Source organism: Pelodiscus sinensis, chromosome 4, assembly GCF_049634645.1.
Source record: "Pelodiscus sinensis isolate JC-2024 chromosome 4, ASM4963464v1, whole genome shotgun sequence".
NCBI classification, from domain to species: Eukaryota; Metazoa; Chordata; order Testudines; family Trionychidae; genus Pelodiscus; species Pelodiscus sinensis.
Genome location: NC_134714.1, coordinates 67,322,970 through 67,467,148, shown reverse-complemented (window position 1 = coordinate 67,467,148; position 144,179 = coordinate 67,322,970). Strand labels below are relative to the sequence as shown.

Genomic DNA, 144,179 nt, shown 5'->3' with positions numbered 1-144,179 from the left:
ATAAATGGTATTCTATTATTATCTAACAGCAGGATTAATCACACAATTTTTTTAATCGCACAGTTAATTGTGGTTAACTTCTTTAATCACTTGGGGCCTTACAATGGAACAAGTTAGGCGATCTTAACCTGTGTCGCTGCCAGCACTTTCTATTACACAATTCCACAAAAATCCTCAAACATCAAACATGTATTTATTTAATTTTAATGATAATGGAAAAACAATCTCCATAAAACACTGAGTTGGTCTTAGAATTTGGCTTGGATTTGCAAGGCACTGGATTGTGAAATTTATCAAATCAATAAACAGTTTAAGAGAATGTAATTCAGAAGCAACAGACTAAAAACAATATTTGAATTCTGTTTCTGATAATCCAAGCCATGAGACTAAAATGAGAATCATATGAAATGTCTAAATCCCCACACTGGAGGCTGGAAGTTAACTACTGTGCAGTAATCTTCAACTGGTGGAGTGTGACTTGCAAGTGGACCACATCCCATGGGCTGAAAAAAACAGAACCCCCTCCCCTGCTCAGATCCCTTATTCTCCTGCAGCAACATGGGAAGGGAGAGAGGATAAAAACATATTCATCTTAAAGATGTATTCACTCAAATTCCCCTTCATGTTCACTGAAAGATTCTTTTACCCAAGTAAATTTTAACAGCCAGTAATAACTTTACCTGTAAAATGCACCTTATAGCCAGGTGTGTCACAGCTTGGGTGCTACACATTCTTTACCATTAAGGTATTTGTGGAAGAAGGCTTGGATTTTCTGCCAAGCATCCACTTGTGCCACAGAATGAGCTTTGGGCTCACCTCCCCAGATCACAGGGCTGCCAATCAACAGGTGCATTGAGGCTGAGCACATTGGAGAAAAAGGGGGTTCGATATAATGCCCTGCTCCAGGGTAACAGATTATCTCAGGCTTTTCCCTCCCATTAGCCTGCAAACGATGGGAGGCTTCAGTGGCAAAGAATTCGCTCTTCCAGTTATGATCATCCTTGCCAACAATGAACAGGAAGTGTCCCTCAGCATTTTCCAGTGGGATAAAGGTTTGACGGTCATCCCCCTCTAGTGGGTTATTTAAGACATCCACAATATCTGCAATCCCAGACTTATCAATTTTGATGCGCTTCCGATCGAAGCCAAGCGGTGGAATGCTGATATCTTTGTAACGTAGCACTGCACCCACATTGGCCACAGAGCCATTGATGGTGACAGTGGCAGTAATGCCTTTTAAAAAGGAAGCCATTGAGATACATAGGTCACCACCTTTGGAGATTCCAAGTAGCCCAATTCCAGGACCTTTAACCTGAGTGGGACAGAAAGAGAGATCATTAGTACTGAATGAAAATTAATAATCTTGCTTGTCTATAGGACCTTTTTCCCCATAGGATTTATAAGGGCTCAAATTCTGATAACTGTATGAACTTCATAGAAATCCATTCACTCTCTAGTCTAGGGAATGCTGCGCTCTGCCACCGCTCACAAGTTGATTCCCCTGCTGCTGGAAGGAGAAACTGCTGCCCCTGCCTCTGGCTAGCTATGTGGATGCCCTCTGCCCACAGCATATGCTGCTTCCCACGTGGTGTCTCTCACCCACTCCCCCTCTAGCTTCTCTTCCCTGCTCCTGCCTCTGTGACCTGCAGCTCTGAGCACAGCCACTCCATGGAGCAGTCTACCCACCTTGTGGGGATGCAGGTGCTCAGGCTGAGTAGGGCATAAAGCATTGTAAGGACAGCCCTGTTTACAACAACCTTCTGATGAGAGCTTCCTGTATCACAGGAACACCCATGAACAAACTGACCTGTGAGTGCTGCAGCATGTAGTTCACAGCTTCCTCAAAATACTCTAAATGGAATTCCTTCATATCTCTGGGGAGATCTTCATAACCATAGTAAGCCAGAGCCAGTGTGGCAAAGCCATGATTAGCCAGCAGGCTTGCCCTATATTCAGGGAGCCCCCCTCCAGTACCATATAAGTCAATGATTCCAGGAAAAGGGCTATCTCCTGTAGGAAACCAAATAAAGAGGTGTAGTTAGTTCAAATTTTTTCCTTCACATTACAAATTTCAAACAATTTGGACTTTACCTTCCTCTAAAATTGTTTGTTTTTTCTTTAAAAGAAAAACTACAAGATTAAGGTTCCTTAGGTTCTCCATAAACTAGTAAATACTTCAGAGATTAGCATAGACAGCCTGTTTTGTTATGTACAGGTATGGATAATAATATATATTCTTGCAATTACTGAAGACATCATGGATTATTTCATACAATCCATTATTGATTGTGAATGCCTATCTTATTATTTAGGTCCTGTACATTGTTAAAACCCATAAATTTGAATTCTTCAATAAAATTTACAAAAAAAAAAAAAAAAATCAGCTGCATAGCGGACACTAGTCTCCAATAGGGATGTTAGTATGTTCTCAGTTAAACGATTAATCGATAAGCCTGGGCTCATCAGTTAACCCTAACGGTTACATGCACTTCTCCCTTGCTATCTTTGTATCAGAAGCAGCAAGGGATGGGGAGGCGGGAGCTGGTGCCCAGGCCTGTTCTCATGGAGCCACCTGCCCCCCACGCTACTGCCTCTCTATCAGAGGCAGCAGCGGGTGGAGGGGCAAGCAGGAACTCGTGCTTGCAGAGAGCCAGCTTAAGCAGGCTCCCAGCAAACACTGGCTCCTGCCTCCCCCACACCGCATATAAATGTGCAACAGTTACACATTTACACAACTACACATTTATTAACACCCTAGTCTCCAATTCTTTTGAATTTTCATCTGTGTCTCACTTTGACTCCACCTTGTCCAATCCTCAGAGAAGGGCTCAGAAGGAAGGTGGTTCTTGCACTGAAAGTAATGAAATCCAAGATCTAGTGTATCAAGGCAGAAGATACGTTTCAGAGTCTTGGATTTCACTGAGTACATGCCACTACCTGCCTTTTATAATCAGGTGGTAAGTGTTAGCTTGAGCACCTCATGTGTATTAGTAAATATTAGCTTTTATCATTTGTGTAAATTAAAAGTGTTTAACACTTTTATATGAATTTTATTGTGTATCTATGTATTGCCCTATATTTAAACTAACAAGTTATTTTTCTTCAATTCAACCTAATGCGTGAAGGGAAAGTGAACTTTATAATGGAATGTGTGCAATTTTTAATGCTAGTTTTTACTCTGCCTTTACTAATATAGTTCAGGTGTCTAAGGAAAATGGCCCTTAAACTACTAAAAGTGTCTAAGGAAGTATGTTATAAACAAAACAGGATGATTTATAATGGTTTTTGTAATGGATGAAATAATAATCCATTGAAAGATGTTTATAAACTTAGTAAGAACCACTGGTTGTCACAGCTCTCAGTAACAATGACCAAATTAGAATTTGCTTTGGCTTATCAATTGTGTAACATAAAGACACCATAAAAGAAATCCCATAAGTAATTATGTATAATGAAAATGTCAAAACAAAACACATAGGCTGTGTCTAGATTGCACCCCTTTTCCGTAAAAGGGAGGCAAATTAGACACAGTGCAATTGCAAATGAAGCGGGGATTTAAATCTTCCCCGCTTCATTTGCAATTGCGCTGTGTTTAATTTGCATCCCTTTTAAGGAAAAGGGGTGCAATCTAGACACAGCCATAGTATAATTAATTGTGGGAAAGTATTTTCCCTACAAAAAGGAGTTTCTTTGTCTCACGCCTATAAAAAGGCAGAGGTTTGGGGACTTGAACTGAGAACAAGTACTGCTAGGATTCCACTGGATATACAGGAAGGGAGAGACCAAAGTACCGTCTCGTCACCCATCTATCGGGTCGTAAAGTAGATTTACGAGACAAGATTTACCTCACATTGCTCAGGTCCTTACCTCAAATAAGTTTTGTTTTTCTTCATTTAAATCATTGTTCTAGGGTGGGGCTAGGGATGAGGAATGCAGTATGCAGGCTGTCCTGGGGAGAGAGGACAACACCAGGCCTCTCTCACCACAGCATTTTGGGACCAGGTGAGAAGTGTGTCCATGGCTACTGCAGCAGGTACAGCTAGAGAAAGGGTGCATATCCTCAAACTGGGAGACAGACAAACACACAGACAAGACACACAAACAAACTCTCTGAAATATAGAGTAGATAGCTATACCGTTTTCCTTCCCATCCTCCTGCTGGCCCGATTGGAATTGTAGTCCTGGTCCCATCTCTGGCCCCTTGCTGCCCTCGTGTGGTCATTCTACAGCATAACTCCCTCCTGCCAGACCTTTCCCTTTCCATTTCCATTTTATGACACATAATTGAATTCTAGGCACATCCCATTATCCTGGCATAGCGAAACCCTGATCTTGCTTTAAGTTATGATAAGAGGAAGCTGCATACCAAATTTGGTACTCCTAGCTCTTACTGTTTGATGTTGTGAAGACCAGGATGTTAACAGGGTTCAAAAAAGAACTAGATAAATTAATGAAGGACAAGTCCATCAATGCTTATTAGCCAGGATGGTAGGAATGGTGTCCCTAGCCTTTGTTTGTCAGAGGCTGGGAATGGTAGGCAGCAGAGAGATCACTTGATGGTTACCTGTTCTGTTCACTCCCTCTGGGGCACCAGGAATTCGCCACTGTTGGAAGACAGGATACTAGGCTAGAGAGACTTTTGGTCTGACCCAGTATGGCCGTTCTTATATTCTTAATAGTTTTTGAACAAACAGACTCACAGACAGACACACAAACTCTCTAAAATAGATAAAGCTAATGTACTAATCTCTGATTGTTAATCTTTAAATAATTCCATTTAAGGCTGTTATTTGTTACATTCAAAACACACAACACATTTCTGCAGTGGCCATGATATAACTTAGGAAGAGCTGGTGTCTTATATGCTCTGTATCGAAACCATTAAGTACAGCTCTGTACAGAAAGACTTGTATTCCTATAATTTTGATGTTAGATAAATTTCCGGATATCAGGTGCAGGTCCACTCCCAGTCTTCCCTCAGCCTTGGCCCCAGGCCAGAAACAGAACCATGGCCAGTGGCCAAGGCTGGAAGCTGTTGCAAGGAGGTGGGGCCATGGGCACAGCTGCATTGAGGATGGGGCCAGGCTGAGGACTGGGAGACAGAGACATGGCTGGGGGCAGATCAGAGCAGAGCTAAGGGTAAGGAGAAGCTGGGTGGTGCTTACTCTCCTTTGGGGGTCAGTCCAGGACCTGCTGTGCTCCCCATCTGTCCTGTATGCCCCTCTTTTGGGGACATGCCACACACTTTGAAGACCTCTGCCAGTCAACGGTAGGATGCTCACCAGACAGATGACATATCCCTGTTCAAATCCCATATCAGGCAGAAAGGTGAATTGAACCAGGCTCTCCCATATCTTAAGTGAGTACCCACAGGACAAAGGTTTAGGAAGGAGACCACAGCCACCTCCCTTTCTGTGTTCTTTTGTACAAACTTAGACGTGTTCTCAGGATGGAATGAGTGAAGTTATTAAGGTGTTGGTAGGATGGCATCCTCAGGGCTCAGCTTCACTATGCTTAGATACCATAGCGATGGGTGTCCCAGGCAGGTGCCTACAATTAGTGGCTCTGTGAGCCATAGGACAGTCACCATGCTACTCTTCTGAGAGCCCACTGGTGTATGAAGGTTATTTTGAGCTGGCTGTTCAAACTCCTGTGGGTGTGGTGAAGTATTAATATGGATTTCAGATGGAAGAGAGAGGTCTCACGGAGTGACAGTGTGTACAGGCTTTGCAGGTGGAAAGAGGCAATTCGACTTCTGTAAGGGACGAGGGCACCATTTATGAAGGGTTAAGGGGGGCCGAGCTGAACCCCTGGATTTCATACTTGAGGGCTGCCTAAAGCCCATGTCCTGATTCCAAAGGCAGTTCTTAAATGCAACAGAATTTCAGCTGCTTGCAGTCTTGCCTTTGGGGCAGGGAGTTTGTTATAAAAAGAGGGAGATTAAGAATAACAAAAGCTTGGGCATTCAAGTAATTGAAGGATCATTTGAGCATCATAAAAACATTGCTAGGTACTCCACTTAAAAGATAGGGAGGAGAAAGGGTTAGAATGAGTATTGTGCTGCTGGGATTTGCATTTGGATTACTGTGTTAAACATATAAATGTTCTTGAAAAATGGATAAACAGTGACTAATCCAAAGCTGATTGCAAAGAGTTACAAAGGGATTTTACAAAACTGGATGACTGGGCAACTCAAGGGCAGATGGAATTCAGTATTGATAAGTGCAAAGTAAGGCACAAGAAAAATATAATCCTACCTATAGATACAAAAACGATGGGGTCTAAAATAGCTGTTACCACTTAAGAAAGAGATCTTGGAATTATTGTGGATAGTTCCCTGAAAACATCTGTTCAGTGTGCAGTGGAAGTCTAAAAACTAAAAAGCTAACAGAATAAGACAAAATACCATATTGCCTCTATATAAAGTAATTGTATGCCCACATCTTGAATACTATATGCAGATTTGGTTACCTCATCTTAAAAAAAAGATTGGATTTGGGAATAGGTACTGAAAGGGCAACATAAATGATTAGGTGTAAGGAACAGCTTCCATATGAGGAGAGAGTAACATGACTGGCATTTTTCAACTTGGAAAAGAAATTATTAAAGGGTGGGGAGGATATGTTAAATGTCTAGAAAATCATTAATTGTGTGGAAAAATAGAATAAGGAAATGTCATTTATTCCTTCACTAACATAACACAAGAAACTGACCCAATTAAATGTATAGGCAGCAGATTTAAAACAAACAAAATAAATTATTTTTTCACAATCAACTTGGGAGATGGTGGAAAAACCCAAACTATGACAGGGTTCCAATAAGAACAAAATATGTTCAAGGAGGGTAACTAGAATGAGCAGGGACGGTGTCCCTAGCTTCTGTTTGAAAGAAGCTGGAAACGGGCGACCGGGAGATGGATCATGATGATTGCCTCTTCTGTTCATTCTTTCTGAAGCACAAGGCATTGGCCACTGTTGGAAGACAGGATTCTGAACTAGATGTACCACTGGTCTGACCCAGTATGGCCGTTCTTATGTTCTTATATAGAGATGAAATGTATCTGACCCCCTTGCTGTAACGCACTAGGCTCCACTCCCGTCCAGAACTGAGATAGAGCCCAGGAGTCATAATAAAGTAAGAATATACATTAAAATGTTAAGGCTAACCTGTGCCCCTTAAGTGACTTGTCACAAGATATCAAAATATGTTATTGTTAGAGCTGAGTGGGTCTAATATTTATTTTTCTTTCTTTTATATAGGAATTAGAAATTGTGCTCCTGTCAGCTCACTGTTGTCTGCCAAAATATTAGTTTTCCAGTGTCTTAAGTAGCCCCTGGATAGAGATTATGAGTGGGGGGAGGGCAGATAGAGTTGGTTTTCCCCCTTCCCATTTGGTGCTTGGCTTGTACTGAGCACAATCAATAACACTGCTGAAGCCTGTGTTCTCAGTCCACCCCCCTCACTCTCTTCTGTCCTACCCCACCCTCCCATAGTGCCATCACAGCATGTAGGTGCCCCCCCAAATCTGAAATGGCGCCCCTGGAAAGGAAAGGGGGCTGCTCGGGGTCCATGTCAAAGCGAAGTCTGGTTTGCTTGGCTACGGGCTACTCGCTTTTAGCGCGGGGCAGGGTTGTTTGTAAATCTCCTCGACTGTCTGGAAGTCAGGGGGAAATCCCCACGCTCCCAGCAACGCGTGTCTCCGCAGGCAGAGGAGCCGCGCTCCGTCCGGCTGGCAGCACGTGGCCGCCCCCCACTCCCACCTGAGGAGGGAGCAGTAGCCGGTCACTCACCAGGAGGCAGGAAGAGTGTGGCCCGGATCCTCCCCTCGCGCACCGGGATCCTCCTCACTCCGTCCCGCAGGAAGCCCCGCTCGTGGGCACCCCTGGCCAGCAGCCGGCTGGGGAGAGGCCCGTGGCCCTCGAACACCTCCAGCTCCAGGCAGAAGGGGCTCTGCACATCCCGCTTCACCAGCCGCCGGAAGGGTTTCTGGGGCTGCAGGGACCAGAGCAGCCCCATGGGCTCCAGGCCGGAGAAGCTGCCTCCCGGCAGCGCTGGGGAGCGGGTGAGGTCCAGCAGCCCACTGCTCTCTGCCTTATAGCGGGCAGAAGACTGGAAAAGCTCGCCCCCCTCGTCCTTCAGAGACAGCCGGAGCGTGACCTCCTGCTGCGGGCACAGCCCCTGCACCGTGACAGCCAGCGGCTCGTCGAACAAGCTGCGCTGGGCGGGCGAGAACTGAACACTGGGCGCCATGGAGGAGGTGGCGGCAGCGGCGGCTCTTCCCAGGGCTCGAGCTGGACTGAGCACGGGGGGGCAGGATCGGAGCAGCAGCCTCTGCGCGCGGAACCTGCCAGCGCCGCGGAGTGTGCAGCAGGCGGCCAAAGCCATGGTGCGGGCTCAGGCCGCTTGTCTGCGCACCGCCCCCATTCCGCGGGGGCTTGCCCTGTGGCACTGACGGCAGCCTCCCCCCGCCCTCCGCTGCCAAAGAGCCAGTGGGTAGATCACTGCAGGGTCTTTCTTTTACCCAAACCAACCTTTCTACCCAAGCACTTACTGCAGAGGCGTAGCGGGGGTGGGGGGGGGGCAGTTGCCCACGGGCGCACGCTAGGGGGGCGCCGGGGTGGGGTGGGACCGCAGCGCACAGGCCCACGTGACGCATAGCGGCGAGCTGGGTCTGCCCCCGCCCCTGGCCAGGGCTTGCGGAAGGGGACAGCCTCCCGGGGAGAGCTCCCTTGGCGGGACGGAGGCGGCGCTGTGTCTCTGCGAGCGATTGAGGCTGCCTTGGAGGTCGCCCGACGGCCCGGCAGAGGCGGCCTGCGTGTGGTACCCGGCTCGGGGCCGCCTTTAACGCCGCCATGTGGCGAGTAGCCAGGGCCTGGCCCGCCTGCTTGCGGCCTTTCAGGCGCCACCGCCCCCCGGGGCCGCGCTCGGGCGGCAGGGGGGCAGCCACCGTTGCGGTAGAGCCCGCGGCGGGACTGGCGGACGAGCCGGTGGCGACCAAGGTGCTGGGGCTCGCCCCGGGGCAGCGGGTGACACTGAGGGGGCTGGTGGTGAACGAGCAAGGCTGCCTCTTCGACTCCTGCGCCCACTACCAGGCGGACAGCCGCGGGGAGGTGGACCTCTGCAGGGACACTTCCCAGGGAGGGGACTACACTGGGGTGGAGCCCATGGGGCTGTTCTGGAGCCTCTCCCCTGCCGGCATGGAGAGACCCTACCAGAGGCTCGTGCCGAAGCAGGTGAAGACACCCATGAAGGTGGCGGTGTCAGTCCACCAAGGGCACAGTCAGCCTGGCGCCATCCCGGGGCAGGTACTAGCCAAGGCCCATGTGGAGAGATGGTTCACTGCCCCCGGGGTGCGGAGAATTAGGCTGAAAGAGGGCAGCGTGAGAGGCAGCCTGTTCCTACCCTCAGGTGAGAAGTGTGAGGGAAGCTCTGCCTTGCAGTGAGTGGATTGAGGCATTGAAGCTGCTTCCCTTTTCCTACATGTAAAGTGTGATGGTAATCACTCGCCTCTGTAACAGGCTTTGACGTCCACCGACAGTGCTTATAAGTGCATGTGATTAGTGTATATATGGGAGCGTGAAAACATTTCTCCTGGCTCAATTGAGGTTGATCAGATTGTGCCATTTCTTTGTATTAAAAATGTAGAAATTGCTCTGAGGCCTTTATGGTTATTACAAAAAGTTGATATAAATTATTGGAAAACACCATATAAATGCAAAATATAATGTATTATCTGAACACCATCACAGAGGATTTCTGCTTGCACAAAACAAGACTGACCATGTCCTCATCAGTATATTGCAGCAGCAGTTTACTTTTTTAAATTCACAGGAATAAGATGAATACTGAAAATGAAAAGGACTAACCATCTGTATATACTACTATAAATAATCCCGTGTATGTTAGATGTTTATTATAACACAGGTAAAGCAAAATGGCAATTTATTAAAATGAATGGAGATGCCTATCTCCTAGAACTGGAAGAGACCTTGAAAGGTCATGAGTCCAGTCCCCTGGCTTCATAGCAGGACCAAGTACCATCCTTGACAGATTTTGCTCTAGATCCTTCAATGGCCTCCTCAAGTATTGAGTGCACAACCCTGGGTTTAGCAGGCCAATGCTCAAACCACTGAGCTGTTTTTGTAGACTAGCTCCCCTATGGTATATTTAGATTCCCCATAACGCTGAAGTAAAGTAAAGTGTGGTGGAATTCCCAAAATTTATAGAAGAGTGATTGAATTAGTGAGAAGTCATGTTTTCTTTTTACCAGGAGATGGTTCTGAGCCCAGTTCTTTTACCATGCTAATCAGTGGCAAATCTCCCATGTAGGAGTAGGATTGTGCCATATGGGACACTTTCTCTTTGTTAAATGTATGGGCCATCTGAAGAGATTATAGAGAATACATGCATACTAATGATCTCTCTTCTTACCTCAGAACCAAACTACTCATTAGTTTTATACTATAAAGGAAGAATTTTGCTGGATTGAGGCCTAAATCATTATCTCTACTCTAGTTATTTTTAGAGGCTGATCCAAGGTCCACTGAAGTCAAAGGAAAGACTCGGATTGATTTTAATGGACTTTGGAGGCCCTTAGCACTTTCAGTTCAACAGCATTGAAGCCTGGGTATTTTGTTCAGAGCACTTTGCAGGTATGTACAGGGTTTCCACCAAACTTTAGTGGGATCCACAAGACTGCAGCCTAGAACTAACTTTATTTATTTAAACATTCCTGGTTTTGTGATGTTACCACAATACTGGAAAATCCAGACTGGCTGCTTATGTTAAGGTAATTTTCTTTTCAGTGGAAAGTTCTGTTTTTAGATTTCCACCATGAATGTATGTGCTTTAGTGGAAAAAACGAAACACCTGTATTGTTAAAATAAGAATACAAAATCCTAACTGTTCAAAATTAAAATAGAAAGACATGTGAGTTAAATTACATCCTATAACATAATAGGGGTGCCTCATTTCCTGATAGGAACTAGAGCCCATTGGATTTCTGGAGTTCTGTTACCTATACCACTTATGAGATGACAACATAACATCATAAATTATAACCCAACAGTGCATGTTTAGTCTTTTAAAAAATAAAAGTGCTATATTGTCTCTTGATATTTTCGCAATTGAGCTTTAATTCAAACTTCCATAATTTCATATGTTGCCCAGATAATATATTTATTTTAATTATATAGTGCTTTTACTCAGTGGATATTGTGTATATTATTCAAACCTGTGATTCCTGTACTGGGACCTTCAAGAATTTCCAAAAATTATAATAAAGAACTTTAAATTTGTAATGCATCTAAAATGTTTGTTTTACTAAATCCTCTTCCATCTTCCCTCCCACTTACAATGGGAATATTCTGTTGTGTTGTACATGATACACTTCATCTTTAACTTCTGTTTTTATTAAATTTGTCATTAGTACCATTGTGGTATAGGAAACAATCTTGTATTTAACTCTTCATAGAACACTAGAACTGGAAGGGCCCTTGAGATATCATTGAGTCCAGTTCGCTGCCCGCATGGCAGAATGAACATCAATCTAGATCATCCCTGATAGATGTCTATCTAACCTGCTCTTAAATATCTCCAGAGATTGAGATTCCAGAACCTCCCTAGGCAATTTATTCCAGTGTTTAACCACCCTAATAGTTAGGAAGTTTTTCCTAATATCCAGCCTAAATCTCCCTTGCTGCACTTTAAGCCCACTGCTTCCTGTTCTATCCTCAGAGGCCAAGGAAAACAATTTTTCTCCCTCCTCCTTGTAACACCCTTTTAGATACCTTGTTCACAGAAGCAAAATGTTTGCCAGCCCTCCTGGACAACTATCAAATTATACAGGTTAACTATTCTATTTTGATTACTCATTTTTTTGCACCCAGAAGGAGCAAGGAAGTCAGACATACATTTTATAAAAAAGTCTACCTTGCTTTAAATTTGTTCTGCTGTAGTTAGTAGTAGGGAAGCTCATTTTTTTTATTAGTCTGTAAGGCGCTGCAGGCCTATTTGCTGACTTTTTTTGTCAGTGGTAAGCTGTAAGTCCTTAAAGCTCCAATTTTGCCCATTGAATTCAATGTGATCAAAATAGAGAACTAAGATTCTTCATTTTCCTGTATTTGCTGCAGTCTGTATGTAGTAAATTGGTGATTCTTTAACTAAAAAGCCTTATATGATTATTTGCTGCTATCAATACATTTGGAGAAAATATGTTTTGGTTTTAGTTGTGTCCTATTCATTTTGGAATACAACCCAGTTTAATGACACATATTAAAGCCAAACCAGATTCCATCCTCAACTTATATTTTCTTTAAAATCTTGGCCATGGATATCTTTAATAAATGGGTGCCTGAATTTAGGCTCCTTATTCCATACTTAAGGGCTTGGAAGGAAGTTGATTAACATAGCTCCCTGTGTAGACACATTTATGGAATAATAATCACTTTATTCCTGAATAATAATTTTTGAATCAAAACACTTTTATTTAGGAATAGATTGCCCACATAGGGAGCTATGTTGGAATAGCTATTCTGGTCAATTTCCCTGTGTACAAAACCCCTAAGTGGCTTGACTTTCAAAACAAGATCCCATTAAAGTCAAAATAAAATTGATAGTTCAGAGAATTGTGTTGTGCTCAGCAATTTATATAGGCCTCAGGGGTCTCAGTTTTGATACCCATTTATTAAAATCTTGGTCTATGATTTTGGACCAGATACTATGTAAATTTGCTGTATCCTGTTTCATTCTTTTCATGCAGCCTAAAAAAATGTTCCTTTTGATTAGACAGACACAAGCCACCTGCAGCCTGTCTGTTTTTTTGGTTTCTCTTAATAGACTTTTGGATTACCCCTGGCTTGCACTTTTAGGATCCCAGAGCAGTTGGACATAATATCTTAAACATGAATTAGACTTCTGTTAAAGAGTTATATATACTAGCAAGAGGCTACAATAAAACCTGAGGTTCGGGGGAAACATCTGTAGTGCCTTGGTTGTATAGGATTTCCTCAAATAATGCCAGAATGAAACTGACAATACTTGTATGTTTCACAGCTACTCAAAGGGATGATAGAAACAGTGTAAATGCACAGAGATTTCCCTTTCAATATGCTGCTTTTATTAATGACTTTATTGTTAAGGAAAAATGAGAATTGTTAGAATCACCGAAGTTGGAAATCAAAAAGAGAATTAGCTCATCTAGACCATCCTTTGCACCACTAGATTTTTTCCTTACAATATATTTCCAATGCATTGTTTAATTTTAAATGTTCCAAGCAATGGAACTTCACTGTTTCAGTCTAGGGAGTCACGCTCAGTGTTTCCAAAATCCCTTAAGAGCCAAGAGGTCTGTTCTTCCATTCATGTGTTTTATGTAACTCTCAATGTTAAGCTGCAATTATGTGAGAATAGACCCATTTCCCTCTCCCAGTGGCAATTTGGATTTGAATGGATCAATCATGCTATCTGATGACCAATCAGAAAAATACTAAGACTGCTTATACTTCTCACAGACCCAGAAGACAGTATCTCATATTCTCTAGGTCAAATTCTGAACTCATCAGGTATCCACTGTCTATGCTAGAAAGATTACTAGAAAATAAATACATGTGACTGTGCAGTCATTTTAACCCAGATTTACAAAGGTATTCAGGTTGCTAATTTCCATTGATTGCCTAAATACTTTTGAAAATCTGGGTCAATGAGACTAGCTGCAATAATAGGTTGTTTTAGCATGGGACTACTCAACTAATGGCTCATGGGCTGTGTGCAGTGGGGTTTGGGTTTACCCGGGGCTCAACATGCAACTCGGGGTGGGATTCTTTGAACATGGCCTTCACTGGGAATATGCTCCACAATGGTGAGTCAATATAAAGGTTTTCTGTTGATGAGTGTTTTAGTAGTTAAATTCCTGGATTGTCATTGCTCATTAAAAGTGTTGGAATATGGGTAGAAATTGGGTAAATATTGCATTTTATTAATATCAGCAAAACTGACTTAAATGGGGCCTGTGTATTGTGTAGTCTTGCCTTAATCTTTGTATTCATGCCCATCAGTGTGAAAGAAGCTATTTGCATATATATTTGCATGTATATGCAACCACACTTAAGTTGCTGCCTTTGGCATGTGCTGTATCACTGTGACTCCTGGGGCTTCCAAAGTTGAGTAGCTTTCATCTAGCATATGATCTGCTTCTTCAGCATGAGAAGGCCAAGTCTTTGGAAAATACACTGGGGTGACATTAAAAAGTATTCTCATGTGTTTGAGCAGGTGTTCCATATAATAGTAATGGGAAATATCATTAGTACTGATATTTTGCTTGTGAAAAAGTAATACTAGATAATTATTAACTGCACCTATTATATTTTGCATTTGCAGTTTGTTCTTCACTCTATACCCTCTAATGTCTTTGCCTGATAATATTGGGGGTTTTTTCTAATTTTTGTAGGGGATGGCCCTTTTCCAGGGGTGATTGATATGTTTGGTGATGACGGTGGATTGATAGAGTTCCGGTCCAGTCTGCTAGCCACCCATGGCTTTGCTGCTCTTTCCCTGCCTTATTTTGACTTTGAGGATTTGCCTAAGATCATGAAGGATTTGCATCTGGAATACTTTGAGGAGGCAGCTAGATTTTTACAGCGTCACCCAAAGGTCAGTGTAATTAGAGAAACTCTTGGGGTATGACTACACTACCACCCTAGTTTGAACTAGGGTGGTAGTGTAGACATACCCTTGTAGACATATTCCTCTAGATGTGGGCATGGGAGAGAAGACTTATCAACAGTGCTGCATTGATGGCAGTATGTGTAGGGGAAGAACAGCACATTAATTTCCTTAATTAATCAGCCCTGCCCAGTCAATCAGGTCAGTGCACAGAGCCCTGACTGGGCAGAGCTGATTAATCACCTGTGAAGCTGTACTGCCACGCAGCTTAAAGGGAACACCGAGATTAGTACTCCAGGAAATGGCAATTTCAGCTGGTTAGATCTGAATGGGTGTATCCTAGAGTCCAAGAGCCCACAATATTTTATGAGTTAGCACCTTTTGTGTTCTCTGAAACATTGGACACAAACAAGAAACAGGATTGTGCCCCTGGTCTGCATTATAAGTTCCATTTGTAATTTTCTAACAGGAACTTAATTTTGTACAAGGTTCTTGAAAAAGCCCCTCTGAACATGTTTGATGTCACACTGTCATTAATGCATATGTTTCTCTTTCTCTCCACTCCCTTTTTCCCTCTTTTTGTTTATCTGAAGGTGAAAGGGCCAGGGATTGGAGTGATTGGGACAGGGAAAGGGGCAGAACTGGCATTCTCCATGATTACTTTCCTGCCACAGGTGGTGGCAGCTGTCTGTATATCTGGCTGTAGCTCCAATACCATCACTGCTCTTCACTATGGTGAGCTGACTCTGCCTGGGCTGCGCTTTGACATGAGCAAGATCAGCATTTCTGAGGCTGGTGTGTTTGATATTTTTGAAGCTCTGGATGACCCAATGGATCCAGCTAATTCCCACTGCCTAATCCCCATAGAAGAAGCAGAAGGTCATTTTCTCTTGGTGGTTGGAGAAGATGATCGCAATTGGAAGAGCTCTTTCTTTGCAGAGATGGCAATTGGACGCCTGCGCCAACATGGAAAAGACAACTTTAAACTTTTGAGTTATCCAGGAGCAGGCCATCGGATCGATCCACCCTTTTTGCCACTTTGCTCAGTAGCCCTGGACCGTGTCCTAGGGTTGCCTATTCTAGGTGGTGGGGAGAGAAAAGCACATGCACATGCACAGGAACACTCCTGGAAGAAGATTCGGGAGTTTCTGCACTTACATTTGGGATGAACGCCTCACTACCTGAAAGCTGCCACTTAATCACAGGGGGCTGAGAAATGAGACACCCAATGGACTACAAGACTAGAGAGTCTGACTCAGAAAGACAGAAAAACTCGATACGTATTTGTTGGTCAAATGACAACTCAGTGGCAAATGTAAACACCGAGGAGGGTGAGGATTTGTTTAAGGTTGTTGAAAATGCTGTAACTAGTGTTGGGGAGAAATGTAATAATGGAAAACTTCAATGTTCATGTTAGTAAAAGTTTTCCTAATGCCAAGATCACTTTAGACTGGGAAATAATCACCTGAGGAAGGTGACAGAAGTCCCCTCACTTGTGGCATGTAAAGGAACCCAGCACCCTGTCCAAGCTAAGAATGTTAACTAGTGGTTAACTGACTAGTTAAGCAGTCGATGGAAATTCCAACAACTACTGGACTAGTCGATAGGCACTTCCACATTCCTCCTTTGAAATGTACAAGAGTCCCTGGTGGGGCTCTTGTACATTTCAAAGGAGGAATGCAGAATTCCATGTGCAGCCCAGGGCCAGCGGGAAGTCCCGCTGACTTCGGGCTGCACTCGGGTCAGCTTTGAAATGTACAAGAGTCCCTAGTGGGGTCAGCTGGAGACTCTCTAGCTGATGCCAGGCTCCACGCGCAACAGCGCCGGAAAGCTGATCCCTGGCTCGTTTGAAAGGGACAGCGTCGCACTGCTGAGCTGGGGATCAGCTGTGTGGCTGCCCCTTTGAAACACCGAGGTGGAATTTCAAAGGGGCAGTGCCACACAGTTCATCCCCAGCTCAGCTGTGCGGCGCTGCTGCTTTGAAGTACCCCCTCTTCCATTAGCCATGACACCCCCCCTTTGCTGCCTCTCTCTGATAGAGACAGCAAGGGGGGGAATCGACTAGTCAACTGACTATCCAATAAGCATTTGCTTATTAGATAGTCGATTAGTCCTTAACATGTCTAGTCCAGGCCTGCAGAAAACAGCAGTCAAGAAGACTGGCCTGCATCTAGTGGAATGATGGCAGTCCTAGATGGTAAGATTTGGAATCAGCAATGCCCTGTAAACTGGCAACGTTTGCCTCACTGTTTAGGATTTGAATCCAACTAGTTCAGCTCAAATGTTTTCCAGTAGTGTGTCCCCCCAGGGAGCACTCTGTTCTAAAGCTTTGACTGTTTGCTCTGCCTCGTTTGGAAACCTTTTCTATTAGAACTTTATCTGGGATGCATACATGGATAGTTGTTGGACATATTGATGTTATCGTTGTTCATTATCACTGAGCACAGCCAATGGCTCCTTACACACCAATTGGTTGCAGAGACGAAAGATGAAGCGTTTTCAATGCACGCTAATGAGTGGGATAGCGCCAGTAGTGATTTATTAGTGAGGTTTTCATGAGGGACTTACCTCTATTGTATCATAATCTCTTGGCTGGCAGGTAATACTTGGTTAGTGGATATTACTGTTCCACTGGGTAGCTTGGTTAAATGCAGATTTGTTATATGCTTTGATATTTCTGTTTCCTTCTTCCTTCTTGAAGTTTAGTCTTCTAATTGCATGTTTTTATAGTAGTAATGACTGTAGTTAAATGAGGGATACGAGGAATCCAGTTATTTTGGAATTACCTTGTATTGGATAGTGGCAGTCAGCTGTCATTGGATACTAACTAGCTGATAGTGACAGCCACTATTGAGAAGGAGCAGAAGAGTTGATTGGTGAATTGAAAGAATGCAGGGAGCCTGGCCAACAGGAGGCAATAGAGTTATATTGGCTGTCAAACAGTGACCAGCTTAAGAATCAATCAAAAATGAAAAAATCCTGAGAAATTCTCTCCTAGCTGCCTGGAAAAGAGGGAGCTATTGTACACAGGGCTGCCAGGGGATTATGTTTCCAATCTAATTAATTTTAGACTAGTGCCTCCCCTCTTGTCAGGTTAGGAGCCCCACCTCCATCATCTTGATAGAAGGGAATCACAATTTCTTCTTTACTTAATATTTTTTACCTCAGTTAGTTCTCTGAAATAGTGGTAGTGCTGGAAGCTTGGTTCCCAAGCTCCACTTCCAGCACAATTCCCTTTCCATGGTCCCTGTTGTCAGAGCTGCTTAAAATTGCTGCCTAGGAGCTTTTACTTTTAGCTGTCACTATGCTGGTGTTTTATGCTTATTGACTTCATGTCATCTAAGTCACATGTGCACTATGCACATCATCTTGAGTGTTCATCTCGTTGATGCTCAGTCCACAGACATTTCCCAGCCACACCACAACAGACTTCACTTCATGTGTGCCTACTCCCTCTCCCCACACCACCAACACAACTGGCATGGTTAAATGGGTTTTGCAGGGGGCTTTGGTGCCTGAACCTTTCCTGAAGATAGATAGCAACACTACAACAGGCCTGCAACCAGTTTTGATGAGGAGTTACTTCCTCTTCCCCAAAACTACTCCCTGCTGTGACCAGCAGTGCTCCTTCTAAGCTGCATGGCAGCACAGCTTCACAGGTGATTGATCAGCAGGGCAGAGTCAGTCAGCTCCATACATGGAGCCCTGAGCCTCTGACTGGGCAGGGCTGATCAATCACCTGTGAAGTTGTGCTGCCGCTTGCCTTACAGGGAGCACTGGTGACCAGAGAAGTTGTCCTTTTGTTTCCCTTCTCACCTGAACTGCCACCAACTTGCCTGCTTCCCTTAGATTGGGCAGTGGTCCTAGGCAGCCTGTTTTGCTGCCCACTAAATCTCCATTGTATCTTCTTACCTCTGCAGATCCACTGCTGCCCAGGACTGCAAGTTCCTGGGACAAGTTTATAAAATCCACGGTAATCCCAGTCAAACTAGGCTAGCTAGAGGTACGAGTCCAATCAAATTGCTGGGTTCAGGTATAGATTCTGAATGTAGGCATTGTTAGATTTCTCTGATTTTAAATTAATATCACATTTTTCATTAATTATCAAAAAGTAATGTCAACACATATATAAAAAGGTGGTTTTAAATTCTCTCACTTTAAAATGTCATTTTAAATTAATTTGCTTTATAAATAAACAGTTTCCCCACCCATTTAGCATTAACACACTTAATTATGTGTAGAAATTTGGCAGCAGCTTTGGTTTTTTAAATTCTGATTTTTCAAAAGGGGAGAAGGGAAAAAACCTGAAAGCACTTAATACTGCAATTTGTTAGTGTAAATACATCTTGCCAGGGGAGGATATACAGCAGGGCGAACGGAGCAGCCGCCCTGGGCCCCGCGCTTCAGAAAGCCCCGCGCATGCGCTGTGGCACCACTGCGCATGCGGTCACTGCACATGCGCCGTGGCAAAGGGGGGGGCCCCGCGGAAGTATGCTGCCCGGGGCCCCGCAAAACCGTCATCTGCCCCTGCATCTTGCACTCAGACAATACTAATGACCAAAGAACATATACAATGATCTGAAGCAAACTGCTTATACAATTACGTGTTATTAATTTACAAAAACTCATTCTAAAATGCATCTTATTCTATCTGCAATGTAAATACCACTAAAAATGTGCAGTATGCCTTAATGCAGAGGGCCTGATTGTGGCCATATTTAATGCCTAATTTTTAGGCCCTGATTCTACATTCTTTATTTAGGAAAAACACCCAAATAATTTCAGTAGACATAGTGTTGGTGTAAGGAATGCATGATCAGGGTTTTAGGATCCCTAGATCAAGGTAAAATTAATATTGGGGTTGCAGAATTGTTTCAGAATTTCATTCTATGCAAGAGTAGCTGTGGGTTCAATCCTTGCATAGGCTGATAATGCCATAAGTATCCTGCTTCAGTTCTGCTGAAGTTAGTGGCCAAATTCCTATTGATTTTAAGAGAGCAGGATCAATCCCAAAATGTCATATCAGCCCAGCTGATGGTTATGCTGTCTAACCACTTTGATCCAAATAAGGAGGGTTTGTTCAATAACCATATGTATGATTGCAAGTGGGATGATAAAGAGCTAGTTTGTATGAACTGGCTTATTATTTGCACTATTTTATTTTTGTCTGTTTTCAAGAAGAGCTTACAATAAATTTCTAAAATGTGTTGCTAAAGTGCGTTTCTTTAAGACAAAGATTTATGGGGAGGAGGAAGTGAAGGCATTCTACACATGAACCTGTACCCCATAGGTTTCTGCTAAAATGGTCAGGAATGAAATAGTTAAATGTTTACTTTACTTTTTCCCCAAGGGGCTTCAGAGATGAATGAGGCAGTTCATACTTCTTGCACCTTCTGCATCTCTCTTATCTATCTCCATAGCTCGGTAACACTGTCTATGTTCCCTTTTGCATAGATTTTCCTCCTAACTTCTTCCAATCTTACACAAATCCATTGTGCTTTCTGCCTCAGAAGATTCTGTGGGATCCAAGCAAAGGTTTCTATACTTCTACATCTGTTACAATGGCTGATTTGAAAGGAACTTTACACTTACCAATTTAAAATATCCCTTTCCTGTTAGAGGATGTCTAAAGTGCTTTGAACATGAAATCTGGTTAATATGGTAATGCTTATAGCACTACAGAGAAGCCTAACAAGTATGGCAATATGGGCAAAAGTGGACCTCTACCCTATATACATTTGAAGTGAGAGAAAGTCACAAAACCATCAAATTCTGCTACAGCAAGAGCTGAAATAGAACACTTGCATGTCTCCTCCCTACAGAAACTAAAAGTCACTTTCTGATCTAATAGTGTTGAAAAGGATCGTGTGGGTACCATTTGTATAGAGCAAGTGCACAGGGCTCTAGTGTGCTATATGTCTGAATAAGTCTGTCCCTATCACAGGCAGCACCTTGTATATTACCAGACAGACAGCCCAGCTCTCCTTTCCACCTGCTGTAAGACATTACCTGAAACTGCTGCCAAACCAAATGCTGTACCTGCCAGCATACCACTGTGGCTGCCAGAGACCTTGCCCAGGCCAACAGGACTCCTCCACCAGCACTCTCAGCATGAGGCATTGTAACCCCTCACACCACACACTGAGCCATGATACAGTAGTGATGTCAGCTTAACTGGGTGGAAAGTGATGGGGACCAAGCAAAGTGTGCAGGGCCTGTTAGGGCAGGCAGACAGGATCCTTTTAACACCTAGGCTGTGTCTACACTGGGCCACTTATTCCGGAAAATCTGCTTTTCCAGAATAAGCTGCGAGCTGCCTACACTGGCCCTTGAATTTCTGGAAAAGCAACAACGCTCTACTGTACAAAATCAGCCGCTATTCCGGAAAAGCTACGCTGCTCCCGCTCGGGCATAAGTCCTTATTCCGGAACACTGTTCCGGAAAAGGGCCGGTGTAGACAGCCCAGTAGTCTTTTCCGGAAAAAAGCCCCAATCGCAAAAATGACGATCGGGGCTCTTTTCCGGAAAAGCGCGTCTACATTGGCTACAGATGCTTTTCCGGAAAAGCATCTGTGGCCAATGTAGACGCTCTTTTCCGGAAATACTTGTAACGAAAACTATTCTGTTTTAAGCATTTCCAGAAATTCATGCCAGTGTAGACACAGCCCTATTGAACACTCACCATAGAGCAAGAAAGACATCTAATGTTCCACAATGTGCTACATTGCCAAGTCTCACAAAAAATAGCATGGCATTTAAAAACAAGCTCTACCCATTTCAGAGGTGTTTTATACAAACTTCGTAATTTCTTTGTATTAGTAGTAGCACAAGTACACACATATATACCAGGCAGCATTGGCAGCAACCAGGGCTGTGTTTAGTACCTAGAGCAGTGGTTCTTAACCTTACTGCAGCCTGCACTCCTTTGGTTCTCAAAATATGTTTTCGCACCCCTTATTAAAAATAATTGAAGTAGGTCAGTTCTTTAAACCTAAGATATATCATAAAAATCTGGCATGTCTCGCGGGTGCGTGCACCCCAGGTTAAGAACCACTGATCTAGAGGTTTTTCTTCCCCCGATACATAATAAAATCTGGTCAGCAGTAGGGCTGCGGGGCACTGATGAGACGGGCAGAGGAGGGTCCCTCTCCCAGTGTGGTGAGGGACAAAGCGCTGGGGAGGTCAAGCCAGAGCCGGGCGAGGGGGAGCGCCACTGGTGCCGTGGGGATACGTGGGAGAGCGGCGCCGGAGACTCAGCAGCACCCTCACTGAGAGGGGAGGGTCGGCGTCGCAGTACACGCTTCGCTGAAGCCGCAGCCTCAGCCCCTCTCACAGCCGCACGGACGGCGCTAGCAGGCAGCCCCGCTTGCTGCAGCAGAGCCGCGTCCCCCCTCACAAACCGTAATCCGGGCAGCGACAACCCCACCCACACAGCCGTGCTGCTGCGCTCCCCGCACGGCACTTCACAGCCTCCTCCCGCCTCTCCCCCTCCCCGCCCTCACAGGCAGCCGCGGAGAAGTAACCGTGCCGCGTGCCGCCGAATCCGCGAGAACAAGGTGCGGACCGCGCCCTCCAGCGCACAGCGGCGCTCTCGGCAGCAGCACAGAGGGGAGCGCAGAGCCGGCGGGAAAGGTCACGTGGTTCCCGGGTTAGGGACTGTCTGGTTGCCATGGTGTCTCTATGATCCCTAGCGTCTCGCCTCGACTGCGCTGAGCATGCGCGGGAGATTAGCGTGCCATAGCAACCGGATCAGCGACAGTAGCAACGGTAATGGTGAGTCTGTTGAAAGGTGCAGCGGGGGAGCTGGGTGCGTGAGTGGCTGGATGGGGAAAGGGGGGAGACGGGACCGGGGCGGCAGGGGGAGGCAGGAGGTGACCTGGCTCGGGGGGAAGCGAGGCGGGGTTGAGGACACCTGGTTGGGGTAAGGGGAAGGGGGAGCTGGGGGGCCTAGAGGGCCCTCGCTATGGGAGGGCAGGGAAAGGGGCCTGGGGCGCCGAGCTTGGCCACGGGAGCATATTTCACTGAACGTGGCAATGCTGGGCCTGACTCTCCCTATTTCTCCACACAGAGCTGAGGAGCCTTTGCCCCTCCTGTGTTCTGGGCCCTGCCGGAAGCCCAGCTGGCCCCAGCATAAGTCAAAGCAGCCTCGGTTCTGCTCGCTCTAAGCTGCAACAGCCTCCTAGAGGTGTTTTGCAGTCCAGAATAGCCACCACTTGCTGTCCTCCTGTCCCCTTTGACAGGTCCCTACAATGGGAGCTGCAAGAGGTGTTGGTGTGGAGAGGTATAAATGGGCCATTAGGCATCACATAAACTGGTCCACTGTCTAAGACTGCGGGGGTATTTCCTTCAATCTTGAATGACCGTTAAAAAGAAACAACAAACCAACACAAAATTGTGTCTTGGAAAGAGAGTTATTCCAGAGATAGATCAGAATAGTAGGAGCAAATCATCCTTGAGCTACTTGAGTGCCAGGAGTCACCATCATTAAAATGCTGTGTTTATAGATGTTTTGAAGCCTGTAACAAATACATAATCTACTTTGACAAGCCTGATTACTGCTCACTTACCTAAGAAATTCCATGTTGTTTTATTTGACTGAAATGACCAGTAGGAATTAAATGCATAAAAATGAGGATGAACCCCAGTTATCTATTTTTACTTTCTGGAAACATTGCTGTATTTGGTTGACTTTTTGTAAACTTTCTGTGATAATTCTTTGTAAGAAATTATTCCATTGAAGGGGAAGAGCATGGATTATTTAATGTTTTTGTTCTCTTTTACCAATCCTGTGTGTATGTGTGTGTGTGTGTGTAGATTTTTATTATTTCCTTAGATTATTTGTTGTTATTCCTGACGCATCAATATGATCTGTCAAAGGTGACATTTTCAAACACTGATCATTTGGCATAACCAGCAGTATATTATTTTGATTACTTACTATTCCTTTCAGTAATCTAACCTTTTAAGATGAATCGCTCTGGGAAAGGAGCCAGTGAAGGTGAAGGTTCTTGGTAATTGGCTGGTTCATGTGAAATTTAAGACAAGGCTAGTTGATGCATGCCAGTAGCAAAAAGGCAGGCAATGTTGGCATTTTTGCTGGAGTAAATACAAACTCACTCCAAGAAACCCCGATTTCTGATCTGTGCTACCCAAATGACCTGTTTCCATGCTTCTGGTTTTCATCCTCACCATCAACATGAAGCCCAGGTGTCAGTAGTGGGAGAGGCAGGACAGTTAGGAGTGCAAATCTGAAGAAGTTAGGATCCCTATATTTAAATTATATCACATGTATTATTGTAAATTTAAAATTTTGTCAGATTTTAGGCTCAGGTATGGGAAAGAAACTGCATTAGTCATCTATTCATTGAATGATATGTGACAAAGATCAAGGGTCCTTGATGATTTTTTCATATCTGTCACTTCTCTTTGAACCAGTTATTTAATATTTATATTGCAGTAGTGTTTGCATACTGCAGTCAAGTTGAGCCCCATTGTATTAGGCATGGAACATGCATATTATAAATAACAGATTATGTCTCAAAGTGCTAAAATCTAAAAGATATTTACTTTTGTTGGCTCATCTGTGGTCCTTCACAGGGTTTGACAGAGTTGTTAGAGTTAGAGAGGGAAGAAAGGATGCAGTGTTTTTAATACAAGAATGAGTCTCAGTCCTATTATGCTCTTGGTGTTTGATTCAGCTAGTGTAGTGGAACAAATTACCAAATGTAATTTACATGACTGTACATGCATAAAGGCTAGATGGCTGTAGCTTAATCTAGATAAGATTGTGTTGATGTTGATAGGCTGGGAAAGCAACTGGAAGAATTGGTGAGGTTTATATCTGCATCCCCAAATAAAGGAACATCCCTACCAGTTGTGAGACAGGTTCACAAGCTTGGAATTTTGTTAGATTCTGGATCACTTTGACAGCTTAGTAGTCTTTTCACACATATATGTTCTGTAGTCAGGCAAAAAGCTTGTGCACTTTTCTTTTATATTTAGAGCTTCTGCTGTTGTTGTTGTTGTTGTTTTGTTGTTATTATTTATTAATTTGCATTACCATAGTATCTAGGGGTATGTCTATACTAGCCCCCTAGTTCGAACTAGGGAGGCTAATGTAGGCATTCGAAGTTGCAAATCAAGCCCAGGATTTAAATATCCCACGCTTGATTTGCATCTTCCCGGCTGGTTGCCATTTTTTTTTAAAATTTATAATTCTGGACAAACTGCCCACGTCTACATGCGGCAGGGACCCAGTATTTCGAATTAAAGCCCCTAAATCGAACTAGCTGTTAAATCTCTTTGCAGGGGAGGGGGCTAGTGTAGACATACCCTAGTAGTCCTAGTCATGACTAGAACCCTGTTGTTCTAGGTTCCTTATACAAACTAGGGACGTTAAAAAGTGGTTAATTAAGTAATTGTGTAACCAATGAAAATCTTAGCAGTTACACAGTTACACGCTGCAGGCTCTGCAGTATAAAGTTTATGCTGCAGAGCCCCCAGTGCAACCGGCTTCACGGGAGCTGGGCTGGCAGCCAGTACATGTCAGGAGCTGGCTCCCGGCTCCATTCCCAGGGAGCCAGCTACGCTGCAAGCTCTGCAGTATAAGCTTTATACTGAAGAGTCTGCAGTGTGGGGCGGCAGCCAGCTCCCCAGGAGCCAATGGGGGCCAGAAGCCAGCTTTTAAGATGGCTCCCGGCATGTACCAGCTCCCACCTACTGCCCTGCTCTGATACAGAGCCAACTGTATGGCCCTCCGGAAGCAGGGCAGGGAGCGTACAGGTAACTGTTATGGTAATCAATAAGCTCCTGCTTATCGGTTAACTGTTTATACTATTACATCCCTACTACAAACACAGAACAAAAAGATGGTCCCTGCCCCAAGGGTCTTATAATTGAACCTTTCTACAATTATACATGTTTTGCTGCTTTGAGATTGCAGTAGTGTAATGTGGTCTACTACATAATGAGACCATTCAGAAACTAACGCTAGGGTGAATGGGATGATTCTTGCTGAATGGAGCATAGGACATAAAGGCTACGTCTAGACTGGCATGATTTTCCGCAAATGCTTTTAACGGAAAAGTTTCCCGTTAAAAGCATTTGCGGAAAAGAGTGTCTAGATTGGCACGGACGCTTTTCTGCAAAAGCACTTTTTGTGGAAAAGTGTCCGTGCCAATCTAGACGAGCTTTTGCGCAAAAAAGCCCCGATCACCATTTTCGCGATCAGGGCTTTTTTGCGCAAAACAAATCTGAGCTGTCTACACTGGCCCTTTTGCGCAAAAGCTTTGTGCAGAAGGACTTTTGCCCGAATGGGAGCAGCATAGTATTTCCGCAAGAAGCACTGATTTCAGACAGTAGGAAGTCAGTGTTCTTGCGGAAATTCAAGCGGCCAGTGTAGACAGCTTTTGCGGAAAAACTTGCCAGTCTAGACACTGCCAAAGTGCATAACATTAGAGTTCTCTGATCTGTTTAGCTACCACAAAATCTCTCTCTGTGTTGTACTGTACTGTGAAGATCAGCAAAGATATTCACACTGGAATCCTCTTGATTTTAAAGTGAGAAAGCAGTTGAAAGACTGTATTCTGTGAGAGATGCTTGACAGAAACATTCCTCCCCCCTTAGTCCTTTAAAGCCTTGTGGTTTTGGGTGTGTTTTTAAAACTTTTTTGGGTGTTACAAACAGGGTGGATTATATTTAAATCAAATTAGTAATTTAAATAATGGTTTAAATCACTAGTCAGGAAACTCAATTTAATCATGGTTTTCTACATAAAAGTGCATTCTTATTGATTGTTATAACCTTAATATATATTTTTCACAACTCAGAGAGATGTAGGTTTCCTTTTTAGACGGTATACACTGTACATTTTTAAACAGTGATTTATTTTGAAAACTTTTCAGATTAGTTTTAAGCTATATCAGAAAATGAATCATTATTTGGTCATTTCATTTACCAAAAGTAACTGAAGCAGATATTTATGAAGTCATTAGGAGATGAACTATCTGTAATTCAACAGGTTAATCACTAATGTTTGGAGGTTTTTTTTGCCATGCTGTATTAGCAGGAGAACATCACCAAACAGACAAATTAATTGTTTTATTTAACTAAAACAACAGCTTTATGTATTCTGGATTTTTTTTCTTCCACAGCAAACATTTTATTTTAACAAAACAAATATATGATTTTTTAAATTTAGTTAAACATTCAAGTTTTTAAAAATCAGGTTTGTTTTTGTTAAAAAATTTTTTAACTGAAATAGTTAAATCAAATATTTTTAAAAAATTAAATTGACTATGTCAGTCAGCTTCAGTCAGAAAAATACAAAGATCTGTCTGATTTTTTCTTTTTTAGGCAAAAGCAACAACTATTAAAGAAGCTCTAGCCAGATGGGTAAGTAAAAGAGGAGCATTTGTGGCTCTCAGTGGTACCTTTTGTCCTGGATCTCATTTGTAAATAGGATAGCTTCATCCAGTTTGATGAAAACATTACAGTGAGGTAGCAAAAATAATTTCCTTGAAACATCTGCCACTAAAAGAAGTTTCATGAAACAACATTATTTTATTAATGTCTAAGGATGTTAAGAACTAGTCGACTAGTTGACTACCAGATAAGCATTTGCTATGAGATAGAGGCAGCAAAGGGGGAAGAGGTACTTCAAAGTAGCAGTGCCGCACAGCTGAGCCGGGGATCAGCTGTTCAGCACTGCTCTTTTGAAACCCTAAAGCGGCGTTTCAAAGGGGCAGCTGCCCCTTTAAAACACTGAAGTGCCATGGAACCTGGGGTCAGCTGGCGACTCCCCACCTAACCCTGGGTTCAGAGCAGCATTTCCCTAGAACCCGGGGTCAGCTGGGGACTCCCCAGCTGACCCCAGGCTCCACAGCTGCCCCTTTGAAATGCCACCTCAGCATTTCAGCATTTCATGCTGCGGCGGCGTTTCAAAGGGGCAGCCACCGCACAGCTGATCCTGCGTTCAGCTGTGTAGCACTGTCCCTTTGAAATGCCGAAGAAGTGTTTTAAAGAGGCAGCACCACATAGCTGAGCTGGGGATCAGCTGTGCGGTGGCTGCCCCTTTGAAATACCGCCTCGGTGTTTCAAAGGGGCAGGGCTGTGGAGCCCAGGGTCAGCTGGGCTTCACGGTGCTGCCCCTTTGAAATGCCAAGGCAGTGTTTCAAAGGGGCAGTGGCTGCACAGCTGATCCCCGGCTCAGCTGTGCAGTGCTGCCCCTTTAAAACTCCAAGGGAGTTAAATGCCACCTCCACATTTCAAAGGGGCAGCTGTGGAGCCCAGGGTCAGCTGGGGAGTCCCCAGCTGACCCAGGCTCCATGCGACATGCTGTGGAGCATGGAGCCTGAGGTCAGCACGGTACTGCGAGTCCCCCACTGACCCCGGGTCCCCCACTGACCCCGGGTCCATGGCTTTGAAATGCACAAGAGCCCCTTCTGGGGACTCTTGTGCACTTCAAAGCAGGCACCTGCATGCAGCCCGGAGTCAGCAGGACTTCCTTCTGGCCCTGGGTTGTAGGCAGAGTTCCACATTTCTCCTTTGAAAAGTACAAGAGCCCCAGTGAGGTCTCTTGTACATTGCAAAGGAGGAAGGAGTAAGTGCCTGTCGACTAGTCAGGTAGTTGATGGAAATTCCATCGACTACTCGACTAGTCAATTAACTGCAATTTAACATCCCAGTTAATATCTCACTGAAATTATTTTCATTTGAACCACTGCGTGCTATTCCTATTAAATTCAGGCCTAACACTGCCAGATTGTGCATTAACAGAAGATCTAATACAGGTTGAACATCTCAAGTCCAGCACTCTTGGGACCTGACTGGTGCCAAACCAAAGAATGTGCTGGATCAGGGGAGTTCAGTATTCTCTAGCAGCATTACCAACACTTGCACTGCGTACTGAGCTTTAGGAAGACATTTGGGGGTAAATTAGAGCAGTGGTCTCCAGCCTTTTAAAGTATGAGATCACTTTTTGAATTTAAGTGCAATCCAGGATCTACCTCAGACCCAAATACCTTTGCCCCACCTCCTTTGCATGAGTGTGTACATGACTGGGACAGAGATTCAGGATGCAGGCTCCAGGTGGACACTGCTTACCACAGGTGGCTCCTGGGTAGTGGTACAGTGGGACTAATGCAGGCTCACTTCTGCCCTGGCTCTGCACCAATCTCAAAAGCAGCCAGCAAATTCCCTCCATCCCAAACCTTGTTGTGTCCCCCGCCCCTGTTCTGTAAAGATAAAATACAGGGTAGGAGAAGGAACAGCTCCAAGGCAAAGAGCAGGAGATGTACAGCAGTGTGGAGAGGGGACACAGTTTTTGTTTACAATAAAACTGAAGTGTTGCATTTGATAGCCTCTTGGCCAAACCAGTGAAGACCTGTCAGAGACTCCAAGATCTACTAGTAGATCCTGATCTACTGGTTGGTGACCACTGAATTAGACCTAAATAATAGCATAGAACACTGACAGCTAAGACTGGTGGCTGTAAACAAACTTTATGGGACATTGGGAAACTTGGCCACACCCATGAGAAGTGGACATCCAGCTAACTAAAATCATGCCGGACCACGGATGTTGCCGGACCAGAGTGTGCTGGACTATAGAGGTTCAACCTGTACTACAAACAGGTTTTCTCTTCAGGACTTTTGATTTTCTTTAGTCTGTGCAATCTTTATCATCTAATGAAAATTTATCCCTAGCGCACAGTAATCAAGGATGAAATCCTGACCCTTTTGAAGTCAACTGGAATTTTTTCATTGACATAGTTGAGCTAAGATTTTATCTGAACAGTGGATGAAGTAAAAACTCCCAGAAGTAATTTTTTAAAAATTGAATCCAAAACTAAATCTCTTTGAAATATTTTAACAATATAAATGTAAAAAATTACTTACACCAGTGTCAGCCATAAGTGTTTCCCTTCACATTTGCATTTCCATTGCGTTATCCACTGTGCAAAGTTTAAATGAGCAAAAAATTATTATATATTATTCTCTTTCAATTAGACTTAGTATAAACCTCCATTTTGGGATGTGCCTAGGGGCTAAGTGCCTTCAGGCTTCAGTAACTCTCTAGAAAGCTCTGTCTGTTGGACATCACACAGCTATTATATCAAACACTGGTATGGATGATGATCCAGAACCCATGGGAATTTTTCCATTGACCTCAATGTGCTTTGAATCAGGGCTAGATGTGACAAACATGCTTAATTCCTTGCAGATCTAGAGCAGTTATTTAAACTGTTATACTTTCTATAAGATTCAGGGCTTGGTGGGGAGTGTGCAGGCACAATGCAAGAGTAGGTTGGATAATAGTTTTGTCAACATGTGTGGATCTTCAACTCAGGATCTTTCTTTTTATTAACTATTCTCCCTACTCCTAACCCATGTCCTTGGGAGATGTGATAGAATCTCATTGAGTCCCTTCTGGTTTCATGCTGTTACTCCTTTTACGTGCAAGTTTATTTTTGTTTACAATAAAACTCATCAGAACAAAATAATAGCTAAGCCCAAGAACATTTTGAGACTGGGGTCACATCACCATAGCAGCAACAGCAGAGATTTTTTTTTTAGCAAACATCCAGCTACAGCAGTATAAGGGGGGAAATTGAGACAACCTGGGTTTCTCCCTTCCCAGAATGTGGCATATGGACCTAGTGGCCAGTATACCTTTCTGGAGGTACCCATGGGACAGAAAACAGTCCAGACTCCCCACTCCAGCGGCTCTAGCATATGACCCAGCATCCCTTTCCTACCTCTTGGGGCAGGCACTACATGGGCCAAGAACTGCCCATAACTCCTGGAAATACCAGTTTTGTGGCTGTCCACGCAAACTAAATACAGACCCCCCTCTTCATATGCTTAATGAATGATGTGATCACATAGTGCTTTCCCATAGGACCCCCACCTTATTCATTGGGCAGGATCAGACCTCCCAGTTGTCTTGGATTTCATGGGACTGTCCTGCTTTAATAGACTCCTATGCAGGAGTCTAAGCTTCCAGTCCTGATTTAATAGACGCCTATGCAGTGGTGCTGGCTGGGCTTGGCTCTCCTTTCTGGTTTATGCCAGCTGATCCTTTGTCTGTGTCTACAGGGGCAGACAGACAAAACCTGAGTGGTGCTGCAACCTCAAGCATCAGGGACCAAATCACAACACCAAAAGCAGGGAGCCAAGCCCAGGCAGTCCCATGGGGCAGGAGCCACTGCTGCAGGGTGAATGCATGGCTGGCTCAGTCTGTAGCATAAACCCTGGGGCTCCCTCTCCTATTTTAGTCATTCCAGTGTTGGGAGATACACAGGATAGATGCAGAAGGAAGTAGAATTAAGTCTGCACAGACATCAGTAAATCTGGCATTTCCTAACTTTTAAGTGTTTGACTGCAATGTAAATAATATTCCTTTAATGTATGTTTTTGTTTAATTATTTTAGTACCAAAAGTGAATGTTTCTCAGTTTACCATTTTACCAATTTTGTCTATGCTTTGAGACTTAGAGATTTCAGATTGTGATTTGAGGTTTTTGTACCTTACACTTAGACCTTTTGGTAACTGATCTGTCAGTGGTCTGGAAACATGCGTTCAGAGTTGGGATTAGGTTTCCAGAATTATTAGAAGGCCAGATCAATGCAGTTTAAATTTGATTCCCCTGAAACTGACCTTTAGGGATGGAGCAGAAAGGAGGTTTTCTAGAAAGTAGTGCTATTGTTAAGTATATACTTCTGCTGTATGTGGCCCCCTAATTCAGATTGAAATGAGTAGATGAAAAGGACAGAGAGGAAGAAGAGTTTGCTGGAGACTTAAAATCCTGGATCTGATCCACGGATCCTCACAGTAAATTTAGGAAAAATAGATGTATTGATAAGCATTTTAATATCTTGGAAATAAACTAGTCGGATCTTTCTTCTTTAAATTAAAGGGGTTTTAGCATGTATGTTGTCATCCCTTTTAGTTACACAGTTGAGTTAGGGGCTGTGTTGCTGGAAGTGAAGTGTAATTCAGATGAACAACACCAGGAAACACAAACAAGATTTTAAAACTTTTTCTTTCTATTTTCTTGATTAGGGATAATTTTTATAACAACTGCAGATTCCAATCAGTGTCTCCTCCTTTTTGTCCTTTGTCTTCCTTCTTAATTTTTCCCAGGAAGAAAAAAATGGCCAGAAGCCATCGGAGGCCAAGGAGGTGAAACTATATGCTCAGGTCCCTCCTGTAGAGAAGATGGATGCATCTCTGTCCACACTTGTTAACTGCGAGTAAGTTCTATTAAACAAATAATTAGGGCTGTCAAGCACTTAAAATTTTTCATCGCAATTAATCACGCGATTAAAAAAATTAATCACGTGATTAATCGCGTACAACTCCCCTTTGAAATGCCACGGCAGCATTTCAACAGGGCAGCGCTGCATGGAGCCTGGGATCAGCTGGAGTTCCCAGCTGACCCGAAGCTCCATGCAGCACTGCCCTTTGGAAGAACCGCCATGGCGTTTCAAAAGGGCTTTGCAACGCAGAGCCGGGGATCAGCTGGAGTCCCCGGCTCCTAATGCATTGCCCCTTTAAAGCACCAAAATGGCACTTCAAAGGGGCAGTGCAAGCAGAACCGGGGATCAGCTGGAGTCCCCAGCTGATCCCCAGCTCTGCTGTTGCAAAGCCCCTTTGAAGTGCCGGAGCGGCATCCTAGCATCACTCTTGACCAAAATCTCTCCAAGAAAAACATAGTAATTTTAGCTTCATATGAATGAGGAAGGAGGACAAAATAGAGCAAACTAGTAGCCTCAGAAAGAAAAGTTTGGGAAATATTGTACAGGCTGAACTTCCAAAATCCAGGACTCTCCACGGATGTTGCTGGATCAGAATGCCCCGGCATGCGAGAGTGTGAGCCCCATTCTTAGGGAGCCCCAACTGGGCAGGGCAGAAGCCAGACCGGCAAGCCCTGTCCCAGGGAGCCCTGGCTGGGTGGGGCAGCAGTGTGGCAGCCAGCAGCAAAAGCGGGACAGCCAGCAAGCCCTGTCCCTGGAGATTCCCAGTTTGGCGGGGGAGAACCAGGTCAACTACAGCTGGGGAATTCCATCTCCGGGAAGCCCCTGTAGGTTGGAGTCCAAGTCCAAGCCCTGCAGACTGGAGCCCAGTGGCAGTGGGGCCAGAGCAAAGCCAGCTGAAGGGGGAACATCCTAAGAGGCCAGTGGCAGAGACCTCCCTTGATCCAGCAAATTCCCTCCTTTGGGACAAGTCAGGTTGCGAGGGTGCTGAACAAGGGAGGTCCAACCTTTAACCTGTCTTTTGTTTGAGCCAGTCACACAAAGGAGGATGCCACACACATGGTATAAAATTGGTGGTGAAATTGAGGAGAACAGGACTATGTATGTGTCCAGTGGGTTTACCACATAATAAGAGAAGAGTAGAGCGTGATTTTATTCTAACAAAAAGTTATTTGTAAGACAGCCTTCTGATTCAATTGTTCCTTTTGCACTGTTAATATAAGCTCTTAATTATTCTTGCTTTTAAAGGAAGTTGTCTCTGTCTACAAACTGCATTGAGAAAATTGCCAACCTCAATGGCCTAAGTAAGTGATATGTGAATGATAAATAGTGTTTATATTCTAGCAGCTTGGATTAGAGATGTTTGATAACATACGACACATGACCAAGTGCTGACATTCTGTTGTTCTAATATCACCGTTCATTCCCTCCCTCTCTTCCAAATAAATAAATGGGACTCACTAGGAAGGTGGGAGACCTCCATTTCAATCCCCATTTCACATAATGGAAAATGGGGATTTTAACCCACATTTTCTCACATTGTGACTGAGTGATTTAACTAATTGAATATATGGAGGCATGGTTGCCTCCATGTTTCTTAAAAATGAGCTGACTTTGCATAGCCCCATATTCTGTGAAAGAATACGGAGCTGTAAATCCTGAGTGATGGAGAGATGCCTCCCTCCAGCCTAGACTTAGGTGCCTGGTTCCCTTGAGAGATGAGGTTTAGGCCAAGTTGAATCATTGTGTTTCACTTAATGTCAGTATTACATTGGGAAAAATCTTGCTTCCTGCAAAGTTTGGGATTTCTGAGTACAAAAATATTTATGGAGTAACATTTCCCCAATTGGAGGTCATTTCAACTAATATTAGTTCACCAGTTTTATATTTGAAGCTTTCTAATAACTGAATGGATGCTCAAAAGGTCAGTGCTTTTTGAAAATGTACCCATAATTTATAATCATGACTTAGAGAACTTGAGGATAATTTGGTTAAATCAAGAGTCTTCTTCCATAGGATGGGGAATTTGGGAAATTCAAGGTAACATGGTTCCAATAGACTTCAGGTTTATTATATTATGAGTGGCATTTAATTTTACTTTTTCCCTTCCAAAGATATCACCTAATCACCTTTTCTCGTTATATCCTGTCATATTCTCACAAGAAAGTAATATGACCAGGACTTGCATCGATCCTTGGATTTCATTAAGAATTCCAGTTGCACCTGAATTTCTTCGTGAAAGTCCATCTATTTCCCCTTCTCTTCCACCTCCCATGTACAAGCCTTCTGTCCTCATTTCCTTCCTTTACTTAAGGTATGGCTAGCCAGGGCAGGTCACTGTTGACCAATCAAAGTCCATCCCAACCACTCTAAACAACTTATGTGCCTTCTCTGTAGTATCCATTGATATTTGAGGGGGAAATTCATTTGCCTCCTTATTAAATAAATAGTACATACTCTACTTGTTCTCATTGGACAAACAGGAAAAAAATAAGATCATTAGGCAATTAATGCCTAGTTCAAATGAAGGCCATGAGAAAGGGCTTGAAATAGACATGGAAACTATTGATTAGAGGTTAACCCATCTAGACACTGTAGAATGATTTTATGTATGCATATATCTGGAAGCATAGCTAGAAATGAAGTTTTACAAAAAGACTGATAGCTTAAGGTGTTCTGGCACATCATTAGAACAATTTGTTTCTGAACAAGAATAGGCAATTTGAAAATAAATCTCATCAGATTGGAGATATTGTTACTAGACTCACAGGCCAAAATAGTTGACCTCTTTCTAATCAGGTACTGGTTGCTATAGAGTGAGCAATACCAGATATTGCCTCCTCAGGAATTGAGTCTGTCTCCTTAGTAATGGTCCCAATCCCTCTTGGCCTGGGAAGTAAGATCAGAGCCAAAACTTTAAACATGTTTCATGCACATGAGCACTAGAACACCAGACTGACAGCCTATTTTGTTTAATATCTACCTAGATTGGATGTGAACAGACAACATACAGATAAAAGACTTTATACAACCTATTCTTGAGCCATTCACTCCACCCATTCATTACAATCTATATTTAAAAGAGTATCTAATTTGCTTCTGGTATGTCATTCTTCCTTAATATAGTCTATTCAGAAGACAAATCTCTCTTGATTGTGGTATACAGGATGCTGTCAGATTTCCAACAGCTGTTTACATTTTAAGGCACCAGTTGTTTGTTAATAAATTCTTTTCCCTTCATTGCAGAAAATTTGCGGATTCTTTCACTAGGTAGAAACAACATAAAGAATCTGAACGGCCTGGTATGTCCTTGTTTGTAGTTTACATTTATTAATTTTAGCAATGAAGAGCTATGTAATTCTTGCATCAAGGCATAGAAGAAGACTGATTTACATACCCATGTGTCTTTCTTCACACAATTCAACCTTAGTGCCTAACCAAATATTTTGTTTTCTTCTGCTGTCATCTTTTCAGCTTCCTACATGTTGCTAATGATGCTTGGAGCAGTCTCTCATTTATCTTGTGCCTGTCAATCATGTCCTTTTCATTGAAATCTCTCCTTAAAATGCCCTCCTTTTTTATAGACTTTAAATGCTAATCCAAGTAAAACATTTAAATCCTCCATTAAGTTTAAAATGAACTTTTTTTCTTTTTAAATACGCATTGTCTGCTATTCTTATTGTCTCAAGCAGTCATCTTTCCCAGACTCCTTTGCAGTTGTCTTTTGTTGTTTTTCTAAGCTGATGTATCATCTTGTAAGGCCCTCCACACACAGCTCCCTTAACTTGAGATTCTGCACACAGCATCGATTCCTTAGACTGTAAGACACATTGATAGAGAATCTGCATTTTAAACTCCAGTGGCATTGTATGAATTATAACTTCTGTTTCCTTTGCTTATATGAATCTCATTCAGGCCTGCCCATGGAGTAAGAGTAGGGGGGGGGGGAACAATTGCACAGGGGCCTGCCATTTCAAAGGAGTCCAGAAGGGGGGCTGGAGCTCCAGATCCTTTTGAATTGCCATGGTAGTGCTGTTTTGCAGGGCTCTGAGGGATGGGGAGGTGGCCCAATGCTGCACTCCGGGCGGTGCTAAGGACAGACTGCCCTTGGCCTCATACCTTCTGACTGAGGCTCTGCCCCTTCTGGGGTGTGGATCTGGGCCCCACACACTTAGCCCCCGGGCCTGTGGTGGCTGTCGGCCCTACTAATCTCATCTCCCACCAGAAGGCTCTTTGCATATTGTGGTCAATCACTTCACATGTTGGCCTGCCTGTAAACCACACTGGTACGCTTTACCTATTCCAGGGGAGATTGGCACATTGAACAATGGGATGAAAGAAGGGTACCCATATTTCCTTATGCAGAATATGGGTCACCAAGGGGAGGCCTACCGGCACTTGGGGCTTTAGCCAGTAGCATTCAGGACTTCAGCCTTGCAGAGGTGGGAGAGAGGGGGAGGGGAGCTGCTGGCACTTGGGGCTTCAGCCCCACAGTGGGTGGGGGAGCCACCAGTGCTCAGGGCTTCAGCCCCACATGTAGAGGAGGGGAGCAGAGCCCCTGGCACTCATGGCTTCAGCCCCACTGTGGAGGGGGGCCACCAGTGCTCAGGAGGGGGAGGGGAAGAAGGCTGCCAGCATGCAGGGCTTCATCCCTGAAGACGGGAGGGGGATGGGAGGGAGCCACCAGCACTTGGGCTTGAGCTGTACAATGGGGGGGGTGGGGAGTCGCCGGTGCTTGGGGCTCCAGTGGCTGAAGCTCTGAGTGCCAGTGGCTCCCTGCCCATCCTGCCTCACTGCAGGGATGAAGTTCACCCTCACAGCATACAGAGTGAGGAGGGGAGCCACCAGTGCTTAGGGCTTTAGTAGCTAAAGCCCTGAGCACTGGCAGCTTCTCCCCGCCCCATACAGGGGAAATACGGAACAATGTGCTCGTTTTTTTTTTTTTTTTAGTTGGGACATTGGGAAGAGGCCTTAAATAAGGGACTGTCCTAGTAAAAACAGGACAGTTGGTCACCCTAGAATAGATGTAGGTTATATAGTACAGGGGCAAAGGTAGAAATATAGATAATAAGACAAAGATCTAAAGGAGAGGGAGCACATCACAGTCTTATATTACCTCTGTGTTAAGACAGCTATATAAGTACAAAAATAAAGGAGAGAGTTTGTTCTTCCTCTGTGCATTCCTGCTTGGAGGATATGGCTTTTCAAGGCAGTTCCTCCGCTCAGTACCAGGGCTGCTGTATCCCAGGTGTGAATGCACAGAGGCGATGCTGAAAGAACAATTACTGATAAGTAATCTCTCTTCACTCTTGCTAGAGGAGTGCTGAAGACAAAAAGTAAAATTTGAAACCTGCAGATATAAGCATGTACTTATCTGAAACTCCGCAATCCCTTATATTACAAACTGAACCCTCTAAAATGGTTGATGAATTGCTCTAGCACTATGGAACTCTGTGCATGCAGCTAAATTATCTCTTTTCTTTCCATATGCCTTGAGTAGAACTCTGCTCAGATTTTCAAGATATTTTACTAGTGTCTTAATTTGTTTTCTAAACAAGTTGAGAGATTTATTTCTTGGATTTTTCTTTCCTTGAAGTTTTGTCATCTGGAATTAGGAACTTGGTTAAAAGGAATATTCAAAGATATGGTTCTGTTTGTTGTATAACATAGTATCTGGAGGGGAGAAGGGGAGCAGAGATTATATGGGAAACAGAGGAAGACTTACTTTTACTTTTCTGAGAGATGTTATCATTTTCCAGGAGGCAGTTGGGGATACATTAGAGGAGCTGTGGATCTCATACAACTTTATTGAGAAGCTGAAGGGCATACATGTCATGAAGAAGCTGAAGATTCTCTATATGTCCAATAACTTGGTGAAAGATTGGGGTAAACCTGGGAACCTATTTTCTCTTTTGCAATTTCTTACTAAATAGCTAAACACACTGTAGTTCTGTAACCACTGAGTGATGGGATAGTCTGATATAGGGCGCTCTCAGTCTCGTCAGGAAACTCTTCCATTTTGGATAAATATTTCAAGAGCCAGTAGAGCAGGGGAACTAGGCTAGAGCATGAGTCTCCCACCTATCAGGTGGTGAGTGTGCACCAGCTGAGACAACTTGGGCCAAAGAGGGGAAGTTGGCTCCTAAGGTTCTGAGTGAGCAAGTTTAATATTGAGCCTGAAGAGATGAACAAGCTTTCAGATGCCTGCTCATACAAGAGATTTTTAAAATACTGAGAAAATCCATGTATTCAACTTCTGTGTCATATGGGGTTTGTTCTTTGAACTATGTATGTGGCCCATTGTTGTTATCACCTACCACCTGCATTCTTTATCCTGGTACCCAATTTGTACCCAGTAAATCCAGATCCTGTACTTAAAAACATTCTGGATGTGTCTGTGGAGATATTGAAAGGAAGCTTTGGTGCAGATGTGCTTTTCATGTTCCAGTCTATTTCTAACATCTTCTTTTGTGGTTGCAGCAGAGTTTGTGAGACTAGCTGACTTGCCATTACTGGAGGATTTGGTGTTTGTGGGCAATCCACTGGAAGAGAAATACTCTGCTGATCAGCAGAGCAGCTGGACTGAGGAAGCAACCAAACGGGTGCCCAGGCTGAAAAAACTAGATGGTGAGCTTTAGGCAGAAGCTGGGTGGCACTTAGTATAAAGACCTTTTGCTTAGTGTAATGAAAACACTAGGGTATTGGCTCAGAACCTCAAAAGTACAATTGTGAGATCTGGAAGAAGAGGAGGGAACCAACTTAATGAGCAGCATTCTTTATTTTTTCTTTCAACACTTACTCTAATACATATTTATCTCTGTATAAACTGCATTATTCGGCCATAGCCTCAACTTCTTTTCAGAGTGAATTTTTGAGGGTTTGAGTGTGAGTGCTGTGCTGAGTTGGCTTCAAGCCTTCAAAGTGACTTCATTTACAACAAAGGCTGTTTCAAATTAGACCTATCACTTTGCATCACTGTAGCTTCAGAGAAGGTCTTGCTCTGATGTGTTGGACTATATCCCATCAAAGTACTAAAACAGCATAACTTAGAAGTGAACTAGAATATGTTTTGTTTTTTATAGAAAATACTTGTTAAGATTTTAAATCTCTAGTGGAATTCACATGTTGACTTAATGGTGAGCTCCCAATAATTTAAATGGATTTATCTTTTAAAACACACATTTAGGATTCTGGGTTTTCTCACAAGAGATGGTGAGAGAGAAAACACCAAGATCATAGCAACACAATAAGTTCCTTACTTTGATTCTATGGTTAGGGATATCATCACCTCTTTCAGGGGAAACACAGAATTGCAAGCTCATGTCCTGACAGGTAATAAAAGGAGAAATGATTTTCAAATATTTTGTTTTGTTATTAAACTTATTTAAAATTTTATGTTAATGGCTTATATCATAAACTTTCTTGATATTTATTTAAAAAACAGCTCACTTGTCCTTTGAAGCAAATCTAAAGAGCTTCTGTGTTTTGCTTCCAAAGGGTGGAGGATTGATTGGATAATAGTAGACAGCATGAGGGAGAAATGGGCAGGGAGGGTAGAATTAATGAGGAGCCAAAATAGTAGCTGGGAGATGAGCAGTGGGAAAAAAGCAGTAGTAGGAGAGGTGGCAAATGGGTGAAGAACAGAGTATTAGTGTAGGGAGCAGAGGATGAGAAGTAAGAACCTGAATTATTGAAGAGAAGGGAGAAAAGAGGATACTGAGGCATGGCTAGAGAGAAATGTTAATATGAAGGATGGGATGGAGCAACGGGGGCCCTGTGATAAGAGCAGACAAGCATATGTTTGTATGATCAAAGAGTTAACCCTTGTTTACATAATGACACCAGTGCATGATTGATAAAAAGTGGCACAACACAGGGTTTAAGAATTAATCAGTGTTGCTCATACCCTGTCAGGGTAAGATCATCAGAACAACATATGCTCCTTCCTCAGGTGACCCAGTCAGGCAGAATGCTGTCCACTCATTATTGGTAGGTCATGCTCTGATATACTGCAGTCCGTGCTAAATGGGAGCAACAGCACAAGAAAGCTTTTAAGATGAGGCCTGGGGTAGTGAAGGGAGAACGGACAGAATCAGCAAGGCAGGGAGACACTCAGATGCATGGGAAGCTTGATTTTTTTCTCTTCCATTAAAAAGCATTCCATTAAAAGACTGTTTTACTGATGTCAGCTTAAACTCTTTCTTGCATCTTCTCTTTACCGCTAGTTGGCTAACATTAGTGGGCACTGTATCTGTGAGTCTTATCAGACCTATTCTCTCTCTGTTTTAGGTGTCCCAGTTATTAAGCAAGAAGAAGGTGAAGAAGGAGAAAATTAACAATTCTTTCTTATGTGGTATTATATTATTTAAGTTTCTTCAGAGCAGTTCAGCACACAAAGCTTTTGTATAAATGTTTGTTTCCAAGACAATCTTTGGGCAGTTTTTTTTAAGTAACCCATATCCATACTCTCCTTTCCTCACCTAAAGAGTTAATTTCCAAAACATGGGGACACTAACTTTGTACATTTCATGTGTTCTTCTGTGAGAACTATTGAAAGTGAGATTATTAAGTTAATAAGAGTCCTTAACCAAAACTACATACTGGTTTTTATCCTAATTAGTAATACTTGTAGTTCTGTCTCCCTGATTATGGTAGAACAGTTTTTCTTGTTAACCGTGTGTGCACCTGAACTTTAAAAAAAAATAATTTAAAACATGGAGGCCAGAAGAGCAGTGTTTTGTTTTATAGACTCTTTGTAGACTAGGCTTTTGCTATTTTTTAATAATGTCACAGAAAGAAATGGTTACTAATTGTATCTGGGGTTTGAGATGTTAGGCAAATGTGTGTGCACACCCAGCATGGAGCCTTTTGCCTAGCAATATTGTAGAGGGGCAGAACTTGAACCTTGTGAGTTTGGACTCTTCCTAGGCTACATGAGGCAGAGCTGCCCTAAAAGCCTATGCACAAAAGCCTATGAGAGGAGACTCTGATGCAGAAGGCATGGAGAGTGAATTGTAGAATATACATCTGCATCACCATCTCAAAGAAACACAGTTACAGTAAGTAACCATTTCTTCTTCTTCTTCAAGTAGATGCAGATGTGTATTCCACTTAGGTGACTTCTAAGTAAGTACTTCAGTCTGGAGGCAGGGTTTGGAGTCTACTGCAATAGGGATCACAGTTTTCAAATCTTCCACTCTTCCAAGGCTTGTGCTCCCTGGGGAAGATGTGGTAGTAGCATAATGGTTCATAAATGTGTGTGTGAACAACCAGGTGGCTGTCCTGCAAACGTCCAGTATGGAAGTGTCACTGAGGAATGTTTGCACCCTCATGGAGTGAGCCCACATCTGTAGAGGAGGTGCGAGGGGCCACAGCCACAAGGTACGCATGCTGCCCCTCTACAGGTACTGCTAGACAAAAGTTTCTGGGTCCAGCATGCTAGACATGCACACACTGAAATGGAATATATGTCTGCATTTATTTCAAGAATAATCACCCTTCAGCACTTCAGAAACATGTGAGGTTGATGTGTCTGCCCTTCAGAGCTCTGCCAGTATCTGTAGCTCAGTAGGGTTGATAATTGTCATGGGCTTATATTAGAAAAGGCAGTGATCACTTGTCATTAGCAGTGGACCTATAGCTGATAATCATGAACTGCACTGGAACTCAAAACTTCCTTACGGAGAAGGCCATGACTCTTTTTTGATTTATTTATTTGTTTTTAAATAGGCAATGGAAACTCTTTGAATAATTTTTGGTGGAGTTTAAGTACTTATTGTTTTTTTCTTTACATTGTTATAAGAAATTAGGCACTTTAGACTTGAATACATAGGCTTTTACTAGCCACTAACTGGCTTGTGGTATTAGCCTGAACATAACTTTCTTTGTAGCCGGCTGATGAATATAGCCCTTCATAGCTCTAGAGTATTCTACTAAACCAAAGAGGTTGATAACTGTTCAGAAACAAAGAAGTGTACAAAAGACCTGGACATGAGGGTATTTCTGTAAGTTTTGATTACAGGGTACACTACTCATTTGTTTCTAAAGCGCATATGTAGGCAGCTTACTAGACTAAAAGATTTAGGTGACTGCTGGGGAAAGGACAGAAGAGATTAGAAGTAGGAACTGGAAAATAAATATCAATAAAAAGCTGAAATGCTTTGCCACATGGTGACATCTTAGTGAAGTCACCAGATGTGACAATAAATCTTTTAAAAATGAAATGCATGAAATAAAGATTTAGAGAGAACACGTGAAATTAGTGTAGAGGAAAAATCACCACTGACCCCTAAAAATAGATAAAATGACCTAAACAGGCCTTTTAAAATCTCATTTTGCTAAAGTTCTAAGTTTACTTTCCTATTTCTGGTACCAATTCAGTTTAATCAAATTAAACTGGCAGCAATGAGCATATTGCCGCATCAGGAGCAAAATGAGAGTGGGAGAAAACAGAACCTCACTCATAATTTGTCTTGTGTTCCTAAAGCTGCAGCTGTGGTTGGGTTTTGGAATCCATGATCAAAGATGGGAAAATAGTGATGCAATTAGCCCCAGACAACAGCAGCATTAAGCTCCTCTTATCAAAGACAGTATCATTACTTTTCCTCAGTCTATTCTGATAGAATCCCAGCTCCTACAATCTTTCTGTGTGAACTGAGGAGAGTAGAATACTACGGGCAAAGCATTCAATGCTGTTAATTTCTTTATAACTACTGTGTATAGTCCCAGTGGAACATGTATGCCATTTATGCCCATATTTGCCCAGACATTGCAGATAAGCCTCAAATCTGATTTTAGGGCCTTTTTTTCTTTTTTTAATGAACAGATGCAGAGAGGCCTCTGCTTTTGACATTGTTCACCTGGTATAAAACTTTTCTAGGCAGGCTGTTGTGCTGCCTTAAATGCAGTCTGTCTCTAGTCTCAGTCGTCCTATCACTCCAGTGGATTTGTTGGTCATCTTGCCATTCTGAAGTAATTTTCTAGGATTGCCATCTCTACAGGTGATTGGGACAAGAAAACACTGACCATACACGATACTGTTGGGAGATGGGTGAAGCTGGGAACTTTGTAGACAGATAACTGTTGATACCCGGCTTTTCATTATGGTTGCTTTCAGCTATAAATTAATTCAGAGAGTTAGTAATTAATAATTCTTTAGACAGGAGGTGGCTTTGCATATTATTTTTTAAACCCGTCATTGCTGATATACTCGGCCTCTGCTGCCATCAACTTTTGTGTATAAGAATAGTAAGCTAGATTTTTGCCCTTTAATACTGTGACTGGAATACTAGCATTTCTCAGTACAAGCCAAAGCCTGGGTAAGTTTGAAACTTGATGTCTAAATACTGCTAGCAAATGGAATTGCCAAGTAGGAACAGTCCTCTTCATATCATTTACAAACTCCTCTGGAGGGATGAGGAGGATTTCCAAAGTAATTGCTTAAAAACAATATTGGTCAGTAGGAGTTACTTTAAAACTGATTCATCCTAATTGCTGAAATGAATTCCCTTCTGTGGTGTTAGAGTTTCCTAAAATAACATGCTTTGAACCTGTTTGCACATGTGTCGCCTGAGGGCTAGTAATACTGTAGCTTCTGTAATTCATTTTTAAGCACTACACGGCACATCCAGTTTGGAGTTGTTTGCTGCAGAGTCATGATCAAAGCTAGCAAAAGTGACTGATATGAGAAAGTATGTCCTCAGGCACCCTGGGCTTTGATGGCTTCATCTGGCATATTCATGTAACGCTATTGCCCTCTGCTTTCCTTCTCCTTCTGCCAATTGTTAGGTGAAAGGAGGAGGTTAAGGAAGGAAAAAAACTTCTAAAGAGTTGACAATAGCTCTAATACATATTTGAAAAGAATGTGCTATATTCTTGCCTGTGAATATGGCCAGCCTCACAACAGTGGGCCCAGAAATATCCATTTGGCTATGTCATTTAGCATTAAACTAGCTATGGCCTTTTAACTTCCTTTTTTGTGGATGAAGAGAAGGTGTGAAAAACACTTGCTGATCCTACCCCACAGTCCTGCTGGTTTATTTATCTGCATATAGTTTTTGTATCATACCAATGAGGTGGCAAAATTTGCAGATGATACCAAACTGCTCAAGATAGTTAAGACCAAAGCAGACTGTGAAGAGCTTCAAAAAGATCTCACCAAACTAAGTGATTGGGCAACAAAATGGCAAATGAAATTTAATGTTGATAAATGTAAAGTAATGCACATTGGAAAAAATAATCCCAACTATATATACAATATAATGGGGACTAATTTAGCTACAATTACTCAAGAGAGAGATCTTGGAGTCATTGTGGATAGTTCTCTGAAAACATCCATTCAGTGTGCAGCAGCAGTCAAAAAAGCAAATAGAATGTTAGGAATAATTTAAAAAGGGATAGAGAATAAGACAGAAAATATCTTATTGCCTCTATAAAATCATGGTATGCCCACATCTTAATTACTGTGTACAGATGTATTCACCTCATCTCTAAAAAAAATATGTTTGCACTGGAAAAGGTTAAAAAATGGGCAACAAAAATGATTAGGGGTTTGAAATGGGTCCCATATGAAGAGAGATTAAAAAGACTTGGATTGTTCATCTTAGAAAAGAGGAGACTAAGGGGAGGATATGATAGATGTCTATAAAATCATGGCTGGTGTAGAAAAAGTGATAAGGAAGTTATTTACATATTCTCACCAAATGATATTAATAGGCAGCAGGTTTAAAACAAACAGAAAGAAGTTTTTCTTCACTCAGTGCACAGTCAGTATGTGGAACTCCTTGCCAGAGGATGTGGTGAAGGCTAGGACTTTACCAGGGTTCAAAAAAGAGCTAGATAGATTCATGGAGGTTAGGTCCATCAATGGCGTCCCTGGCCTCTGTTTTGCCAGAGGTGGGTGACAGGGGAGGGATCACGTGAGGATTATCTGTTGTGTCCCCTCTCTCTGGGGCATCTGGTATTGGCCATTGTCGGCAGACAGGCTACTGGGCTGGATGAACCGTTGGTCTGACCCAGTATGGCCATTCTTATGTTCTTATACAAGTACACAGGCAGAATTTCCCAACACAGCGGCAATATTTGAGAACAGACTAGAAAGATGCACTAATGGGAATTAGCACAAAACAGCAATACATTGACAAGATTTGTGGGATGATTCTCACAGAATGAAGTGCAATTTAAACATGAACGAAAGGGCAGTGCCCCCTGCTCACTACGCTTGCCAACCCTAGCTCCCTGCTGGTATGGCAGCCCTGGCTTTCTCCTGCCAGTTTTCTCTCCCCCTCCCCCCCCAGCCCTGGCTCTCTTTCCCCCCCCCCCCCCCCCCCCCCGGCTATGGCCATTGGCGGGTTGGGCCAAGGCTTGCCCAGCTTTCTTCTTCTGGGCTGCGGGGGGTTGGGCTGGGCTGAGGGTGGCCTGGCTTTCTTCCCCCTGGCTGCGGGGGTGGGGGGAAGGTAGCAACGCCAAGGCTCTTCCCCCTCCCAGGGAAGGTCTGAGGCCCCCCGGCCTCGAGGCCGCTCTGGGTCTTGCCCCTCCCCCCTGCTCTCCCTCCCCCTGCCCCTTCCACCGGCCCTGGCTCTCTCCCCTTTCCCTCTGGCCACCAGGGAGTGGGGGCCAAGGCAAGATGGGCCTGGCTCTCCCCCCAACCTAGGGGGTGTGTGATAGGGTGCGTGGAGGGGGCATGGCTCCCATACCCCTGGATCACCGGAGAGGGGGAGGCCCCCTGGAGCACTGGGGGGGGGAGGAGCTGAGAGGCCACATGTCTCGCCCCCCTTTGCACCAGGGGAGAGGGAGAGAGAAAAGGCTGTGTGGCTCCCAGTTTTGCTTCTTCCCCAAACCAGAGCACCAAGGAGGGGGAGGGAAAAAGCTGTAGAGCTCCAGGCTTCAGCCCTTCCCTCCTGGAGTACGGGGGGGGGGGGGGGGGGGGGGGGGGGGGGAGAGAAAAGGCTGTGTGGCTCCGTGTGGCTCAGGAAGTGGGGCTGCTCTGGGGCCTTCCCAGACTCCACACGGCAGCCAAGCACTGAGGAAAGGGGGGGAGGGAGAGGGAGGAAGCAGGCAGGATGCAGAGTGATATGATGATGTCACTCTGTCATCCCGCAGGAAAACCTTTTTTTAATATAGAAAGAGACAATCTGTACAGCAAAGTCTAGAGCAGTTCTTTCGTATATTATGGAATTGGTAGAATTGTGTGAAGTCATTTTAGTGCTGCTTTATGAATACAATGAGAATTCACTGTTGATGGAGATGGGCATCCAATATCATTGACATTATAGTTGTTCTAAAGTACACAAAGGCTGTGTCTAGACTGGCAAGTTTTCCGCAAAAGCAGCTGCTTTTGTGGAAAAACTGGCCAGCTGTCTACACTGGCTGCTTGAATTTCCGCAAGAACACTGACGATCTCATGTAATATTGTCAGTGTTCTTGGGGAAATGCTATGCTGCTCCCATTCAGGCAAAAGCCCTCTTGCGCACATGCTTTTGCGCAAAAGGGCCAGTGTAGACAACGCGGTATTGCTTTGCGCAAAAAAGTCCCGATCGCGAAAATGGTGATTGGGGCTTTCTTGTGCAAAACCATGACTAGATTGGCACGGATGCTTTTCCGCAAAAAGTGCTTTTGCGGAAAAGCATCTGTGCCAATCTAGACGCTCTTTTCCGCAAATGCTTTTAACGGAAAAACTTTTCCGTTAAAAGCATTTGCGGAAAATCATGCCAGTCTAGATGTAGCCAAAATGTATCCAGTAATAAATGTGAAATAATAATGCCCCTGCCCATCCCTTGAGCTAATTAACGGCCTTACTGACAAGACAAGAACTGAAATGTCAGACTTACTTCAGAGCATTTGCTAAGGAATGTGCAAAACAGTTTCCTTTACTTGGCAGCTGAAAAAGCATTTATCAAAAATCTGAGTTCTCTAACAGTTGAAGGTAAAGCCCAGCTAAAGTCTTGCTTTGCCAGTGGATTATGGTTCTTTTCATGAACAAATCAAAAGTAGCCCAATCACTCAACTTTACCTTTGCAAAATAAAGCAGAAGGGGCTTGATTTTTTTTAAAAAGAAGAATTGCACTTTAAAATTATGCACTGGATGCTGGTGGAAAGTACTTGCAAGTATGGCAGATATGTAGCTGTAAGAAGTAAGGCCTACCAGTTAGAAGCCCAAGTACCTTTCAGGAGCTGGGCCTAGCCAAGCAAGTTGGTGAAAAGATTTCCTACTTTCTGATTTTATATGTCTCATCATATCCATTTATGAAACCTACATGGTGATTTGCTCATGGGTGAAAGAGGATGTAAAATTTGCAAGCCATGTGGAATCCTGCTCTCTCCCACTGCAAACATAGTGGAGGTCCCTCCCAACACCTCCTCCCTTTTTTTCTTATAGAAATTTGCTATATTAAAACTGTCAGCAAATAGAGGAGTGTTTCCATGCTTGCCAATATGTTGCGAGTCTCCAAGCAGCTAATGTATTCAGTGATTACACTGAAAACTGTTGCTAGGGTGTGAGAAGGAAACTTAAAGCTTAGTCTGTGTGTGACACACAGGTTACACTAGGGGCACTCGTGACTAGCCCAAGCTGCTGCACATGCCAGCACAGCCACGCTGCTATTTTTAGCATGCTAGCGTGAGCTAAGAGCACTGCTGTCTAGTTGCTTTGGGAAGTACATATTCAGCTGCAGTGACGACATACGAGAAGTCTCCACTTCTAAAACAAACTAAGTGGGAGAGCAGGTTTAACATTGCGTTTGCTGATGATCTTTTATATACAAGTAATTTTGTAACATGACCAAATTGTTAAACTTGCTGTGTATTAAGTTATTTAGGCCTAATTTCTAAATGTTACTTTGTGAATTGTGTTTATACATAGTAATAAATGTTATTTTATAAAGAAAAAATGCCTATCTGTTGTATGATTAACAATAGTTTGGCTTAAGGACGACATATGGAACTTTATATCGTATCCTCCATTTTTGCTCACTCCCCATCATAGACTTTAATGAATGATCTCACTCTTTATCCCTTTATCTTTTGTAATAGAAAATGAGACTTGGGCCCAATCTCACTAACCCATTACCACTTCCCCTCTCATAGAAAAAGCATCAGTTTCATATTCTAAAAATACATTAAAATGGTCTGTAAAGCTTCCAGAGTCTTGGTTTGTTAAGTTTACATTGACTTTGTGACTCTTGCAAAGCCTGATGTCACACATCTATTATGGATGTGAATGTGTACCCATGTACATGGTTAACTGATGAGCCTGGGCTCATTAGGTAACCCTCATGATTACACAGACCCTCTGCTGCCTCTGTATCAGATACAGAGGCAGTAGGTGTGGGGGAGGTGGGAGCCAGTACTCCTGGGGAGCACTGCCCCCTGGTGCTGCTGCCTCTGAGGGAGGGGCAGGCAAGCTGGCTCCCCAACACATACTGGTTTCCACCAAGCTGCCTGCAACCCCATGCTGCCTCCTAAAGAGCTTAAAAAAGCTGATTCCCCACAAGCACCAGCTGCCGCCTAGCCCTGTGTGTAAATGTGTAACTGCTGAAAATTTCAGTAGTTACACATTTACAAAAATAAACATTTTAACATCCCTCTATTCTATTCCCTACTGTTTTGAGATCTTGTCTAAATTACACAAGTTTGCCAGGATTGCTATGGTAATAAATTATTGTAGTGAGGAAACAGTTCATCCAGGATGCTAGTTTAAGATAAGCTACATTAGCAAAAGCATATTTTTCCCAGTATAACTTCTCCTAGATGATGGGTGGTGGTGGCACAAAAATGTCATTAACCACCATTACAAATATTTTAAGAATGTTTAGAAACTAGCCTAAGTACAGAAGAATACCCAAACTAGATAGGGAAAAGAATGGGAATGGTTAATTTATTTAACCAGATACTTTCTTGTCTTAAAGAAAACAGTTCAAATTTATAAGTCTCAAAATGTGATCTCTGACCCTTTCTAATAGGTCTTTGCTAACCAAATAAAAAATCTGCATGGTTTAACCATTTCTGGGCTACACAGTCCATTTTTCAAGGCCAATACTGGATCCATTCTAATTAAAATCTAATTTTGACAAAAGTCCCTCAGTTTGAATATATTGTTTAAAAATCCATGCTATTTAAGTAAGCACTTTGTTTTGGGTTCAAAAGCAAATCAGCTGTCTCTAAAACAAGTCTTAAAAAATACTAAACAAGGCACAGGGGAAAGTAATTTAACTGCGTGAGGCTCCCTTGCTTACTGAGAGTTAGTTTATTACTGTGCCAGCAAGACATTGTGTAATACTTCAGTGACCCACCTATTTTGGTGACTGTTAATTTTAAATAGAATCAGGCACTTAGATGCACTGACAATGAGCACTATATAAATAGCTAACTGCAATGAAGACTTTTAAAAAAAAACCACAGGAATCATTATTTACTAGGAGCTTACAGGTAAGAGGGCACCAGCTATAGGCAAAGCAGTGCTGGCTCATCACATAAACAAGATCAATATCCTCCAAAGAGACATAATGATGTCATTTCCAGATGAAAGAGCATGTGTTTGTTTCTAAGTGGTTATTTGTCAAAATTGATGATTAAAAAAACAGAACCTACCACTAATGTAAACAAATAAATTATGGAGCAATATGTAGATCACAGCTGGAATAACTGGGAATTTCTGCATCTTGTTCATTCAAGCACAAATATGGGAGATGTGTTACTGCTAGCTTCAGGCCTCCTGGTGGAGGAAGTTATTCTAGCATGACTTTCCAGTGCTATTAATTTACTTATCTTTCCTGAATTTCAGACTTCAGGAATATGTCAAACTGTGTCAATTCACAACCATTTTGTCTCTCCTAGCACTTGGCATGTAGCTGTGGTTTTTAGCTGCTTGGGAGTGTCAGAAGTAGAATCCTATCACTACTTGTATCTTGGGAGTAGACCTAAGACTACTTTTCATGGGCTTCTGTAACTGTTCAGAAGGTTTTCTAGTTTACATACATGAACCAGTGTTCTAGATTGTAGGCTTTCGAAATTGGCATCTCTGCGGTGAGAAAGAACAGCAAACTCCTAGGATCAGTGCAGTGTTAACAGAGAATCTGAAAAACTGCTTTAGTCCTTCACTTCCATGCTGGGAGGGTGTTCAGCCTATCCTGAAGAATGGCATATTGAATTGCTTTACTGCAACCTTTCTGGCTGCTTATGGAGCATTACTGTAAACAAAATTACTGCTTAACTGTTTTCCTGAATGTGATGAAGCTGGTACAGGTCGGTATGTTATCTTCGGAGAAAAAAGGTGTACAGAGAAAAATGGAGAGAAGCTCTTCAGGATTTCTTGGGGTGACTGGGAATGGCAGGAGTTAATGTGCATTTTGGATCATTGATCATACAAGGCAAAGGAGACTGGTACAGATTGAATCTCTCTAATCCAGCACTTTGGTCCAGCAACATCAGTGGTCTAGCATGATTTAAGTTAGCCAGATGTTCACTTTCCATAGGTATGGTGGGCAAGTTTCCCATGATCTCAAAGTTTGTTTACAACCACCACTCCTGGCCACCAGTGTTCTGTGCTGTTAGTTTGCTCTAATTTACCCCTAAATATCTTGTAAGAGCCCAAGAAGCAGTGGAAATGTTAGTAAAGCTGCTAGACAATACAGGCAGTCCCCGACTTACGCGGATCCGACTTATGTCGGATCCGCACTTACGAACGGGGCTTTTCTCGCCCCGGAGCTCACGGGCGGCAGGTCACCACCTGTGTCCTCTGGGGCGAGAAAAGCTTCTCCCGGTCTCCCTGGTCTGTTGGGGGGGGGGTCCAGAAAAGCCGCTGGACCCCCCCCCCAGCAGACCAGGGGGACAGGAGCAAAGCCGCCCAGGTGGCAGGGGTCCCGCCGCCTGGGCAGCTTTGCTCGGGTCTCCCTGGTCTGCTGGGGGGGAGGGGACGCAGCTAGTGCACCCCCCCCCCCCAGCAGACCAGGCTTTTGTTGCGGGACGCCTCGGGTAGAGCAGCTGGGGTGCTCCCTGGTTGGTCCTGTGGGAACCTACCGGGCAGCGCCCCAGCTGTTCTGTCCCAGGCTCCAGATTCAGCAGCTGTTGAAACTGATCAGGCTGATTCCAGGAAGCTGGGGGCAGAGCAACTCTGCCTCCTGCTTCCTGTAGTCAGCCCCTGGTCAGTTTCAGTGGCAGTGGCTGAATCTGGAGCCAGTTCCGACTTACATACAAATTCAACTTAAGAACAAACCTATTGTCCCTATCTTGTACGTAACCCGGGGACTGCCTGTATTGACCTCCCCTGGTTTGGCACCAGTGAGGTCCTGAGGATGCTGGGCTAGAGAGGTTCAATCCTGTAACATGAACCAGCACTGTTGTCTTTGTGTTACATGGACCACATTTAAGGCTATTTAAGACTGTAACAGCTGAGATACAGCCCCATCCACCCTCTGTCTTAACATATTCAGACATGACATCAGAAACTTCAGCTATAAAACATTTTTAAACCTTATTTAATAAAAAGGTTTAAAAAGATACAGAGGGACATGAAGTAAATAAGTTACATGGGTACATTACAATCACATCAGCAAGATTTCCTTTAGTGTATTAATATTTTATAAAAAGAGCACAAAAAATAAATTCAGTCTGGTCTATCACAACTGTACAGCAAAAAAGGTAAATATTTTATATAGATATGTACACTATTTTAATATGTAACAGTCTTTTTAAAAGGTGCCCTAAGCAGCAAACACACAAAGGCAGTGTCTGCTCATGTGTTAAAAGTAATATACTTTTTTATAATAAAGCATTTATACAGTAATTACAAAGGATTAGACTGTTCCTGTACAGTACTTCACCAAAGATCACAAATGTAAAACAGAACATAGAAGGGTAACCCTGACCCCTATTTATATCAAATCTAAGCTAAAAGTGAAAAATAATACACTTGGAGAAGCTGGAGAATAATGAAGAAAGGTTTTTTTAAAAATATGCAGTTACATTTTATAAAAATATATGCTCTCTCAAATTTAAGGAGCTGGGTTTTTCCAGGCTCAGCTGTTGATGGAACCCCGTTGCAGAAAGAAAAATCTTTTGACAGATGGGGGATCATAATTTTGTATTCCTCCCAACAACTGACAAAGGAAAGAATGTGGGTGAATAAAACAGCTGAATCCAAACAGAAAATTTAAAAAAAAACACCCACCACTACACAAACAAAACAAAGCTGGCAGTACAGACACTGCTTTCTAATCTCTGTGAAACTTAAACTTCAAAAATGTACACTGGAAGATAATGCAGGATAATACAGTTTGTGTGGGCATAGTAGGGGAAAGACTACTTTTTACCATATACTCTATCTGCAAAGTATGAGGAGGCCTGTGGTACCTTAAATCTGTTATTCTTAACGGTACTACAGGACTCATTTTAGCTTTTAATTGACTGTGGTAATCAGTAAATTAAAGAGCTTAGCTCAGAAGACACTGTCACAGGGCTAGAACACTGTTATATCAAGTTTTCCTGTTGCAGACAAATAGTGAAAGGATACAAACATATATCTGGATCAAATCCCCAGACTTATTTTAAAAAGACATTTATATAAGTATGATTTTTTTAGGCTTGTGACTGATAGAATGGATATGCCACATAGACAGAGACATTTGTAAAAAAGGTGTATTCTATGTAGCCTAGGAACCATGCGTTTTCGTGTGTCAGCCATTTTATTCTTAATCTTAGTTTACTGTAACTAAAAGTTTCATCCAATTAAATTCTTAAAGTCAATAAATAAAGATCAGCCACCCAAAAATCTGGTTAGCTAACTTTAATTTCAACATATCAACTTCATCATAGGGATGATCAGATATTTTTAACAGAGACTTTAGATCAGATTTCAAATTTACCTTTTACCTGCTGTCAAATAGCTGTATTTCTATTAATCTCTGGCTATGAGAATGCCATGCCAGTAACCATATTTACTCCCACACTGCCATTCAAAAACACTATATGCCACTGTAGCCTTTTTCATTTGGTAGATTTGAGATTCCTTTCCCTCAGATCAATTTTATCTGTTCAGTCCAGCCAGTCACAATCTGAAATATAACTGTGCTGAACTACAGCTAAATTGCAATATACCAAGGCTACAGTAAAGTTGTTTCCCTCCTTATATCACCACAAATATAGCAAAATACAGTGCTACAAAACTGAAATGCTGTCCCCATGCAGATCACACCAGGAAGCAGGTGTAATACCGAGTGCTTATAAAGCCAAGAATAGTACAGGAGGGCAAAACAGAAGATTTCCCTCCCACACACACAATGGCATCCAGCATAAGATAGATTCAAATGGGTAATGTTTTAAAATATGGCCAAATGGCAAGTAGCTTTATATTTTCACTTGTAGCTTAACCTCCAACACTGAAAAGGCTGCTACACTATGTTTACACATGTACAAGAGGATTTTGGTTAAACATTGCATTTGTTCCCATACAAAAGGCTCTTTCAGTTAAGCCACCTCCCAGTGTACTTACTCTGCCTATTCTATCTCCATGCATAGGCTGTGTCTACACTGCACCCCCTTTCCGGAAAAGGGATACAGATGAGACAAATCGGAATTGCAAATGAAGCGGGGGATTTAAATAGCCCCCGCTTCATTTGTATAAACATGGCTGCCGCTTTTTTACAGCTCGGGGCTTTGCCGGAGAAAAGCACTAGTCTAGACGGGATCTTTCGGAAAATAAAGCCTTTTCCGAAAGATCCCTTATTCCTCTTAAAATCAGGAATAAGAGATCTTTCGGAAAAGGCTTTATTTTCCGAAAGATCCCGTTTAGACTGGCGCTTTTCTCCGGCAAAGCCCCGAGCTGCAAAAAAGCGGCAGCCATGTTTATACAAATGAAGCGGGGGATATTTAAATCCCCCGCTTCATTTGCAATTCCGACTTGTCTCATCTGCATCCCTTTTCCGGAAAAGGGGTGCAGTGTAGACACAGCCACTGGGTATGTCTACACTATATAGCTCCATCGACGGAGCCATGTAGATTACCTTTGTAGACATAGGAAAACTAAGTGGCGATTTAAATAATCGCCGCTTTATTTAAATTAAAATGGCTGCCGTGCTGTGCCAATCAGTTGTTTGGCGGCACAGCGTTGTAGTCTGGACGCTCTGTGGTCAACATCAAAGGCATTTGTCAACCTCCCTGGTAAACCTCATCCCACGAGGCATAACGGGGAGGTCAACAAATACCTTTGATGTTGACTGCGGAGCATCCAGACTACAGTGCTATGCCGCCAAATAGCTGATCGGCACAGTGCGGCAGCCATTTTAATTTAAATGAAGCGGCGATTATTTAAATCGCCGCTTCATTTCCCTTTGCCACGTAAACAAATCTACATGGCTCCGTCGATGGAGCCATGTAGTCTAGACATACCCATACTGAGTTAGCACATATTGTCTGGCTGCACAAAAATGGAAGGAAAGAAAGCTGCAAGGATGAAAAAAAACAACCAATGCTTGATTTTTTAATATCTAATAAATCCACTAATTTTGTACATTATTAAAATCCCTTTCCACAGAACATAATCAATCAGTGCCCGTGTCTAGATGGATGTCCCCTGGAATAAAAGAAATAAAGAAGATCTAAGTGAGGAGCTAGTCTGCTGGCTCCTAGAAGTAGATAGTATCAGTGCAAGAACTGGCTATTAATCCCATAAGGAAGATTAAGTCAATGCATAGTGCAATTGCATGATCTTGTTTCCCTCTTCCCATCTGTTCCGAACTAACTGCTGCCATCACTTGCAATGTCATAGTTACAGCTAGACTGTAAATTCCTCATGGCAGTGATCGGATTTTATTTGTTCTTTCAAGCACCAACCACACTTTGGGAGCATTTTTAAAATACTAAATAATTTTACACAAAATAATTAGGGAAAGAAAATAAGAGGCAAAGAACTGTATTTTTTATCAGAAAGAGAGAACAGACGTTTTCAGGGAACATCAGATGGTGTGTCCCGGAATCTCTATCCTATATTGGGGATTTTCCACACCAGAGCAGATTAATGGTTCTAGTTTGGCATCTTCATCTAGCTTCAATGAAAGGTAGAGAACCACTCATCTGACTAACTCTGCACTGTTCTCACGAAGAAAGTAAAAAACTTAATTTTCTTATCCTCTGCAGCATACTTAATTAGCTCTTAGTTTTCCTAACTAAAAATTTTAGGAGTGGTGATGTTACATAGCCCTTTCTGAAGTCCTGCCAGGGTAGTTGACACTCATGCTCTCTGCAGCTACATGAAATAACCCCCCTTATTTCAAAATAATAAGCGGAGCATCCATACTACCAAGCACTTATTTTCAAACAACAGGCTGCTTATTTTGAAATAGCGGTAGTGTGGATGCTTTTGAAATAACTAATTCTCAGGAGTAATTCAAAGTAATTACTCCCCAGTGCTTCCTGGGGCTCTAAGTCAAGGTAGCGTGTCCACAGTAACAGAGCATGCCTCAGACTAATTTTAAGGCTCCCCCATAGTGAAGACACACTTTTAATTTTGTTATTTCAGGAGTTTTTATTTCAAATTTAGTTATTTCAAACTAATTTCCTAGTGTAGACATGCCCTATCTGTTGTACATATTGCCCTTGGATTTAAGGGACTGACCCTTTTGTTCCATTACATACTATATATTTGAGAGAGTTTGTCTGTCTGTCTGTTCAAGAACTCCTAATGATAAGAGCTAGGACCACCAAATCTGGTACATAGCTTTCTCTTACAACTGAAAGTAGGTAAGGGTTTGGTTGTGCCAGGAAAATGGGATCTGCCCGGAATGGGATTGCTTGTCATAAAATCATACAGAAGAGAGAGAGAGATTCACCACGTAGGTGAAAGGGGCTTGCTGGGGGGTCAATCCCCCCTATCTGTATAAACAACAAGAAGTCCTGTAGCACCTTATAGACTAACAGATTTATTTAACATGGCTGCCCCCTATCTGTGACTGCCTCATCCTCGAGCCTCCCACCCCTAAGCTAAAGCTTTAGGAACACTGATCGCTGTTCTCCATCAGGGAGGAAGGGGAAAGTGCACAGTTTGCTGCATTCCTCCCTTTGACTGGGGATCACAGAGGGCAGGCAAGCTGTGCTCTTTGTTCTTGCTCCCTGACAGGGACAGGAAGGGGAAGAGTAAGTAGCCTTGGCATGAATCCGGGTGGGGAGAGAGGATTTTGCCCTTACACATGCAGTCCCCTGCCCAGAGCCCCTCCTAACCCTGACTCCTGTACCTCCACCCTTATTCCCCTCAAGGACTAGCAACACTAGTTAAGGACTAAAGGAGAGAGACTGAGAAATTTCCCCTTATAACTTCCATAATTTTCAATACCTCAGTCAAGGCTCCTTTTCAATAATCTTAGGTGTCTCTCTCCTAGCACACGCATGTCCCAGTTGTATCAATCTTTGTTGCTGATTTCTGGCCCTTTTAATCTCCACTGTGTAACAGGACAGAGTACTCCAGACAGAGCTGTTCAATATGATGGTATAATATGTGCTGCATTATTTTCAATCCCCTTTTAAAATGTACCCAATCAACCTATTTACTTTCTAAACTGCTGTGTTGCTCTATAATTCCCAGGATCTGGCACTTCTAAGTGACTTTCTAATCTTCTGGAAAGAATTGCCATTTGAAGACTTAACTACATTGTAGCCTTTGACTGGCATTTACTCCAACCCTGAAAATGGATTATTAACAGATGTGAAGAACCGAGAAGTAACATTATTGAGAGTAGAACACAATACATGGCTACTTCACTTTTTGTTCTCCTTTGCACATCACTCTAAATATTCAATTATTTGCAGTGCTGCTGCAGTAGGACTGAGGATGCAGAGTGTCTGCAATTTTAAAATGAAAACATTCTTTATTAATTAATACTTCAATTCTTAAGAAGATTTGCTGCTTGAACTTTTCTTCTGAAAGTTCTTTGCTTTTGGTTCTCTCCAGTTTAGTAATGAATAATTAATAGCAGGTGACAGCCATCCACCTCCACATTCCAGTCAAGACCAGTTCACAGTGACAAAGGAAGTGTCAGCCAAACACCACCAAAATGGACACATTTTGTATACTGTACAAAGAGAGCTGGATTCTGGACTGGAAGGTGGATTTTTGATCCCCAAACTGGTATAAACCCAGGCTTGTTACAGAAACTAAGTACGTGAGTGAAAGGAGAGGGACATTTCAGTTCAAATGATTAACATTTAAAAAAATAATAACCAATTAACTATTTATTTTTTATTATAAAGAAAGAATCTTGCCTAAGGAAAAGGAGCTGTGCAAAGATAAACAGCTTAAAGAGCAGGGTATCAAATATATGGCATGAAGACTTAATTAGGCAGTGTAACAATTGTAGCTGCCAAAAAAGGAGTTGGTCCCAAGTTTCAGCCCGTTGAGGAGGCTCTGGTGCCATGGGGCAAAAAAGGTCAGGCCAGGCAGGTGACAGGTTGGAATTTGACCTATATTAAATTATAGTTGAACAAGCACAAAGGAATTCTTTCCTGAAACTTCTCCAGCAGCTTGGAGAGGCCTCCTGTAAGTCAGCCAGATCAGGGACAGCCTGCTGTCACCAAATGGAACTAACCAAGCAGCTCTGCTCAAGAATTCACAGGCAAATGACTTATCTAACCACTAGATGCCACTACTGAAGCGCACATTGATCTGATGTGCATTGCACTGGCACTAGAAATCTGGCAAATCACTGCCACGTTGAAACATTTTATTACTAGCTACTGTTCTTTGCTCATGCAGTTACATGCCACACAAATATACCGTATCGTGTTCCTTCAGAGGTGGGAGTGAGAACTGGCTGCCTAGCGGTACAAATGCATTACAGTACTATGGATGCTTCATTGCGGGGTGTTGCAACTAAATCTAATTTGCCTCTTCAGTTATTCTGACTGAGTCCTGCTGATCTCCCTGTTTCTCTCTCTACTTACAATGAAAGGCAGAGGCCATGAAAGGAACTCTACCAAAATGCCAATTACTCTCTTCAGCAATGGATGCAGCACAAGGAAACAACTGGGCTGTGTCTAGATTGGCAAGTTTTTCCGCAAAATCATCTGCTTTTGCAGAAAAACTTGCCAGCTGTCTACACTGGCCGCTTGAATTTCCGGAAAAGCACTGACGATCTCATGTAAGATCGTCAGTGCTTTTCCGGAAATACTATGCTGCTCCCATTTGGGCAAAAGGACCAGTGTAAACAGCACAGTGCTGTTTTCTGCAAAAAAGCCCTGATTGCGAAAATGGCGATAGGGGCTTTTTTGCGGAAAACCGCGTCTAGATTGGCCACGGACGCTTTTACGCAAAAAGTGCTTTTGTGGAAAAATATCCTGCCAATCTAGACATGCTTTTCCGAAAATGCTTTTAATGGAAAACTTTTCTGTTAAAAGCATTTTCGGAAAATCATGCCAGTGTAGACGTAGCCCTGGATTTGTTACAGGGACAAGATGGGTGAGATGCTGCCTTTAATTGGACCAGCTTCTGTTGGTGAATGAATCTTCTGACCCAACGGAGCTCTCCACAAGAAGAGCTGTGTGGCTTGAAAGCTGCTCTCTTTCACCAAATGAAGTTGGTCCAATAAAAGATAGAACTTCACTCACCTTGTGTGTCTAACGTCCTGAGACTGACACAACCACTACAGTGGATTCTTAACAGTTTTATGAAATAAAAGTACGTGAACACTGTGTATATATGTACTGACAGACCATGTGCAATTTTAGCATTCAGCTGATCTATTTTTGACTTAGAACTGTGTCTTAATATCAGGCCTAGCTGTCTAGACTTCTGGCTAACGGGGCCACTTCAATGCCAGCTCTGTGTGAAGAGTCTACATTTTACTGAAAGGGGGCCTGATGGGATAGCCCAGCATTCAGTGCTGTCCAATCACATTTGCAAAGGAATAGATGGAAGGACACTTAGCTTCTTGTACTTAACTTGTGGATAGCTATTTCTTTGTAGATCATTTAAAGGGATGGGTAAGGGTTTCCCACTGCATAATGGTTCTTTGGGGAAGGAAGTAAAGAAGCCTGATGAAGAGACCCATGTCCACCTTTCCCTCCACTGTGAGGCATGCTCAATGCAAAAACGATGTCTTGGTTCAAGTCTCATTAAGAACTTTTCTCCCTTTTGTAGTGAGTTCAAGACACAAATGATCATTAGAGATTTTTCAAATTGCACTTGTGAGGGGACAAGTTCTAAAAATCACCCAAATAACTACTTTTCCTCCTGTACATGATGTGGCCAGATCTTTAAGGTTTGTGGCTACTCTTATCCCACAGAATGCTGTATGTCCACTACTGAACTCCTACTGGCACAGGAATGATCAGGCATCCCCTTGCTACAGAAAGAGACATCACCTCTGAGAGGAAAGGGGTGGGGTGAGTGGTTCTTCACACACAAACACCCTCACTTCTGTCATACAATGACCCAGGGTATGTCTCCTATTTCCACAGAATCTACTGGATAACCCTCCAGAGGAAAGCAGGAAGGGCAGTGACAGACAATTTGCTATGGAAGGCAATTGTTACAAAACACCGGTTTCACAGTAACTAGATGCACATAGTCTCAGGGCAGAGCATCTTTTCTTGCACAGGCCTGGAAGCCTTTATACTCAAGAGTCTTGTTACTGTGATTCTTGGCAAGCACAAGGAGAAAGCCCTGACTAACCTGCAAGAGAACTGAGTTCCACCCCGATGACCTTGTTCAGTTATGTACCTCAGGTGCCTTTATAAATAAAATAGAAATCTTATTTGTAAAAAAAGAATATCCAAGTTCACACAAATCTCTTTATCCACTGATTTGGCTCAGTCTATACAGGCAGGGCGAGGTGCTGAATGTGGGATGAAGAAAGGGCAGCAGTGGAACTGTGGCCTAGTATAACTCAGTCCAGTTAAAGAAAGTGCAGGAAAGGAGGCAAACACACCGAGAGAGAGGTGGGGTCCAGCCTTGCTACTCCCTCGACTTTCCCTGGGCTATGGTTAAATCTCCCCATCCTCATCCGAGCTGCCACTGCTGTCACTGCTGCTGCTCCCCATGTCACTACTCTCCTCTTGCTTTACTGCTGCCGCTGCTGCTGCTGCTGCCGCCACCGCCGCCTCTTTCTCTTGTTGCTTCAATGCTGCTGCCTTCTTCTCCTGTTCTGCATGGCTCTTCATGTGAGCGCTCCGGCTCTTCACCTTGTAGAAGACCCTGAGGGAGATCATACACATGTAATTGTTGGCTCAGTCTCTCTGTACCTCTTCTTCCCTGCACTGCTGTATCTCTCGTTTGACATCAACAGACTACAAAGAAGGGCCCTGTATCACCACCATGATGGAACTACTGCAACTACCACTGCTCTCACTCCCATTCCTCATGCAGCAAGGTGATGCAGTCGATGGGGCACTTAGGTTTTGTTCTTGGCAAATGGTGTTCTGTGAGATCTTGGACCATTCATTTTACCTCCATGCCTCCATTTTCCCACCCACACTTATCTGTCATTTAGATGGAGGCAGGCTCCATCTCTCATTATGCATTTGTACATTGCTGAGCACATAAGGGCCCTAATTTTTTAGGCACTACTGGAATATAAATAAGCAAACAATGACAAGTGCCCATGGCTTCTATTCTCTCTCTCCCCTCTGCCTCTCAGCAGTAGCGTCTCAATTTTATTGGCACCAAATGCTAGCCAATAGACTTGAATGCCATTAAGAGTCTCCCCTGGCTTCTTTCTTGTCAGCAATAAGCTAGAAATACAGCAGTGTGACATCTCAATACTATTTCAGAATGCAGAATGTAATCCTCCCATTTATCCAGGGTAATGGGGTTAATATGCTGATCATTATGAAAACTACCCATGGGACCCCTGACAACCTCATATCATTAAGGAGAAGAACTGACAGTTTTTAACATCTAATTTGAAAGCACCAGTGGTGGAAAGTTGTTCTTATTATTACCACCATTTGCAAAAAATCTTATTGTACCATATCTCCACAGAAGCTGCTCCTCAAGCAAATGTTTATTTCATACAACACTCCTGCAATCGTCACTGTAAATTCATTGACTCTTACCTGCCACATTTTTTACATGGAAATGTGTTCTCCTGGTTCTGAGCTTTATTGGCAGTGTCCAATTTAGGTTTCGGTTTCCGTCTTCTCCTCTGTACTGAGGGAGGAGGCTTTTGAGACTTCACTGCTACTTCCTTAGGCTTCCTTACAGTCCTACTACTGGCTTCTCCTGGGGCATTAGACTCCTGGCTTCTTGAAATAAGGCCCTCATTGACCTACATGGCAAACAGAGAGTTGGTAAAGCAAACGGAAAATGAAACATCCCTGGGGTAACGGCTGCTGGCTGAACTGTCACCCCACCAGTATTCTAGTCCAACCCATTCCTAAAGAGAAAATCTGTGGCATTTCTAAGGCCACTTGTCCTCTCTGAGCAGCACTCCCTGCGAATTGTGTAGGTTTTTATCACATTCCCAGTTACCACCTTTCCCCGCCCATGGAGTCATATCGAACAACATCTGGATGCTGGTAATACTCAGGGTTAGTCCAGTTCCACCTCCTTCTACCAGGAAAAGTTGAAGCTGAACTGTTCTTTTTATTTACCCTTCTCCAAACCCTTAAATGGGAGGATAGAAAGGACTGGGGCGGGGGAGGGGAGAGGAACACTTGCAGCTCAGTGCAACACTGACCACATCATTGGTTTGTAGTGTATGTGCGGCTTTGGGAAATACTGTGCTCTTCTGGTCCTCCACCTCTTCCTCCTTCTCAGGCTCCTCCTCCACACGAGTATGTTCCTCACTGTAATTCTCCTTTCTGAGAGGAAGAATATGTGCAAACCTATGGGAACTCTTCACAAGAAGAGACAGTAAAAGGGACAGAGTTAGTATTTTCTCCTTTGAAGCTTCAGCTCTATTGAAGGTCAAGGTAACCATGTAAAAAAGGATGTGAGGTTGTGAAGCTGGACATAGTAAACTTCAGCCTGCCTTGTCTGTGCTAGTGAAGGCAGCAGGTGAGAGAGAATTAAGACCATGTCTCCACTTACAATGGCACACAAGTACTGATACAGCTGTGCTGCTGTAAGAGTGCTCGTTTAGCTGCATTATGCCAACTAGACAGAGCTCTCCCATGGACACAATAATAAAAGTTCGATGAGCAGCAGTAGCTATGTGAGCAAGAGAGCATCTCCTGCCAACACAGTGCGCTCTGCACACCAGTATGTATTCAGGCAAAATTTATGCGAGTGATTTCTTCACACCTCTGAGCAATGTAAGTTTTGTGGACATAAGTAGTAATTTAGATATGTCCTCAGAAACACAAGTCTCTAATCAGACAACTACTTAAGGAATCTATGCCATAGTCAGGACCATATTTACTATTTCTTGTATATAAGCAGCATCAGTAAAATTATAAAGAGTGAACTGTGATTCAGGCCACAAAGTTTGTGTTTGGCACTGAAGTCAAAAGCAGGAAAGGGGTTTGGGTGGTTACCTTGATATCAACTTCAGCTTCATCTTTCAGGGACTTCTCATTAGTGGCATCAATGTCCCCAAAGATTAGTGTCCCATTCCGACCAATTTTCACTTGTTTCTTGTATGTGTAGTAAAACTCCACACACTGGGCCACTGTCTTGGTTTTTATCTGTTGTTTTAGAAAAAGGCAAAATTTCTTTTAAAATACATAATAATACTCAAAGGTGTAATTGCAAGTCACTTTACACTGTAATTTTTTTCCCAGAAATATCTTTCTGTTATGTGTTTTGTTTTAAGTTCTTTACATTGTGTTAAGATTCCCCACAAACCTTTTCTTTAGCCTCCCCTGGAATTACAGGTGGACACATGTGCTCTAGCACATGTGCTAAAAACAAGCTCAGGCTGGAGCTTCGTCTCTCAGACTCATTCATTCCCCTAGACTTGAAAGCCCAAGCTTGCTGGGATGTACAATTAAAGCCTTGTTATCTGGTACTCAGGGAGAATGGCGGTTCCCAGTTAACCATGGGCAGTTGGTGCAGGACCCCAGTCCCACCTACAACCGTACCCCCTCTGATGAGGCCCTGCCCCCACCATGGTGATGGGACGAGGAGGAGCAGCATGCCTAGTGCTCATGTTCCAGCCTCCTTAACCCTGGAGCACCAGGGAGGGAGGAGGCCGCACGGCCCCAGCATCCCTGTCTCCAGAGCATAGGGAGAGCGGGTGCTGGGGGTGGAGTATGGGTGGGGCTATGCCAGGCGGTTTGGGAAGGCAAAGCCTTCCCCTGTCTAGGTTACTAGATGCCCTTGCAGTTAACTGAATATGATGAATAACAAAGCAACCCTGGCCGGCTCCACTCCGGGAGTGGAAGAAGCCTCCTTCCCAGGAGCAGGGCTGGCAGCTCATCTGGCACGCTAAATTCAAACATTGTCAACCGGCTGGGGACAATGTTGAATAACAGAACATTTACTGTATTTAGTTTCCAACAGCATTTCAGCTAAGGAACAACCAGAAAACAAGTCTAACAGATAGGAAGGAAGGCTTGCAGAGCTTTCCAGTTTGGTACCTATTTGGAACAGATGATTATCTGCAGACACCGAAAGATAATATGCAATTCTTCCTGGGACGTACCCGAGAGTTTGGAGACAGTGTCCCAACTTTTGTTAATGCCGAGGCTTTCACATGCTAACACAATGCTTAGCATGTTTGTTATTTATTCATGAAAACTTTGATAACTACTCCTGACTTCCTTTTTTTGGTATCTTTCCTTCCACTGAACAGCATCTTTGGGACTAGTTAAAATGCATAGGAGACATTTACTAAAAGGACATTTTCATTGTCTCTAATTTTCTTTTTTAACAGAAATCTGAAATTACTAAAATGTTTCACCATTCACAGATCCATCCATGGGCCATTTCACCACAAAGGGGATTTTTCCCATTCAATTTTATAACCAGGTTACTTGAGTGTTACTGAATCACTATCATCTCTTTATAAGTGATGTGTGTCCTTGACTAAATGAAGGAGATTGGACTGATGAGGAGTGAAGAGAGAAATATTAGTAAGTAGCACAACATTTTATTTTTTTTTAAAGTTTAACCACTCAAAGGAAATTTGGGGGGGGGGGGGCATAGGAGGAAAGAATAAAACATAAAAACAAAAGCAAGCACTAAAGACAGAATGAAATATATTTTGTGTTGATGGTGTCAGTGTCAGCACCACCTGCATCAGTTCAGGTCACCCCTTCCACAGTGCGTTATGTAATTGGCAGAGCAACTTACAAGTTTCTGGACCAGGAAAAAGTCTTTTTTGTAGATTGCAATGCCTTTGTTGAAAAGTTTCTTCTCATCAACTTTCCACCTGTCCGATCCTATAGGTAAAGAATTTTAAACTGAAACCTTTCATTTCAAGCCTGTATTCTTCTAGTTATAGTTTCTTTAGGTTTCTTTTTATATAAAATCTGCCCAAACTACATGCAGTTTATTACATATCTGAAGTAGTCTTAATACAATATCCCTCCTGCTCCTCCAACAAGAAAAATACTTAATCCTGAATCTTCTTTAGCCCTCTCACATTCTTTATCTCTACTTCCACAGTGGAATGTATTCTGGTAGCATCAAGCATTGTTGTTATGTGAACAGACATGTAATTTTTATGCACTAGAGAAAGAGCTTCCCTCTATCCTCTTAGACCAGTGTTTCCCAAACTATGGGCTACGTGGGGAAAAAAATATCGGGCCTAAGCGTGGCTGCCGGGGTGTTCTGGACTCCCAGAGTGCCCGTACAGCGCTGGGTCCCCCAAGCCCTGGGCCGGGCGGATGATGCAGCCGGATGTTCCGGGCGCTCAGCAGAGGCGTAGCGAGGGGGAAATGGGCGGCAGGGGGAGTTACCCCCGGGCACCATGCTGGGGGGGGGGGGGGTGCCAGGCCGGGCTGTGGGGGGAGGTACGGGGCATTGGGCTCAACTAGGCTGCAGGAGGAGGGAGGTGCCGGGAACCCAGCACTGGACTCAAGGGGAGGGAGGATGGGGCAGGGAATCAGCACTGGGCTCAGCAGGTCTGTGCAGTTTCGGGGGAGGTGTAGGGAAACAGCTCAGCTGGGCTGCGAGAGTGAAGAGGTGTGGGGTGCTGGGCTGGGCTACGGAGGGGGTGGGATGGTGCAGAGCTCAGTTTGGCTGCAGGAGGAGGGAGGTACCAGGAACCCGGGACTAGACTCAAGTGGAGGGAGGAAGAAAGGGAGGGGCAGGAAATCAGGGCTGGGCTCAGCAGTTCTGCAGGGTTTGAGGGGAGGTGCAGGGAAATGGGGCTCAGCTGTGCTGTGGGAAAGGAATGCAGGGAACCAGTACAGGGCTCAACTGGGCTGAGGTGGATGGGGGAAGGCACAGGGAACAGAAGGGCAGCTCAGCTGGGCTGAGAGGGGCTGCAGGGAACTGGTGCTGAACTCCCTTGGAGTGTGGAGGATGGTTTTGGGAAAGGTGCAGGGAACCAGCAGGGGTGGGCAGCTCAATTGGGTTGCAGGGGAGGGAGGTGCAAAGAAGCCTAGCAGGGACGGGGGGGGGGGGGGAAACAGGAGCCCTGAAATGACCTCCCCTGATCCAAAAAATCCCTCAACTGGGACCAGTCAGGGTGCCAGACCAGGGAGGTCCAACTCCTACCCAAGTCCCCTCCTTGCCAGATACCCTACCCCCAATCTGCTCCTGCTCCCACCTCCCGGAGTGCCCGTGCAGTGCCAGGTCCCACAAGCCCTAGCCCGGGCTGGGCGGAGGATTCAGCCAGGTGAAACACTGAAAATGTATTCATTTTTCATTCTTTTTTTAATATGCGTTTATATTTTTGGGCTGCAAAAAACAGTACTGGAAAAAAACGGGTTCCAACTAAAGTAAAAAGTTTGGGAAATCCTGGTCTAGCCAGCTTTCCATTCATCTTACAGTCCATTTATCCAATCCACACTCCCTTAACTTGCTGGCAAGAATATTGTGGGTGACCATATCAAAAGCTTTGCTAAAGCGGGCACTGGGGGCTTTTGGGAGGACCAGAAACAACTTATTTGCATATTCTCCATTTGCTTAATGAATATGCAAATGAATGTTACCAGTCCTCCAAAAGCTCGTGAATGGTCCCCATGTCAAAAAGTTTGGGAACCCCTGTCGTAGACCAAGGTTTCCCAGGATTGCTTAGGGCCATCCTTAGTCCCAAATGACCCTTTCTTGCAACTGGTTATATATTAAGTGAGCGTAGAGACAGATACAGCTGCATCTGACATTGCAGTTTTGCTTCCACAGAGGAAACAATGAGATAAAATAACCTGCTAGTCTTTGCATCCTTTGACACCCTACTATAAGCTGCATAGGTTAAGTACTAGTGAATGGAAATTCTCCCACTCAAACTCTCTCAATTTCCTGCTATGAATTCACACCACAAAGGTTGCAGCTCTAAGATTTTGTCAAAATCTCAGACTAGGTTACATCAAGTCTCTTGACAAACCTAGCTACACAAAAAGTGGCTTTGTGATTAATGCACTTGTGGTGCAGCACACTAGCAAATCCTAAGTGTCATGAGAGTGGCAGGCAAAGTTCCCTGCAGCTCACCCCTACACTCATCAGGGAACACGCGATGTGTCTTCTGATTCCTGTAAAGCGTTCTGAAAAGCTTATGACTCTACATTAATATCAAAATAGCAGACTCCACCACCAGCTACTGTTCAAAAAGGTGACAAAGGAAGGTGGGAAAAGACCCCCCCATGTGCTAGGGCTGCGCCAGCTATCTAGGAAACAGAGGCAGCAGCACAGAGTTTATCTGTTGCTTTCCTTTCAGTGTACCTGTGTAGTGATAGTCTGCCAGAGGGTGGTTTTGCGAATGCATTGGTCTCTTCAGCAGCAGTTTGGTCAACGTAGCCTAAGAGACAGCACAATAACAGAATTAGCTCTCAGTAGCACATGAACTTCTACAGTGTTATAACAAATGAACAGTAGGCAATCTTCTTGTACTATCCTCTACCAGCAAGTTACTAGTATTAAAAGCTCCCTCTCCTACCTTGTGCTCTAGCCTGTGGAACAGCCTTTGGGATGGAGTTAAGGCACCAGCATTCTGTTAAAGCGACGAGGAGTCCTGTGGCACCTTATAGACTAACTGAAGTGTAGGAGCATTAGCTTTCGTGGGCAAAGACCCACTTCGTCAGATGCAGGTAGTGGAAATTTCTTCGCCCACGAAAGCTTATGCTCCTACACTTCAGTTAGTCTATAAGGTGCCACAGGACTCCTCATCGCTTTTGCAGATTCAGACTAACACGGCTACCCCTCTGATACTTGACAGCATTCTGTTCTTCACTCTCTGGTACCTTGGGCAAGCAAACTCACCTCTCCATGCCTCCACTTTCCTATCTATAGAGTGGAGTACAACACTGCTCACCTACTCCAGCTCACAAAAGAGAAAGGCCCTATAGAATACGTTCCCTCTAAGCTACGTGGCTGCAAAGCTGCTTAGTTAGCTCTGAGTGGGTGCTCAAGGCACACACCTAAGGTGGGGAGGAGGACTGCCCCATCCCCAACTGAGCCCAGGGCCAACCTCCAGGCCTGCTGTGGCTGAGAGAGGGACAGCCTGACCCCAGCGCCTTTCCCCTAGCCCAAAGTGCAATCCTGGCATGGGTGGCCCTACCCCAGAGCCCCCCTGCTGTGGCTCAGGCAGCCCTGCCCCAGCTCCAACTCAGCCCTGGCTGGAACCTGTGGAGCTCAGGGGGAGAGGCTATCATGCAGCCCCAGCCCTGGAGCAGCCGGGGCTGAGAGAAGTGCCTTTCCTTCTCAGCCCAGGTGCTGCTGGGAAGAGTTCTCTCTCCCCTCGCAGCAGCCTCAGAGCACCCTTACCCCAAACCCATCTGCCCAGCCCTACCCTATGGTGTGAACCCCAGCTGGAGCCCTCACCCTTCAAGCCCCTGCACACCATCCTCTGTTCTAGCCCTGAGCCTCTCATGCCCAGCCCCACCCGAGCCCGTACCGCCAGTCAGAGTCCTTTCATCCCAACTCCCTGTCCCAGCCCCGAGTCACTCACTTCCAGCCCTACTCTAGAACCCACACACCCCAGTTGGAATTCCCACACTCCTACATCCTAACTCTCTGCCCCAGGCCTGAGCCCGTTGGCCCCACCCCTGCCATATGCACGTTATGTGCACCAATGTGGAAGTGATGTGTTGCACATCCCCTCTATGTCACATATCACCTCCACATTGGTGCACATAAAATTCATTCTGCTTAAGGAGTGGGGAAAATTAGAGGGAACGCTGCTATGGAAGTATTACCTTAGGTCGTAATGATCCCCTACAGAATGTGGTCTGACTCCCACCCGCCAATCAAGAATACTGCTCTAAAGACTCCTTTGCAGATTCAGGACACCAGTGAAATGGGTTTAGAAATCTCAACTCACTCGAGTAAACAATATTGCAGAATAAAATGGAAGGATCACTTCCACAGAAAAAAGCCACTCAACTGTACCCATTCTTTATTTGCACTATAGCTACCAATTGCACTGAAGTTAGAAGTGACAGTGAAGATTAGTGCACTAAACTTTCATAAACAGGTCCGTTTTACAGCATCTACCAAAGAAATCAGAATGGTTTACAAACATTAATGGCTAGCAGATATACCCAGCATTGCTCAGTAGTGCCAAAACACTACTCCAAATTTCTCCATTTTCTCTCTTTTCTATAAGGTTTATTGAGAAGCAATCCTATTCCAGGTTCATTCTATTTTTCTAGCTCATCTTGGTTCAATCTCTTCCAACATTCACTCAGTTCTGTTAATTTTGAGGACTGTACTTGCTTTGGTGATTCTGCCTCTTTTCTGTTTCGTTTTATGAGAAGTAATCCCATTCCAGGCACATCCTGTTTTCCTGGTGCAACCAAACTAGGGATGTTAAATTTTGATTAATCAGCTGAGTAGTCGATGGAATTTCCTTCAACTACTCAATTAGTTGATAAGGGGCGGGTGGCGCACTCACCATCCCAGCTGCGCCTCTGCCTTTTAAATGTAGTTAAGAGTCACCTGATTGCGCCATTTCTCCCTGCACCTCTGCCTCTCCTGCCATGCCCCCCCCCCCTTGGAGACGGTGCTGGGGGGAACTGGCTTTTAAGCTGGCTCCTCCCAGTGCCAGCTCCTGCTCCTCCCCCCCCGATACAGAAGCAGAGGGGTAGGGGGAAGAGACTAGTCAAATCAACTACCCGATAAGCTTATGCTCATCGGGTAGTTGACTAATCACCTACATCTCTACACCAAATATTACCTTGCTTCAAGTTATGATCAGAGGAAGCTCTATACCAAATTTGGTGGTCCTAGCTCTTACTGTTTAGGAGGCGTTCTTGATCAAACAGACAAACTCTCTAAAATATATAGTAAATTACAAAATGCTGTAAGGCAGGTAAGTAAACCCATTTTGCATAGGCACAGCAAGGTTAAATGACTTGCTTAGGGTCACAAAGAAAGTCAGTGACAGAGTCAAGAACTGAACCCACGATCCTAATTTCCAGTCCCATGCTCTAAAGCCAATAGACAATGCAATGCTCCCTCCCATAAACTAGACTTTAAATTTAGAAGGCAAGTGAATTTAGTTTAGCCACCTCAGCCACATGATCCCTTTAAGCTAAGGTGTAAAACAAAAACATAAGTCACATATAATCTCATGCAGTTTGATATTTTTAGTTGTCTCTACTTAGGAGAGACTCAAAACTGAAATAGCAAACACGGTACAAGTCAAGATAGAGGTACATCACCAGAGCTGTTCAGGGGCCACATCCGGAATAGTGACAGCAAGAGGTGATGAACATTAGGATTCAAATATCTTGGCAGAACTGTATAGTACTTTGCAAGCTTCTCTCAAATAAGCATTTTGCTGGTGCAATCAGTCCTGTGTGATTAAGATCTCTTCCCACAATCGCAAAAGAATAGACAAATAATTGAAGATGACTCACCAGAATGTTTCCCTTTGCTTCGTGCAAGACATGTAGCGCCAGCTCCTGATTGGTTCCAGCCCCAGGAAAAATACTTGAACAGGCGGCAGTTAACAGATTTTCCACTATTACCAGGAAAGTGCCATCAAACCAAACAACAGGATGGGATGGAAGATGCAAAAGATCAGATTAAGAAATGGAATAGTTGCTGCTATTTTTTTGTTATATTCAATGAGTTTGGTTGGTGGGCGTCTCAGTACAGTTTTCAATGAGGTAGTGGTCACGTGTAACTTGGGCAACAGTAGGATTTCCATTATTTTATCTTAATTGACCCTTTCCAATCAAAACTAAATAAACCAGGAAAGAACTTAAGACTGAACGATCACAAAACTTGAACACCTTCACATTAGGGAAGAGAACCAAGATTGAATAAACCTCTATTATGACTTTCCCTCTTACTCTGAGTGGGGGAGGTGAAGGATGGCAAGGTGGAGGTGAGCCACAAAGAGAGCCAGGTGAGAAAATTCAAATGTGAATGAACATGCTAATACCATTCCCTCTTTTTCCAGAAAAAGCCAGACCACAGTTACTGCTGCAGTAAGTGAACAAACTCAGATTCAGGCCAGCTCTACCCCACAAAGCTTTGTAGGCATAGCTGTGTAGGTCAAGGGTGTGAAAAAAAAAAAAAACAAAAAAACAAAAAAAAACACATGCCCCAGATATGCCACCAAAACCTCTAATGTAGGCTCAGTTATACCAAAAAAGGCATTTTTTCCAAACTTTCCAGAAAATCAAAAATGTCAATATTACATGTATTGACTTGAAAATTTTTGTTTTAATTTTTAGGAATTTTTATAAAAGCAAAAGAAATTAGGATTATAGTCACAAAATGGATGAGGAGGAGGGAAAATAGCGGTTCCACTGCCTCCCATATAAATTACGCCCACTTGTTGAGGCACTTACCTGAGATGTGGGACTTGAGGCTAACAGGAATGTAAAATCCCATGTAACTGGTTAGCCAGTTAAACATGAAATTTACTTCACGTATAACTGATTTTCCAATGAAGCGCCTGTCCCCTCCACTGCAAGGGACTCTAATCCCTCCTGCCATCCCGCACTAGGCCCCCCAGTAATCTCCGGTTCACATTGCTCAGGAGAGGGAGCTTCAGGCAAGGGGTGCAATGGGGACTGCAGAGGCAGGATTTGGGGGGAGAGTAGGAGTGGGGGCATGCAGCAGGAGCGAGGCGGGGGGAATTGCCCTGGGCCCTGCACCTGAGGCGCAGTTGCCTTAGGCCTCATGCCTCATTCCTCCCCAGGAATGACCGTGCTCAGGGGTGTGGATTTTCACACCCCCGAGCACTGTACCTTGAGACAAATCTAAATTTTAATTGCGTCTAGGGACATGTGTACAATTGCCTATTGCAATTGCTGGATTTGAATTTGGGTCTCCCACATTGCAAGAGAGTGCCTTAACCACAAAGTTATGTGATACTCAGGTGCAGTGCTCTTTTAATTTCTCCATTTGTTCTGCTTTTTATAAATAGTCATTGGAGCCAGGACTTGAGCTTGGGTCACTCACCTTCTGGGTAAGCACCGTAAGCAGAAGTAGTCACTCTCACTACCCACTGTCATCATGAATGACTATGAATTACTTCTGTGAATGACTCCCAATTGCCCATTTTATTTTAAATGATCATCTCCCATGTTACCCTTAAACAATCTTTCCAAACTTGTCATTAGCTCATGAGGCTAGGTCTACACTAGCAAATTAGACAGGTATAACTAGGTCACTCATGGGTGAAAAAAAATCTACACCCATGTGACACAGTTAAACAAGATTCAACCCCCGTTGGAGACAGAATGTTTCCATCCCCTGCCAGGGCTTGGCTGCTGGGGACAGAGATTGAGCAAGCCAGGCGGGGCAGAGGAGCGGGAACTCCAGCTCACGTGGCCTCTGTCTCCAGCAGCAGAGCCCAAAGAGGAAGAGGGTGACCGCTGCCTTCCAGCCAGGCTCTCGCAAGCACAAGTGACGTCATCTCATTCACTGCCCAACTGTCAGGGAGAGTCAACATGCCAGGAAGTGGCGGGGGTGGGGGTGAGGGGCGAAGGACATAGGGAGAGAGGGACAGAGGCTTCCTTCTCCCACAGATAATGTGGAGTCAGGAGAGCACTGTGATGCAGTCAACTAGGCAGAGGAAACATGGGAAAGTCATGTGTCAGCCCTGTTAGACTGTGCCCTTCCAGCGTGGAGAGACACAAATTGTCTATGGGAGAGCTCCTCTCGTCAGCATAGACAGCATCTTCGCTGAGGCACTACAGTAGTGCAACTGCATCACTGTAGCACTTTAAGTGCAGACAAGCCCTGAGATATTCTGCTTCCTTCCCCAGACCTAAAGAGCTCCTTCCAGAGCAGTGGTCACCAACCAGTAGATCAGGATCTACTGGTAGATCTTGGACCTCTGACAAGTGATCTTGACTCGTTTGGCCAAGAGGCTATCAAGTGCCAGTACTTTAGCTGCCCTTCCCCCCACTGCTGTGCACCTCCTGTCCTCTGCCTTGAAGCTGTCCCCTCAGGAGCCTCCTGCTTGCTCCTGAGAGGAGGGTGCCAATGTCAGGGTGCCCCCTCACACTCTGTATCCCTTTTCCACACAGCAGAGAGGGGACACAACAGGATTTGGGAGGGAGTTTGCTGGCTGCTTTTGGGAGTGGTGCAGGGCCAGCGCAGGGGTGAGCCTGCCTTAGCCTCACTGTACCACCACCCAGGATCCATGTGGGGTCAGCAAGGCCCAGTCTGAGCCCACATCCTGAAATCCTACCCCAGTCATGAACCCCCTCCTGCACCCCAAACCCATGCCCCAGCCCCGAGCACCCCTGCATCCAAATAACCTCCAAGAGCTGGCTCCTAGAACCCCCTCCAGGCACCCCAACTGCCTGTCCCAAGTTCAATGCCTCTCTCATACTCCAGATCCCTTAATGCAAGACCAGAGTCTGCACCCCAACTCTCAGCCCCAGCCTGGTGAAAGTGAGGGAGGATGGGGGAGGAAGGATGGAGTGTGGAGGTACGGGGGACCTCAGAGAAGGAGCACAAAGAAGGCAGGGCAAGGATATTTGGATGTGAGGTACATCTTCGATTGCACTTAAATTCAAAAAGTGATCTTGTGCTTAAAAGGTTGGAGACGACTGCTCTAGAAAGCTCATATCTTTCACTAACAGAAGATGATCCAATAAAAGCTATTACCTCACCTATTTTTTCCCCTCTCGTATCCTGGGACCGACACAGCAAAAGCAGAGATGAATTTAATACCTTGTTTCACTTGTCCAATTATTTAATTTGTCCTGTCTGCCTTTTCAAGTCTATGAATCCTTGTTCTCCATAATTTTCCACAAGAAGTTTTCAACAAAACTTAGTGAAACTTGACACTTGATCAGTAGTATGAAGCTATTTAAATGAAGCCTAATGCAGAGGACACAGCTACTCTACCAAAACTGCTACTTTTTGTTTTAGACCCATTTACCAACCTCTCTAGATGCTTACCATTCTCTTGGGTAGTTTTGTTGATTTCCAAGTCCCCCCATGGCTGCCACACCAGGTCTGCTTTATGCTTGTCAGCTGATGCCAAAGATCTGTCTTGGAGCACAGGTATTTCTGCTTGAAACCGTGATCCTACATTGATTCGTCTAGGAAAAGGAGAACAAATAATGACAATGACCTTCTCACAATATCTAGAAGGCATCTATCTATCTGGTAAAAGCACATGGATCGCAAAGAGTCAAAACATAAGCCACATGGCAGCAGTAAGGCAAAAACAACATTCAGCTGTTACTACCTGAGTCAGACCTAACAGAGTGACCTAGATGCAAAAGTCTCAGTGCCCTATTACCAATTTCTAATGTTGTTTTAATAATTATTTTGTCTAGCTAATAAGAGGGTCCCTTAGACCTGCCAAGCTTCAACTTAGTCTCTAATTTGAGATTTGATTACTTACAAAGCACCCAGTTCTATTACAATCAAGAACTTTCAAACAATGAACGTTCTAGTAGGTTCTAATATTTTCTCCTTGGTTCTCATAGCTGCCCAGTGTGTAAGGACTGCCCAGTAATATCCAGACTGGACATCAACAGAGAGATTTGATTACAAGAGAAAAAGAGAAGATAACTAAAAATGAAGAAAAAACATAACCAGCTCTCCTGAGCACAGCTGCATTCTGTACTATTTCACAAGTCCACATGTGAACATGACCTTTGGTTACCCTCTTTCCTGCTCCATATCTCTGCCATCAGTTGACTTACTGAGCAGCATTAACAAATGGCTTGAGATAGAGTGAACAATTAAACAACAAAGAGGCAACTCAAAGTGAAGTACAGGATAGGTAAGAACTATGGTCATAGGATAGCAGAACCAAGAATAAAAATGAAAAATACCTTTCCATAAAATAATAATTTTAATTCCATAGAAAAGGTATGTCTCCTGTCATCATTTCCTCTATTTTTAAAATTACTTCTAAGAAATTATTTAGAATTAGAATCACATTGTTAAGCATACACAGATCTGCCGTCTGCAGGGAGGTAAAGAGAGGGTCAATGTCAGCACAGGCAGTTATAGTGCTCAATAATCTGTTTCCAATAAAAGCTACTATGCTGCAAAAGAATTTATTTCAGTGATGGGGTGAATAATATTCTGTTAGTCTGAAGACCAATTATCTTTCTACTTGCAACAGTTATCGATAAGGCCCAATGCCCTGAGCCCGTAAACACTTATGCCCATACTGGCTTAACTTCAATGGCACTATTAATGGTTGTCAACAGAACTGCACCAAGTAAAAAAGTGTATTTTTGCAGAATGGGGGCCCAAGAGTGACTATAAGATATCTCCTCATGTCCCCCTCCCATCAGATGATCTTTGAAATGGAATTGCACCCATTTCCTGCTCTATCAAGCCATGCAGGGCATGAGGAAGGGGGAAGGCAAGTAAGTGGAATTAGCCCTGCAAAGGAACTTCATGAAGACACTGGTACAGAAGATAAATGTTAAGTATGACAAGCTACCTTATAAGAAACCATGACAGTGTCAAATTGCAATATTCATATATTTAGATAATCGGATCAGTCTTGATTGAAGGTGGACTACATCTGGCCAAAAACAGATTAGGGGAAAAAAGGATTGGAGGTGCAGCAGAAAAAAAATCAAGAGCGCTCTCAATGGGTAATACTGCTTTGAAAAAAACCAAGTCACTACAGCCTCTTCCCGACTTACGAACCGGTTACGGACCAAGCAATTGGTCGTAACTCGGTTCATTCGTAAATCGGACCCCATTGAGTTACTCACAACCGCGATGTTCATAAGCACAGATCGCATTCATAACTCGGGGTCCGCCATTTATGACAGCTTCGATCGTAACTGCGAACAGTCATAAGTCGACCATTTGCAACTCGGGGACCGGCTGTATATACACCCACAATGAGAAGCTCAAATCTCCTTTTCAGAGGCATGATTTGTAAACATGGAACTAACCGAACCAGAGGACTCACATCACAATGCCCCATGACACCAAACATTTTAGAAGTAGGCACAGAAAAGAACCATTACACTGTTTGTTCCACTTAAAACAAAAGATACATGAAATGTTTGGAAATAAGAGCTTAAGCAAAATGGCAAATCTTACTGCAATCCAACCCCTCCAAAGATAAAGTTTCACAAATTCCAATGAAAGATCACATTCTTCGTCGGCACAATTCTACTGACTTAAGTTAGACTAAACTGAGAATTTGGCCCAAATCATTTTGTGACTCAAAGGCCATGATCTAGAGAGGAAGAAACGGATCTCTTGATGACAATTCTGGTCAACAACAGATTCTACTTCACTGGTGTCAAATAATTTAACAAGTGGTTAACATCAGAATGGTTCAGGAAAGGATGACAGCAGCAACATTTACACTTCGGAGCCTGTGCCCTAATGTTAATGCAGCAAACACCAAGAAAATCACTTTTTTGCTGGTATAGGAACATCAACTGTCTGAATAGCTACATCAATGTCTGTCACACAGCCATGTCTCCACTGGTGGTTTTATCAGCATAGCTATGACAGTCAGGAATGTGGTTTTTTCACACTCCTGATTGACAGTTATGCTGATATGTTTTAAGTGCAGGCGAAGCCCCATGTTGGGTGGACTTTGCAAAGGTGTGGAAAAGATTTAATCTATAATAGTAGTAAAACCACTTTCAGCAACAGTTACTAGAAGCTGTAGAATCACCTGATAGTAGCAAGATAAAGTAGTCACAAAATGATTAATGCAATTTTATTTTTAGGATTAAAGATTCCCTTTTGTTTTGCTAACTCAGTTACCGTTATTAAAAGGAAAGGGAAAAGAAAAAGAAAGTCCAGTGAATTTGGAACAAATGCTAGTTACCTTTGTTCCTGAAGCTGACTGCATTCTGAAAATTAAGTATGTCTGTCTATTTGTATTTTGCCTTCCCTTTAAGAAGCAGTATTCCTCACTCTTAAAAAGTATACAACAAGTATAATAGTGTTTATGCCTGGCAGAATGACATAGTGATCCTTTCACCTTTAACTAATTACAGTGGTTCCAGATTCAGCCCAGCAATTGAACAGTAGTGATGGAAAATAGTCATCACCGTCGCAACTGTTCAGTGGACCATAAGAAATCATATTTAGAGCAATAGATTTAGTCTGCCTACATTTTTTTTAAATCTACACTTTCAATTGGGCTGTCAAGCAATTAAAAATAACTGCAATTAATCACACAAGAAATAATAGAATACCACTTATTTTAAATATTTTTGGATAGAAATATATTGATTTCAAATATGGCATAGAATACAAAGTGTACAGTGCTCACTATTTTTATTACAACTATGTGCACAGTAAAGAACTGAAAAAACATTTTTATTCATCTCGCACAAGTACTTTAGTGTAATCTCTTCATCATGAAAGTTGGGCCCACAAATATAGAATTATGTACAAAAAATAACCTGTATTAAAAAATAAAACAATGAAAGTCTTTACAGCCTACAAGTGCAGTCAGTCCTACTTCTTGTTCAGCCAACCATTCAGACAGGCAATTCTGGTTACAATTTGCAGGAGATAACGCTGCCTGCTTCTTTTTTACAGTGTGACCTGAAAGTGAGAACAGGCATTTACAAGGCACTGTTGTAGCTGGTGGTGTAAGATATTTACATGCCAGATGCACTAAAGATGTCCTTTCATGCTTCAACCACCATTTCAGAGGACATGCTCTATGCTGATGATCAGGGCTCAACAATTAGGGCAATCTACTTGCCCGTGGCGAGTAGATTTTAGCCAGCGTGCCAAACCGTGTGGTTGGCAAGCAGGGCTCACCGTCACTTGTCAAGCCCTGCTGATGATGATTCTGCTTCATAATGATTTAAGCAGCGTGAACTGATAAATGTTCTTTTTCATCATCTGAGTCAGATTCCTCCAGTAGAAGGTTGATTTTTTTTTTGTTGGCTCAGGTTCTGTAGTTTCCACATCAGAGTTTTGCTTTTTTAAGACTTCTGAACACATGCTGCACATCTCACCCTTCTTTGATTTTCGATGGTACTTCAGACTCTTAAACTCTGGCTGTGTGCTGTAACTATCCTTAGCAATCTCATATTAGTCCTAAGAATGTTAAGTATTGGGTAACTGACTAATCGAATAGTCGATGCATTTTTGCATCAACTATTTGATTAGTAGATAGGGCGCCTCCGTCTTTAAAGTGTAGCAACAGCCCTAGGGTGAAAGCGCCGAAGTCCGGGGTCAGCTGGGGACTCCCCGCAGCATTCAAAGCGACAGCGCCACTTGGAGCAGCTGACCCCAGGTTCTGTGCAGTGCTGCCGCTTTGAAATAGCCTCTGCTCTTCCCCCCCACTTGCTGCCTATCTCTGATAGAGGCAGCAAGGGGGGGGGGGGGGGAGAAGCGACTAGTTGACTAGTCCTTTACATATCCCTAATTAGTACGTTCTTTGTGTTTTGTCAAATCTGCTCTGAAAGCTCTCTTAAAAATGACCATGTGTAGAGTCCTCATCTGACACTGCTATAACATGACAGATGCAGAATACAGGTAAAGCAGAGCAGGAGACATAAAATTCTCCCCCAAGAAGTTCAGTCACATCTAATTAAATGTGGGGTGTTTGTTGTTGTTTTTAAAAAAGCATCATTAGCATGGAAACTTGTTCTCTGAAATAATGGCTGAAGTATAAAGGGGAATACAAATGTTTGGCATATCTAGCAGTAAATTCCTTGCAATGTTGGCTACAAAAATGATGTGCAAAATGCAATGCAAACACTTGTTCTCACTTTGTGGTGACACTGTAAACATGAAGCAAGCAGCACTACCTCCCATCAATGTAAACAAGTATGCTTAATGATTGGCAGAACAAGAAGTAGGAATGAGTAGACATTTAGGCTCTAAAATTTTACATTGTTTTGTTTTTGAGTGCAGTTACATCACCAAAAAACCCCTACTCTTGTAAGTTACTCTGTTACGGCAAAGAAATTGCACTTCGGTACTTTGTTTATCACATTTACAGTGTATATATTTGTAATAAAAAGTAATAATTCACGAGTAATGTACATTTTGCACTGTCTTTTAATTAAAATCAAGATTGAAAATGTAAAAAAATTCCATAAATATTTAATACATTTCAGTTAGCAATCTATTGTTTAAGAGTAAAATTAATGACAATTATTTTTAATCATGATTGTTTTAAGTTAATCACGTGAAGTAACTGTATTGAAAATAAGGCTGTCGATTTAATCAAAGGATACTCACAGGAGTGAGTTGGAAAAGTGCTAAAAGATAAACCAACAAAAGGGGAGCCTGCGACACTTTCCTATCCTCCTAAATCTGTAAGCAGGGTAAGGAATATTTGTGTGCCATCAAGCTAGGATAGGGTGGGCAAGAGGTGGCTTGCAGGCTGAATCCGGCCCACCAAGCCACCAGATCCTGCCCGTGGTCACCTTGCTGGTACCCTTACTATAGAGCAGCTGCACCCAGTTTAAACAGCAGGCTGCTAATTGCTCTGCAAACAGGGCAGGGAGGAGAAAGCTTTGCATGGTGTCCCCACCTTCTAGCAAAATCCCCAAGCTCCCATTGGCCAGTTATGGGCCAATAATAGATGAGAAATGTTGCAGAAGGCAGGGACAGCGAATGAACCCTCCTCACTCTCCCCTCCCTGTGCTGGAACAGAGCTATGTGGAGAAGCTGCCCAGCACACAGGCAGGATTCCTGTAGAGCTGCAGGCTGGGAGCCACTTATGTAAGCACCTCCCAGCCAGAGGCTGCCTCTGTGCTCCCCCTCTTTCTCTCCAACTACCTGCCCCAAGCCACCATCCAAACCCTTTGTATCCCCTCTCCCTACCTCCTCCAGGTCACAACCCATCCCAAGCCCTGCACTCCCTCCTACATCCCTCCTCCAGGCCAGAATCCTCTCCTGCACCCATAACACCTCCTGGACCCGGCAACCCAAGCCCCTGACCCAGATCATAACCCCCTCCTTCACCCAAACTCCCTTCTACCCTCCACCTGCCATCCCAGACCTCCTGCCCCCTCTACAGAAGAGTGGCCCTTGACCACTTAGCAAAATCTTGGAGTGACCCCCCCCCCCATTAAAAATTATTGTCCATCCCTGAGCAAGGAGATGGATATTGTACAATTGTATTGATACTTACGGTTCAATGCTGACTGGGGTGGCCTCTCCCATTACCGAAAGGACGGGAGGGGTGACTTCTGAACTATCTGTAAGATAAGTAACAGATATGCTCAAAACCCATCAATTTTATGTTTGGGGCACATGTGAACTGTGTGAAGAATGCACCAGAGAATCAACTTTTATTCACCCAAAAAAGTTCTCAAGTGCCAAAGAACAGTAAAATGAAGAGGGAATTTTTAATTTTCATCCACCATTCTGTTCTGTTCCACCATTTTCATCATAGCATCCCATCCCTTCCAACAAACTCTCAGATATTTCAGCTAAACTAATCCCATCCTTGAGAGAACACTTAACTCTTTCAAAACTAAATCTTTTCTGCAGGAAGTCAGCAGGGAGTGCAGCAGGAGATCAATGGTAGGTTCATTCTAAATAACATCCCCAAATATGGCAGCATCACTTCTCCTACACTCCATTTCCCCAAAGTCTCCCAACAGGAAGCTCAACATCCATCTATCCATAACTATCTATCTAAGAGTCACAATTCCATGTGTGTTGGCACTCAGCCTCCCACTCCCAACAGGACAAAGAAGAGAACTTACTAGATCTGAGCAGAGTTCTGTGAGTACTTTTAGGGGTCACTGGCGGTGGAATTGAGTGACCACTAGCAGAGAGGATAGCATTGAAATACAGCCCAGACCCTTCTCTCACTGGGCTGAGAATTGGTGGAGGTGTATAAGGAGGTAGTTCAAAGTTCCTATCTGAAGGGTGATCTGCAAGGCGCACAGGTGAGCGTAAGTGGCTCTGATATGGAGTGATGTTAGAGTAGACTGGAGGAGCAATGAAGGTGCCTGCTTTTGGTGGTATAAAGAGTGGCTCAGGTCTTGGGCGCTGCTTTGGTTTCCGGGCAAAGCTCTCCGATTCCTCCTTTGGAACAGCATTTTCATGCTACAAAAGAAAACAAATCCTTTTAAACACAATTATCTGAACATTTAATCGTAAGATGCTTCCAAATGGTTTAAAAAATTTCCGTGAGATGATAACATGCTCAGTGCACTGCAGGACAGGTGCTGGCTGGGGCTGCTGAAGAGGGGAGACATCAACTATTATTCAGCAACGACACCTCTGGCAGCTTATAAAGTTGCGTTTACAGGCTCTAGATGGCAGCTCAGTCCATTGCTGGGTTAGAAAGATGGCAGTTGCAAAGTGGCAGTTTTGAAGGGGGAAGATGAGATTTTAACAGAGCTCTGAGACACACAGAAGACATCACAGGATGAGAAGAAAAGTTAGTCACTCTGAACGATAGAACAGAGCAAAGTCCAAGAATTTTTTTCTCGAAAGCCTGAAACTGCTTAGGAACTACGAACAATTTAACATTTCTCCAGCCAGCAAAATTATCCACTATAATCCTTCATCTAAATCTCTTTCTTTGGCTAGATGTAAGATTAAAACAAACAAACAAAGAGTAAATATCGATGAACCTATCCCCAGGGGATTCTTAGAACATCATGGTAGCCATGTAAACCAAGATCCAGCTTGGACTTACTCAGAAGCCAAAGATAGATGCATAGTTTTACAACTCAAAGTAACCTGTGCATTAACAATCAAAAAACAAAAACAAAAAAAACTTATTTAGAGTAGGGATGTGAACGACTAGTCGACTATTCAATAAGCAAATGCTTATTGGATAGTCAGCACACTGGTTGACTAGTTGCTTTCCCCCCCACCCTTGCTCCCTCTGTCAGAAAGAGACAGCAAGGATGGGGAAAGTAGTGGGGGTGCTTCAAAGCAGCAGCGCCACGTGTAGCCTGGGGCCAGACCCTGGGCTCCACGTAGAGCTGCCGCTTTGAAATGCCACCTGAAGCCCAGGGTCCCTGGCTGGCTCTGGGCTGCACGAGGCTTTCAAAGTGGCAGCGCTGCGTGGAGTTTGATGCCGGGCTTCCTTCAGCGTTTCAAAGTGCCAGCGCCACATGGAGCCTGACCCTGGGAGCTCCATGCGGCGCTACCACTTTGAAGCACTGCAGGGAGCCCCAGCTGGCCCCGTGCTCCCCACAGCACTTTCGCCTTTGAAGTGACACAATGGCTGTTGCTACACTTCAAAGACAGAAGCGCTCTTATTGACTATTCAATTAGCCAAATAATCAACATTTTACATCCCTAATTTACAGCATAGCTCTGAAAATGAAAATCAGTTGAACAGAGCAAGCTCCCAATAGCACCACATTATGTACTTAGTCTACCTTCATCCTCGGTATCCTCCAGACTTTTAGAAGGTATTATTTGGCTATTTTAGTACCAGCAATAGGCTTCAAAAAGCCAATGGTGCTCCACAAATTAGCCATCATATTGCAATGGTACATTTAAAAAAAAAAAAACCACCCTCTACACAAGACGCAGAAGTGGCCTCTGGATCAAAAATCAGCACAACACCAGGTTCCCCTTTCAAGGTTAGGAGACTCACACTACTCTTTCACAATTAAAGTTGTTTCAATACAAGGGATTAAGCTGAGCACACAGATGTAGCAGACTTAAGTCTCTTAATATGACCATACCTGGATTGAGGTTTCCATGTTGGAGCTACGACTGGACCGTCTTCGGGTGACTATCACAGAGGGCTTGCGTTCAGAAAGACTTCGATCATTTGCCAGCACCCTCTGGAGTTTCCCTTCCTCACCCTTTTCCTTCGCAATAGCTTGCAAGTCGAATTTCCTCACTGGCACAGACACAGGGATGATTAGAGGCACAAGACTGCTATCTTCCCGGGGTCTCTTGGAGCATGGTGGAGAACTGGCAAATTCCAAAACACTTTTGGCTGCTGTAGGTGCTGCAGCCACTGCAGTCTTCTTCTCTTCTGAAGTATCCAATTCCTGAAGACAAGAAGAAAAATATCCCACATGTGCCTTAAAAATTTTAGAGCAATCACCTTTTAATCAGACAATCACTTTCAATCTAAATATTTTATTTCAGTGTTCCATGTTAGTCTCAACATGTACTCAGACCTACAATACCTGGGAAAAGGATACTTCTTCTGAACTACCTTCCAAAGCCAGCAAAATTGTCTTGAGTGGTCACATTTATTTCAATTGGCATTAGAAACAGTACCAGCTACTCTTGATTCTTCATTTTCCCATCCATTGCTTTACATTTTGTTTTCCAGACTAACTTATGCCCTGCATACCCCCAATATTTCCCCATAAGCACATGGGCAGGGATTTTAATATTATGGGAACACCTGAATATTGAGGTTTCAAGCGTACAACTTTTGTTCCAAATTACTCAACTGCATACCTTCTTTTCCTGGTTCTCCCACTTCAAGAGCTCATATAGTTGAATCTCTTGATTAAAGAGCTAGGCTGGCTTTTGTACTGTACTTTATCCAATGTAAATATACCTTCTTAAGCTAACTAAATAAGCCTCTTTCATCAGCTCTTTGGTCAGCTACAACAATCAGGTAGGTGTCTTTTGGATCTGTGCTCAGTGTTTTCTGATCAGAGGAAAGGAGTCAACAGTGGAAGCAGCAGGTTGTATTGTGGGACAGAAAACCACTGAGCTAAGGAGAATAAAGGAGCAGACCATCCTCCCACCAAAAACAAACAAAAACAAAAAACAACCAACCAACCAAAAAAAACCCCCACCCCACTACACAATAACATATGTCTTCTCTCTCACACACTTGTCCACCACCCACCCACTAGTTTGCTCTAATTAGCCACTTAAAAATCTATGGTTCATTATCCCTAGATTGCAAATCTCATCTTGAATGTAGAAAATTATCAAAGAGGTTTAAAAAAAAAAAAAAAAAAAAAGTGGGGCGCACAAAACCCCTTCCATCAGGGCCACTGTGTAATCAAACCCTTTTTACTTCTCACTGGGAAGACCAGACAGAATCTGTCAAATATTACTCCCTTTTGTCCTCAAGTTGCTAACCATAGCTATATACAGGCATGACTAGGGGGGAAATTTCTTGTTTCAACTGTTAAATGTCACTTGATCTCTCCTAGCCTTTTCTTAAGCACACAACCAGGTCTCTCTAACTGCACTCGCAGTGCTGGTGATCAGATGGCATGTAATGCAGCTCTACTTGGATAAGTATAAGGATGATGTGGATGAGAGGGCAGCAGATAAGCAAAAGTACATATTTCATATTGCTAACTACGACCCAGTTTTCCACCAAGTGTACTAACAAGTACCTTGCTCGATAGGAACAGCATAGCAAGAAAAAGGTGATCATGTTAACATGGTTGCTTTACTATCTGATGAAGGTTTTAGTTGATCTTCTGTAAAACAGATGAAGCAGCATGTGTGCACTAGGGCTGTGAGTGACTAGTTGCTTCCCCACCTTGCTGCCTCTATCGGCCGGGGGGGGGGGGGGGGAGAGAGGAAGCAAGAGCCAGTGGTGGGGGGAGCTGGCTTAAAAGCCAGTCATTGTCCCCCAGCACCATCTCTGCAGGGGAGCAGGAGAGGCTGAGGCATAGCGGAGAACAGGGCCTGAGCCCTGTCCCTCATGCTGTGCTTGTGCTTTTTAAATGTATTAAGAGTCTTATGGCTCTTAATACATTTAAAAGGCAGAACCGCAGCAGGGTTAGCTTCTGGAGCCGGGAGCTAACTCCATTGTGACTCTGCAGTTTCCCCCCCCTTATCAACTAAATCGACCAGTTTATGGAAATTCCATCAACGAGTCAGTTAGCTAATTAAATGCCATTTAATATCCCTAGTGTTCACTTCCACTGTCTGCCTACAAAACCTGAATAATCTACACATCCCTGTATAAGAGAAGATGGGCAGGGCAAAGCAAATGATGAGCAAGTAGGAGATTTGGGGGAAATGGCAAAAAAAGAAATGTGTTTATTTTCCTTGTCACTGTTATCCAGAACATCACGACAAGGATAGTTATATATCCTGACATCCCTGCTGTGTCCCCCTAACAATGAAGCCCTTAGAGAAAAGGGTCTTTTTCCCTTCCCATGTGAGGGATTCACTGTAAGATCAGTGAAAGCAGGGCTGAAAGAGAACATAGCTCTTAGTTGTGCCCCACAGTTCCTGGTCTCCTGTTTCCTCATCAAACCATACGATAAGATGTTGTTCAGCTTCTGGCTATGGTACACCAGAGGGATCAATGGAGTAACTGCTCTTTCCTCTTGTTCACCAAGAGATAGTGCATCTGCCCCAACAAGTCCTACAAAGGTTCCTACAGACTAGGGATGTTAAAATGTGTTTATTCTGGTAAATGTGAAATTGTCAACAGTTACACGTTTGCACACAGGGGAGAGGAAGCTCCCTGTGAGCATGAGTTCCTGCCTGCTCCCTCCATGCTGCTGCCTCTGATACAGAGACTATGTATCAGGGAGGGAGGCCTGTGTGTAGCTGTGAAGGTTAATTGATGAATCCAGGCTCATAGGTTAACCATTTACACAGGTACACTATTACATCCCTTCCACAGACCTTTGTCCTATAGGTTAGCCAGATTTCTGTATTGCTGTAGCAAATTAGAATTTTAAATTTTTTCATTTTTAAAAATTATTTTAAAATTATTTGCTAAAGATGTCATCCTTCGTGTTTTGATCTGGGAGACTAGTCAAAAGAGGCAGGATTTTAAACAAAGAGGTCAGGTGAAACAGGCCAGAATATTTATACCTTGTATTCTAAATTTTTGATCAATTTGATTAACTAGTTGTATTTCATTCTAAGGGTCTGGTTAGGAGATTCATTCAATCCCAGTGGAGTAAACTACATTGCTCACTGTATGGCCAGGCAATCACCCTCATATGGGTAATTCTAGAGCTGGTTCTGCAGCAGTGCACTCTGTCTCTCTTCAATTAGGTTGACTTCCCATAATTTTTTTTCCTGAGAGATATATTTTTAGGATGTTATATAGTATGAGGGCTACTTTAGAAATGCTGTGTTGGTCAGGATGTCTCTTACCTTGTCATTTTGAAGAGAAGCCAGCTCAACAGCCTTTTGTGCCAGGGTCAGCAGGTTGGCCTCTTGAGAAACACACCGTTTTCTTCGGGTGCTCTGTATCACACCACCTCTCACCCCCACAAAATCATGAGTTCTCTGAGTGCCTTCTTCAGTCATTGCCACTTGCTTCTCACCATCTCTACCATTATAAGATGTGGCCAGCCTCTCTGTTTCAGGCTGCGTCAACTCATTATTACTCAGGATCTCCTTCTGACCCAGGTGTGTCCTCTTGGGCTCTAGATAGCTACCTTTGTTGTGGCCCAGAGTTTCAGTCTCGTTCTGAAACTGGAGTCCTTGCTGCTGTGGTTGCCAGGGATGGAGGAACAGATTGCTAGATTGTTCCTCTACTGGTTTAGAACCCATTATTTCTCCTGAAGAAGAGGATGGCAAAATACCTTCCTTGGAGAGTCTCCTTGATCTCCTTGGAAAGGGTATCTGGGTCTGAGGTAGCACAGTCTGTTGGTTTTGCTCTGTCAGGGCTTTAAAAAGTTCCTGGTTCCTCTCAGGTTGCTGGAACTGGTGGGCCATCATATGATGTTGGGGTGCTGTTGCTGCCACATGGGGCTGAGCTATCGAAGCAGACTGCTGGAGACTGAAGGCTTGCATGGCAGCCTGTTGCTGCTGTTGTGGATAGAAGTTTTCAAATAGTTGTAACTGGGGAAGAGACTGTTGTTTCTGCTGGGTAGTGAAGACTGGGTTTGAAGAAGCTGGGGTTTGTTGAAAGACATGTAGCAATTCAGGAAGGCCTTGCTTCTGGCCTTGGTGACCAAATGCAAGCTGGAAAGGCTGCAAAGGAAGAGTCTGATTCTGCTGCTGCTGCTTCTGCATCTGGTGGTAGGAATTCATTTGAGCTTGTTGCCTGATTAGTGCTTGTTGTTCCAGCTGAACCTTCTGGGCCATCATCTGCTGGACTGCATCTCCATATAGTTCTAGCTGTGGCACCTCCATTTCTTTTTCCTGGTTTCTTTTCAGCATTTCAGGATGTCCATAGAAACCTGGGGCATTGGAATTAGGGTGGACCCCTTTTTGATTGCCCCCATAGACCATACTGTGGTTCCATGACGCAGGTGAAGGCTGCCAACTGGTATCAACTCTGTCAGGCAACCTGCTCGCCATCAATGAGTTCTGCCATTTGACAGTAGCCAGCTGCTGGGACATCATCATGGAGTCCCCCCTGTTTTGAGTATAAACAACCGAGTTCATCAAGGCAACGTTGTTGGGAGCCCCACTTAGCCCGCCTGCTTTAGATAGCTCCATACTTTGGGAGCCAGGCATTTCCCCTCCATGTCCATAGTACTGCCCTTCCTTCAGCTGCTGTTGCAGTTCTTTTGATGGCACAACTACATCCTGTTCATTAAAAAATGTAATCCGTTTCCCAGCCCTCTTGTTTGAAGTCTTTTGCTGAGCCTGTAGATTCATGGTTCAGTCTGTCCCCAGGCACGCACACAGATTTACAACCCTTCCATCTCAGAGGCTAGGGGAAGGAAAGACATCAAAAAGTTCACTTTCCCATCCAGTTTCAGTAATGATAGTTTTGTATAAGTCTAGATAGAAGGGCCTCCACTTCCCTTTCTTCTGTGTGTGTCTTTCTTTCCTTTTTTTCCCCCCCTCCGCTCTTCTCTGCAAGTCAGAGGATGCTGGAGCCTACTTGATCACAGCACCTGAAACAGAAAATGAACATCAATGAGTCACCAGAAAGGAGCACAAACCCTGGACATCAGATGGCATACACCCCCCCCCCCCAGAATCAGCAAACAATAAGGTGTGTATCTGTCCCTCCTTCCAAAGAAATCACAATGAGGAAAATCTTGCCCAGTGGGGAAAAGGATGGAGACAGAGGAGGGAGGGAAAGTAGATCTGACCATCTGTAGAGTCTAACTTATTCATTCCTCTCTAAAATAAATAATAGAATACTTTTGCACAATAAGAACAGCAGTTGCAAAAAGCACTACTGATTTAAAAAATGAACACTTAAGCTCAGGTATGCTCAAATTACAGCATGCAGGTTGTGTATGGCCCACCACAGCATTTCATAAGACCTGCAGCATGCTTCAACCCAATATCCTGACACCCAATTCATTAGTGCTTTGTCGTCACATTTACATCATTTTAGTTTACACAAATATATAAGTAGATGATAAAGTACTTAGAAACAACCTATTTAAATACATACAAAACAAGATGAACTTAAAATATAAATCAATTCAAGTTACTTCAAATCACAAGATTGCATTTAGGTTTATGTGGCCCCGTGTAATAAAGATTAGGCACCACTCCTTTTGCTCATTCTGAAGTCTTTTCTGTTACACATTCCCACTTTCCTCACTTCTCTTCCACCAAATCACTGATTTTTAATTATTTTTATAAGCTGAATTATTTGCTTTTAATTCAACCTCTGAAACAATAACCATGACTTGCTAAAAGTGTCAAACAACCTACATTATCTCAGCATTCCCAAATTTCCCCTCTGCCATGGTAAAAAACTAAAAAACCCAGCAAAACCTTCAGCTGAACATGAAGGGAAAGTGGGGAAAGTAGCCAGCAGCTGTACTGTGTGGAAACCATCTTGCCCCATCAGCCCCAAAAAATTCCTTCAATAGCTCACTAAATGCCCTGTGACTACAGGCAGGACTTTCCCAACCTGCTGTACTCTCAACGCCTTTTGCAGCAGTTGGAAGTTGCTATTTCTGCCACGGGATTTCACACTGAATAGTGGATCATGAAGAGGCTTGTGGGCATCTTTAACGATCTTCGGATTAACAAGTTTCTGTTGGTAGAGAACAGGAAAAGAAGGCCCCTCATGCACAGGAATAGACACAATCAAGGAAGAAAAGCCACAATAAAGGCTTATGGACTGGAACGTTCTCTGACAAAGACTTGGATAGAGATATTTTATTTTAAAAACTTAAATATGTAAAAACACCAGCTCCTAAGCAATGAAACCATCCCAAACCTAGATATCATGCACTGTCATGAGTATGTTCATAATATCATCCAGGAAATTGCAATTTACAGAATAATTATTTCTGAAACACTTTAGATTTGAAAAAAAAATAGTACTATTTGTATATCTCTGCCTACAAAGCCAGTTTTTCTTAACAAACTATGTGTTCAAACATCAGAGAAAAGAAAATGCTAAAAACATCGTCATCTCTAAAATGATCTAGAACAAATTAATAATGCCTTGATTCTAAAGTAAAAAATAAATAAATCTTAGGACCTACCAGGACAAAAATGTTATGCAGCACATTGAAAAACTAGGAATCTTCACATTCCAATAAGATATAGCAACTTTTTCTAGACTGCATGACTCCAAGACACCAGATCTTAAACTTGTCACTTATCCAAACTTGAATATGGTCTAATTTTAGACTTCCACTAAAGTAATTAAGTTGCTCTCTGCCCCCCCTCCTTGGGGAGTGGGCAAGTAGGGAGGAAAAGATGAGGAAATCCTGCATTTGGAAGGGGAAAAAAACTACAGTTTTGTGGATAATGGTGCAAATATTAAAAAAATCCAAAAGCTTAATTATTTAAAATAGCTGCTGTTTGCAACTTAAGAGTTTTGGAATCTTATTCGTAGTCCTTGGAAGAGGGGATTAGTGGGCAAAATGCAAAGGTGCTGGGATGAAAAAAAAACTATTATCATGAGGATTCTACTACTGCTACATATGGAATATGATGGTGTATTCTTTATTAATATTATACTTTTTTTTATAAATGGTTCTTACCTACCTTATATTTTAAATGATTTTAATCAGATTTAAATTTACAGATTTCCTTTTTAAAAATAAGCTAGTTAAAATTAGAGTACACTACCTAGAAAGGCCTACATTTACAATCATTTATTAAAAATGTGTTTAATTATATTGATAGTAATGATAATGGCAAAATAAATTAATTTTTAATAGAATCAAGGAGCTCCTCAAATTTAGTAATGAATTAGTAAGTAATGAGTTAAAGTCTGCTTTTTTGTACATGGGTTCAGAGAAAAAATGTTTAGCTTTCAAGGTAAAGCATTATAAACATGATATAATATGTCACATACTAAATTAGATATGTATATCATCTTCAGTCTTTACTACTGAGTCAGTGTTGGAATTTACTTTTTCACTTTTTATTGTGTGTATCTATTAGGGATGTGAAGGTATAACCAGGAACTGGTGGGGCTGGAGCAGTTCCCCACCTGTTGCGGGCAGGAGGCTGCTCCAGCCCCATAGAAATCCACTGCGGACAACGGCTGCTCCAGCACAGCCCCTGCCTGCAGTGGGCCCAGGCTCCCCGCAGGCAGGGGCTACTCCGGTGTCCCAGCCGGTGCAGCCCCTATCTGCAGTGGGCATAGGGTGGAGGTGTTCTAGCCCAGTGGCAGGTGAAAGAGTCACTCCAGCCGGGTTGGAACATACCCCCTCACTCATCCTCCTTTAAATTGGTTAACCAGTTAAACAACAGGGATAACTGGTTAGCCAATTAAATGGGATTTCACATCCCTAGTGTCTATCACTTAATGTAATAGCTTAAATAAATATTCTGCCCAAAGAAGCTCATGATATTATATATATTTTTGTTAGTCTCTAAGGAGCCACAGAACTAATCATTGTTTTTACTGTCATTGTGTTAAGGATAAGAATGGCTATAACAGGTCAGACTAAAGGTCCATCTAGCCCAGTATCCTGTTTTCTGACAGTGGCCAATGCCACGTGCCCTAAAGGGAACAAACAGAACAGGTAATCATCAAGTGATGCATCCTGGTGCCCATTTCCAAATTCTGACAAACAGAAACTAGATTCTAGAGACACTATCCCTGCCCATCCTAGCTAAAAGCCACTGATGGACCTTTCCTGGCAGGGAGTTCCACAGGTTGCCTATGCATTGTGTGAAGAATTATTTCCTTTTATTTAACACTTGTTACGTATTAATTTCATTTGGTGACTGCTCATTCTTCTGTTATGGTAGGGAGTAAATAACTTTTCCTTAATTATTTCTTCACACCAGTTCTGATTTTATAGACCATCATATCCCCACTTAGTAATCTCTTTTCCAAATTGAAAAGTCCCATTCTTATTAAGCTCTTCTCATATGGCAGCCATTCCACACCCCTAATTATTTTTGTTGCCCTTTTCTGAATCTTTTCCAATTCCCATATATCTTTTTGGAGATGAGGCAATCACATCTGCACACAATTAGGGTTGCCAGATGCTCTCCCAAAAAATACCAAACATGTAGGCTAAAAATTTTTGTTGAGCAAAAAAAAGAAAAGAACACACACGTCAGGCATACAAAAAAACAAACAAACAAAAAAGCCCCGCACCGCCCGGCTTCAACACACAACCACAGGAGACGCCACCAGGCTTCCATCCAGTGCCCAGCCGGAAAGAACAGAGGCTCCCAGCGCCAATTGTGGCCCCACCTCCCAGCTAGGAGCCTCTGGTTGCATGCAGAAGCTGGGCGGGGGGACTCCCAGCCACTCCCCTCGTCCCTGCCTGGCTTTTGCACGCGACCACAGGCTCCCAGTGCCAATCAAGGCTCTGCCTCCCAGTTGCTCCCCCACCCCCGCCAAGCTTCCGTCCAATGCCCAGCCGGAAATTCAGAAAATACCTGACATTACACATGTCCGATATTTTCTGATTTTTTTTTTTTTTACCGGGCAGAGAGCGCAAAAACCAGATACCTGGCAACCCTACACACAATATTCAAGATGTGGGCGTACCATGGATTTATAGAGAGGCATTATGGTATTTTCTGTCTTCTTATGTATCCCTTTTTTAATTATTCCTAACATTGTCTCCTTTTTTGACTTCAGCTGCACCTTAAGTGGATGTTTTCAAAGAACTATCCATAAGTATTTCAAGAGCTCTTTCTGGTGTGGTAATAGCTAATTTAGTCCCCATCATTTTATATGTATAGTTGGGATATATGGAAGAGACTCCTGAAAGAAGGCAAATTTGGACTATATCGTTTGTGGATGCTCACTCTATTTGCAAGACAGTGGGGGCTTCACCTAATCATACATTACACCACACAAACACCACAACATATGTCCAACTCACGGCCTGCACAGTACACTTAAGTATATGGAACCAAAGTCCTAGATTCCAATTCAGCCTCTCATTCCTGGTTTGTGCTGCAGAGGTTGATCTGAATGTAACAGTTTGAGGACAAATATATGGATTCTCTTGGGGGGTAGAAACATTTATTTGCAGTTGCTTTTGATATTTCTCCACCTCCTTCCCATTGTGAAAAGTCTGAATGACAGCCCACAAACTGTCTTTACTATCTGGCTTGCACAGTGACCACAACCTTCCTTTCGTTATCAAAGAGGAATGAATGATAATTGCAGCAAGTTGAGAACTGTACTCCATATGATTTTGAGTGGTGGACTATTTTGTGGTGGGGGGGAGGGCGGGGAGAGTGCTGTTTTTGAGCACTGCTAAAATAAGATTCACCATAGTTTAACATTCGCACCAGTGGAACGGAATTGATAATAAAAACAGTGATGAAAACCAGTAAGCACAGATGCAAACTAGGTTACAAGTACCATAAAACAATGGGAAAGGAAAAAAAGCACAGAGGACATAGGAGAAGAGAGAAAAACACTATTAGAGTTAGTAAAGAACAAAGATGCTTCCACACTCGAGCATATTAAACATTTAAATGTTGTGTTTCATCCCAGAGAATCATGAAGTGCTTTACATACCAACTTACATTCCAGGATCACTTCAACCACCACAGAAAAGCAGCTTCCTTTGGTGTGGGCAAGGAAGCAAATGACAAGACAGAGTTGTGCTGTGTAGGAGAGGAATACCTAAGCAAGGAAAGCAGGGCCACCTCTTATGCAATTTGCCATAGGATTTTTTAAAACCCAGACAGAGCAGACAAGATATTTGCATTATTATTCATTAAAGACCTTAACAAAAAGGTGCAATAAAATATTTTATGCATAAAAAATTGAAGTTAGACTGGATGTCTCCCTTTGCCTAAGGTCCCATAATCTGAATCTCCTCAAATCTCACAAGGTTGCAGAGAAGATTTTAAAACTAGGAAGAACAGGCAGACACAGGGTTTATGCAACTTCACCTTCAATCTAGACCAAGGGTTGGCTTCCCTGCAAGTGGAATCAGGGCTTGCTGTTTCAGTGAGAACTGACTCACTTCCTCTGCCTCTCACTTACTGCATTTCTCTTCCCTTCTCTTTCACCCTGGCTATAAGCAATGGAACTCTGCCACCTCGTATGACAGAGACCAAGGCGTTCCTTCCTTCACCCAACACAAACTCTCAGCTTATTTTCCAATCCCCTTTGGACAGCACAAAGATAACTACAGAAGAAATGAGACACAAAGGAGATGGAAAAAAATATCTTTTAAAATGCAAAATCACAAAACATGCTCAGTGAAACCCTGCCTCAAGTCTGCACCATGGGAAAAAACCCACACACCCCGGATCACAGATGCCTTAAAATGGAACCCAGGCTGCGAACATGAACAGCTCTCAGACAAAAGTAGTAACGTACATTGCTTCAGAGCATTAGTGTGATTTTTCCCATTGCTGTCTGCAGAATTGCTACAAATTTAGCAGCCCTGTTAGTGGGTAAGGTTATGCAAATAATAATGCCTATGATGCTATGATACCTTCCAAAGCAGTTGCAAAGTATATGTTTGGGAAAAAAATTCCTTTGCCCTTTTCCTTCCTTTGTCTTTTGTGAACTCCTATAGTACGGACTATTCAAATCTTGCACACTGTTATCTTCATGTATTCAACTAAAGCCTTAGCAGTTTCCTGTCCCCTTGCTACCGTACAACAGACTGTTCTCAAATCAGATACCCACCTCCACTACTTGCTCACTGGTGGTTGAAGTAGGGATATTAGATAGTGTTTAATTGTATGAGCAGGGCTGGGGGTGACTCCCAGAGCAGGGCAGGGGGTGGCTCTTCCCCTCCCCCCTGCCTCTGATACAGCTCTTCAAGGAGAAGAGAAGAATTTACCTTTCCGACTTAAAGCTCTGCTGTCGCTGCATTTTAAACTTAAAAAGTGTAGACAAAGCCTTACATGGACTGTAGTTAGAAGATCTTTCTTTTCCACCTGCTTCAGAATATGGATGTTAAATTTAGATTAATTGACTATTTGATTAGTGTATAAGGGCGCCTCTGCCTTTGAACTATAGCAAGAGCAATGTAGGTGGTTTTAGTTTTCTTTTTTCCTCCTGGGAATTAGCATGCCTTGTCTATGAGTATGTCTAGATTACAGGCTTTTGTTGACAGAGGCTTTGTCGACAGATACTGTCAACAAAGCCTCTGCTGACAAAGAGCGCCTAGACTACAGCCAGTACTGTCGACAAAGTAAGCTGCTTTGTCGACAGACAGTCTAGATGCTCTTTTTTGAAAAAGTACAGTGTGGATGCAATAGCGCCTTTTGTCGACAGAACTCTGTCGACAAAAGGCATTACTCCTCGTAGAATGAGGTTTACTGCCATCAACAAAACTGCTGCGTTCTGTTGACTTACTGTCGACAGAACGCGGCGGTAGTGTAGACGCAGGTATAGTTTTGTCGACAAAAGTCCACTTTCGTCAACAAAACCCTGTAGTCTACACACACCCTAAAGTACTCTAAAAACTCTGCTTATCTGGCAGTAAGAGATTGGGGTTCTCACTCCAGCTACATCTAGACTGCAGCTCTTTTCTGGGATACCAGATGTATCCTGGAAAAGCTATGCCACGTCTAAGGAACGCATCTGCTTTTTTAGTAAAAACTTACACAAAAGTGGATACATTCTTTCGCCATCCCTATAAACCTCATTTTATGAGGAAGAAGGGATGGCTCAAAAGAGAAGGTTTTTCCGAAATTTGGCGCCATGTAGATACACCAAATTTTGGAAAAGCCTCTTTTGAAAGAAAAGCAGAAAAAGATATGCAAAATGCGGTTCGCAATTTGCGTATCTTTTTCTGACTATTCTTTGCAGTGTAGACGTAGCCTCTGTGAAGCACAAAACAGTACAATCTTGTCTATTTTGGAAGAATATGGTGATTTGTGAAGTTACATCACAAAAATCAAGATACTGAAAACTGAGTTAAGAAAGGTAGAAAATTGTTAAACTGTTACAAAAAAAACAAAGTTTTAAATATAAATAGACATACTTCGGAGAAAAATAGATGTGCTAAAGATTAAACATCCTGCACCTTCAATTAAGGTACAAGAGCTCACAAATCACATTCAAGACTCCTCCAGGAAAAATAATAAGAACTATATTTTATATTTCTAACATTTCTGAAGTTAGAGGAACTTCAAAACAAACAATACATAAATAAACCTTACAGGCCTTTTTTAACACACAATAAAGCAGCATGAAAGGCCTTTGTAGGCCAACTTTAAAATAACAACAATCCACAGTTGAAGAGATTTATCTTCAGACTGTAGCTTCACTGTTCCCAACTGGTAGCTTTCTCTGCTGAGCTCTGTTGCCCCAATGACTAAACAGGCTCCCCTCCCCGATGTCTGGGGATGACCTCATGTCATCATCATGCTGAGTTAAAAAAATTAACACTTCTCCACAAGAGTCATCCTGCAGTTGCATTAGGACAGGTTTCTGCAACACACTGCTAGTGTACTACTCTTCTGAGCAGGAGCATGGAACGCCTCTGGCTGGTTACTGCTGTGGAATGCAGCATATGCAGGAACTTGCCCCCATGCCATGCTCCCTTACATCTAAGTGTCTAAGCCAGAGCTACTCAACTTTGGAAGCCCCGGAGGCCACAATGATACTCACAGCACATGCCAAGGGCCACAACTTAAATATATGCTAACAGCTTCTTTCACACTGACGGGCATGAATACAAAGATTAAAGCAAGACTGTACAACACACAGGCCCCATTTAAGTCAGTTCTGCTGATATTAATAAAAAGCAATATTTACCTGATTTCCACCCATATGCCAGCACTTTTTATAAATTCCTAGACTGTCATTGCTTAACTACTAAAACGCATATCAACAGAAGACCATTATATTAACTGATTTTTGTTTGGGCTCCCACCCATGGGCCGCATGTTGAGCCCCGTGTAAACCCAAACCACACCATGGGCCACAAACAAATGGGCCCGGCCCGCAGACTGCGCTTTGAGTAGCCCTGCTCTAAACCCTCTCAAGAAATGCTCAAAATCCCCTGTATCTGATACGGGCAAAAAGGATGGAGGAAGTTTATGTGATCAAACAACAAAATATGGAACCGGTTAACTTAGGGTACGTCTAGACTACATGCCTCTGGAGACAGAGGCATGTAGATTAGGCTACCAGACATAGTAAAATGAAGCGGCGATTTAAATAATCGCCGCTTCGTTTAAATTTACATGGCTGCCGCGCTGAGCCGACAAACAGCTGATCAGCTGTTTGTCGGCTCAGCGCGGCAGCCATGTAAATTTAAACGAAGCGGCGATTATTTAAATCGCCGCTTCATTTTACTATGTCTGGTAGCCTAATCTACATGCCTCTGTCGCCAGAGGCATGTAGTCTAGACGTACCCTAAGAGGGAATGATTTAACTTCTGTTACATTGTAAATTACTGTGTTCTTCTACCAGTAACAGGATAAGAGACAAGCATAACAGGGGAAAAACTAAGATTGACACAGAATTATAGAATATTTCTAGACTTTGACATTTAGATTTTTTGAACTATAGACTTATTTAATGTCAATGTTTTTATCCCTGTTTATTTTTCCTCTTTAAAAATACAACATTCCAATAACTTATTTTACACAAACAGACCTTCATTTCTAACATGAATTCTATTTTGAAAGTTTTTGTCTTGAAATTTACTACAGCACCCAAATTTCCATTAATTTCTTTACTTTAACTGGTTAACCAATTAAATGGCATTTTACATCCGTAATTTAAACATTATGTTTAATCATTTAACCAAATAAAGAGTGGGAGGGCGCTTAAGCCCAGCCCTGGTTCTGGACAACCGGAGCAGCCCTTGTCCACAGGCCCCTTCGTGGGACTGGAGCAGCTGCCTGCCCCGGTAGAGGTATGTCTAGACTACATGGCTCCGTCGACAGAGCCATGTATACTAGTTTACCCAACATAGTCAATGAAGCGGGGATTTAAATAATCCCCGCTTCATTAAAATAAAAGTAGCCGCCGCGCTGTGCTGACAATCAGCTGATCCAGCAAAGCGCGGCAGTCTATACGCGGATCAGTCGACAAGGGAAGCCTCTGTCGACTGCTCCCTTATGCCTTGTGAAATGAGGTTTACAGGAGCGGTCGACAAAAGCTTCCCTCATCAACCGATCCACATCTAGACTGCAGCACTGTGCTGGATCAGCTGATTGTCAGCACAGCGCGGTGGCCATTTTTATTTTAATGATGCAGGGATTATTTAAATCCCCGCTTCATTGACTATGTCAGGTAAATTAGTTTACATGGCTCCATCGACGGAGCCATGTAGACTAGACATACCCTAGGTGGGGAGCTGCTCCAGCCCCCACTGGTTAACCAGAATCAGTAAGCATCACCTATTACCCAGCTAACCTTTCAAATCCCTACTTTAACTACTGTTTTCCTTTTAACACTATTTTTCTCTACTATTTCATATGCCAAGTTACTGACCTCAAATTTTGTAATACCATGAAACTATTCTGCAGAGAGCCTCCTGCAGTTTTATGGTCTCCTCACTTCCATCTGCTGTTCCACTCGCATTTGGCATCATAAGAGAATTTGAATTCTATGCATCACTGCTCAGCTTTAAGATGTTTTGCATACAACTATCAGATCAATGATTTTCAAACTTTATAGGTTGCATACCTCTTTCCATCTGAGACAGGGTTATAATATACATGTGAAAAAAAACTCTGCAAGGTATAACACAATCCATTGTCTGCCATTACACGATTTTTCTTGAATACCCCCTGATGAGAGCTCCTGTACCTCTAGAAGTATGTGTACTCCAGTTTGAAAACCATGATATAGAGCAGAGGTGGGGAACCTTTTTTGGTCACAGGCCACTAACCCACAGAAAAATCAGTCAAGGGCCACACACAAGTGAGAAGCAATGTGAGAAGCCCCTGACTGAGAAAGAGAAAGACACTCCCCACATTCTTCTTGCACACCAGAGCCTAGGGGGGCCCAGGCAAGTTGGTTTTGTGTGCTCCAGCTCTGTGGGTGGATGGTAGGCGGGGCACTCCACACTGCTGAGCCTCAGGGGCTGGATCCAGGCAAGCTGGGGGCCACATCCAGTCACTGGCCTGAGGTTCCCCACCCCTGGTAGAGATAGAAGACCCCAGAACTGAGCTAGGAGAAATGCTGTGTAGCTCCTCTTCAGAAAAGTGGATGAAGTATAGGGTGCAGAAAATTAGAATAAATAGTAGTGGCTCATCCTTTATTTCACCACTAGTCCAGAGTCCAAGCACATCCATTTTACAAGCAGCTTCATGCAATACTCTATCCTTGCTCGGATCTAACTAGAATGCCTCCATTGCCTTGTCCACATCAATTTTCCTTGTCATCCTCTTAAAGAAACTCTAGCAGATTAGTTTGACGTGATTGGTTTCTCATTAAATCCCCTTGCTGGCAGCTGCTTAGCTTCTACTCTCCTCTTTAAGAAGTTCAATCTCTTTGTCTCTGGTGAATCAATCTAAAAATTGTTCCTGGAATCAGATGCACCAGGCTACACAGTTCTCTGCTTCCTGTCTAAGTCAGAATAGTTGCTTCAGGTACAGCCTTCTTTCGGCCTTAATAATTAGCACTTTTTTAAATTAAAGGATCTCAAGGCATTTATGAAGTGTGGGTAAAGTATCACAAAAAACCCATATTCTAATGGATGAGAAACTAAAGAGAGATCAGTGGTAGAATCATGAACAGAACAAAGTCCTGACATAAATCTCCTGCACTATAAAACACTCCCTAAATGTACATGCATAGTTAAGTACTGAAGTAACTCTAAAAGACACTAAAACCATGTGATTTTTATTTAGCACACTGTTATAGAATCATAGAAATGCAGGGCTGGAAGGGACTTTGACAAGCTAACAAGTCCAGCTTCCTGCCCTAGGCAGGATCATGTAAATAAATCCATGCCATCCCTGACAACAGTCATCCTACCTGTTCTTTAAAACCTCCAATGATGGGGATTCTACAACATCTCCTGGAAGCCATTTCCAGCTTAACTTCCCTTTTAGTTCAAAGTTTTTCCCAATACCTTACTTAAATCTTCCTTGCTGCAGCCCTTTACTGCTTGTCTGACTTTTGTGGACATGGAGAAAAATTGATGACCATCCTCTTCATAGTAGCTTATAATATATTTGAAGAGTGTTATCAGATCGCCCCATCCACCCAAAAACACCCCTCCTTTTCTCCAGATTACCATGCCCACGTTTTTTTTTTTTTTTTAAAACCTTTCCTCATAGATAGGGTTTTCCCAAACTTTTGTAATTTTTGTTGGTCTTCTCTGGATTCGTCAGTTTGACCACACCTTTCCTGAAGTAAGGCACTCAGAACTGAACACAGTACTCCAGCTGAGGCCTCAACAGTGCACAGTAAAGTGAGACAGTTACCTCCTGGGTCATATGTACAACACGCCAGTCAATACACTCCAGCTGTATATCATCATCTAGTGAGAAATGAGCCTTAAGTAATGGGGATAGGGCTGTTTACACAAATCAGATAAAAATAACCTATGTTGCGCACACGAGGGGGAATAATAAATAGCTTCTGGATCAATCCATTTTCTCTCTGACAAAGGAATTAAAGGCAGAGAACAAAGAGTCACAATACAGATTACTGCCTACCAATTGATTTAAAATCAAGGCAATTTAAATAATTGATCACAATTTAAAATCATCAAAAATCATTATTTTAAATCAAGTTTCCCACTGATACTTCTTCACATATTTCTTCAAACAATGGTGGAAAATCTGATCACTAAAATCATGTTAATTTACAGCTCAACACAGCATTTTGCGATTTTTTTTAATTAACTTGATTTTATTAAATTAGAAACAGTACATAAAACTCATTACCTGTGTCAAGCTGCAGATGCAGCAGCAGCATAATAGGAATGAGGAGAACTAAATCTTACACAGAAACACAATAGCACTTATATTAAACTAAATCTTAAATGTTACATAAATGTTTCACATTTGCAATTGCAGCAGTCTCCTGAGTGGTCCTTAAACTTTTTTTTAAATTTTCAATTCTTATTAACTCTAACAGACAAGTCCTCAGAATGTACACGGAGAAGTTTTAAGGACACTAAATGAACGGTGTTCTTAGAACTTCTACCACTATTTCTCATCTTCCTCACCACCACTGTCATTCTGATGCAGATCTGATTCAAGTTACCAAAAAAGCTAATACTGACTGGGTTTAGAGTGCACTTTATTTTGGAGTAAGCTCCACTGAAAACAAGTATAGGATGGGGTTTCTTTGGGAAAGCTGAGTTATACTAAAGTAAGATAGGGAATAGACTTATAGCATCCAATATGGTCTGTAACCATGAAGTTCCAAAATAAGAGGCATGTATTATATTATGTAATACAAAATAAGAGAATGACACTTGGTGGCAACTGGCAACTCTAGATTTCTCTTACCCAAGTATACAGTACAGAAAGCTGCAGTAACAGATTATAACCTAGTTAACTAATTAAACAAGCCATAAGAATTAGCTAAGCTAAACTTTTTTTCCCTAGAAATATCCAATATAGCAAACAGCTTGGGAATTTACTTGTTAAATCACACGCATACTAAAAGGCACAGAGAATCTTAAAGAACGATGCACTGCACAGTTGACCCACATTGTTCTTCAGGCATATTTACATCTTCATCCACAGCATTTTCTCCCACTAAGTAATTTTCCCTATGATGCTTCATTCTTGCAGCTAGGCCCTGCATCTCCTTCTTGCACTGCTTACACTTGACATATTTTTCTTTTTTACCCAGGGAACAAATTTCTTCAAAATATTTCCAGATAAGGTCTCTCTTATACCCAGAAGCCATGGCAGTTTTGCAAAAGTGTAAGGGAATATATGAAGTTGTATATGATGAATAATGTCTTCCCTTTTTCTTTCCAGTATACTCCACTGTTCCTTTCTATGAACCCTCTGTCTTTTCCTGTATATTGTTGCACTATCTTTAGACAATGTCTTGACTAACTGCTGTATTTGGCCCAGGTACTCTAGACAAGCCCAGAACAAAAACAATCCTATGAAGCCTGTGCGAATACAGACACGTTAGTCTCTTGAGAAACAGAAACTGAAGACCCAGAACTTTCAAGAAGCAAGAACTGATTGTTCAGACAGACAGACTAGAGCTATTAATTCATTTTTATGAGACTGTAAGTGTAGGTGTAGCATGTTTATGATAAGATTGAATTGAAACTTATTTTTAAATGACAAATGTAATATTTTAATTGATAAAAATAAGACATCTGATTTAATTTTTTTTAAAATAATTGATTTTTACTCCCTGCCAACTGTACACCATGCCACTACATAGAAGATAAAGTTCATCTATTTAATTCAGCACCTGGGGGAAATGTGGTAAGAGATAACAAGAAGAGTGAATTTTTATATTTGCTGATCTTTCCAGGCAGCAAAGAAATGAAGTTATTTTCCTCCAGTTCTCAGTTTGTGGCCATGATGAACCAAGGACTGGGAAGAAAAGCAAGGAAACATGTGACACTAAGACCTCCTACCTGAAAGTAAATTAACTCCAGAGGAGCGCACATGGACAATCCCTGTCAAATTGCCAGCTGCAAAGTTGAAGGGAACAAGGTCAACTCCATGAACACACAAGCAGAATGGAGGGTTAAAAAAAAAAAAAAAAAAAAAACCTTCCCATTTTGAAATGTACACGATTCCTTCATCTATAAACATGAGGGCAAATGTAGATGCAAAATGTGGTGCACTGGAGTTAATTCAATAGACTAGCATCACAGAGGCAGCAGCACTGAGTGGCAGGGGGCTCCTTGGAAGTGGGGCCAGAGCGCACTGGCTGCCAGCCCTGCCTCTGGGGACTATAGAATAGTTGAGTAACTAATAAGAATGCATGAGGTTAGTCAATTATTCAGTTAACTGATATTTAACATCCCTAGCGTAAAGCAATGTGGAAGATAGTGGGATCTATCTTATCCACCCAGGCTAGGTCTACACTGGCCCCTTTTTCGAAAGGGGCATGCTAATTTTAAACTTCGGAATAGGGAAATCCGCGGGGGATTTAAATAAAGATGTCCACCACTTTTTTTCGGCTTGGGGAAAAGCCGGAAAAAAACGTCTATAGACTGGCCCAATCCTCCGGAATAAAGCCCTATTCCGGAGGATCTCTTATTTCTTCCTTCAAAGTAGTAATAAGAGATACTCTGGAATAGGGCTTTATTCCGGAGGATCGGGCCAGTCTAGACGCTTTTTTCCGGCTTTTCCCCAAGCCGGAAAAAAGCGGCGGACATCTTTATTTAAATCCCGCGGGGGATATTTAAATCCCCCGCAGATTTCCCCATTCCGAAGTTTAAAATTAGCATGCCCCTTTCGAAAAAGGGGCCAGTGTAGACGTAGCCCCAGGGTATGGAGGAGCAAGGCTTATTGGGTCAACCATGCACTGAAAATCATACCCTTGTTCAGAAAGCACAATAAATTAAATCCTGTACTAAGTTATGCCACCTTACCACAGGCAGAAAAACATTTGCAACAATAATTTTAAAAGGTTTAGGTCTAACGAAATGTGTTTTTCAGGTGCCCAGTGCAATCTAAATTCAGAGTGAAAAAGAGACGCTGACTGGCAAGACTGCTTCTAGCTCAGTGCAGATAAAATACACAGAGTAATGTAGTCCTATGGCTGGCATTCCCGAAAAGAATCATTAGGCAACTGCATTAGATGAGAGCCCTGGAATTCAGTAAGGCATTTTGAAAGACAAAAAGCAAAGAGAGCCCTCTTGTGAAAATGCTGCATAGCACAGAAGGAACTCTCCAGTGCGTGCATATCTTTGAAGGATGACAGTATGAGAGGACACAGTTTATGAGAGACAAGGACTACTGAAGGGAGGAATTAGCATCTAGGAAGTTTAACCACTTTGGCACAGCTGTACATAAACAGCTACATGGGGACAACAAAAAATCCAAAATATATTCCCAGTGTTACTCTTCATGTGCCTGGCACATCCTTACTGACGAAAGTAATGATGCAGCATAGCAATGTCAAATTTCAAGCAACTAGTCAATCGAATAGTTAATGCAATGTGCATCAACTATTCAATTAGTCAATAAGGGCAAAGCCCAAGGCTGTTACACTTCAAAGGTAAAAGCGCTGTGGGGATAATGGGGAGTCCCCAGCTGACCCCAGGCTCCACACTGCACTGCCACTTTGAAGCACCCCCTCCCTCTTCCCTCTCCCTTTGCTGCCTCTTTCTGATAGAAGCAGCAAGGGGGTGGGAAATGACTAGTCAACTAGTGTATCATTATCTGATAAGTATTTGCATGTCGGAGAATCAGTCGTTCACATCCCTAATGCAGCAACTTCTCAAGGAGTCAGAACAGCTACCTGGTGCACCTATGAGGCACATCTTAAAGATAATAACACCACCCTTCTGATTTCTCCAATCTCACTCTCAGTCTGACAATAAATCAATAAAACTTCATAAAGTAAATGTACCAATCAGGGTCACTAGAGTGACGTTCAGTAGCTTAGTGAGGACAGAGAGTGAGCAGAAAGCTATACAACAATCTACCTACCCATTTGATACAAGATCTTCAGGAAATCAGAGATTTAATCATCATGTACTAGGGATTTTAGCGGCTAGCCAGATAACTGTTTAACCAGTATGCTACTGTTGTGGTTGACCAGGTTGACCTTTAACCAATAATCAATTCCCTTTCCCAGGGTGCTCTGCCCTTAAAACTCAGACTTTTAGGCTCTCTCAATCCCAGTCCAAGTTTTAAATGAAGAGCACTCAGGGGAGGTGGCAGCACCCATGGAGGAGGGGGGAGGAGGAGGAGCAGGAGCCATGGCTGCAGTAGCAGTCCTCGTGGGAGGCGGGGGGCAGAGAGCAGCCAGGCTGGAGCATCCCTGCCTGTGGCAGGGGTCACTCTAGCCCAACCCTAGTGGGTGGAGGGCCCGCCCACTCTCCTGTAATCAGTTAAATGGTTAAACATTTAATCAATTAAATGGGCTGTTACATCCCTACTTTAAATAGCTAAACAAAGTGAATTTGAACACAGAATTATTGTTTTGAAACAGGAAGTGATAAAATCAAGGCAAAGAAAAGTAAGGACTAAGTATAAATTTCACTTTGATTAATATGAATTGGTATATAGAAAAATGAATATCTTTCTTATTTCTTTTGCCCTCTACTAGCAAGTAGTGGTAGTGAAGAGAAAGGAAGGCACTGAAAAGGACTTATAAAATACATGCTTTAATTAAATTGGTTTCTTTTGTTTGTATGTAGCTTTAAAAAAAGCCATTTAAACTGTTTTATTTACTCATTAACATCACTGACATCTTCCTCATTCCTTCCAAATATTCTGACACATTCTAGCAAAGGGCATGCCATGAAGAAAGAATGTCCAATGGAGTTGGAGGGTCAGAAGAGCAGCAGCTGCACCTCAGAGCAAGCCCTATACAACATTCTGTACTTTAAAAGGACGTTAACATGCCCTAGTGTCATATTTTTTCTTATACCTGTTTGTAAACTCTGAAATTATACAAAGTTGGCTTTCCAAAGTGTTTATGGGCTTTATATTGGTTTATGGAGGAAAGAATGTAATAGATAGATTATAAGAAAGCAGAGCCACAATGTGTGTTTCTTAGTTCAACCTACTACAACAGTAAACCAGCATAGGAAGCCCTGCACTTATGACTCACCCCACAAGAACAAAATCATCATGCATGCAAAGAAAAACAAATAATGTTAAGGAAACACTTGTGTTTTAAGCTTATTACAAACAATGATGGGAGGGGAAAAAACCCTAATTTTTGAGGTGACAATGTCCTTTCCAGGTGCTCCAGAATAATGAACACAAACCAGATCCTCAGTTTAACTTTCTAGGTGATGTTTCCAAAATAACTAAATAGAAATGTTTGCCAAATCTTGCAAGATGTCAACAACAAAATGAAATAAAAGACTGCTGCAAAGCAACTGTTTCTTATCTCATGATTCTCCTGGATGGCATCAGAATGCAGCATTTGACATATACGAGAAAGCAGCCTACATAAACTGGATTACTGTAAGCAGGAAAGTGGGGGGGAGGGAAGGCACAGACATTTATATGTATGGAAGAACACTATAGTGCAGCGTTACACTTCAATAAACATAGGTTTCTGCTATTTGTTTCCTCTAATTAGCTAATGTTTGCAAATTGTTTTGTAGTTGATAAGCGCTGGCGGTGCCAAACAGCACTATCTGTCATCATAAAAAAAAAACCCATGATGTGAAGAAGATTGTGCAGCCAGGGGTAGAGTACGCATAAGAAGAAGCAAAGAGCTTAATATGTTCTGAGACTACATGAAGTTAAAAGTCTCAGAGGGGTAGCCATGTTAATCTGTAACTTTACAAACAGTGAGTAGTCTTGTGGCACCTTAATGACTCATATATAGTGCCACAAGACTACTTGTTTTTACTAGGGATATTAAGTATCGATTGACTAGTCAAGTAACCTCATGAATTCTTGTTGGTTAGTCGACTAGTCTATTGGTTAGTCGACTATTCTATAAGTCCCTGGGGGTGAGGCTGACAACCAGTGCACTCTGGCCCCACTCCTGAGACCTCCTGCAACTCCATGCTATGGGGTGTCAGGCAGGAGCTGGTACGTGAGGGGAGCCAATTTAAAAACTAGCTCCCCTCACAGGCCAGCTGCCTCTTGCCTTGTATTGCTGCCTCTGATAAAAAGGCAACAGCATGGGGTGGCAGCAGCCTCTGTCTGGGGAGGGGGAGGGAGTGTCTGAGCTTCTGGACCCAGCACAAGATGGAACTGAGCCGGGCTGTCTGCCCAGCTGGCTCCTAATACACCTTAAATGCAGAGCCGCAGCAGGGGGAGTTCCTGGACTTGTCACAAGCCAGGACTGAGCCGGGATGCTGGCCAACCTGCTAAAAAAAAAAAAAAAATTGCTGGTGGGGGGGGGAAGGGAAGGAAATGTGTACAGTTTATATAGCATTAACCAATAAGCTTTTGCTTATTGGTTAATTGGTTAATCAACTACACAATTAAATCCCTAGCTTTTACATGAAGTTAGAAAAAACTCTTATGCTATTCTTTTCCTGTGGAAATGGGGTAACACTTTTACTAATTGTAAGCGCTTGGAGCTATTTTAGGTTCTTCTGTTTGGAATAGTCAGAGAAGGTAGTTGCTAGCAACAGAGAGAAATGTTTACTTCAGTGTGCAGGATTTGCAGACAGCTCTGCAGTCAGAAAAGCACATAGCTGGCCAAAGTGCTCTCCTTCTGTTTGAACTCAGATAACTGGCATAACCATACTTCTTTCACTCAAGAGTTTCTTCCCCCTTGCAAATAAATTGTGGAATTGGACATGGCCAACTGATATGACCAAGTCATCATGCCTTTTTGCACTGAGAAAAATACTTGCCTAACTTTGCAAGACTGCAGTGAGAAGATACATGGCAGGTAAGTCTTTATCCCTTCTTGACTTTTCCTGGCATCCGGGTGAAGATTAAAAAGCAAGAGAGACCAGTCGACACTGTCTGGAAGATCACACTTTGAATACCAATCAAATTTTTTCCCCACACAGAGCTTTGGGGAGAAAGTCTCCTCTGAGGGTAATAGGAAAAGCTGGGTATCAGTACTTTCCATTATTATGAGGGTGCATCTACACTGCACCCTTATCTAAAAATAAGATACACAATTTGAGCTACGCAAATTGTGTAGCTGGTTTTGAGTTAATTTCAAAATAGAGTGTTATTCTGAAACATCCCTTAATCCTTGTTGAACAAGACATTGGAATAGCAAGCCCATTATATTTCAAACTACAGGCCTGCTCAAAAGACATGGAATAGCTATTTCAGAATACTTCCGGTATCCCAAAATAGCTCTGCAGTATAGACGTAGCCTGAGAGTCCCCTACTAGCTGATATGGATGGGTGGTGATTTGGATCCAAAATTCCATAGCTGTAAGTTCACAGCAAAGACACTCTGCCAACCATCAGGCAGGCATGCACTGCTGTTGCTTGGGACTGAGACTAGGGCAATGGCTGCGTGGCACAATGTACAAGAGCCAAAGGAGTGTGTTCTATTCCCAGCCCACCCACACACCATGTAATCTCAAATTCATCATTTCAACTCTGTTCATCAACTGGTAAAATAGAGATAATACTTCTCTCACATGGATGTGAAACATTAATGTTTATTATGTGCTTTGAGATCTCCAGTTGGAAGCATTATTATTGAAATAGCACTCGAAAGTATGGTGAGCACTAACAGCACACACAAAAAAAGGGATTATTCCCCAGAATTACAGTCTAATTTTAGACATGATGCAACAAGTTAGGGGTAATCAAACAATAGGGAGTAGACAGGCTGGTGGAAGGACAAAGGTTACACTAGTGAAGTCATATAGTTGCTCATTAGTCATGTGCATCTCTTACACCTGTGTCTACACTAGACAATCAGATAGTTTCAACAACTGTGTTAGCTGAACTTATACTGGACACAATTCATCTGTGCCTACACTTACAGATAGAGAATGGTCACCACTAATTCAGCTTTCATTTAGTAAACAATTGCTAAAACTGATGCTGTTTCCAACAAGTAAACAAAGTTCAACTGAACCTCTACATAAAGAGTGAAACTTTTCAAAAGCAATACAGGAAAACAAGTCTGAAGGGATTCTTGGATTTAGGTGTGTTGAAGGTAGTTGTTGGTGGACTAGAATGTGGGAAATCAGACAAAGGATTACCAAGACTGTTGCTGTTAGCAGAACAAAGGGGCTAGGTCAGATATGCAGTAAGGGGCTAGGTCAGATATGCAGGCAGGTAGTTATTAAATTGGGCAGTGCCTACAACATGGTCAGGTCAACACGTAAGAAAAATCATTTCAGCAATTGCATTTTAGAAACTGTGTTTTATACAGACCACTAGCACTGTGTAAAACAGATTATTAACAAGTGAATGCTGTAAGTTTTAAGCCCTGCAAGTATCTTCCTGGCTAGGAATTCAGAATTCTCCAACTCCTCAACACCCAAAACAATAGCAACCCCACTGTAGGGGGGAGGTAGTACATCAGAAGAAGAAAAAAGTTTTGATTCCAACCATCTGCTCTATCAAAAACAAAGCAAATTTTTGACCAATTCTGTAGCAGCTAATTTGTGTCCTTATTAAACCACATTCTGAATCAGCACACCAAGAACTGTGAACAGGTGACATCAGTCTCAAACTTATTCAGAAAGTCAGAGGTTACCTGCTAAACTGTCTTACACAAGTGCATAGTAACCAGTGGAGAAAGAAACCACTTGCCTGGCACTTAGGAATATTTCAGGAATGAGTAGGTTTGCCAGCTCTCCCAGACTGGACACCATTGCCACAAATGGCATCCAATCTGTCCAGTCAGGAGAAGTGGCAACCCTAGGAAGGAGTAATATTCTTTACAATTACATTTGGAACACATTTTTTCCTACCTGTAAATCTTTGCAAAAAAAAGTTTTAAATCAAGCATTAGACTCAAGTCTGAAAATTACTTTAAAATGTTAAACAAGTTTTATCATAATCCAACATTTACCTAATCTGAGGGGAAATGTTGTGAGAGGTTAGTCATTTTATGTTTTATTCTGAACTTCTATAACTATCTGTGGATCTTGGAACAATTTATAGACTATTTGTGAAATAATCCCTGTAGCATATGTGTATCGCTACCTCCATAACAGAGACTAAGAAAACTGAAGCACAGAGAGACTAAGAGTTTGAATTTTCATGGTGCTAAATAAATTCCAATTAAAATCACAGGGAGATATAGATCCCCCTCACTCCTGCATACCTAAATGACTTGAGCAAGATCAAAGTGCAGACAAGCTGGCCACAGATTTCAGCATCCAGCAGTAAATCATTACACCTCTTCCACATGAAACAGCTAAGTGGTATCATCATACCTTGCACAATTCTTCAAGATGTGTGTTCTTATGGGTGCTCCACTCTGGGTGCTGGTACATCCTTGCACCAGTGACCGGAGATTTTTCTAGCAGTGTCCACCGTGGCACCCCCTCATGCCACTGGTGTCCATTAGGTGCACGTGCGGTGTGGCTCCCTCCATTCCTTCTCTACCTGTGCTAGCATGGGGCTCCAAAGCCAGGGAAGGAGGGAGAGTAGTGGAGCACCCACGGGGACCCAAATCTCAAACTGCACAAGGTAACTCTTTCTTCTTCTTCTTCTTCGAGTAGTGTCCCCATGGGTGCTCCACTTTGGGTGACTATAAAGCAGTAGTCGGCTCATGGAGGCAGATTTGGAGCCCTGTCGTTATCACCGAGGATAATACTGCTTGTCCCACAGCCATGGATGATGTGATGGAGGATGCCAGAACATAATGTTGTCCAAACGTGTGATCCGATGACCAAGCAGCTGTGTTGCAAATGTCCTGGAGCGGTGCACTTTTGAGGAAAGCAGTTGTAGAGGACATAGCCCTGGTGGAATGGGTAGTGTACCCAGTGGTTTTTTGTTGTGGATAGTGTAGCATGTGTGGATACATGAAGAGATCCATTTGGAGATCCTCTGAGAAGAGATTGCCTGTCCCTTAGAACGTTCCGCAAAGGATAGGCAGAGTCTAGGTGATATTCGCCAGGCTCTCATACAATCAATGTAGAACACGAGCGCTCTGCAGACGTCAAGGGTGTGCCATGTGTGACACATCAGTGTGCGGCTTGAAGAAAAAAAAGCAGTTAAGCATATCGGTTCGTTGATGTGGAATGGAGAGGGAACTTTCAGGAGAAAGTTAGGGTGAGGTAGCTGAAAATCGTATCGGGGGGTCTGCCATTAGGGTGTCAAGTTTCCCTACTCGTCTACTGGAAGTTACTGCAACTAGAAAGGAGACCTCCATAGATAGGTATGACCAAGGGCAGGTTGCAAAGGGCTCGAAAGGTGGCTTTTGTCAAGCTCTTATGTGATTTAGGTCCCAGATGGAAACAAGTAGACAAATGGATGGAAAGGTGTTTTGTAGACCCATGAAGAATCTTCTGGTGATTGGGTTCAAGGGAAAAGAATCACCCTCAGTAGCGCGATGGAAGGCTGCTATAGCAGCTGCATGAACCCTGATGGTACTTAGAGCCTGGCTCGACTCCCTAAAGTACAAGAGGAGGAGGAGGGTGGTTTCAGGGGTATAGTGTGAGTAAGTTTGAGCCACTGAGAGAATCTGTTCCATTTGTAAAGGTACATTTGCCTGGTGGATCCTCTTCTGCTATTGATTAGTATCTGTTTTACTCTTTCAGATCAGGTGTTTTTGGCATCCAGGAGCCAAACGTGGAGGTGGAGTTTGTGTGGTTCAGGACGGAGAATTGCGCCGTGATTCTGAGAGAGAAGATTGTGTTGAGGCGGAAAAATGTATGACTCCATTATTGTCATTCTGTAGAGGTAAGGATGCCATGTCTTGCGAGCTATGTAGTGTAGGAAATGCTGGCATGCATATCGCACCGCTCTCATTTCTAAAAGGTTGATGTGGAGGGTTTGCTCTGTGAAGGACCATTTGCCTTGGTCCATGAGGGCTCCTAGATGAGCACCTCATCCCTTGAGTGATGCATCAGTCATAATAAGTGTAGGGGACGGCTGATGAAATGGAATGCCCATTAAGATGTTGTGCAAGGAGTTGAGGACCCATTCCAGAATGGTAACTAACTTGGAGAGAGGGTCTCTGGACGGGGTGTAAAGTGTGGCGAGCCAGGACTGAAGACATCTCATGTGGAGCCTCACTAGCCTGATGACGTAAGTTGTGGCAGCCACATGGCCTAAAATTTTTAGGCATTCATGAACTGTCATGCTAGGAGTTGCTCGTGCTACCACTATAAGGTTGCATAGGGTGTTGAATGTGTGTGTGGGCAGAATCACTTTGGCTGCGACGGTACTGATGTGTGCTCCAACGCCTGAGTGAGATGGAGTGTGGATTTCCCATAGTTTATATGGAAGCTGAAGTGGAGCAGAAGGTTCATGGTAGTCTCGATCATGTCTTTTGTCTCTTGGAAGGACGTGCCTTTTATGAGACAGTCGTCTAGTTATGGAAATATATTGACTCCCTGACGACACAGGCATGCCGCTACAATGGCTAGAGTTTTGGAAAACACTCTGGGAGCCATTAAAAGGCCAAAAGGGAGCACTCGGTATTGGTAAAGGTGACAGCCAATCGTGTATCATAGACAACGTCTCTGGGCAGGATGCATTGTTATGTGCAAATCTACATCTTGAAGGTTGAGAGCTGAAAGCCAATCTCCTTGATCCAATGCTGGAATTAGAGAATGGGTCTCCATCCTCCATTCTTTTTCTATGTCAGAAAACAAGTTGAGTAGAACCCTCGGCCATTGAACTCTGTTGATATTGGTTCTATGGCACCTAAGCAGAGGAGGTGAAGCACCTCTTGCTCAAGGAGGGTCTTGTGAGAGGGGTCCCTAAAGAGGGACACGGAGGGAGGATGGGGAGGGGGAAGAGAAATGAAAGGGATGGAGTAATCATAGTGGATGAACTCTAGGACCCATTTGTATGATGTTATTTGAGCCCACCGTTGAAAGCAGGGGCGGAGGCGGAGGTTGAACTGTTGATAATTCGTCGATTGTGTGACCACAAGGAGCAACCGAACCTTCAAATTTACTTTTTGGACAAGGAAGATTGGGCTGCCGCCATTTGGTGTTGTTGCTGACATTGAGGCCTATGTCGTTGGGGCCTTTGCTTTTGTCAGAAGTCTTATCTTGGTTGCGGTCTGTATGACTCTCTGGGTCTTTGGTAGTTGCTGTATCTGGCTCTCTTAAATGGGGGCGTTTACATCCCCAAGTTCTGGAGGGTGGTGCGGGAGTCCTTCATCAAATGAAGTATTTTGTAGGTTTTTGCAGCAAAAAGATTGGTCTTATCGAAGGGTAAGTCTTCAACTTTCTGCTGCAAGTCCCTTGGCGCTCCTGATGCTTGGAGCCAAGATATTCTCCGCATCACGATCACTGAGACTGATGCATGCAGCTGTGTCTGCTACCTCCATTGCGAACTATAGTTCAATGCGAGAAATTGTATGGCCCTACTGAATAATGTTGAGGGCTCTCCTGAATAACATTGAACTCTTGTGTTCAGGTAAGTATTGTGCAAGCTTTTGAAGTAGCTAGAATAGTCATAATCCACTAACATGGCAGTATAATTCGCTGCTCTAGGAGTAGAGTGGCCAAGGAATATACTTTATGGCCCATGATGTCAATTTTTTTTATGTCCTTGGTCCTGTGGCATTGATCTAATATTTGGTTGTCTGGCTCTGTTTTCTAATGGAATCGACTACCAAGGAGTTTGGTGGACGGTGAGTAAAAAGAAAATCCATTCTCTTTGGTATGATGAAGTATTTTCAATCCACTCTCTTTTTGGTTGGAGTGATGGATGCCAGGGCCTGCCAGATGTTGTCTACTGGGTCCATAATAGCCTCGTCCATGGGGAGGGCAATTCTGAAGGAGGTAGGAGGCTATAAGGTTCCCAGGAGGCAATACTGCTTTTCTTGAACTTCCTGTAAATCTCACTCTTGTGCTAACACTACCCTTTTAAAAAGTTCTTGGAACTTCTTTGAGTCATCCGTTGGTGGCGGGGTGGTGGATATTACTGCCTTGTCTGGTGAGGATGACAAATTATGGACAAGGGACCTATCTTCATCCTCCGACAAAGAGGACGTGACTCCCATGACTGCCATTGCCCAGGGTAGGGAGGTGTTGGATATGTATAGTGATGTGCATACCAGGGTGGTGGTGGTGGTATGTATATGTAGCAGGCCCAGTATCCCAGGATGGGGCACAGTATGTCAGGCTGGAGTGCTGGGAAAAATGGCTGTGTGGCTCGGTGCCGACTTTGCTTGGGAAGCAAGATACATTCGTCAACCTGCATGAGTGCACCGACTGTATGGAGGAGCCTGGGGATACTGGTGCCAGTGAAGGATGGCTCCTGACAGGAGACTTGTGCTGTTGATGCTCTTGGGACAGTACTGAGGTTCTCGTATTACTCAGTGCTGTGGGTGTAAGCAGTGCTGATGGGTCAAGAGGTAGCATATTGGTATGGGGTCTCTTGGGTGCCGATGGAGTTGGCAGCTTTGGTGCCGAGCAGTGTTTGTGTTGGCCGGATGGTGCAGCCAGTACCGTTGTAGCCACTCGTTTTTGTTTGGGCTTTGAGTGAACCCTCTTATGTGGTGCTGGCATCTTGGGCAGTGCCATTCCCAATGTGCCAGGCTTATCCGCGGTGCTGACGGTTGAGGCTGTCGGTGCTGAGGGTAAGGATCAGGCTGGGGACAGTCTCGCTTTTGAGAAAGACTTGCCAGAAAAGGAGGAGGGACTGACTTGTCCATACCTTTTGGCTCAGATGGTGACTTTGAGGAAGGTATTTAGTCTGTTGGCCAGAGCACACAGCAACTGCACTATCAATTTGGAGCAGTGAGGGCACTTCTGTGTTGGTGCAATTCTCTAAGGAAATTTATGTATGCAGAATGCTCGTCTAAGACGGGCATAGCATCCAGCATAACTCACACCTCTTGAAGCTAGGACATCCTGGCATTAGGAGCGATGAAAAGCAGTGAGCTGATGATGACAAATTTTTTTTTTTTAATAGGGTTGGGTGGGCGGGGTGTCTTAAAACTTGGAAATGTTGAGGAAACTAAGGAGAATTAACCATTTTTTTGTGATTTTTCTGTAGAACAGCAGAAGGAAAGGAGCTCCATCTGCTGCTGATAATGGTAGGGAAGGAACTGAGGGAGCCATGTTGTGCACACACCTAACAGCCACCAACAGCATTGAGGGGGCACCACAGCGCGCGTGCAGTGGACACAGCTAGAAAAGTCTCCGGTCATCGGTGTGAGGACACACCAGCACCCAGAGTGGAGCACCTCCGGGGACACTACTTGAAGAAGAAATATCATTTGCAAACAGTGACCAAAAAGGGATCAGTCATCCTATAAGGGGCACAGATTCCATTAGGATCTGATCCTGCTTACACTCAAGTCAAGAGGTATCGTGCCAAGACATCTAGAGGACAAGCAGGAGACCTGTGTGTGTCAATATGACCTAAAATTTAGCAGAGTTAAAGGGTTTTTTTCAATAAATTAGATAAATACCCTTAATCTCTCACAATATTCTAGTTTCTAGGTTGAACATATTACTGTAAGTCATTTGAGGAATCTGAGCAAAGGGGACATCCCGCAAACACTGTGGCTACGTCTAGACTGGCATGATTCTCCGAAACTGCTTTTAACGGAAAAGTCCTCCGTTAAAAGCATTTTCAGAAAAGAGCGTCTAGACTGGCATGGACGCTGTTCCGTAAAAGCACTTTTTGCGGAAAAGCGTCCATGCCAATCTAGACGGGCTTTTTTGCGGAAAAGTGTCGATCGCCATTTTCGCGATTGGGGCTTTTTAGCGGAAAACAGATCTGAGCTGTCTACACTGGCCATTTGCACAAAAACTTTTGCCTGAATGGGAGCAGCATAGTATTTCCGCAAGAAGCACTGATTTCTTACAGTAAGAAGTCAGTGCTTTTGCGGAAATTCAAGCGGCCAGTGTAGACAGCTGGCAAGTTTTTCTGGAAAAGCGGCTGATTTTCCGGAAAAACTGGCCAGTCTAGACACAGCCTGTATGTCTCTCACAAAATCCTTGAGTAGGAAGCTAAATATTGTTAATCCTGTTTTCATAATGGGCAAACTGAGGCAGAGTGACTTGTCCACTGCCTCATAGTAAGTCAGTTGTAAAGCAGAGATTATAGCTCAGGAGTTCCTGGCTCCCAACATCCACTGCTTATTCTTTCAGGTCATGTTTGGAAGGAGCCCAGAAGAGGAAAAACATCTATACTCAGATCATATGGACTAAAATTTAGAAAATATGGGGTACAGCATAAAAAAATTAGCAAGCTTACCCATCACTGATAACATAAGAATGGCAATACTGGATCAATTCTAGTGTCCTGTTTTCTGACAGTGGCCACTACTAAATGCTTCAGAGAGAACGAACAGAACAGAGCCATATTTGAGTAATTGATGATGTAGTCTAGTCTCCCTGGTCTGCAGGGAGACGGGGAGCAAAGCCTTGGAGCACGCCCGCAGCGGGACAGCCCAGGCACGCTTGGGCTGTCCTGCTGCGGGCGTGCTCTGCGTCTCCCAGGTCAGCAGACCAGGGAGACGGAGCAAAGCCGTGGAGGATTTGGGCGGTCCCGCCACCCCCGTCTCCCTGGTCTGCTGGGGGGGGGGTGCAGCTAGTGTCCCCCCCCAGCAGACCAGGCTTTTCTTGCCTACCCCTAGGGTAGAGCAGCTGGGGGCTGCCGGGTTGGTCCCGCAGCGCCGCTCCGGACCAACCCGGCAGCACCCCAGCTGCTCTGCCCCAGGCGTCCCCAAGTCAGCCGCTGCTGAAACTGACCAGCGGCTGACCGGCTTCCTGTAGTCAGCCGCTGGTCAGTTTCAGCAGTGGCTGACTTGGGGACGCCTGGGTTTCTTAAGTTGAATCTGTATGTAAGTCAGAACTGGCATCCAGATTCAGCCGTGGTTGAAACTGATCAGTTTCAGCAGCGGCTGACGCCAGTTCCGACTTACATACAGATTCAACTTAAGAACAAACCTACAGTCCCTATCTTGTACGTAACCCAGGGACTGCCTGTACTTAAGATTATATTTTCCTGGGTGCATTACTTTGTATTTATCAACACTGAATTTATTCTGCCATTTTGTTACACAGTAACCTAGTTTGTTAGATCCCTGTACAACTCTATGCAGTCAGCTTTAAAGTTAACGATCTTGAGTAATTTTGTATCACCTGCAAACTTTGCCAGCTCATTGTTTGCCTGTTTTCAGATAGTTTATGGATATGTTGAACAGCAATGGTTCCACAACAGATCGTTGGGAGTCCCCTGCTATTTACTTCTTGTGTAAGTAATATACCCTAATGATATCATAGCGCTTCAGTATACTTGCAACATTTTTCTAACTACACACACATGCCTAGCTATTGTAATCTACAGAAAAGCTCTAATGTCACTATGACAGCATTGTGCTAAAGCTCTCCAACTAGTGCTAAAGCTCTCCAACTAGTGCTCATAGATTTCAAGGCCAGAAGGAACCACCACATTCATCTAGTCCAGTGGTTTTCAAAGCTGGGTTGTGGGCTCACCCAGGTAAGCTGTTGGCGGGCCCGCAACACTTTGTTTATCTAAGCGTCCATAGTCACAAAGCCTTGCAGCTGCCATTGGCTATGATTTGCTATTTCCAGACAAGGGGAGCTGCAGGAAGAGTGGCCCAGGCTGTGCTGTTTCCCACAGCTCCCCTTGACTGGAAATAGTGAATCACTGCCAAATTTGAGTGGCAAGATTCCATGGCTAAGGACACTTGGATACCTGGGAGGGTCCGGGACCCAACTGTGAAAACCACTGATCTAGTCTGACCTCATGTACACTGCAGGCCACAGAACCTCACCCACTCACTCTAGTAACAGACCCATAACTTCTGACTGAGTTACTGATGATTTCAAATAATGATTTAAAGACTTTGCAGGTCTGTTCTTTAATGTTCCCTTTGTCGGTTTTCCAAGAGCTCTCTAAAACTGCAGGCTGAAGGAAATGACAACAAAAACATTTGAGTGAATCCAGTGTTACATTTACAAGGATTCTGACTATTTAGCAATCTTGCTTGTTGCCCTACTGCCAATGCACTTCATTCCTGAACTGTAGCATCCTCTTTCTACTTTAGATACTTATACAACCCTCATCACAATTGTATCTGTACACCTGATTCTATAATAGCTTTATCTTTAAAACACCTATATAGCATAACGAAGTGCTATTATTCCCACTTTACAGATGGAAATTAAGGCAAAGAATTGCTAAGTGACTTGCCCAAGACAAAGCAGGATGTTTGTAGCAGAGCAGGGAACTAAACTAAGGTTACTCAGGTCTTAAGATAGCACTCTAATCAGTAGACTCTCCCTTCTTCTGTTAGCCTACCTAGTTCTAACCCACAGCTTTATTAAGATGCCAGAATACTGACCTTGAACACCTTTTCTATTCCAGTCTAGGGCCAGTCTTCAGCAGGGACTGCAGCTCATATTAAATTAAGGATATGGTATACTATATACTGGAGCTGAAACGGGTTTAGAATGGGTCCTACCAATTTCTTTTTGGCACTCCTGCTCACACTGTTAATGGACCACAACTGATACATTAGGCTCTTCATGCGAGTAATGTGCAGGGCACATATCGAGGAAGTCCTGTCACAAGATCCAGGAACATTAATTGAGTCCACTCCACTGGGCAACAGCTTGTGCACACAGCATTCATTATTCCAGTCTCTCCTCAGAAGGAAATATGCCTTAATTTTGTCTGGGCAGCCATATGTTCTATATACCAGTGTTAGATGGTCTGACCGAATCCTTGCCATGAATGTATTTGCAATCTAAAGGGATGTCTGCACTTAAATTTAATAAAAACACATTCGTTTTAACTTAATAGACAGAAACACAGATCAAAACTTTTGAGGGATATATGAAGTGCACAAGGAGGTCATTTAAGAAAGGAGAAACATTTTTAGATAAGCAAGATAGTGCTTTTGAGTAGTGATCCAGCTTGTACATTACCCCAATGTAATCACTACTTCCCGAACTCAGAAGATAGAATAGTTTCTCTCTCTCACCACAAAGTGCAATTGCAACCTCTCAACCCTCAAAATAGACAAACTAGCTTCCAGACACCCCAAGGAACAGAGATATGTTAGAATTGCACATGTTTACAGTCCAGCAATTCAGAGACAAGTATGTCCACATTCATAATGAGACACTCACAAATACAGGCCCTAATCATGCTCCCAACTAAGTACATAGCCATCAGAGGAACTTTACAGTGTTCTGGGAGCAGGAAATTACTGCAATTACCTAACTTACGAATTGGTTCACTTTAACCCTCCCTACCTTGCATCATGTTTCTAACTACAAGTAAACTGACTAGCAAAAATCTTATTATCCATTGTTGCTGCTCTGTTCTTGTAGGATACTGAAACCAGGGCAGTCCATGCTAGTGTTGAGATCTGAAAGTGATCTCAAGTACTGAAATCAGTTTCCCTGCACAAGTATCTAATATTTGGATACCTGCTTGCAGTTACTGCAATCAAATATCCAAGTGCATGGAGATTTCAGAAGCCGAGCCAAAAGCACACAGAAACCTGTTCCAGAGGGACTTGGATACCCTATCAGAAAACAAGCAAGGCATGTCCTATTAATTATTTATACATACCTAAACCTACCCTGCTTGTCACACTTAAGAATCTGCACTCAAAAGTCCAAAATTAGGATATAAGCATCTATAGCTCAGGATTAAGATAAACGTCATAGAGACTTGGGAGGCTGGTGGTGAAGGAAATCTTGTACTGCACAGCTCTTACCTGTATTAAACATAAGCCCCTCATGTTCATTAACACTAAATTTACTCTACAAATTTAGAACACATTTTAAATTGCATGCACAAAAACAGGAGCAGTTATCAATTATAACAGCAATGCAATTTGATCCACCTTTCTGTTCTCATACCATAAGCAATTTCCCACCCAAAGGGCAATTTACCACATTTCACTAAAATGAAGATTAGCCAGAATTCTCTGTACCAAGTTTACACACTAAGACAATCTTCCTGTTGAAGCAGTCCATTAGCAGGCTGAACTGCGTAGCTGCACACACGCAGCTTGCGTGTATACAGGCAAAAAATAAATAAATAAAAATAAAAAGCAAAGTTACCAAGCACTCAATCTCCCCATTTCCTGCATCCCCCACAGCTCCTCGCTGCAAACCTTTAGGCTTGCAAAAACCACAGCCATGATTCAAATAGCCTTCTCTCCACCATGGTGTTGAGTCTAGTCTCAATTAGGAGCAAGTACAGGCCCTTTGGAATTTATCGGAACTCTAGATTTCAATTTACCTCGTCCTAATATGAGACAGACGTTGTCAAGATTATGCAACGGAGCGATTCCCGTCTGTGTTTTTCTTCACTTCCCAAAAACGGCACAAACGCGTTTTCCAGCCCCGGTCTCCAGCGCTCCCAGGAAAGCAGCAGGAAGTTCTCTTGCAATCCAGAATATCCCACGAAGTGGCCACTACTCAGCTCCCCTTCTGTGCACGAGCAAAGTCCTACACTGTACTTGGCTGCAATCTACAGCCCCTGTTTTTGATTCTCTCTCACCTCCAGTCCCGCGATGCAGTGTCAGGATTGCATGGCTCTGACTCATCGGCTGAGCTCACAGCTTTAAAAAAAAAAAAAAAAAAAAAAAGCCACAAGGCGGTGGCGGGCAGCAGTGAGGAAGGGCGCTTTCTCCGATCTAAAGGATTGCACAACTCCCAGGCAAGGAAACCAGGAGCACCCGCCTCCTAAACACACATGCACGGCTATACTGAACTGAAACCAGCTCTTCCACTTCATCAGCACAACTGCCTCAGTGCGCAGCCATCTCCCCGCCGTTCCCTCCCTACTCAAGCAGGCCTGGGCCACTCCTACTTCCCGTTGTCAAATAAGGCAGCGAAGGGGGTTTAAAACCACCTAGCAACTCCACAGAGCCGGGGATTTCCAGCATATTTTAGCTCTACATAATCGCTTTTCCTTTCTCTCTCACGTGCCCTACTGTTCGATTTGAAAGGCCCGGAGGGAGGAGGGCGAGACACACACAAGACCATCCAATTAGCCCACAGTGTTCATCTCTACAAACTACACCAAAACGATGACTTCTGGAGAAAACTGTTTTGCCCTCGAAGAATACCCATGCAGTTTATTGATAGAAATGTAGCCGTGTTAGTCTGGGGTAGTTGAAGCAAAATGCAGGACAATGTAGCACTTTAAAGACTAACAAGATGGTTTATTAGATGATGAGCTTTCGTGGGCCAGACCCACTTCCTCAGATCAAATAGTGGAAGAAAGTAGTCACAACCATATATACCAAAGGATACAATTAAAAAAATGAACAAATATGAAAAGGACAAATCACATTGCAGAACAGGAGGGGGATGGGGGGGGAAGGAAGGAAGGTAAGTGTCTGTGAATTGATGATATTAGAGGTAGGGAGAGTGGGATGTTTGTGAGTTAATGGTATTAGAGGTGATAAATGGGGAAACTGTCTTGGTAATGGGTGAGATAGTTCAAATGTTTGTTAAGTCCTTGTTGGCAAGTGTCGAATTTTAACATGAATGACTCGCTTTACAACTGTCTCTGTTCACAACAGCTATATATGCAGAAATTAGCATATCACAACTGGTAATTGAGGTGCATAGGTCAGACAAAATTTCCAGCAGGCCCCCTTCTGGGATGTTATGCTCACCAAACAGTTTGGTTTACAAACTCTCCAGGTGCAGGTAGGGGAGGCAAATGAAAAGATGCACATACACGTAGGATAGGCAGAGCCCGAGATAGCACAGGAAATTGGACAGTCAGAACAGGGGTTTCAACAACTCTGCTGCTGATTCACTGCTTAGATGCCTTGCCTAAGATCAGTTTAGCTTTCAGCATTGCCAACCCCAACTCATGTAAAAACTTGAATTGGGACCCCCAAATAATCATGATACTTAAAAGTCATATATGCATTTTCTGGTTGCTGATTTTTATTTACCCTCTTGTTTTTGAGCTTTTTTAATACACTTGGGGCACATTTTCAAGCTTTTCTCAGCAATCATGAGGACCAGAAACTCCCTTTAAAAAATACAAAAGCCAACATTCTCATAATCATTTGTCTCCAAGGGTTGAAGCGGAGGTTTTAAGAAAAAACATTACATGTAAAATTGTGAACATTAGCAAAACTGATTTTCTGCTCCGTAAGACAGGTATAAACAGATGCCTATTTAAAGTGCTTAGGATTTACACAAGAGGAAAGTAAAGTATTAGTATTTCTTAAAAGCAAATAGAAGAATTGAGTGACAGTCACTCACTGTACAGTCAAATCAACTGCAAAAATAGTTAAAAGTTTTTTCAGGTTCAAAGCCTGTTCTTGAGTCCCTCCTGCCAGTTTTTCTTTAAAAAAAAACAAAAAAACAAAAAAAAACCAAACACACATTTTCTCTTCCTTCTTGCTGAGTGAAAAACCCCAAATTACAGGAGAAACTGACTTCTATTTATATAAAAAAATGCTGTCAAAGACAGCAAATAAAACAATGAAAGACGTATTTGTTTTCTTTAATTTTAGGTGTGTTATTTGCAAGAATATTAGGGAAAAATTCTAGAGAGTAATTTTTAATTTAATGGTGTCTCTTAAAAATCAGACTAGACTTATTATGCTGCATGGGCCATTCCTAAATGACTGCCTTGCTAAAGGCAAGTCTGCTTTCTTTTAAGTACAGTCATGGGACCCATCTCTGATAGTGAACTCCTGTATTTGCATGGTGTCCCACGATGAGATTTTGTGCAGGCACAGGGGTTTCCCTAAAGCAGCATGCAGACTCAGGGCCTAAGGCTGAAGAATCTGACATGTTTCCACTACCCATATTTGTTTTGGGTGTTTAAAACTGCAGGTCAAGCACAGACAACAGCTCATTTCCACTACTGCTGCCATGTGCAAGAAGCTTGCACCTGAGAGCAGAATGAAATATCCCAGGACAGAATATTAGCAGGAAGACGTAACTATCTGCCTTGTGAACTTTGAGGTATGCTAGTTTTTGCAGGCACTGTTCCTCTTGCACCTTTATTCTCCATTCTCTTTGCATATTCAGTACAACATGACAGCCATCCAGCACTTACTAACTAGTGCCTTTGGTGCCCCAAAGAGATCACGAAAACAGAAATTATTCCACAAATGATAGTACAGCCTAAGTAGTAAAATTTTTCTGACAGGCATATGTAGCCCACACCCCTAGTTGCACCAAGACCACTTACACAGAAAATAATGTGTCTGCTCTACAGCCTTAGCTGAGAGAGAGCTGGCTTTTAGCTCATGGAATAGAGGCTCATGCACAGAGGTCCCAGGTTCTGTTTCATTACACATATCCTCTCAATTACAATTTCATCTCAAAGCAGCTCCTCTAATTAATATAAATATTTGTGTGCCCTTTCTTTGTGGGACATCACAGAGTATCGTAAGGGGGGAAAGCATCTAATGGAGTGCACTCAGTTACATATTATGATGTGAAATGCTGTACAAAAAGAACATAAAGATGAGTCTCTGACCTAACCAGCTTACAATCTAAGACAACAGTCACAAGATGGATCCAGACAGATGGGAGAGTACAAAGAAACAATGAGGCAGTACTGGTGATGATAGGCAGTGGCCCCCACACACTAACAACCTAACTATTATCATGTTTTTTGTAGGCATCACAAAGAAAAGTTTTGAAAAGGGATTTGAAGGTAGAATGTGAGGTAGCTTTGTGGATACAGACATCTGTACTGTAAGTGAAATACAGTTTTTTCTGTAACATACAAGGTCAATAAGTACTAGCAATAACATGCTCAATGCAGCCATTGGCAGAAAAATTCTATTCAACTTCTCAGCAAAACTAGATAAATTAATGTTGATATTTTGGCTTCTACCTTGCTGTAAACTTTATAGTATGGCCCCATGTGAAAAGCTGTGTTTAAAGTGGTAGTCAGCAGAGAGGAGCTGGGCACTTTCTCTAATCCATTAACGATTATATGAAACTTATTCCCCACTTTCAAGAACTTGAGGATTTGCCTCACCCTCTTTTTATCTTGTTTATAGAAGGGATGTTTCTTATTAGTTTTTTTTTAATATATTAAAACATCAAGAATATCAAGACTGATCTTCTCTGGTGTTGCTGGAGGACTTTCTTAGGAGGTTCAAAGATTAATTTAAAATTCTCAAATCTATACTGAATGGCATTGGAGAAGACAGCTGAATATTTTGTCTCAACTGGTCGTGAAGCATTGGATTTAATAGTTAAATTTGTTAATTAAAAATATTTTAAACAGTAGCTAAAAAAACCCTCCTCAATTGCTCAATTTTCATTTCTCAACATTTGCAATGGCATGCTGTTAGTAGCTCTCTAGTCAGAGCCTTTGAAAGGAGGAAGACCTGCAATTCTGATACTAAGGAAAAAAGGAACCTCTCCTGCCCCCTTCTCCCCCCACTACAAACAAACTTTTCATATATTATAATTAAGTTTAAAAGGACACAAACTGAACACTCCCACTCATCACTCACGCAAACAGCCTTTCACGTCTTTTTACAAATGTTGTACCTTCTGTACAAACTAAAATCTTGGCTTGTCTCTCCGACATGTTCTTGTGGCTGTCTAGCCATCAGTTCAAATTCAACAGGCCTAAAATAGAGAACATACTCTCCCTCTTACCAGTCAAAGACCTCTCTACTACTATTTCTCAATCACTCTGAACAACACCTGGAACTTGGGCCTGCAACCTGGGCATCATCTTCAACTCAAACCTCATTCTTGGGTCTCACATCTAGACTACATCTAAATCATTCCTATTCTTTCTGCAGTAATAACTCGAAGAAATGGCTTTTCTCATCAATTCACACATCTAAAAAGATCACCTCTACATACATTCCCATCATTTGGCATCTAGATTACTACAACATCCTTCTCTCTGGCCTGGACCAATATAATCTTGCCTCATTTTCATACCTGTTCAGAATATTGCTGCCAAAATAATTTTCCTAACCCATTACTTTAACCATATTACCCCATCCTTCTTCTGGCTTCCTCTTCTCTATCACAGACATAACTTTGTCTCCACTTTCAAGACCCTTCACTGTCAATCCCCACTCTATCATTTCTCATTCACTATTGAGTTGTTGATGCTTGCTTCCCACAGGCCAGTGATGCCAGCCTGCACTGCCCACTTGTTAGATTTTCACAAGCACCTTCAAACTTTCTGCTGCCTTTCATGTATGGGAAGTGCTCCATGTAAAGATCCGCAAAGCCACTTCATGATACTCCTTCAAATTCTCCTTTGCCATGATGCCTTCAAAACTTTGACAACAATTCAGCTATTGGGCTAAGTTTACACAGCACAGATACCTCTAGTATCCCAAAATAGCAATTCCACGTCTTTAAACATACCAGTTATTTCAAAATATATTTTGAAATAATAGGTGTGATATTCCAGCATCCCTGTAAACCCTCATTCCACAGGGGTCAAGGGATTTGTCAAAATAGTGCTTTATTTGAAATTACTTTGAAATAAGCTACATAATTTGCATAGAGCAAATTGTGTAGCTTATTTCAAGGTAAGGATGCTATGTAGATTCACTCTTGGTGTGCAGAGACCGCTGTTGACCATGCTGACCAATACTCTCTCATTGGGCTTCTCCCACTGATATAGCTACTGCCACTTGTGGAGATGGTTTTATTATATTGACAAGAGAACTCACTCTTGTCTACACAGAGTGGCTATGCAAGCAGCAATCTTACAGCTGTGCAGCTGCACCAGTATAGCTGTAAGCTCCCCAGTATACACATAGCCTTAAGATCCTTGGGTAGTGGATCATTTTTTTGCTCTGTAGTTTTACAGTGCCTAGCACAAAGTGGTCCTCATCCATGTCCATTCACCTTCTCTTACTGCTCCTAATCTGATTACAAATTCAGTTCAATGAATGGGTTCGTAGGTACAACCAATACAAATATACAGTCATTTAACATGTATTTGGCTTGCTCAGATGAAACAGAAAATGGTTGTTCAGAATATATAGCTCAGTGCCTGCTCACTATGGGCACTACCTCTTCTATACAATAGCCATTTTATTTTTAAAATAATCTTCTATCTAACACTAAGAACTGTATTACTAGCTTTAAATACTAACAATATCTTTGCTTCTCTCTGTAAAACTATTCGTGACAACTTTATCTTAGAAAGAGGGCTAATCTCCAAAAACAGTTCATTGCCTCCACACAGGATTGGGGGATTTTTTTTTGGTTGGTTGTTTTGTTATTATTTTCATGTTTGATTTAGAAACATAAACTGGCTCTGCAAAATGGATTGGGGAAGAGAAATAACCAGTCCTGAGACAAGAACTCGTTTACAAAGGCTCTAATTCCCTATCAGCGAGATTGGGGAAACTACACAGATTTAGTGCATTACTTCTCTGCTCCTCCCCTCACCCGCCAGGAGTGAGAGGAACGCACACAAGCCATTAACTTTCTCTTTGCTCCCTGACAGTAAAGGGAATGAGAAGAAAAGCAAGCAGGGTTACAGTACACATGGCTGCTGCCCACCCTGCTCTCCCAAAATGGCACCCTTGCTGCAAACATGTTCTTGTTTTGGTTTCAGTGGGGTATATAAAGATCAGTGAAACCCATTCGCCTTTTCCTGCTCCTAAACTGGCTGCAGGACCAATTCACACAAACAGGCTACTAGTACAAGCTGCTCTGTTCCTGCAGCACTCAGCACTTAGCTTTGGGTGGCACCAGGGGAAGCCTCTCACTCCCAGCAACATGTAGCCTGAAAGTATGTGGAGAATCAAGGATGGGGATAGAGATGCAATCAAAGGAGAAGAGCAAAAAAGTCACCTATTAAACTTGCTAAAACAGATATAAAAAAGCCAGAAACAAAAACAAAGCAGGAAAATAGACAGAGTCCAGAGAGAGAGAGAGGATAGAAGAAATGAAGGCTAACTGCATCAGGAAAGATGGGGGCTGCAACACCCAGCTACAAATCCGTCCCAAGAAGTGAAAAGTTCCAAGAAAAAACAGATTGCAAATCAATAACAATTTCTGTAGCTACAACAGAAATTTCATGTGATTGGGAATGGGAGAGAAGGCAGTCCCTATGATCATGAAGGTAAGGGGAGGTGTCTGTGAGAATGTCACTGTGGAGACCACTCATATAGAGAAACTAAAAGCTGGAATTTAAGTACAGGAAAGATGAAAGATTTTGGATCAAGAAAGGGATTTTGTGGTCTAAAACATTCTTAAGCTGCTTCTTATCTGTACCTTAATTTCATTTTAAATTATTCACTATACCCCGTAACCTGCAATCAGTGATGCTCTGCATGTACGGGCCCATATATAAAAGGGGTTCAAAGAGTACCAAAGCTTACTATGATCCCCCAAGTAAGCATGTTATGGCCGGCCAGGGGAAGGCAGGAGCAATACACTGCCCAAGCCTCCCTCCCTCATGCTCTGGTGGGCTGGAAGAAGGCTGGGGCTGATTTCCCCTCTTACTTGGAGGACTATGAGAGGTGCATTCACACCTTTGCAGTCCACATTTACAAAAAACCTACCCCCCTTTCCCAGAAATTCCTGGGTATGGGCCTGACTAGATCAGATGGCAGGATCAGGGCCTATAGGCAATAGCCCCAAGTAACATGGGTTACGGTACATTCCCTTACAAACCACTATGGGCACATCTACACAGCAGGGCAAAAGCTGAATTAAGCTACACAACTCAGCTATATCAAGTGCGTAGCTGAAGACGAAACAGCTTAATTCAGCTTTTGGTGCTGTCTACACAACAGGAAGTCAAAGGAAGAACACTCTTCTTTCAACTTCCCTTACTCCTCGTAAAATGAGGGTTACAGGAGTCAGAGTAAGAAGTCCTCCAAATAGCCATTAGTTTAAAATAATGGCTTGTTGTGTAGATACGCTCTTTGTTATTTTGGAATAACATCAGTTATTCTGTAATAACGCTGCTCTGTAGACATAGCCTATGGCATCCAGTCAAAGGTTTTAAATTAAAAGTGTTTTTTATTAAATGGTCTTTTGAAATAAATAAATTATTCACTTTTTGTGGAGTAACTGAGTTCTTCAAAATATATTTCCTTGTGGGTGCTCCACTTCATGGGTTCAACAGGCGCATGTGTGGCTGATCAGAATTTTTTCTATACCAAAGCTTCTAGTTTGCACATGCATGTTATGCTTCCTCATGCTAGACACCAAGGCTATATAGAGATGCATAAGCCAAATGCCCTCAATTCCTTTCCACCTGAATGTCTCCACAGAGAACAGCCGGAAGCAGAGGGGAGGAAAGGACAGGTAGTGGAGCTCCCATACGGACACCCATCTCAAAGAACAGCAGCTACAGCACAAGGTGAGCAACCTCTTATTTGAGCAGCATCCCAATGGGTGCTCCATTTCAAGTGACTTCTGAGCAGTTTCGCCAAGGGGAGGAAGGAGCTTCAGAATTGAGTCCAGAACTGAAGACAGTACTGGAGTATCCAGAGCCACATCAAACCTGACCGCATGGAAAGCACAGTGCTTTGAAAATGTATGCATTGACGTGCATATAGCTCATATCTCAGTCATTAGGTTTGTTCTTAAGCAATGCTGTGGATGTCAAGAAATGAAAATCCGCTTCTGTTCCCCACTGAAGAATTTATAGCTGTCAGAGTCATCATCCTAAACAAGTTTGTAAAGCCTCACAAGTTTAAGACTTCGATCTAAGATTGGTCCCCATTCTCTGTCCTCCTTTAGTACAAGAAAATACTTTGAATAAAGCTTTTGAAAGGGAGGGACTGAGTCTCCTGCTCCTAAGCAGATGAGAGAGTTTACCTCATGCCTTAATACAAGCTTATGGGAGGGGTCCTTGAAGAGGGATGGGGAATGGAAGTTGAAGGGAGGAAGTGACATCTAAAAAGGGATGGTATAACCCAATATTTTGACTTCTGTGACCCACTTGTCTGAGTGAACCACCTCCAGGCATGTTGAAAATGGGAAAGTCTGTCTTCAAAGAGGAGTGGTGTGCAAATGAGCATAACTGTAAAAGCAGAGATGCAGCAATATTTAAACCCTCAACCAGATCAATAGTTGGGTAGTTTTAGGGGCGGAAGAGAGGAGCGGCCAGGTGGGAAGCTCTCTTTTTCTGAACTTATGTCTTTTCCTTGTGGGTTTGGTGGATATATGGGATCTGAAAAACTAAGCAGGATGCAATCTCTGGGCAGTGTGACACCTACTAAACCATCTTTTATTTGCAGGTGTATATGTGTCCAGGGAACATAAAGGAGTTTAGAGTCCTTCAATATATACAAGGACTCATCTGCCATCTCCAAGAAAAACCTATGACTATCAAAGGGGAGATTCTCAACAGTATTCTGTATTTCTCTTAAAAAACCCAAAAGTTGGAACCATGATGCCCTGTGCACAACTACTGCCAAATAGATGGACTTGGCAGCAGTGTCCACTGCAGCCAAGAAAGAAGAGTGGTACTGGCCAATATTTGGCCTTGTGAAATGAAATTTGGCATTGTTCCCTATGGTCTTAGGGCAAATGTTCAATAAAGGTCATCCATCTATTGTAGTTTGTGAAACTGTATTTGATGATGACCACCTGATAGTTTTCAATCCTGATCTGCAGGGTTGCTGACAAATAGAACTTCCATCCAAACAGATCCAGTCTCTTTTAGTTCTTGGGGTGGAGATACCATTGTAGGTACCAATAGAGTATGGTGCCATTGCTTGCTCTGTTCTGAGGATACTAAATAGGTAGCTGCCAATGGCAGGCCTGAGCCTGCTGGTACCAGATCGGGGGACTATGCTTGCCCTTCTTGTCCCTGGTAGACAGTACTAAAGCCCTGTCTCAGAAAAGTCTCTCCCTCCAGCTCCATGGATTTCTGGTACTGCCGATATTGGCAGAGTAGTCCTTCAACACAGTGGTGTGGAGCTGACAGGTCACGGTTTCACGAACAGCAGCTCTTACAGGGACCTGGTCTTCTTTGGAACCTTCTCAGAAGCCTCTAACAACTTCCCATTCTTAAGGGAAAACCTGCACCAAGATGCACTGGTCTGTCTAGAAAATTAAAAGTTTACTTATGCTTCCCTCATTCCCTTTGTCTCCCTGTTCTTAACTGATAAAATAAAAGGATGTAAAGATGGATAGAAGGGGGAGGGTAGGAGTGGGGAACAAAAGCTAAAAGTTCAAATCCAAAACTTTTCCAAAAAAGTTCTTGCAAAATAGAGTTACTTATTTCCAGGAACAAGCAAGATCATGATATGGAACAAAAGTAAGTTCAGGTAACCAAATAAGTTCTATTATACTCTTCTATCATTTATATTGATTTCATTACCTATATGACACTCAAAGCACTCCCAAAGTGTTTTCTGATCTATATATACACACACCACACCAACTGTATGCAGCTGCTTCTTGTGTGGAGGCCATGCAGGAAGCCAACTTGCCACATGCTAGACAAAAGTGAAGCAAGAAAGAAATATGGTAAGTGACAAGCAGGCAAACACCTACTCTTCCAAAAAATGCTTGGTCATTAAAGATATCAATATAGAGGAGATAAATCCCGTGTTTCTTTAAATAAGGTAACCTCCAAAAGATCCTTCAGAAAAATTATGTTAAGTTCAAATCTGATGCTTAGAGCGCCTCTCAGTCTATACAGTTATCTATTAATGTATGCAATATGAATTAATATTTACTATTTTTAAATAAAATACTCTCCTAGTCATCTTCGATTTTCAGTACTCATTTCCAGCAATGAAGCAGAATCAACACATTACATTCACTTAGGCAAGTAAAATTAACCAATTCAGTGACACACATTACCAACCAACAAAAAAACTCCAAGAATATATTCCAAGAGTTCACAGCCCCACAGCAACACAGACATAGAGCTCTCCCCGATGATAAGCGAGTAAAGCAATGAACACATAACATTACCTTGCAACTTGCCATCAGGTTCTTCCCCTCTTGTGCAAAATTGCTGTGGCCAAGTGTGTTCTAAGAAAGAGTCTATCAACAACACCTGAAATAATTGACTGACCTTGTCTTGTCTCTAGAAATATTTTCAGCATATCAGTTGTTATTCAAGCAATGCTAGATAGTGGGAGCAGTTTTGCCAATTTTTTCCCTTAAAATTATGAAAAAAAAACCCAAACCCCCAACTACTCCCAAAATAGCACACCATTGCAAACAAATTAACCAGGGCCATTTGACAGGTCAAGATCTATGTCCATACCTTTGAAGCCTATGAAATCCTACAAACCAGGATAAGATAGGGAAAAAACAGCTGCACCCCCTCATATTCTACCCAGTGATGGCTGACTGAGCAGTTAGCTAATCAGGACAGAGGGAGGAAGTAAGGAACCAATCAGCCATCAGCTGACAAACCTGATAAAAGTCAGGGAGGCAGCATTCCAAAAGTAGGAAAGATGAGAATGATGTTGACACTAGTGGAGCTTGGAATGAACGAGCTACCTAGAAAGGGAGATTTTTTTTCCTCCTAAGGTTCTGGTAAAGATGTAGAGATTTAAAATTGGGATGTTGCACTGTCCTGGAGTGGGCAGAAGAATTTAGAACAACATACAGCCTGCCTGGACACTAAAAGAAAGTAGGTCTGAGCTGTTTCTGGGACATCAGAGGACAGGGACTTAGCATTGCCCCATCGTGGGAAGGGAGGAGAGAATTCTGTCTATGCAAGATTTGGGAATGTTGGAACATGAATAGATGCAGCTTTTTTTCAAAGTAACTCCTCAGATATGCACTTCTGTAAATCATTAACTAAAAACCAAACTCATGTCAGTGCTTCAAGCTAGGAATGTAGCGCTGGAAAGGATAGCTTTCCTCCTCCCACCCTTTCTTACTAACTCTACTGGATGAGTAGTGATAGTTTTGTGCAACAGTCAGCCAGGTGCAGAGAGTTTATAGTGGAGAGGGGAGAGTTACTGAAAGAGTCTGCAGTTGTTACTGTCAGTTTTTTACCATTTGCTGTTGTCTTCCCAGCCACAGAGTACAAAGCATATAGTCACCAGCCTGAACAATATCAGTACCATGCAGAATACAGTTGTGCTTTTGTTCATAAACAGTGCTTTCCAGCAATTTTTCTCCTTGTCTATTATCTCTCAGCATTAACCACATGAAAGGAAATATTAGGATATCTAAGTCTGTTGGAGTAGGCCACACAACTGTGCAACAGCTCTTGTCCTGAGCTGATTCTGAATACAAACTATTGCTGTTCCCAATAAAGCATATGACCTTCATAAGTGGTTATGGATCTGCAAAGTTGCCACTAAGCTAATTTTTCCAGACTAATCCCAAATTTAATGCACAGATCTCTGTGTTCCACAAATATATTAAATTAAAATATCTGAAAGTAACTTTTGTTGGCCACGCAGCATCCATGCCATGATTTTGCATAAAAATGTTTTTAAAAAAATGTAGAGACACAAGACAAGAACGTTTCAGTCTATGTTATAAATAGTTAAAACTCCATGGTCTTTCTAATGCTGTCAGAAGGAAAAGATATCAAGAGATGTATAATCTTCTAGGCAATTTGCTAAGCATTTCATAAAGCATTTGCTAAGGTACCTGCAGTCACATCATTACACTTCTTCCCTTTGCATAGAGTGACTATATCCTGCCAATTTATCAAATCCCAAAAACAAACTCATTGAGGAACTAAGGATGTCAGTAGATTTTCATATACTCCCCATGCAACCAATATTGTACAGTAGGAATGATTACTAAAATACAACTAAACATTTCATACTTATTCATAGTGGAATATTTTTCAAGACAATTCTGTCATTTTTAAATGTCTCCATTATAGCTGTGACTAAACAAAAAGTTATTTTATTTAATCTGTGTTTGGAGGTTTCCTCTTCTTACAAATTTAAGTACAGCAAACTGCTTTATTGAATTATTCCTTGAAGTGTTTTTAGTGCTTATGAATACTGACAGATTGACAGTTTTTTATTCTAAAGTCCTATTCATCCTCAGGGTGGATATGGCATGGGCAGCTAACTGTGCAAATACCGGAGCCACTGTGCCTCAGGGTGGAACTGCAGGGAATCACCCTTCCAGGGATCAATCTCCTTGTTTTTCCTCAGTCCTTAATCTTTCTGATGAGTCTTCTGATCTCAGCACTAGCTGATATAAATTAGAGTGGTGCCATGTAGAAACAGACACTTATCACTAGGAACTGGACCAAGAGCACCAATTCTCACAGAATTACAATAATTAGAATACAGAATTCTCACAGAATTACAATAATTCTTGCCCACGAAAGCTTATGCTCCTACACTTCAGTTAGTCTATAAGGTGCCACAGGACTCCTCGTCGCTTTTGCAGATTCAGACTAACACGGCTACCCCTCTGATACTTGACAATAATTAGATAGTGATACTTTGGCTCACTACCAACCTGGTTCGAATTAGAACCAGTGACTTGGATGGGAAACCTCTATAGCCGATTACTGTCTCCCAAATTATATTATATTTCCTCTTCTTTATGGCAAATTAATATATAAAAACAGTTTTCACTTAATGCAATCAACATTTGTCATCTAAGAGTATTTTAGGAGATGTGAATAAGTCTCACGAGCAGGTAGGTTATTATTTCCATTTTACAAATGAAGCAGAGTAGGGTTATAAAAGGGTTAACCAGTTACTTGGTGTGCTCCCTGCATGCAGTGCAGTGTGGTGAGCCCTGCCCAGCCAAAGCAGCCCCCACCGATGGCATGCTAAGGGGCTACTTTGGTTGGACCCACTATGCCACACCACGGGCAGGAGGCTGTTCCAGTGGCCTGCAATACAATGCAGTGGGCTGGTTAACCGGTTAAACATATAGTTTAAATGGTTAACATTTGAAATGGGATTTTACATTCTTACTTCCCACTGTAATGTACACACAAGAAAAAAAGTTTGCATCTCTCAAAGAGACATAAACTTTAAGCAATTGGGTTATATAGGAGCTGTGATGTGCCAGTGCAGACCGAGTTGCTGGACTGTTGCCTTAGCTAGCAGGTCACTTAACTGAATCTTGATGTAAAAGAAGAGTTACCTGTAGATATCAGAAGCAGCAAGAGTAGCCCTCAATTTAGTATAAGTTGTTTTAAATGGCATTAGAAGTAGTAGTAAAAACAGAACCCTAATTGTCTATATGGAGCAGCAGTGAACACAACACAGATGTGATTTTTGAAGTGCATGAATTGGTCCCTGTAGACCCAGCTGAAACATGCTAGTTCTTTATTCTGTTTTAACATATTATGTTAAAGTACATCATCAGGGTGTATACAGGGGTGGGCAATAAAACGTCAATAAATCACCAGGGTTAGCCCCCGATGGGCTGCCACTTCTGTATTTACCTATGCCTCTGCAGGTACTAGCAACTGAACGCACCATTAGCCGCAGATCACTGTTCCGGCCAATGGGAGCTGTGGGAAACAATGCCCTTTTCCACACCCATTCCCACAGCTCCCATTGTCCGGGAATGATGATCCCTGGGAAACGGTAGCTGCAATCACCAGTACCTGCAGAGACACAGCTAAATATTATGGTAGCACCCCACCAGGGCCTAACCCTGGCTATCTCGATCTGGCCAGTATTTGCCCACTGCAGGTCGATTGAGACTAATTAGCGAGCAACATGCTAGTGCATTTTAGAAATCACACTCCAGTAGAGCCCAATGCACTGTGCAGACCAGGCCTTATTCTGAGTCTTGAAATATAGACTTGAGGGAGTTTTGCTTCAGAGTTTTATAATGCAAGATGAGATTATTTTCTGCATCAGCTTTTATGCTAAGTAGAACACCATCTTTCCTCAAAGGAAGCTAGGCTAAAGAGACCTGAATGATTTCTACTCAAGTCCTACCACCAAAAAACAACAGAAGAGCCCTAACCAGGGAAAGAAGGTTTTAGTCCTATTTCATGTTTATGACACAGACTTCTCACCTACAAAACAGCACACTTTGTTTTGAAAAGAGATATTCCAAGGCTGAAAGGCCCAAAAATTAAGTTTGATGACTCACATATACTATTTTCTGTCTCGGATACCAAAACAAAGGCTGTGAGATTGCTGAAGAGATGGAATTGCAGCTGATGACCACCAACCACCATGGGCACTTGTTTTCTTGAGTGTGTTTTTTGGGGGGAGGATATTTGTTTATTCTGTCATCCCTGCAAATCTCCCAGTCTGTAAGTGGAAATAAGGGCACTACTTAGAAGATTATTTTAATTTTGGGGTTTAACTACTTTGATAGAATGAGTACCAATACCCCAAATCAAAATACTAGATCTAAATATTAATCTACCTTGATGGCATTTTTCACTGTTTTCATTTTGCAGTTTCATGATTGAAACTAACAGCCTATAGTTATGTTGTATAAATCCTAAAGAGACATATAAATATAAATTATTCAGGATAGGATTGCCTTATTGGTTTAGTCCTGCCATTGAAAGAGAATTTCTGATTAAAATCACCCCAAAAGCTAATCCACAGGAACTGTCCCCCCATCTCCCATTTGACAATAGGTGTGTAGAACCAGTGCTTGGGGCAGGGGAAGAACACAAAGCCCTGTGTTCCCCCCGCCCCACACTCCCACCCAAACCTAGGACCTGAGGGCTGCTTCTGGTGTACACAGCACAGAGCCAGGACAGGTAGGAACTAGCCTGCCTTAGCCCCACAGCACAGCTGACCACATTTTTAATGGGCCAATCAGTGGTGTTGATCAGAACCACCAGCGCTCCTTTTCAACTCTGTGTTTCAGTGGAAAATGGATAGCTGGTCACCCCAGTCTCCTATGAGTGAGTTACTGAATAGTAACTCCTTTTCTGGACAGTTGCTACTGACGTCTGTTCAGCACCCACCTGGGTTACCTCCCTTGTTGTTGTCTCTGGAGACCTAGTAGCTGGATACTTCCCAAATCCACAGCATATTTTAGTGACAACCATCCCACACAATCTCATAACTTCATATGCACATATACATATTCACATAGAACAGTGAGTGTCAGCAGATCACAGTCTTTCCCTTGACAAGGATGCTTTAATGACATGCTTTATATGCGATATCACAATTATATATAAATGAGGAATATGGGGGCACTCCCCCAAGGTACTGAATGTCATTCTCAGCATCCCTACGTAATCACTGTATTAGAGATGTGCAGCTTAGGTGTTTTATTGGATCTTAAGATGTGCAGGTAGTGGCTGTAGTCAAAAGCACTTCATTTATCCTGGTGAGAACCTTTTCTCTCTGATCTCACCATGATTATCCACACCTTTTTTACCTCAAGATTAGATTGGTGCAGTGCAATCTAGAAAGGTCTATAACTTTGGAACCATTCACAAATAGAAGCTAAAGAGAATGCTGTGGTCAGATTATGAAGCAGTTTCATGGATAAAAACTCACTCCATCAGTGCTCCAGGAGATGCACTGACTGACAGTGAGCTTCCACATAGAATTCTGGGTGTTGGAGTTCAACTGTATAGCTTTAATGGGCTAGCAAAGGAATCATCTCTCTCCACAATTCGCATGAGTTATTGCACAACTGAGGGATTTCATGGTTTGGATGTAGGGAGTATTAAATTCATGCTAGAGGGAACATGATGCAGAATATAACCAAAACCTCTTCAGCAGACAACTTCCCTGTGCCATATTGCTAAAATTATGACCGATGGAGGTGCTGAAAACTGTGGTCCCTTGCTACAAATAGAAAAAAAAAGTCTGGTCAATGTTATTTTGAGAAGTCCACTGTTTTAAAACTCACTCATCTGCTAGAGCAAGAATTTGTTAACCTTACAGGCATGTGTTGCAAAACCTAACTTTTCTTCACAGGTATGAGGAGAGGTGAGCTCATAGTTGAAGTGATTTGGGTTTCTTTTTCTTTCTTTCTTTTTTTTTTTTTAATATATTACTGGGAAGATTTGAGATGTTAAGACAAGATGAAGAGTCCTTTGCATTTGATTATGTGTTTTAATTTAATAACAGCAAAACTTTTAAGAATAACTGAATACATATAGCAGCAAAAAATCTGTTGTATATTGCAAACAACATTAAAGGAAAACCAGATACAAAAACCATGCCAAAGTTTACCCATCCAGAAATCATTTTACTCTAATCATATTTTTATTTGATCAGCTGAGTGAAAAAAGATGTCTATCAGAAGTAAAAAAAAAAAAAAAAAAAGTAATGTAGTTCAAACATGATTAAGCACTGACAATTAAGCACTGACTACTATTAAAAAAAACCACCCAAGTGTGATGTGGGGAAATCTGAAGTACAGGCAGTCCCCGGGTTACATGGATCCGACTTACATCGGATCCCTACTTACAAACGGGGTGAGGCAACCCCGCGCTAGCTGCTTCCCCCCAGCAGACCAGGGAGACGCGGAGCGGCTTTTTTCAGCAGACACCTCAGCTTGAGAATAAAGGACTGAGGGAAGTGAGGTGTGGGAGAATAAAACTGAGCTCTGGAGAAATGTTTGGCTAGTGTTTCCCCTACAATATGTACCAGTTCCGACTTACATACAAATTCAACTTAAGAACAAACCTACAGTCCCTATCTTGTACGTAACCCGGGGACTGCCTGTACTCAATGCTTTCTTTGCCTCTGTGTTCACGGACAAGGTCAGCTCCCAAACTAAGTGACGCAAGATGGGATGAAGACGGACAGCCCTTGGTGGGTAAGAACAGGTTACGAGCTATTTAGAAAAGCTAAATGTACACAAATCCATGGGTCCAGACTTAATCCATCCGAGGGTACTGAGGGAATTGGCAAATGTCATTGAGGAGCCTTTGGCCATTATCTTTGAAAAGTCGTGGAGATCAGGAGAGATCCCGGATGATTGGAAAAAGGCAAATGTAGTGCCCATCTTCAAACAAGGGAAGAAGGACGATCCAGGGAAATATAGGCCGGTCAGTCTTACCTCGGTTCCTGGAAAAATCATGGAAGGGATCTTTAAGGAATCCATTTTGAGGCACTTGGAAGAGAGGAAAGTGATCAGGAATAGTCAGCATGGATTCACAAATAGTCGCAAGTCGTGCCTGACCAATCTGACTAGCTTCTATGATGAAGTAACTGGCTCTGTGGACACGGGAAAGTCAGTGGATATGATATACCTTGACTTTAGCAAAGCTTTTGATACGGTCTCCCATAATATTCTTGCCAGCAAGTTAAGGGAATGTGGATTGGATAAATGGATGGTAGGATGGATAGAAAGCTGGCGAGAAGGCTGGGCCCAACGGGTAATGATTAATGGCTCGGTTTCTAACAGAGTGCCCCAAGATTCAGCTCTAGGACCAGTTTTATTCAATGTCTCTATTAATGACCTAGATGAGGGAATGGATTGCACCCTCAGCAAGTTTGCAGATGACACTAAACTAGGGGGAGAGGTAGATACGCTTGAGGAAAGAGATAGGGTCCAGAGTGACTTAGACAAATTGGAGGATTAGGCCACAAGAAATCTGATGAGGTTCAACAATGACAAGTGCAGAGTCCTGCACTTGGGATGGAAGAATCCCAAGCATTGTTACTGGCTGGAGACCAACCAGCTAAGTAGTAGTTCTGCAGAAAAGGACCTGGGGGTTACAGTGGATGAGAAGCTTGATATGAGTTAACAGTGTGCCCTTGTAGCCAAGAAGGCTAATGGCATATTAGGTTGCATTAAGAGGAGCATTGCCAGCAGATCCAGAAATGTGATTATTCCCCTTTATTCGACTCTGTTGAGGCCGCATCTGGAGTATTGTGTCCAGTTCTGGGCCCCCCATTACAAAAAGGATGTGGACTCATTGGAGAGGGTCCAGCGGAAGGCAACCAAAATGATTAGGGGGCTGGAGCATATGACCTTCGAGGAGAGGCTGAAGGAGTTGGGTCTATTTAGTCTGCAAAAGCAAAGAGTGAGGGAGGATTTGATAGCGGCCTTCAACTTCCTGAAGGGCAGTTCTAAAGAGGATGGAGAAAGGCTGTTCTCAGTAGTGACAGATGGCAGAACAAGGAGCAATGGTCTCAAGTTGTGGTGGGAGAGATCCAGGTTGGATATTAGGAAAAATTATTTCACTAGGAGAGTGGTAAAGCACTGGAATGGGTTACCTAGAGAAGTAGTGGAGTCTCCATCCCTAGAGGTGTTTACGTCTCGGCTTGACAAAGCCCTGGCCGGGTTGATTTAGTTGGGATTGGTCCTGCCTAGAGCAGGGGGCTGGACTTGATGACCTTCTGAGGTCTCTTCCAGTTCTGCGGTTCTATGATTCTATGATTTGTTTGGAGTTTTGCCCCTTGGGGGAAGAGAAGATGGGAGTGCATGCTCCCGCCAGCTTCCCTTACTCCTCACAGAAAGAGGAGTACTGGACAGTGGTGGGGGCTGCCCTCAGTATTTGATTTAGGAGTCTACACTAGACCTTCTCGCATTCAATTCAGCAGATCGACCTCAAGAGGGTCAATCTTCTCTGTAGTGTAGACATGCCCTAAGCGGGGAATATGATCGAGGTCTATAAAATCATGACTGGTGTAGAGGAAGTAGATAAGTGCTATTTACGTCTTCTCATAAGACAAGAACTAGGGGTCACCAAATTAAGTTAATAGGCAGCAGGTTTAAAACAAATATTTAAGAAATATTTCTTCATACAACACATAGTCAACTTGCAGGGTTCAAAAATAACTAGATACGTTCATGTAGGATAAGTCTGTCAATGGCTATTAGCAAAGTTGGGCTTTGTTGGTGTACCTAGCCTCTGCAAGAAGCTGGGAATGAATGATAGAGAATGGATCACTTGATGATTATCTGTTCTTTTCATTTCCTCTGGGGCACATGACACTGGCCATGGTCAGAAAACAAGATACTGGTCTAGATGGACCTTTGGTCTAACCCTGCATGATTATTTTATGTTCTTATGCAAATTACCTTCTTTGCCTCTCCCACCACCAAACAAGAGAATAGCTGAATTGCAACCACTTTTTAATTTTAATGCACTTGTTTTTCCTTACCCAGTACATAAGACAGGACCTTACCAGAGTCATAATTACACAGCAGAAGTCTACACAAAATCCACCAAGCTAATAGCAGAACTGACTGCTTAGTATCCACTGAACTGTCAAAAGACAGGTCCACAGATTCAATGAACTTTTGATATCTTTTACAAATTCAGACATGATTATAAATATTTTCTTTGTGGAGTATATCAAATCTAGGACTCCACTAGTGGCATGTGTCTCCTTCACAAAACATCCCTTCTCCCATTTTTAGGGGAAAAGGGCAATGCAAACAAATTCATTTTCCCCTCCTTTTAATTCTGAGGAGTTTGATAACATTTCAGGGAGGGATCATCATGACTTGAGGTCAAAAGGCAAAAAGGAACTTAGCAGCTTAGTAATGGCTAAATTCTCTTTTTATTATTTGCAATGCAAATCCTCTTTTTGTTCAACACAGAAGTCTTGCACAATAGCCTGTGTATGCACATTAGTTCCAACAATGCCTTCCTATGCAATCACATTGTAATTATACACTGTCATAAAGCTGTGGCTGCTATGAACTGCAGTATCACCCTATAAACAACTAATCTCAGTCTCTGCATTAGGACATGTCTCAGTCTTCCCCTCCCTTTACTATTTGCATACCGCCTTGATGCAGAGAACCTTTGCACTGCTTACAAACCAGTAAACCTGGATTTAATCAAGTTATTATCCTGTCTATTATACATTTTTAACTAGTTGTTTTAAAACAAATACCAAATAAATCTATTAAGTGCCACGTGGAAAAATTCCTGTAGGTTTATAACCTTGCAAGGCTTTATAAAGCAAAAATAAATCTTTGTTTAAAGTGTATTAGAATAAAGGGCGTGTATTATATAAGACATTCACATATGTGCGTGGGCGTATTGTCAGCTTTTATTAGTAAACTGCAAACTATCAGTCCTTTACAGTTACAGTCAGATGAAGAATTGCAAAACTTAGAATGCAAGATTGTCAAAAACAATTTAATATGTTTTAAACCCCATCCCCCAGAACTGTTTAATTATCAAACGGATGTTTATGATCTTTGTAAATCAAGAGCTCCCTTTTGTTTAATTCAGTACAGTATTTTTTAAAAATCAGTTAGCTTCCTTCCTACATGCACAGGCAACTTAAAGATGAGCACTTTTCTCACACTTTACACATTTCAAGCAAAGACTAATAAACAGGGAACATTCAAAAATCTTGAACTGAGATCCAGATACTGATCAGATGGAAATTTTAACAGGAGAAAAAATAGGCAAGAGACAGCTTCTTAAGTTGATAAAAAAGACATATAGAGATCATTGATGTAGCTTTGCTTCCCGCTCCCCCCCCCCCCCCCGAGAGAGAGAGAGAGAATGGCTTTGCATGGTCTTCTTTTTAAATTTATTTTAAATACACTTAATGTTTACCGTTTTTCAAACAGAAGAAACAAAAGCTGTGTTTCACATGAAGAAAGGTACTTGTGTCACAGCACGTCTGCTGCTATTCTCCAGCCTGCATGTGCGTGGGCCCCCAAAAGAGCAAAGTCAGCTGCTCCTGTCATTTGGCAATACTGATATGGAGGTAGGGTGTCAAGGCCATATAAACGGAAACTTAAATGCAGATCTCCCTCTCTACGTTCTTTTAGCTTAATCTTGTTCCAAAAAATAACCACAGATCAACCGACTGATTTTAAAAAAGAGCAATACCACAAACACGGAAACAAATCAATAAACAAAAAACTGCTGCAGAAAAGAGGGTGGGGAGTGGAATTCGTTTGCTCACCTTGGAAGCTAAAGGCAGCTCCGTTCCCAGCTCTGCTACTCCGAGGAGGGGGGACGCAGATGAAACAATTAACAAACAAAAACTTTGTTCCTTTCCCCCTGGGGCTCACTAAAAGCGTCACTTCCTCATACTGTAAGTGGAGGAGGCTCCCAATAGTCCCTTTAAGTCAACTCCTCCTCCTGCTTCTCTCCCAGAAGCTGCAGTTTAGAGTTCTAGTCCGGGACCCGCTTGTTCCTCTCCTCCAACCCTTGAGCAGTTAGTTCTGAGTGGCAGTAGCCGTGATCCTGCCAGGCTGCCCTTCTCAAAGCTCTTCGTTTGACCTTCTGAGCTTAGCATTTGTTACTAGTGTGTAGAAAAGAGGGGAGGGGAAGTTCTGCCGCACTGATTTGCGAAGCAAAACCTCGCTGAGAAATGCCGCTCTGTATATGTCATACCTTGCAAAACTCCTCGGTTATATAACGTGTCCAGTTCTCAGCCGTCCCCCGTTCAGGCTGATCTATTTACTTCTTTTTAATGGGAAAAGATTATAATGGGATTTTAGGGAGCAACTTGCAAGTGAGAATAGATTTCCCTGTTCTTTCCCCCAGCCCCTCCTGAAGTAAATACAGTAGGAATGGGATTGAAAGTGGGGAACCACAGAGTTCAGGGTTTTTGACAAATCTTCAGGTCTTTTCAGTAAATGCTGGATGTTTCACCAAACATCTTGAAACTTTCTAAAAGAATTTTCCTTTTGCTACAGAAAATTGTTCTCTCACCCAGTGGAATATGTACCTCTGTTTGTTTTCTGGGGGAACCTCAGGCCGAGGAGCCAGATGCGGCCCCTGGCTTGTCTGGATCTGGCCCCGGAGGCTGTGGGCCTCCCCCCAGCATTGAGGAGTCTGCACTAGTGCTCCAACACCCCAACTACTGGGCTGGAGCACACAAAATCTACTAGGCTGCCCCCTGCCCCCCCCAGGCTTTGATGTGGGAGGAAAGCGAGGGGACCATCTTTCTCCTTCTCAATTGTGTGCCGCCCCAGACTGATTTTCCTGTGGGTCAGCGGCCCCTGACCCAAAAAAAGTTCCCCACCTCTGAAATAGTTCACATTAAGTGCTGGGGGAACTTTCAGTCTCTCGGGGCAGAGAAAAAAGGTGCATGCTTGCACCTGCTCCACTCACTCACCCTGCTCCACTTTACATTAGAAAGTAAAATTTTTGTTCCATCATCACTCCCCGTGTAGACGGCATAAGAGTAAATAGTTATTGACAACAAGCAACACTTGAATAAATATATAAAGCAATGTTTTGGACAGAGTTAAAATGATCAGAAGAAAAACCCAGAGGGTCATAAAGAAAAATATACTAACAAGTCAATTCAGAATGAAGATGGCAACATTTTATGAAAACCTTCCTGTATATTCTTTTTTCTGTTTCACTTTTGATCACTTGCTATTTAACCCCACTCGCATTTACTTCTCCCCACCTCCAGGTTGGATCTATCTACCACACAAAGATTAATACAGAATTGATCAAACCTGGGGATTTTTCTCATCTCTGATTTACATAGGTGTATACAGGCAGTCTCCGGGTTACATGGATCCGACTTACATTGGATCCCTACTTACAAACGGGGTGAGGCAACCCCGCGCTAGCTGCTTCCCCCCAGCAGACCAGGGAGACGCGAAGCTAGCGCCCCCCCCCCCCCCCCAGCAGACCAGGGAGACGCGGAACGGCTTTTTTCAGCAGACACCTCAGCTTGAGAATAAAGGACTGAGGGAAGTGAGGTGTGGGAGAATAAAACTGAGCTCTGGAGAAATGTTTGGCTAGTGTTTCCCCTACAATATGTACCAGTTCCGACTTACATACAAATTCAACTTAAGAACAAACCTACAGTCCCTATCTTGTACGTAACCCCGGGGACTGCCTGTATGTACAAATGATCAGTGCAAACCACTCTACAAGGGGTTTCTAATTGCAGAGTGCTTTACAAAATAGGTCAGTATCATTATCTTCACAGTATAGATGTGAGAAACTGAGGCACAAGAAAATGAAGTGATTTGCTCAAAATCACACAGCAAGTTAGCTGTAGTTCTGGGGAGGAGGGGTGGAAAGCTCCTAAGACAGTAACAAGCTCCAGGAGCATTACAAGTAAAAAGAAAACTGGTTTCTCTCGCAGACCCACTCCTGTCTGGCACCCTGCGTTGCTGCCTCTTATACAGATGCAGCAGTGCAGAATAGCCAGGGGCTCCTTGGGAATGGGGCCAAAGTACACGGGCTGCCAACCCTGTTAGGCCCCTGTTAGGCCCTGGGTTCTATAGAATAGTTGACTAACCAATAAGAATTCATGAGGTTACTTGTCTATTCAATTAACTGATATTTAACATCCCTAGGCAGGATTGGTGTCCCTGGTCTCTGTTTGTCACAGCTGGGAATGTGTGACAGAGGATGGATCACTTGATAATTTCTTATTCTTTTCATTCCATCAGAAAACAGGAGACTGAGTTAGATGGATCTTTTGTGGCTGTTCTTATGTTCTTAATAGAAACCAGGTTTCAGGGGTCCCAGCCTAGTGCTCTGTTTATTAGGCCACACATCCTCCCTTTTAGTCCATGTACAATAATGAAAAACCATATAATGCTAAAGGTGTAAGTCTATCCAGGCACGCTGATGACATATAATTTCTTATAAAAGAAAATACTTGCTCCACTATAGTCAATGCAAAATTCCCATTAATTTCAGTGGAACCAGAATTTCACCCATTATTTCCCAGTTTAGTGTTACCTATTTTTTTAAACAGCAAATATTTTTTCTCATTTAAATATTTTTAGTGTTTAACTTGTTAAAAATACCCAAACAAGCCACTAATGCAACATTATATAAAAAATAAAATAGAAGTTAGTTTTCTCTAGCACTATTATTATTTGCTATCCAAAATTGCTGTATTGATGGAAATGGTATTTCAGTCACTATTAACCCAATGCAGAAGGAATTATGAGTGGGATCATAAAGGGATATAGGAATTTGAATACTGAGCCTGACAGGTCCTAACTTTTAGGAACCTAAAATAAAAAATCACAGGAAATGATCCACAAAGACCTACATGCTAATTATTGAGCTATGGGAAAATGTGGCCTGTGGTGGAAACCTCTCTTGTTGATAAGTGATTAGTACAGAGCAACAGGACAAGACCCTGAATCTCCCACATAGCTACCCTAACCACTGAAACACAGTCACTCTCTCTCATGTGTATGCACCCAATAACTGTTCTACCCTGGATAAATACTTAAATTACTATTGGGTCAGAGATGGAGGAAGAAAGCGCAGAAAGGTGACCCCTTAGTCCAATCATTAAGGCATCTACCTAGAAACCTGGGTCTAGTCCCCTTGCTCCAGTTATACTTTAATTATTTAGCCAAAATGGAATAGCTTCAACAAAAAAGAATGAGAAGCACCCACATAAGAATATCTCATTGCTCAATGACTGGAAAGTTCTTGAAAAGTAGGACACCCTTCAGTTCAAATCTTCTCTCTCTGTTGGGGGAAGGGGATTGAAGCTGGATCTGTCACAAAACCAATAAGTGCTCTCAGCAGTAGGCTAAATGTTACAATGTGGGAAGTGCCACTACTTCCTTCTCTGGCCAGATTTTAAATGGGATCACCCAATCCAGTAGGCATACTCAGAAACCACCTGCTGGATTGGGCCCTGCATGTAACTTGAGCAGCCGAATGCCTGCCTCCCCGATATATGAATTGTTCTGGAACATATATGAGAAAGAGATGACCAACACCTGTAGGGAGGTAGCACTGTGTACCTGCAGCCTCTAAAATGTAGTGTCAAGGGAACTTTTGGCTTGAAGACTTAAGCACCAAATGAGTTTAGGTTCCTTACAGGTTTCTCAGGAGTTGCGTGAATCACAGTGCAGCCAGAACTGAAACTTGGGTACCTAAGTTTGCTGTCTAGGAACCTAAAGTGCCTTTCTGGATCTGGGCCTGTGTGCTTAGCAACTGGTAACAGACCAATACATAAAGGAGCAAATTTAAATATCTTGTAAAATGTGATGAATCCAACAGAAGGCAATGGGAAGTGCACACATTGGATCCAGGGTTGAATTTGCCCTAATAAAAACTAACAAGATGTACCATTTACAATGGAATTATTACTTCCTCCCATGCAAAAGTGTGATTGATTGAATCTATATTTTTAATGAAGAATGTGAATGGAAATGAAGAGAACCGATTTAAATTTCATTCATCTCATTTGAAAACCAGTACCTACTAAGCCCTCAAACCAGGTTGG

The 144,179-nt window shown here is 42.9% G+C and overlaps 4 protein-coding genes and 1 long non-coding RNA gene across 9 annotated transcripts; 3 read left to right on the top strand and 2 right to left on the bottom strand.

Annotated features, from left to right (window-relative positions):
* Window positions 1-176: 176 nt before the first annotated feature.
* On the bottom strand, window positions 177-8,574 carry LOC102447684 (acyl-coenzyme A thioesterase 1). The gene is made up of 3 exons (XM_006128603.4): window positions 7,791-8,574; window positions 1,808-2,010; window positions 177-1,312 (listed from the first exon to the last, which is right to left on the bottom strand). Exons 1-3 carry the CDS (start codon window positions 8,383-8,385, stop codon window positions 710-712), a joined length of 1,401 nt encoding a protein of 466 aa, XP_006128665.2. The 5' UTR covers window positions 8,386-8,574; the 3' UTR covers window positions 177-709.
* A 118-nt stretch (window positions 8,575-8,692) lies between these two features.
* Window positions 8,693-19,868, top strand: LOC102447939 (acyl-coenzyme A thioesterase 5). Its single transcript, XM_075927261.1, has 3 exons — window positions 8,693-9,408; window positions 14,447-14,649; window positions 15,255-19,868. The coding sequence occupies exons 1-3, from the start codon at window positions 8,853-8,855 to the stop codon at window positions 15,828-15,830; spliced, it is 1,335 nt and encodes a 444-aa protein (XP_075783376.1). The 5' UTR covers window positions 8,693-8,852; the 3' UTR covers window positions 15,831-19,868.
* A 2,438-nt stretch (window positions 19,869-22,306) lies between these two features.
* DNAL1 (dynein axonemal light chain 1) lies at window positions 22,307-40,634 on the top strand. 3 transcript variants are annotated; one of them, XM_014576290.3, is made up of 8 exons: window positions 22,307-22,433; window positions 27,015-27,053; window positions 31,805-31,914; window positions 33,166-33,221; window positions 35,164-35,219; window positions 37,677-37,803; window positions 38,401-38,544; window positions 40,207-40,634. In XM_014576290.3, the coding sequence occupies exons 1-8, from the start codon at window positions 22,431-22,433 to the stop codon at window positions 40,251-40,253; spliced, it is 582 nt and encodes a 193-aa protein (XP_014431776.1). In that variant the 5' UTR covers window positions 22,307-22,430; the 3' UTR covers window positions 40,254-40,634. The 3 variants fall into 3 exon arrangements, with proteins under 3 accessions (XP_014431776.1, XP_006128667.1, XP_006128669.1); XM_006128605.4 differs by having other exon boundaries at window positions 22,317-22,433; window positions 38,398-38,544; XM_006128607.4 differs by lacking the exon at window positions 22,307-22,433 and having other exon boundaries at window positions 31,809-31,914; window positions 38,398-38,544.
* An 18,004-nt stretch (window positions 40,635-58,638) lies between these two features.
* On the bottom strand, window positions 58,639-140,234 carry MIDEAS (mitotic deacetylase associated SANT domain protein). Of its 3 annotated transcripts, none has more exons than XM_006128609.4 (13): window positions 139,905-140,234; window positions 85,373-87,072; window positions 82,003-82,317; window positions 80,053-80,398; window positions 79,473-79,539; window positions 73,319-73,461; window positions 69,805-69,908; window positions 66,668-66,743; window positions 64,133-64,221; window positions 62,374-62,523; window positions 61,575-61,733; window positions 60,952-61,163; window positions 58,639-60,091 (listed from the first exon to the last, which is right to left on the bottom strand). In XM_006128609.4, exons 2-13 carry the CDS (start codon window positions 86,828-86,830, stop codon window positions 59,881-59,883), a joined length of 3,330 nt encoding a protein of 1,109 aa, XP_006128671.2. In that variant the 5' UTR covers window positions 86,831-87,072; window positions 139,905-140,234; the 3' UTR covers window positions 58,639-59,880. The 3 variants fall into 3 exon arrangements, with proteins under 3 accessions (XP_006128671.2, XP_075783375.1, XP_006128670.2); XM_075927260.1 differs by lacking the exon at window positions 139,905-140,234 and adding an exon at window positions 139,550-139,569; XM_006128608.4 differs by lacking the exon at window positions 139,905-140,234 and adding an exon at window positions 118,460-120,485.
* On the top strand, window positions 105,732-113,356 carry LOC142829137 (uncharacterized). Its single transcript, XR_012903458.1, has 3 exons — window positions 105,732-105,995; window positions 109,798-109,939; window positions 113,219-113,356. It is a non-coding gene; the product is annotated as an uncharacterized LOC142829137 (long non-coding RNA).
* Window positions 140,235-144,179: the final 3,945 nt, after the last annotated feature.

Excerpts from the sequence above, each read along its gene's own strand:
- LOC102447684 (XM_006128603.4), bottom strand. The coding sequence starts at position 8,385 with ATGGCTTTGGCCGCCTGCTGCACACTCCGCGGCGCTGGCAGGTTCCGC. Across the intron at positions 2,011-7,790 it reads CACACTCTTCCTGCCTCCTG|GAGATAGCCCTTTTCCTGGA; the intron begins GTGAGTGACCGG and ends GGTTTCCTACAG. Across the intron at positions 1,313-1,807 it reads ACATGCTGCAGCACTCACAG|GTTAAAGGTCCTGGAATTGG; the intron begins GTCAGTTTGTTC and ends TGTCCCACTCAG.
- LOC102447939 (XM_075927261.1), top strand. The coding sequence starts at position 8,853 with ATGTGGCGAGTAGCCAGGGCCTGGCCCGCCTGCTTGCGGCCTTTCAGG. Across the intron at positions 9,409-14,446 it reads CAGCCTGTTCCTACCCTCAG|GGGATGGCCCTTTTCCAGGG; the intron begins GTGAGAAGTGTG and ends TAATTTTTGTAG. Across the intron at positions 14,650-15,254 it reads TTTTACAGCGTCACCCAAAG|GTGAAAGGGCCAGGGATTGG; the intron begins GTCAGTGTAATT and ends GTTTATCTGAAG.
- DNAL1 (XM_006128605.4), top strand. Across the intron at positions 31,915-33,165 it reads TCCACACTTGTTAACTGCGA|GAAGTTGTCTCTGTCTACAA; the intron begins GTAAGTTCTATT and ends TTGCTTTTAAAG. Across the intron at positions 37,804-38,397 it reads TAACTTGGTGAAAGATTGGG|CAGAGTTTGTGAGACTAGCT; the intron begins GTAAACCTGGGA and ends TTGTGGTTGCAG.
- MIDEAS (XM_006128609.4), bottom strand. The coding sequence starts at position 86,830 with ATGAATCTACAGGCTCAGCAAAAGACTTCAAACAAGAGGGCTGGGAAA. Across the intron at positions 64,222-66,667 it reads GGCAGACTATCACTACACAG|GATCGGACAGGTGGAAAGTT; the intron begins GTACACTGAAAG and ends CTTTACCTATAG. Across the intron at positions 61,164-61,574 it reads CACTACAAACCAATGATGTG|GTCAATGAGGGCCTTATTTC; the intron begins GTCAGTGTTGCA and ends TTTGCCATGTAG.